At 44.4% G+C, this 113,292-nt stretch overlaps 2 protein-coding genes, 1 non-coding gene and 1 pseudogene across 3 annotated transcripts; 2 read left to right on the forward strand and 2 right to left on the reverse strand.

Moving 5' to 3' along the window:
* The first annotated feature begins 352 nt into the window (after positions 1-352).
* MTMR12 (myotubularin related protein 12) lies at positions 353-89,494 on the forward strand. Its single transcript, XM_007961296.3, is given in 17 exon segments — positions 353-514; positions 516-572; positions 37,030-37,090; positions 39,628-39,770; positions 41,835-41,907; positions 42,796-42,926; positions 45,177-45,270; positions 50,701-50,830; positions 59,635-59,710; positions 66,730-66,836; positions 67,481-67,605; positions 72,048-72,126; positions 73,518-73,588; positions 76,474-76,646; positions 80,564-80,731; positions 82,054-82,215; positions 85,931-89,494. Coding segments are annotated over 17 exon segments (2,244 nt in total). The 5' UTR covers positions 353-490; the 3' UTR covers positions 86,501-89,494.
* LOC119621525 (U6 spliceosomal RNA) lies at positions 3,568-3,671 on the reverse strand. Its single transcript, XR_005238082.1, has one exon. It is a non-coding gene; the product is annotated as a U6 spliceosomal RNA (small nuclear RNA).
* On the forward strand, positions 80,810-80,922 carry LOC119621527 (U6 spliceosomal RNA; annotated as a pseudogene).
* Positions 89,495-94,464: 4,970 nt separating the features above from the next.
* Positions 94,465-94,955, reverse strand: LOC103215093 (large ribosomal subunit protein eL27-like). The gene has a single exon (XM_037990888.2). It carries the CDS (start codon positions 94,924-94,926, stop codon positions 94,495-94,497), a length of 432 nt encoding a protein of 143 aa, XP_037846816.1. The 5' UTR covers positions 94,927-94,955; the 3' UTR covers positions 94,465-94,494.
* Positions 94,956-113,292: the final 18,337 nt, after the last annotated feature.

Below are 113,292 nucleotides of genomic sequence, written 5' to 3' on the forward strand. Positions count from 1 at the left end.
AACTTGGTGACTGCACGATCATTGGACGACGGTTATATCCTCGCCATCCAATCGTCGGAAAGTCCGGAGAGAAACCTCTTTGGATTGGTTAGAGGAAACATCTCTCCAAACTCACTCAAGAAGGGGTTGGGCGCGGGGGGTTCGGCCGGCAACGCCTCTGGCCAGTCAGAGAAAGCATGAGGGCGGGCTTTGCCGCAGGAAGGTGGTGAATCTCGGCGGGTCAGACCCGCCTGCGAGAGGGTGGGCGTGGCCTCCAGTAGCGGTCTCCTGGCTCTCTGGGCCAGAGCGCGGGGTGGGCGGGGGCCCACCGGCCTGGGCGGGGCGAGCGGTGTCAGCGGCGGAGCCGGATGCGGGCGGCACCGCGGCGGGTCGCGGCCCTGGGGATGGGCGGAGCCCCAGCCGCTAGTGCTGGTGGCCGCCGCTGCTGCCCCAGCTGGAGCCCGAGCCGCAACCTCTGCGTCCGCGCGTCGCTGCTTCCCAGGGCGGCGGTATGCTGGGGAAAGGAGTAGTCGGCGGGTGGCGGCGGCACCAAGGCCCCCAAGCCCTCCTTCGTGTCGTACGTACGCCCTGAGGTGAGGGGGCGCCGCGCAGGCGGGGCGTGGGGCAGGGGCGACCCGGGAGAGGGGCGCCGGGAGCCCCTTCCCTGCCGCGGGGAGTGCCGCGGAGCGCTTCCTGCCCTTGTGCCGGGCGACGGGGCAGCCAGGCGGGCTGAGGCCGCAGGGGCGCGCTGGGGCCTCCGCGCGGGCCAGAGTGGGGACCCTGGCGCAGGCAGGCAGGTGCCCGAGCGCAGGGCCCGGCCGCTGGAGGCTGGTGGAGGGGCCCGAGCCGAGAAGGGATTGCGGCCCGGAACGCCCCTGGGGATTCTGGCCAGGACTTGAGGTTGTGGGCACTGCTAGGAGGGGGTAGGGCCGGCGGTCGGAGCCCCTAACGGGGCCTGCTCGGAGCCCGCGTGGGTCCGTCCTGCCTCTGGACTTCCTCAGTGAGCCCGGGAGCCCGCCGGCCTCCGCTGCCGGCCTCTGAGTGTCTCAGGTGCCGCTGGCGGGATGCCTTGCACCTACGTCCGCCTCCCGTCAGCTCTGCGGGGAGAAACGGGGGTCGGCCTGGCCTCGGCCAGTCTCTGCCTCTCCCTTGGGAATTCTCCGCTGTCGCTTCTTTCTCCTCATCCTCTCACCATCATTCTTTCCACCCACTTCTTACTGTTCTGAATCTTCAGGTCAAGAAGTTTGTTCATTCATTCAGAAAATACTTCTCGAGCTCCTACTATGTGTCAGGCACTAAGTGCTTGTGATAGACATCAGTGAACAAGACAGAGATCTCTGCTCTCCTGGAACTTATTTGAGGGGGAGAGGAGAAACAGGGTGAATTATAGATATTTAAGTAAATTATACTGTGTAGTAGGAGGCGATAAATATCGTGGTAAAGGAAAGAAATCTTTTTCCTCCGCGCAAAGGTGGCATTTGAGCCGAGACTTGAAGATGTGAGGGGTCTGAGAGAAGAGTCGTCCAGGTAGAGAGAACAGCCCCCGGGAAGGTCGTGAGGTGGGAGTGTGTCTGAAGGGTTGGCGGAGCGTCAAGGAAGCCAGCATGGCAGAGGCCCATGGACAAGGGGGACAGTCCTAGGAGAGGAGGTTAGAGAGATCAGAACTTGTAGGCCTTGCTCAGGGCATCTTGAGTAATAGTTCTTAATCCAAATGCCTAATGAGATGCCTTCTCATTTTGGATCTGTGAAGGTTTTTTTCTGCTCTTCTCTCCAGCAGAAGTGCAGAATCACCGCCAAATTTGTTGCAGATGTCTTCCCACCTCTGTAATGCAGAAGTACGTGGGCTGTGGATGAGAGATCTGATCAGGGACTGCTTCTGTAAGACCACCTGGGGCCTGAGGCATTTGCATATATATCTTTAAATTCAAGATATGTGTGTTTTCTCCAGGGGAGAGTGCTCTTAAAATGGGTCTTATTTTTAGTCCTAGTTGTAAAATACAAACCATTTCCTCTGTTAGCACTTGACGTGGAGTCAGGGTCATCTTACAGTTTCAGCAGGCTTCCCTTGTGGTATCACACGTAAGTAATATGGTCAGTTTCTCTCTGTGTCTTTTAAAAACATTTAAAATTAAAAAAAAAATTTTGTGGGTATAGTAGGTGTATATATTTAATGGGATACATAAAATATTTGGGCTGGGCGTGGTGGCTGACACCTGTAATCCCAGCACTTTGGGTGGCTGAGGTGTGTGGATCACCTGAGGTCAGAAGTTCGAGACCAGCCTGGCCAACATGGTGAAACCCCGAAATTAGCCAGACGTGGTGGTGCACACCTGTAATCCCAGTTACTTGGGAGGCTGAGGCAGGAGAATCGCTTGAACGCAGGAGGCGGAGGCTGCAGTGAGCCGAGATCACACCACTGCACTACAGCTTGGGCGACAGAGTAAGACTCCATCTCAAAAAAAAAAAAAAAGAAAAAAAATCTTTGGATACAGGCATATAATGCATGAATGGAGTATCCATCACTGCAAGCATTTATCCTTCCTTTGTGTTACACACTATCCAATTATACTCTTTAATTTATTATAAAATATAAAATAAATTATTGTTGACTGTAGTCACCCTGTTGTGCTGTCACTTACTAGATCTTATTCTGTTTTTTTTGTACCCATTAAACATCCCCACTTTCCTTTCCCCTTCCTAGCTTTTGGTAACCATCGTTCTGCTATCTCTATGAGTTCAATTGTTTTAATTTTTAGCTCCCACAAATAAGTGAGGACATGCAAAGTTTGTCTTTCTCTTCCAGAGGTAGTTCACTTAACATAATGACCTCCATTTCTATTCATTGTTGCAAATGACAGGATCTTATTCTTTTTTATGCCTGAGTAGTACTCCCTTGTGTATATGTACCACATTTTCTTCATCTATTCATTTGTTGATGATGGACACTTTGGTTGCTTCCAAATCTTAGCTATGGTGAATAGTGTTGTAATAAACACGGGAGTGCAGATTTCTCTTCCATATACTGATTTCCTTTCTTTGTTTCTTTTTTCCTTTTTTAGAGACGGGATCTTGCTTTGTTGCTTAGGTTGAAGTACAGTGGCATGGTCACAGCTCACTGTAGCCTCCACCTCCTGTACTCAAGTGATTTTCCCAGGTAGCTGGGACTACAGGTGCATGCCAGAGCACCTGGCTAATTTTAAAATTTTTAGTAGAGGTAATGTCTTGCTGTCTTGCCCAGGCTGCTGTCAAACTCCTGGGCTCAAGGAATCCTTCTGCCTCAGCCTCCCAAAGTGCTGGGATTGTAGGCGTAAGCCACCACGCCTGGCCCTGATTTCCTTTCTTTTGGGTGTATACCTAGCAGTGGGCTTGCCGGATCATATGCTAGCTGTATTTTTAGTTTTTGAGGAACCTCCGTACTGTTCTCCACAGTGGTTGTATTGATCTACGTTCCTACCAATAGTGTATGAGGGTTCCCTTTTCTCCACACCCTTACCAGCTTTCGTTATTGTTTACCTTTTGGGTATAAGCCATTTTAACTGGAATAAAATGATATCTCATAATTTTTTTTTTAACATTTAAAGATTTGTTAAAAATATGAAGCGCTTCATGAATTTGCATATCATCCTTGCACAGGGGCCATGCTAATCTCTGTGTCCTTCCAATTTTAGTATATGTGATGTCGAAGCGAGTACTCATTGTAATTTTGATTTGCGTTTCTCTGGTGATCAATGATGTTAAGCACATTTTCATATACCTTTTTTTTGCCATTTGTATATCTTCTTTTGAGAAATGCGTATTCAGGTCTTTTGTCCATTTTTAAGTGGATTATTAGATTTTTTCCTATTGAGTTGTTTGAGCTTCTTACATATTCTTGTTATTAGTCCCCTGTTAGATAGACGGTTTGTAAATATTTTCTGCCATTCAGTGGGTTATCTCTTCATTTTGTTGATAGTTTCCTTTGCTGTGCAGAAGCTTTTTAACTTGATGTGATCCCATTTGTTCATTTTTGCTTTGGTTGCCTATCCTTGTCGGGTATTCTTTGTGTCTTTTTTTGATAGAGCCTTGGTTGAAGTGCAACTGATCCTTAAACTTTTCAGTGAAATTAAATTACAAGTGGAAAGTCTTCTGAAATGTGGCCAGAGTTCAAGAATGTTCAAATTCTTCATCCACCAAGTGCACATGTTGTAATTAGACATGTTTCCCTCTGCCCACAGTGCCTGATACATTTCCTTTGAGGGATAATTAGGGAAGGGGAGTGGTTCAGCTCCAAAATAAGCCTGAAGTGGTCACGTTTTTCAGATCCTTATAGTTGGCAGTTTTGTTTTCTTGCATTAAAATAATGCTGTGCAGACACTATGTCTCTTTGTTGTAGTCTGACTCTAAATATGTTTTGTAACGGAGGATAAGGCTCTGTCCTAAATTGTGGATGGTTTTTTAAAAGATAAGGGTTAAGGGTAAGGCCGGGCGTGGTGGCTCACACCTGTAATCCCAGCACTTTGGGAGGCCCAGGTGGGTGGATCACGAGGCCAGGAGATTGAGACTATCCTGGCCAACATGGTGAAACCCCATCTCTACTAAAAATACAAAAATTAGCTGGGCGTGGTGGTGCATGCCTGTAGTTAGTCCCAGCTACTCAGGAGGCTGAGGCAGGAGAATCGCTTGAACCCGGGAGGCAGAGGTTGCACTGAGCCAAGATTGCGCCACTGCATTTCACCCTGGCGACAGAGTGAGACTCCATCTCAAAAAAAAAAAAAAAAAAAAAAAAGATAAGGGTAGGAAGGGGTGAGAAGGCAATGTATTTTTAAGTATATAGATTTTGCCAGGTAATCATATTATGGGAAATGCAGGTGAGCAGCATCAAGGCATGGCTTATGTGCTTCTGAGAGCCCTGGGTCTGGTAACTTTCTCTTGGCTTACGCAGTGGGAGGAGTTCCTCAGGACACTTTTCTGAACTGTCCTCTCCTGTTTCTACCCTGCTTTCCCTCATGTTGCCTTTCTCTGAACTGCCTTGGTGTATGTCATGCTGTTGCTTATTTCTTTTTTCTTTTTTTTTTTTTTTTGAGATGGAGCCTCATTCTGTCACCCAGGCTGGAATGTAGTGGCATGCTCTTGGCTCACTGCATCCTCCGCTTCCCAGGTTCAGGCAATTCTCCTGCCTCAGCCTCCCAAGTAGCTGGGACTACAGGCGCGCACTACCACGCGTGGCTAATTTTTGTATTTTTAGTAGAGATAGGGTTTCGCCATATTGGCCAGGCTGATCTCGAACTCCTGACCTTGTGATACACGCGCCTCGGCCTCCCAGAGTGCTGGGATTACAGGCGTGAGCCACCCCGCCCGGCCAACTGTTGCTTATTTCTTTGTCTGGGTTTTGGTAGCTGGGAAATCTCAGTTTCTTAGACACCTGTTTGTTGGTGGATGACTGAGCTGCCAGAACAACCTTTACACCTTATGATGTAATGATACCTGTACCTGGTGATAAGCTTGTTCTCGGCTGATCAGATAGGTTCAGCAGTGGTGACCCTTCAGTATGCCAGAGAATCTGTCAAGAGTCAGCACTTTGTGTTAGAAACAAAAGTGCTTAACTGGATAAAGTATTTTAAGATTATGCTTTTAAACATGGTGAGCTTATTTTTTTTCCCTTGTGATCAGAAAGGACTGGCATCGGACAGCATAAAATGAGGACTGGTAGTTAACTCTGACTTTTAAAATTGAATTGCTGCCAGAGTAAAATGGATTCTTCTATCCTTGATTATTCTAAATCAGTGAATGTGACAGTTAAAACCTTAAACCATAATTTAGGACCTTTGATTATGTTTTGAAAACTCTGCTCAGAGGGTTACAAATTGGTAAAGCTAGTTAAGTGGGCAGCTGATGGCTCTGAAAGTTGAGATGAACAAGAGGGAGGGATCTGAGGCCATCTTGATGGTACCTGATGACTGATACCTAAAAACATCACAGTACCCCCACTCCAGCCCAGCTGCAGACACAGGGTGCAAAGGATGTTGTTGCCTCTGGGGGACCTGCTGGGTGCTGAGCTCTGCTCTAGGGAGGGATATGGTTATCATTTGGGCACCAAATCCATCTTTCTTGTTAAATAAAACACCTGTTTGAATTATTTCAGAAGCCTTAAGCATTCTTTGTAGAAAAATAAGGTACAGATAAGCAAAAACATTTTTTAAAGAAAGATTATAAACATAAACAACTAGGAGTGTATTCTGTACACTTTAAGCAGATATATGTGTAGGTATATATATATTTTTAATCAAATTGGGATTAATATTGCTGATCATATTTTGTAATCTGCCTTTTTCACCAAAAATGTGTATTGTAAACATCTTTCCATGTCAGTTGCTATCCCACAATGGCATTTAAAATTAGACCTTTGAAACTGGCCAGGCAAAATTTAGCTTTCAGAGGGTGGTACCCATTTTGTGGATTTTCCAAATAGGGCTAAAATGTACTTTCTAAGAGTTTAGGTCAGTGTTTGACCTGAATGAACTAATAATAGTTAATGGGCACTTATTTGTGGATTTTTAGCTTTGGAAGAGAATTTAAAGATAATATACTCTGCCTCCATTGTACTCACCCTCCATTATACAGATGTGGAAACTGAGGCCCTGTAAAGTTTAATATCTTACCCACAGATACAGTGTTATTGCAGAACAGAGATAAAAACTCTCTCCTAATAGCCAGCAGTGCCAATACTAAACAAAGGTCGCAGGAGCTCAGGAATGGTTTTATATAGATGTGGGAAGAAAGGTCAAGAGAGGTGAAGATTGAGAAGAGTAAAAAAATATATATATGGTGTTAATAGCTATTTTTTTATTTTTTCACTTATCCCTCAGGAAAAAATGCATTCTGTTGCCTAGTTCTTATTTAAGGCCATTTCTTTTGGTCAGGAGAAGTGAATATATGATCCTGTAGTCTTCCCAGAGATATGACTGTGGGTATATACAAAATAAAAATGAATAATTACTAGTATTTATTAGGTACTTCTGGGTTCCAGGAACTACACATATCTCATTTTCCCCTTTCAGCAAGTTTCATGAAGGGAATATTACTATTACCCGTCTTTTTTGTTTTTAGATATGGAAACTGAGACTCAGAGAAGTTAAGTACTTTGTTTAAGGTCATGGAGTATGTGCCATGATTTAAACTAGAGCAGTCTGACCTCGGGGCCCATTCTGTTATTCTTACATTTATGAACGTAAGGAATATTACTAGTGAAACATGCTTATATCATGATTAGCCTTTGCACACTAGAGTCGTTCCTTAGTAGTGTTCTCTAGTAGCAATTTCTTTTTTGGCTTTTGCTAGATTGTCAACCAGGTAACTGCCGAGCAGATACAGGGATCTCTTGGTTGTTTTCGTCTCTAGAGCTGGTATTTTCGAAAGGTATAATTAATTTAGTTCAGCACATATTTACTCAGCACTTGTGGTATCCCAGATTTTTTATTTTATTATTATTATTTTTTGAGACAGAGTTTTGCTCTTGTTGCCCAGGCTGGAGTGCAATGGCGCAATCTCGGCTCACCACAACCTCTGCCTCCCGGTTTCCAGCGATTCTCCTGCCTCAGCCTCCTGAGTAGCTGGGATTAGAGGCATGTGCCACCATGCCCTGCTGATTTTATATTTTTAGTAGAGACAGGGTTTCTCCATCTTGATCAGGCTGGTCTCGAACTCCCGACCTCAGATGATCCACCTGCCTTGGCCTCCCAAAGTGCTGAGATTACAGGCGTGAGCCACTGCACCCGGCTGTGGTATCCCAGATATTGTTCTAGGTGTTGAGTGGGGATACATCAATTTACAGAACAGATGAAATTATTGGGATGATTTTTGTTGGACCACTAACTTTGATATCTGGCAGATAGATGATAACAAGAAGAGATTAACTTGTCTTAAACAGATCTCCTGCCTTAGTCCTAGCAGGAAAAATAACTTCAAAAACAAAGTCTAGATCCTTTGCCTTCTTTTTTTAGGAATTCATTACCTGGCCAGGAGTGGTGACTCATGCGTAATCCCATCACTTTGGGAGGCCGAGGCGGGTGGATCACAAGGTCAGCAGTTTGAGACCAGCCTGGCCAATATAGTGAAACCCTGTCTCTACTAAAAATACAGAAATTAGCCAGGCGTGGTGGCGGACACCTGTAATCCCAGCTACTCAGGAGGCTGAGGCAGGAGAATTGCTTGAACCCAGGAGGCGGAGGTTGCAGTGAGCTGAGATCATGCCATTGCATTCCAGCCTGGGCTACAGAGCAAGACTCCGTCTCAGGAAAAAAAAAAAAAAAAAAAGAATTCATAACCTTTTCTCCATTCTCAACTAATTTTTTTAAATCTTCCAGAACTCACCCAGCTAATTTCTTAATTGCAGAATTTTCTCCTTGAGCTTGGATGTCATTGGTAGGCCATCAGAAGACATTAAAAGTCCCTCCTGAAATGGTCACTTTCTTAGCTGTGGCTTTAGCCTGATGATCTGTCCAAAGCTTCCGCTTTTTCTCTCCTGCCTGTGCTTCCTGCAGCATCTCCCTGAGTCTTATCCAACACCACACAACTTCTGCAGATGGAGCCTCAGAAAGCATCATGAGGCTCTGTCAAGCAGCGCTTCCTGCAGCCTGATCAAACAGCTTCCACATGGACAGCCACTGTCTAAGAGCAGATACTTCTGCACCCTACTTCCAGCTTGAACGTTAAAATCAGGGCTGCCATCAGAATTTCAGGCTGTGGGGACTCCATATTTAGAAGTTTAAAGTTCTGGATCTTTCTCTAAACATCCTCAACAGGATGTTGGATGTTCTTCCATATTAAACCACCCTATGTGATGGTATGCTTTAGAGAAAATTCCAGTGTCATAGAGGCTAAAAAACTTTCTATTGCTACAAAAAAATGTATACCTTATTATGATAAAGACAATATAGTAAAGTGCAGAGTTTGGAAGTTAGAAAAATGAAAGTGCCAATGATGGTACCTTAACCAAAGCAATGATTCCGTTTTTAAGTATGTCTGTGTTCATGAGTGTGCACCTCATATGGCTGCATTTCTTTTCTTTCTTTCTTTTTTTTTTTTTTTTTGGAGACGGAGTCTCACTCTGTTGCCCAGGCTGGAGTGTAATGGCGTGATCTTGGCTCACTGCAATGTCTACCTCCTGGGTTCAAGCGATTCTCCTGCCTTAGCCTCCTGAGTAGCTGGGACTACAGGCATGCACCACCACATCTGGCTAATTTTTGCATTTTTAGTAGAGATGGGGTTTTACCGTCTTAGTCAGGATGGTCTTGATCTCCTGGCCTCGTGATCCGCCCACCGCAACTCCCAAAGTGCTGGGATTACAGGCATGAGCTACTGCGCCCGGCCTATGGTTGCATTTGTAATTGTGTAAAAATTTATAGCCTACGTGTGGTTGTCATGTGTGAAGATGTTATGCTTGATCCATATTGGTAGATTATATAGGTTAAGTTGTTTTTCCAGTAAATACCCACTCTCAGTTTCTCATCAAGTTGTGCTTGTGACTTCTGATGTGTTTTTTTTTTTTTCTTTGGGATGACAAAGAGGGCAGTGGGTTTGCAGCCATTGATAAGAGAACGTGCAGGTTCTGAAAAGGGCTCAAGCTGAGATGTTGGCTTTGTTAGGATGATGCCCATAGTTGCCACCTGTGGGGGCCTACATGAGGTTTATAAAAAAGCAGCAGTAGATATCCCTGGTAGATGGAGTTTTGATCACCTACAAATTCAGCAACATTGATAAGCCAAAGTTGTCTCAGCCTAGCACCCTGAGTTTATTCTCACTGAATCAAGTTTATGATGGATGAATGCTATGTAAAAATGTCTTGTAAACTTTCAAAATGAATCATTTGAAGTTATAAACCTCTTGAGATTGAACTGAGATAATTCTTTTAACCTCTAATCCCCTGTTGGCTTTAGGAGGAAGAATAGGGGAGGTGGATATAGAGAGGGATTCTGGGAGGGAGTACAGTGCTGGGAGAGATGGAAAGGCACCAGGGCCTCACCCTTCCTTTATTCTCCTTTGCTTAGCTCCTGTATCGCAACTCTAAGGAAAGCAAGAGCTTGTCAGTAGCTCTTCATACTAGCTGTAATGCCAGTTCCTTTAAGCTTCCTTATGTTTCTACCTCGAAAATGGGAATAATGATATGTCCATGTTATATAATAGACATGTATGAACATTTATTAATATGAAATGCCATTATGCATGTAAAGCCCTTAGCACAGGATACTTAGCATGTAGTTAACCTTTAAGAGATGTGGGTCGTTATTGTTCTTACTCAGAAGTTTCGTCAGAGCCACTTGGATGGTTTCAGAAAGTTCTTAATCATTAATCTTAAGAGTGCATAAATCTCTCCCAGCTAAGGTATTAATAAAAGGGGAGTATTTTGTTGTGATTGTTGCCATGTTGTCATGCCAGGAATGACAGGAAAGTTCACTGTGTGGTAACTCTTTCTTAGAAAATTTTTCACTATCAAAGTTTCTTTTCCTTGTTCCTTTATACATTTGCAAAAGATTTGGTTATATTTAAAATTCCAACCTAATGAGAAGATTTAGTTGTTGACTTTTTTCATTATTAACATTTGGCCTTTGACATTTTGCTAGTTTCATTGTGTGGAGTTATTTTTCTTCCCTCTTCCCTAATTTTTTTTTTTTTTAGACGGAGTCTTGCTGTGTCGTCTGGTCTGGAGTGCAATGGCACGATCTTGGCTCACTGCAACCTCCACCTCCCGGGTTCAAGCAATTCTCCTGCCTTAGCCTCCCGAGTAGCTGGGATTACAGGCTCGTGGCACCATGCCCAGCTAATTTTTGTATTTTTAGTACAGATAGGGTTTCACCATGTTGGTCAGGCTGGTCTCAAACTTCTGACCTTGTGATTCACCCGCCTTGGCCTCCCAAAGTGCAGGGATTACAGGCGCGAGCCACTGTACCCAGCCCCTGTTTTCTAATTTCTAATAGTCTCTCTTCAAAGGTTCAATTTTGTCCATTTATCACATCTCTTTAGTGGTTCATTTAAGATATGAGTAAATCCGGCCGGGCGCGGTGGCTCACACCTGTAATCCCAGCACTTTGGGAGGCCGAGGCGGGTGGATCTCGAGGTCAGGAGATCAAGACCATCCTGGCTAACACAGTGAAACCCCGTCTCTACTAAAGAATACAGAAAATTAGCCAGTCGTAGTGGCAAGCGCCTATAGTCCCAGCTACTCAGGAGGCTGAGGCGGGAGAATGGCGTGAACCCCAGAGGCGGAGGTTACAGTGAGCCAAGATTGTGCCACTGCACTCCAGCCTGGGCAACAGAGCAAGACTCTGTCTCAAAAAAAAAAGAAAAAAAAAGATATGAGTAAATCAAATCAAGTAAAATCATAACTAGCATAAATAAAATCAAATTGTCTCTGAAACTAATACTCTTATGTATTTCAAAGGCAGTTGTAAAACCATGCTGTTTTGATTTCACATTTAAATACTTTTCCTAAAACAATAGCCATTGCTTTTCCCTCTCATACCCTGTCCTTCATTTCCTGTAGACCTGGCTGGTGCACAGACTTTCAGAGGTGGCATGTGAAACCTCAGTTGTTTTGGGAAGGGAGGGATTTCAGCCGTAAGATAGGGCTTATGTATGAGTGGGGGCAAGGGAAGCCCTGGCCACAATGATGAAATATGTTGAAGATGACTTCCGTCTTGGGACAGATTGCCAGCTTCTGTTTCAGACGATGTTTTTTGTTTTGTTTTTGTTTGCTTTTGCTGAGAGTTTTGTTTTTGTTTTTTGTTTATTTTTTTGAGATGGAGTCTGCTCTGTCATACAGGCTGGAGTGCTGTGGCACAGTCTCCACCTCCCAGTTGCAAGCGATTTTTGTGTTGTCTCAGCCTCCTGAGTAGCTAGGGTTACAGGTGTGCACCACCATGCCCGGCTAATTTTTGTATTTTTAGTGGAGACAGGGTTTCGCCATGTTGGCCAGACTGGTCTCAAACTCCTGATCCACCTACCTTGGCCTCCCAAAGTGCTGGGATTACAGGCATGAGCCACCGCGCCTGGCCTTTGCTAAGAGTATTGAAGTACTTGAAAATACTTGAAGTGAATGAGCCCTGTTTTTCAAATAAAAAAATCTATGTTCCTCCAAACATAAAATTGAATCTCTTGAGATTAACTTCCCAATGTGTCCCTGTACTTGGGAGCAGTAATGATTCTCTTTCACTCTTGGTCTCCCCATGAATATTTGCCTCCTGTCTGTGCAAACCACTGGGAATAACACTTTCCCTAGGGGGTCAGTCAGTCTGTAGTATTGGGTATCTTGTTAGTTAAAGAGAGGAATCTGGGACCCAGATCCCAGGGATGAGTTGTTTGGCATCAGCAGGTATGCTGTTTTATCTCTGAGGGATTCCTGGGCTGGCCTCAGTGTTTATACTTTGTGCCTTCTCCTTTGATGCCCCAGTGTATTCTCTTGGCCCCTCTTTTTCTCACTCTTTACCTACCTACTTACCTGTCATCTGTCTGCAGCCCCCAGCTTGCCTAGTTTAGCTTCAAGTTCACTTGCCCTACAAATCTCCTTTTTTTTTTTTTTTGAGATGGAGTCTTGCTCTGTTACCCAGGCTACAGTGCAGTGGCGAGATCTCAGCTCACTGCATCCTCTACCTCCCAGGCTCAGGCGATTCTCCTGCCTCAGCCTCCTGAGTAGCTGGGACTACAGGCGCCCACCACCACACCTGGCTAATTTTTGTGTTTTTAGTAGAGACGGGGTTTCACCATGTTAGCCAAGCTAATCTTGAACTTCTGACCTCAGGTGATCTGCCCGTCTTGGCCTCCCAAAGTGCTGGGATTACAGGTGTGAGCCACTGTGCCTGGCCCCTACAAATCTCTTTATGCAGCTTTACGTTCCAGAGAAGAGAAGTGGCTGCTTTTTCCCTTTTTGTTTTAATGGTCACTTTCTGCTACCTGCTGAATAAAGATGATCCATGCTAAAAGGGTGACAGGAAGAAGCTGGTGTACCTATAAGTAGTGCCCGAGGAGTGCAGTAAGTATGGCAGATGCAATCTGGGTGGCAGACAGAGAAGGGATACGGGAGCTCTGGGGTGCATGAGAGAGGCCCTCAGTGTGGTGTGTTGTGGCTGTCCTGTCTGGTCTTGTTACAGAGGAGCAGCTGAGGAATAAACCAACCGCAATAGGAGTTTGAGGATGGGAACAAGGTGCATTGTGGAAGAGACTTTGATTTTGGAAAGTTCTGATCCAGACTCAGCCACTTGATGGTGACCTTAGACATGTAACTTTGCCTATATGAGGCTTCCTTTTCTTATCTGTAACATGTATAGGTGTCTTCCCTGCAGGCTTATTTTGAGGATGAGAAAAAATAAACCATATAAACCCAGCTAAGGACCTGACACGTGGCAGATACTCAACAATGGCTAGATGCTTTTATTATTAATAACTTGCACACATGTGTGATGGTGAGAGAGAAGTCTTGAGAATAGAATCCAAGGGGCGCTGCTAGGACCTGCAGGAGTATCTCCAAGACTCTATGAGGATTCCTTCTTTCTGTGACATGCTGCTGTACCATAGATCAGTCTGGCCCTTAGTGAGCCTGTGGGCACCTCTCATCTGTCTCTGGTTCCTCTTGCCTTCTTCCTGTTCCAAGCCTTTTAACTTCTCCCAGCTCTTCCCCTAACTTAATGTTTATAGAGCAGTTTTGGAGGTGGTGGTAGTAGGGGAGGCACAGATGGCAATGCCATGTGTCTTTGCAGCTGCTGTCAGTCACATCCGTTAGCTTAAATCATAAAGCAGTGACAGCCCCATAACTGCCACCTGACACCTTTTTTCTGGCACTTGTGCATATCCCAACACAACAATCTTTACTTTCAGTATAATGTGGTAGTTAAGAGCATGGTGGCAGGTACGCCTGTAATCCCAGCACTCTGGGAGGCCAAGGTGGGCGGATCACAAGGTCAGGAGATCGAGACCATCCTGGCTAATACAGTGAAACCCTGTCTATACTAAAAAACACAAGAAATTAGCCGGGCATAGTGGTGGGTGCCTGTAGTCCCAGCTACTCGGGAGGCTGAGACAGGAGAATGGTGTGAACCTGGGAGGTGGAGCTTGCAGTGAGCAGAGATGGTGCCACTGCACTCCAGCACTCCAGCCTGGGTGACAGAGCAAGACTCTGTCTCAAAAAAAAAAAAAACACATGGCTTTGGTGTCACACAGAGCTTTGCTACTTGCTAATGGTGAATTTGGGCCGGGTGTTTAACTTCTCTGAGCCTCAGTTTTCTGATCTGTGAAATGGGAATAAAATAAAAGTATCTAGCCCATAAGGTTGCTGTTAGTCTTAAGTGATGCAATCTATGGAAAGCTGTTTACACAGTACCTGGCATGTAGTGAATATTTATTAAATGTTATTTAGTTGCTATTATTCCTCACCACCCCAGAAGCTGCAGCTGTGTGTGTGTGTGTGTGTGTGTTTTCACTTTCATGTGTGTGTTCTTTGGGCCACCAGTGCAGGTCCTGATTGTGGCAAGACTTGACCTCATTTCCTTCCAGCATTGTTCTTCCCCAGCACTCTAAGTGTGTGTCTGGAGCCAGGCATGCTGTCCCTCTTATAGGACTGTGCTGTACCCACCATGGGTACATTTACAGTCTACCTAGAGGGCCTCCCTTCCTGCACAGTTTTCTTTTTCAGTGAGTTGTTTCATGGATTTCCTTTCTGTCCTGTAACAGTATCTTCATCTGTCTCAAGGGCTTCTAGGAGGACTTGGGGTTTGGGCAGTATGTTAAGTCCAGAGCTTAATGCCTGCGGTTCAGCTTGGCTTCCCTCTCCTTTCAAGTGAGCCTTCCCAGCTTCTGCCAACAGCACCTTTCTTTCCCTAGTCACTCATATGCCAAACCAGTCACAGCCCCCACTGTGCCCTTTGTGGGGCCCTCTGTGGTGATCTCTCTGTATTTCCATGGCCACCTTCTGTCTAGCATTTCCTGGTGCCTGCAACCACCTACCACAAGAGCTTGACTGGCCGTTCCACTTCCCACTGCTCCCCATCTGCACCACCCCCAGATGCCCACACACCACAGCCAGCCTTCTGCTGAATGCAGCCTTCATGGTGTCATCTTCCCATTTAAGAGCCCTCCACGCTCCTTGCCGCTTCCACTGATCCAAATCCTAACCAGCTTTCAAGGTGCAGCCAAGATCCTGCCTGCTTCTGATTCTGTTGAAGGAGCATTAGCTTGGATTTGGGAGGCCCCTGGCTCTAGCCATTTCTTTTCTGTGTGACCTTTTGCTTCCTGAGGCAGGTCCTTATCCCATCAAGCTTGCGGACCCCCTCTGGGAATGGTTCACAGATAATAAGAGAACCAAACCAGTTAGCAGTTTGGTGAGATCAGGTCTGTGGGGTCTGAGGCTTATATTGGTGTTTGGGTCTTAACATTTTTTTTCTAATGTTAGTTTTATTTAATTAATTAATTGATTGATTTATTAGGGAGAGTTTAATGAGGTGTTGGGATTGTTTAAAGGCCTAGCGAATGCCTGGTGAGAGTGATCCTTGCTAAGAATCATAAATGAGTAATGCTTTCACCGTGCTTCAAGAAATGATGAGCTGTCAAAACAGAGTGAAGAATTTAGTTTGCATCTTAATGAGCAGATACTCTCTTCCTTAAAACAAAAATAAAAACAAAAAACCCTAAGGTCAGGAAAAAATCTGTCTAAATGTGAAGAAAATGATTTAGAATGGCCAAATGAATAAGTATTGCTTAGCTGTTGGTAATGAATTGTCCAAGGTCATTGCTTGTTCCCCTGCCCTGGAGACTTGTTGCAACTGAAAGGACATTTGTAGGTATTACTTTGTAGTAGGAAAAAAGATGAAGATTTGTGGTTGCCTAGGGTTAGGGGTACAATGTAAACAGAGGGATTAAGTGGGGAATAACAGGTCAGCTTTGGTATGAGGTGCTTTGCCTTAGAATATTCCTTTCGGGATGATGAAAATGAGCTAAAATTGATTGTGGTGATGATTGTAGAACTCTGAATATACTGAATACCATTTCAATACTTTATATTGTTAAACATTATATTAAATACTTTGGTTAATTATATGGTTGGTAAATTGCATCTTTTTTTTTTTTTTTTTTTTTTTAAAGAGACAGTGTTTCCCTCTGTCACCCAGGCTGGAGTGCAGTAACATGATCATAGGTCACTGGAACCTTCAACTCCTGGGCTCAAGGGATCCTCCCATCTCAGCCTCCTGAGTAGCTGAGTCTACAGGCACATGTCATTGTCCCTAAGTTTTTTTTTTTTTGGTAGGGACAGGGTTTCACTATGTTGCCCAGGCTAGTCTCAAACTCATGGCCTCGAGCAATCCCCACTCCTCCACCACCTCACCCTCCCAAAGTACTGGGATTACAGGCAAAGTGTAAATCGCCATGCCCAGCCAATTATACCTTTTTTTTCCTTTCTTTTTTGAGACAAGATCTTGCTCCGTTGCCCAGACTGTAATGCAGTGGTGTGATCTCAGCTCACTCCAGCCGCAACCTTCCTACCTTAGCCCTCCAAGTAGCTGGAACTACAGGTACACACACCACGCCCAGGTAGTTTTGTTCATTTTTTGTAGAAACAAGGTCTCACTATGTTACCCAGGCTGATCTCGAACTCCTGGGCTCAAGAGATCCTCCCGCCCTCGGCCTCCCAAAATGTTGGGATTAGCCACTGTGTAGCCCAGGCTGGAGTGCAATGGCGTGATCTCAGCTAACTGCAATCTCTGCCTCCTGGGTTCAAGCAATTCTCCTGCCTCAGCCTCCCCAGTAGCTGGGATTACAAGCGTGTGCCACCATGCCCGGCTAAATTTTTTTGTATTTTTAGTAGAGATGGGGTTTCACCATATTGGCCAGGCTGGTCTCGAACTCCAGACCTCAGGTGATCTTCCCGCCTTGGCCTCCCAAAATGCTGGGATTACAGGAATAAGCCACCGTGCCCGTCCTTAATAAAGCTTTTACAAAGACAGAGTTTAAAGTTCAAAAGTACTAAGCCTTGTGTCAGAACTGATACTGAGTTCTGGCGTTACCATCTATTTAGTTCTGTGAACCTGGGTTTATTATTTAAACCCTTAGCACTTCATTGGCTGTATCTGTAAAGTGGGGATGAAAATACCATACAGATTGTTGTCAAGATGAGTGACATAGGACATTGAAAGTGGACATAATAAGCTTCAATGACATATTTTTATGTATTTAATTTAGGCATATATCATTGTGGATAATAGATGCTTAGTCTGAAATGCTTTGTGGAGTTTCCAAGTAGCCCTCTGAAATGAATACAGGTTGAGTATTTCAAATCTGAAAATCCAAAATCCCTTCCTTTTGAGTGTCATGTTTGGGTTAAGAATATTCAACCTGTATGTTTTAGGGCTGAGAACTGATTTGCATAACACGTAAACAGCAGAATACTGAAAGACCAGGTACCTATTTGGGTTTGTGTATGTGGTTTGTTACCTTGAGACCAGACGTTGCGAGATAGCCTCTTACTGCATGTCTGCCTCCCTGGCTTCAGATGCTGTTCTCTTGGTTTGTTGTCAGAGTAATTGTTGCTTGTAACTGCCAAAAGTACATAGCTAGTGGAATAGAGCTGTGGTCAGCAGCAAAGCTGCCTCCTGTCATGCTTTCAGAAGCATGGGGAATGAGCCTGCTAGTCAGGCCTGCTTGGAGGGAGCCAAGCCCTCTGGCCAGGAGTGGGGTACCAGCAGCCCTGGGAATCAGCTTCAGGAAACAAATCCTGTTTTGGTTTTTAGCTTCCTACGGCTGGATAGTGGATGGATCCATTCAGTCTTTAGTCTGTATTCTCAGTGAGAAGGCTCCAAATTAAAAGTCTGACCTTGACTATGCCCCTACTCTTATTAGTGAGACCAGAATGTATTTCCGGAAGAATGTGACAATAGTTCACTAATACACTTAGGTAGGAATTTTTAATAGAGCAATTTCTTTAACTTCACAAGAGCTGTGCATAGGATTGAGGAATATTATCAGGATCAAGAATTATTGTCTCTTTATATGTTTTTATGTGTCCGTTCTTTCAGGAGACTTACTGACAATGTACTGTCTGTCAGGAATTATATGCTAGGAGTTGAGGCTAAAAATCCATAAAGGTACAGCCTCAGCCCTCAGTTTGTATCATTGGTTGGCAAGACAGACAAGGTAAGAGACTCTTGCAGTTCAGCGTGAAAAGTGCTATGCTTGGCCGGATGTGGTGGCTCACGCCTGTACTCCCAGCACTTTGGGAGGCCGAGGAGGGCAGATTACTGGAGGTAAGGAGTTTGAGACCAGTCTAGCCAACATGGTGACACCCCGTCTCTACTTAAAAAAAAAAAAAAAAAGAAAAAAAAAACCAGATGTGATGGTGGGCACCTGTAATCCCAGCTACTAAGGAGGCTCAGGAATGAGAATCTCTTGAACCTGGGAGGCAGAAGTTGCAGTGAGCCGAGATCGTGCCACCGAACTCCTGCATGGGTGACAGAGGGAGACTCTGTCTTTAAAAAAAAAAAAAAAAAAAAAAAAAAAAAGGATACGTGCTGTTCTGGAGGCATATACAGAGCTGGTCCTGAACCAGAGCTCAGAGGAGCAGATTTGGCAAGGGTTGGTTATGAGCTGATTTTGAAATGTCAATTTGAAGGATCTGAGGGACATATTCTGGTGCAGGTGGCCAGGAGGCTGTTGAGGTATCCAGGCCTGGAGCTCTGAAGGCAGATCTCGAGTGAAATACCACTTGGGAGTCATCAGCCTATACTGTTGAAACACCTTTGAGTGGGAGAGCTCATCCAGGGAACACAGGGTTTGTGAGGAAGGAAGAGGACCTGCCCGGAAAGGAGACTTGACCAAGAGGAGTCCAAGAAAGTGAATGTTGGCCTGTATTAGGATTCGCTAGAGGGACAGAACTAATAGGAGATATATGTATATGTCTCCTATATATATTTGGAGTTTGTTAAGTATTAACTTACATGATCACAAGGTCCCACAATAGGCTATCTGCAAGTTTGAGGAGCAAGGAGAGCCAGTCAGAGTCTCAAAACTGAAGAACTTGGAATCAGATGTTTCAGGGCATGAAGCATCCAGCATGGGAGAAAGATGTAGGCTGGGAGGATAGGCCAGTCTCACCTTTTCACCTTTTTTGTGCCTGCTTTATATTCACTGGTAGCTAATTAGATCATGGTCACCAGATTAAAAGTGGGTCTGCCTTTCCCAGCCCACTGACTCAAATGGTCATTTCCTTTGGCAACACCTTCACAACCACACCCAGGATCAATATTTTGTATCCTTAAATTCAATCAAGTTGACACTCAGTATTAACCATCACAAGTCCACCCCTTGTCAACTTGAACCCATACACATCTCCTGAGATCATACATAATCTTCAAATAAAGACAATAATAAGGTCATAATTATGCCTAACATAATACAACTATCCTTCATACAACTGGAAACTCACCAATCTCCAACCCAAATACCGTTACAGAAAGTTAACAATACTTAAATGCTAATATGAAGTCAATAAATCTTATGTCACATGATAAAGGAAAAGGAAATAAAACAAATGTATATATGCACAAACATGTTTTTAACAAAAGGAGGAGGAAATACTCATGACAATTACCATTCTCATTTCTGCAGTTGGTCACGTAGTCGTAGCTGGTATTGATGACTACCTTCTTCTACTACTTATTCTGTATTCCTTTTGCCTTCAGCAAACACCTCAGCAAGTTGTGGTTTTTTCCCTAGTGGAGTTAACCAAACCTTTATTCCTGAGTGGTCTGGACCGTTTGTAGTCCTGCCTGGATTGGGCTGTTGTAGTTTCCCATTGACCTTAATCATAGGGCATGGTAATACTAAGAGACACCCTAATGGATCTCCTGTATTCCATGCATACTCTTCCTTACCTCCATTATGGAGAGTAGACTGATTTCATTTTGATAGTCCAGGTCAGTCAGCCGGGCCAACACTGTAAGTCCCTTCTTAGCCTATTGACTTAAAGGTAGGGGGAGCCCAAAGTGTCCAGGTAGCAATCTCAACTTCCAGTTTAATGGAATTGTTGTGTCTCCTGGTGGCAGCGTTCCTCCCTCTGGAACTAAGACCTCTAGACCAGCAGAACATAATGTCGTGGGAACAGGAAGCAAAAATTTTGCTAGTGGATCATTAGGGGTTATGGTGAGTGGTGCCACTTCCACTTCTAACCTTTAATTCCTGGACCCGTGAATCCTGGCTATGGGATAAAGAATACCATATATTGAAAGCTGATTCTGAGCATACACGGCCTTCTAGAGAACTTTGCCCCAGTCCTGCAAATTATTGTCACCTAGTTGGCATTGTAATTGTGACTTTGAAAGACCATTACACCATTCTGTCAATCCAGCTGCTTCAGGATGATGGGGAACATGGTAAGACCAGTGAATTCCATGAGTATGAACCCACTGCTGCACTTCTTTAGCTGCAGAGTGAGTGCCTTGGTCAGAGGCAATGCTGTGTGAAATACCATGATGGTGAATAAGGCATACTGTGAGTCCACGGGTGGTAGTCTTGGCAGAAGCATTGTGTGCAGGATAGGCAAACCCATATCCAGCGTGTATATTCCAGTGAAGACAAGCCTCTGCCCTTTCAATGATAGAAGAGGTCCAATATAATCAACCGGCCACCAGGTAGCTGGCTGATTGCCCTGAGGAATAGTGCCATATCGAGGGCTCAGTGTTGGTCTCTGCTGCTGGAAAATTGGGCCAGTGGCCGTAGCCAGGTCAGCCTTGGTGAGTGGAAGTCCATGTTGCTGAGCCCAGGTGTAACCTCCATCCCTGCCACCCTGGCCACTTTGTTTATGGACCCATTGGGTGATGACAGGGGTGACTGGGGAAAGAGGCTGAGTGGTGTCCACAGAACGAGTTATCCTATCTACTTGATTATTAAAATGCTCCTCTCCTGAGGTCACCCATTGGTGAGTACTCACATGAAGATACAAATATCTTCACAGTTTTTTTTTTTTTTTTTTTTTTTTTTTGAGACGGAGTCTTGCTCTGTCGCCCAGGCTGGAGTGCAGTGGCCGGATCTCAGCTCACTGCAAGCTCCGCTTCCTGGATTCAGGCCATTCTCCTGCCTCAGCCTCCCGAGTAGCTGGGACTACAGGCGCCCGCCACCTTGCCTGGCTAGTTTTTTTGTATTTTTTAGTAGAGACGGGGTTTCACCATGTTAGCCAGGATGGTCTCGATCTCCTGACCTCGTGATCCGCCTGTCTCGGCCTCCCAAAGTGCTGGGATTACAGGCTTGAGCCACCGCGCCCGGCCTCTTCACAGTTTTTGACCACTCAGAGAGGACCATCCACATACCTCTTCCCCAAATTTCTTTGTCACCAATTTTCCGATCATGCTTCTTCCAAGTCCCTGAACATCCAGCCAGACCATTGGCTACAGCCTGTGAATCAGTATATAATTGGACATCTGGCCATTTCTCTTTCCATGCAAAGTGCACAACCAGGTGCACTGCTCAAAGTTCTGTCCACTGGGAAGGTTTCCCTTCACTGTTGTCCTTCAGGGATGTCCTAGAAAGGGTCTGTAGTGCTGCAACTGTCCACTTGCGGTGGTGCCTGCATATCGTGCAGAACCATCTATGAACCAGGCCCTAGTCTTCTCTTCCTGTCAACTGATCATAGGGAACTCCCCATGAGGTCATCGGTGCAGGCTGGGGAGAAGGCAGGGTGGCAGGAGTGGAGACCATGGGTATTTGAGCCGCTTCCTCATGTAACTTGTGCCTTCAGGACCTGCTCGAGCCCAATCACATATATACCACTTCTATCTGATGATGGAATGCTGCTGTGCACGACCCACTTTATGGCTAGATGGGTCAGAAAGTACCCAATTCATGATAGGCAGTTCAGGTCGCATGGTGACTTGACCCATAGTCAAACATTCAGTTTCTACCAAAGCCCAGTAATGGGCAAGAGCTGTCTTTCAAAAGGAGAGTTGTTATCTGCAGAAGGTGGCAAGGCCTTGCTCCGAAGTCCTGGAGGCCTCCACTGTGATTCACCTATGGAGGCCTGCCAAAGGCTCCAAACAGCATCCCTATCTGCCACTGACACCTCAAGCACTATTGGATCAGCTGGGTTTTATGGCCCAAGTGGCAGAGCAGCTTGCACAGCAGCCTGGACTTGTTGCAGAGCCATCTGCTTTTCTGGACCCCACTCAAAACTTCCAGCCTTTTGGGTCACTCAATAAATAGGCTGCGTGGAGTAACACACTCAAATGAGGAATATGTTTCCTCCAAAATCCAAATAGGCCCACTAGGCATTGTGCCTCTTTCTTGGTTGTAGGAGGGGCCAAATGTAGCAACTTATCCTTCATCTTAGAAGGACTATCTCGACAGGCCCCACACCTAAAAATTTTACTGAGGCAGAAATTCCCTAAATTTTAGTTGGATTTATTTCCCATCCTCTGGCATGAAAATGGCTCACCAATAAGTGCAGTGTGTTTGCTGCTTCTTGGATAATGTCATCAGTGTAATGGACCAGTGTGATACCTTGTGGAATCAAAAAGCGATCAAGGTCTCTTCGAATAAGATTATGACACAAAGCTGGAGAGGTGATATACCCCTGAGGTAGGACAGTGAAGGTATATTGTTGGTCTTGCCAGCTGAAGGCAAGTTGCTTCTGGTGGGCCTTACGGACAGGAGTGGAGAAAAAGACATTTGCCAAGTCAATGGCTGCTTACCAGGGACCAGGAGATATGTTAATTTGCTCAAGCAGCTGCAACTGGAGTCACTTCTTGGTTAGGCTTATGAGAATCCACTGTCATTCTCCAAGATCCATCTGTCTTCTGCACAGCCCAAATAGGAGGGTTGAATGGGGATGTGGGAATCACCACCCCTGCATCTTTCAGGTCCTTGATGGTGGCGTTAATCTCTGCAGTCCCTCCAGGGATGCAATATTGTTTTCGGTTTACTATTTTTCTAGGTAGAGGTAGCTCTAACGGCTTCTGTTAAGCCTTTCCCACCATAATAGCCCTCACCCTACCAGTCAGGGAGCCAGTGTGGGGGTTCTGCCAGCTGCTAAGTATGTCTATGCCAATTATACATTCTGGCACTGGGAAAATAACAGCATGATTCTGGGGACCCACTGGACCCACCGTAAGTCAGACCCGAGCTAAAACTCCATTAATTTCCTGACCTCCATAAGCCTCTACTTTAACTGGAAGACCACAGTGACACTTTGGGTACCCTGGAATCATCAGCTCAGAACCAGTGTCCGTTAGTCCCTGAAATGTCTGATCATTTCCCTGTCCCTAGTGCACACTTACCCTGGTAAAGAGGTCTCCTTGGGGAAGGATGAGAAAGTCACTGAGTCGGTAATGTAGTGGGGTCCTTCCTCAAGGGGACCCGGCCTCCCCTTCCTTCAAGGGGTTCTGGGTCTGTAAACTGGCTCAAGTCTGGAAATTTATTGAGGGGCCATGATTCTCTGTTTTTATAATTCAAACTAGTCTTTTGTCCATTTGACCTGGAAGTTTTCTGTTTATATAAATTAAGTAGGAATGCAATAGACTTCCTATCAGTTTCACTTCTAGGAAGAACATGGTTATTTAGCCAATGCTAGAGCTCTACGCGAGTCAGACTATTCTGATTGCTGCTTTGTCTCTGCTGTCTATTACAGTAGCTGCGGACACCTTGTCTTTGACAGTTGAGTGCTGCCACTTGGCCCCTGCCACCTGGGCATCCAGTTATTCCCATTGTATTTAAATTTTGTAGTTGAGTGATTGCAGTTCCCACTGTTAGATCTGACATACAGAGAAGAGCAATTACAGGGCTCTTCAAAGATGCAGGTGCTGCCCTCACAAATCTGTTTTGCAAAGCATTGGTCAAGGATATATCTTCTGGACCCTCCCAGCTGGGATGAGTAGGTCTAAAGTGACTAATCCACTCCACCATCCCAATCTCCCTAAGCCTTTGGATCCCTTCCTCTACATTAAACCAAGGGAGATCAGGCATTTCCAGCTCATTCATAGTGGGCCATCTTTTAATCCATATTTCAGCTAACCAAGCAAATAAACTATTAGAACCTTTTTTAACTCCCCGAGCTGCAACATTAAAAGCAGAGTCCCTGCTTAGTGGGCTCAAATCAATAAATTTAGCCTCATCTAAATCTATGCTTCTTCTACCATTATCCTATACCCTTAATATCCATTCCCATGCCTATTCTCCAGATTTCTGTTTATATAAATTAGAGAACTCAAGCAGTTATTTTCAAGTGTGCACCTCATCACGGGTCACAGTCTCAACCTCACCTCACCCGCTGGGACTTTAGTTATAGGTCTAGAAACAAACAAGGGTGTTGGGGGTGGGTCCTGAGGAGAATCAACATTATCTTGCCTGGCATCTGCCTCGGGAGGCCATCAGTGTTGCCTCAGGCAGCGCAGAGTTTATCTCAGACAAAGGTGGAAAGGCTGATGGCAGTATGGGTCAGGGAGGGGATGTTGCCACTACTGGGGATGGGAAGCTGTTCCTTCTGGCAAAAAAACGTTCATGAGAGTTTACAAGCTCAGTGTCCCCAGCTTCATCGGGGTCCTCCCACACATTCCCATTCCAAGTTGCAGGATCCCATTCTTTTCCCATGAACGCCTTCACTTTAGCAGTAGACACCTGGCGAGGCTGTGCATGCACCTTTCGTTGCAGGTCAGCCACTCGCATGGTAGGAGCTTGTGTCTGTTTTTCCACAATTTCAGCTCTTTCTCTGCCGGAGATGAGACTCTCACTCAGGACAGTCTTAGCAGATTTGAGGCTCAGTATCTGCTTCTGAAGCTGGGAGATAGAATCACTGAGTTCATCATTTTCTTTCATCACTTTGTCCACTGAACTTGGGAACAACCAACCAGCTTCATTATGTTCCTTGGTTCTCCGTGTATGGTCAAAGGTATCATATATAGAGTCATTGAACTCCTTGCCTTTCATGAGCGATGAATCAGAAGTGTCAAATGCATTTGTTTTGCATAACTTTCTAAATAGTTCATGCCAAGGACTATCAGTGTTCTCTATTTCCATTAGCAGTAGAGTCCTTAGCATTTTTGGGTCTAATTATATTAAGCAGCCAACTCCCGAAACCCCACTACGAATGAAAGAACGCCATCCTTAATATTCTGTCTTCTAGAACCACTCCTGGTACCAAAATCTGTATTAGGGTTCCTAGATGGACAGAACTAACAGGATATATGTATGTATGTGTATATATATAAAGGGGAGTTTATTACATATTAAATTACATAATCACAAGGTCCCACAATAGGCTATCTGCAAGCTTGAGGATCAAGGAGAGCCAGTCGAAGTCTCAAAACTGAAGAACTTGGAGTCTGATGTTTGAGGCCAGGAAACATCCAGCACAGCAGAAAGATGTAGGCTGGGAAGCTAGGCCAGTCTCACCTTTTCATGTTTTTCTGCCTGCTGTATATTTACTGGTAGCTGATATAGATTGTGTCCACCAGATTAAGGCTGGGTCTGCCTTTCCCAGCCCACTGACTCAAATGTTCTGCAAGATCAATATTTTGCATCCTTTAATCAGGTTGACACTCAGTATTACCATCACATGGACATTCTGCCTGGAACTAATTTCTGTTCATTTTCAGGTCTCTATAAATGACACTTCCTGAGTGCAGCAGTCTTGTTTGACCCTTTCTGAATGTAGTTCAGTGTTTCAAAGTGTTTCCATTGTACCCTGTATTTCCTCTAACATAGCATGTTTCTATCAAGGCTGTCAGACTCCTGTGTTCTCTGGGGACTTAGGTGCTGTGTGTTGTGTTCATTCCTGTGTTTGCTGTGTGTGGAAGAGAGCAGGTGCATAAGAGATGATCATTCAGTAAATAAAAGAGCATGTGAACTCAAGGAGAGGAGCAGTGCCCAGGAGGAGGAGGCATGGTCGGCAGCGGGAGGCAGGTTGTATTGTGGTTGAGAGTACAACCCTCGTCAGATGAACCCTTGTCAAGTAAAGCCTTTTGGGTAAAGGCTTGAGACCCACTTCTCTTTACCTGGCTTAGTCTCATTTTCCCCATCTCTAAAATGAAAGAATAATAGTAGTTAACTAAGCTCTGAGGAATAAATGAGATGATGTGTAGAGATAGAATCTTTTGTAGGTTTCTAGTACTTACAGCACCCATTACTCAGTATTTACTCAGTATTCTAGTTATTTTTTGTCATCTGAATTTCATGAGGGCAAAAGTCAGTCCTTTTTTTTTTTTTTTTTTTTTTTTTTAAAGATAGGGTCTCACTTTGTCACCCAGGCTGGAGTACAGTGGCACAATCATGGCTCCGTGCAGCCTCAACTTTCAACCAATCCTTCCATGTCAGCCTCCTGAGTAGCTGGGATAAGAGTGTGCCACCATGCCTGGCTAATAAAAGGCAATTCTTATTCATCATCTTATTACTTATTTTTTGGAGACAGAGTCTTACTCTGTCACCCACACTGGAGTGCAGTGGCATAATCACAGCTCACTGCAGCCTCCACCTCCTCAGGTTCAAGGTGATCCTCCTACTTCAGCCTCCTGAGTAGCTGGGACTGTAGGTGCATGCCACCATGCCCTGCTAATTTTTATATTTTTTATAGAAACAAGGCTTCGCCATGTTGCCCAAGCTGGTCTTTAACTCTTGGGCTCAAGTGAGCCACTTGCCTTGGGCCTCCCAGAGTGCTGGGATTATAGACATGAGCCACTGTGCCTGGCCTTATTCATCATTTTATCCTTAGTGTTTGGTGCTTAACATGTTCAGGAGCTATTTGTTGAAATGAATTGGTATATATTAGAGATGGGTCATTTTGCAACTCTGAGTAACCAGATACACAACTTAAGTATTGACTCAGGCCCACTGGAGCCCTGTGATTTTGGGCCACTCCTCAGAAACATAGTTCTGAGACGAGATCAGGTTGGCAACTTTTTTGATGCTGTACCAGCTGTGTGATACGGGTTCCAGTAGGTGTGTCTCCTTTGGGCCATAAACTTGCTAAAGAATGGGTGGCAGTTCTCAAATTCTCATCTCTTGTCTGGCCTAGACATTGCCAGAATGGGAGTGCTTGTGGCTCAGCATGGGCGAGGTTCTTAGATGATGTGAGGGTAGTCGCAGCTGTGGGTTCTGGGAATTGCTGATACTGACAGTGGGATCCAGAACAGATGTAGCCAGTTTCTTTTGATCTGTAGGGGAAAACTTGCAGAAACTGGAATACTTACTTTTCATGTCTTCATCTTTTTTTAAAAATTAAAATAAACAAATAAAAAGTAGCCTTAACATTGGAGTAAATGTTGAAATAAGGAATTAACAGTGGCCGGGCAGGGTGGCTCACACGTGTAACCCCAGCACTTTGGGAGGCCAAAGCAGAAGGATGACTTGAGGCTGTCATGCTTCTGTTTTTTTTTTTGAAATGGAATCTCGCTCTGTCACCCAGGCTGAAGTGCAGTGGCATGCTCTCGGCTCACTACAACCTCCGTCTCCCAGGTTCAAACAATTCTTCTGCCTCGGCCTCCTGAGTAGCTGGGTGTATGCCACCACACCCCTCTAAGTTTTATAATTTTAGTAGAGATGGGGTTTCACCATATTGGCCAGGCTGGTCTCGAACTCCTGACCTCAAGTGATCCACCTGCCTTGGTCTCCCAAAGTGCTGGGATTACAGGCATGAGCCACTGTGCCCAGCCCATGCTTCTGTTCTAATTGAATTTAAGCCCCACTGAGATATTCTAGTTTAGAAAACCTGGACGTGCTGTGATCCTGGTGCCAGCAGTTTTTGCCTTTCCTTTGTGCCACAATGGCAAGCTTTGTTCAGATTCAAATGGAGTAGCAAGAGGTGCTATACGAAGCACGTAGACCATTTTTAACTAATGCATTTGTTGAAAATTTGCATAATTTTCAGAGTTAGTTTTTTAAGAAAAGTCTGTCAGCCTAACCAGTAGAACCAGTTCTGCTTGAGTATTAAAGAACTATACCTTTTCTGCCTTTTTGCTGCACATTGAACATGATAGTTTATGGAATCAGTGAGGAATGTTACCTCATGTTTCACAGCTGCAGAAGTAAGGTTGTCAACATCTGCTAACTAGGCAGTTGGTAGGGAGTGTCAGAGGTCAAGGCACAGAGGCTTAAGGGCAACTCTGGGCCCTTCTCTAAAACTGGTTTATGGTTTAAGAAGCTCCCACCACACCAAAGAACAGGGATAGTACACAGGCAGCTCTTACTGGATGCTGGTTGAATTGGCTCTTAGATCCTGTGATGTGCTGGGCCTTTCCACTGCTCTCTCTGAACAGGCTTCACGAGTTATAGTCTTTCCATTAAGCGTTAGAGGAATCCTCCCTTTTCCAGTATATTGCAATATGAGTAGAGCATCTGGTGATGCCATCCATATTAGTGGCTAAGCCTAGCTATTGTTTCTTTTCTTTTTTTTTTTTTTTTTTTTTTTTTTTTGAGACAGGGTCTTGCTCTGTCACCCAGGCTGGAGCGCAGTGGTGCAATCATGGCTCACTACAGCCTTGACCTCCCAGGCTGAGGTGATTCTCCCACCCCAGCCTTCTGAGTAGCTGGGACTACAGGCACATGCCACCATGCCTGGCTAATTAACAAAAATAATAATAAAAATTTGTGGAAATGGGGTTTGGCCGTGTTGCCCAGGCTGGTCTCGAATTCTTAAGCTCAAGTAATCAGGTCGATCCACCTCAGCCTCCAACAGTGCTAGGATTACAGGCATCAGCTACTGCACCGGATCCGGCCACTGCACTCCAGCCTGGGCGACAGAGCGAGACTCCGTCTCAAAAAAAAAAAAAAAAAAAAAAAAGAAAGGAAGCAAGAATTGCTCAGGCATACATACCAGTGTTATTCATGGTTAGAGCCTTGCCTGGAGTCCCACTGAACTCTCGAGCCGGTTGGGATGAAAATTAGAGACTCATGCCTCAGAGGACCCAGTGGAGTGAGTCCTAAGAGGTAACTCTTTCAGTAGTCGTTGAGGAGCCTCAAGGTTCTTCTTCATGCAGCTGGCCAGTGTCACTTAGGTCGGGTGTAGGTATCTTTTGTTGTTCTTTTCCCTTTAGCTTCCTTTGGCCTCTCTATAACTCTCATTTGAGGCTTTCCCTGGTCACTTTGTGTTGCTCGCTTTGACCTGGTTTCAGGTGGATCTAGCAGGTACTTCACTGATCATTCTGCCTTGTTCTTTTTCCTTTCATTCCTTCTTTCCACATGACAGTGTGGCATCGAATAAGAACGCAGACTGGGCCAGGATACCTGGGTTTGACTTTCACCTGTGCCACATACTAGCAGGGTGTCTTCATCTATAAAATGGAGACAATCATGGGTATAATAACTCTATTGCAGAGGTTTGCTGTGAGGATCAAATGAGTTAATAAATAAATATAAAGCTTTTTAGACAGTAGCTGGCACTTTACAGCCCAAGAAATGTTTGTTGTTATTCACTTCTCAACCTCAGTAAGGGCTGGCCCAGTACCCACTTTGGAAAAAGGAACAGTAGACTTTGACATTCACAGATTGGACATCCGTGATTTCTACAGTACACAAGTGACTCTTGGTCACAGTGTAGTAATTTGTAATGCTACTAAGGAAGAGATTATATTTACTCATTCAGTTATAAAGGTTGGACAGCCTTTAATCACTCGTCCAACAAATTTGCCAATGAAGACAACAGTTTATACATGTTCAGAATACAGCATGGTTAGGAGTAGGATGCATATAGGGGAATTCAAGGGGAACCCACTCCAAGATCCACATGTAGGGCTCAGCACATCCAGATGCAGGTGCTCCTGTACCTTGTTAGTATCCACCTCTCCTCTCCTTCATTCAACTATGTTCATTTTCCTGGGATCAACAAGCAAAGAATGGTACATCTGTTTTCTCCTAAGAATATTGAAATATATTAGCTCCATATTTGTCAGTTCTTTCTTTGTTTTTCTTGTGGAGTTCAAAAAGCGATTGTGAAATATAGGGATGAAGAGACTATAGACATTGCCAGTGAATACTCTCTATTCCGTCCTTCCTACCCACCCGAACAGGTAACTTCTGAAAACCAAATTCAAAGAAAAACTCCAATTAAATATATTTTTGAGGAGAGGATTTCTTTATGATTCTTATTTGTATACCCTGATTTTTTGGAGTCCTCTAGGTTATTTCTTTTCTTGGGACTGGTATGGATTTTTGTTTGCGAGGGGAAGCAGTTGATAGTGGTGATGATGGTATTTGTTTTTTTCCTGAGTTGATTTATCTGTAAGAATTGCATAGTGTATATTTATAATTTTTTTTGAAGTATTAATCAGAGAAGGATTAGATACTCGTGAATTTTTTTTTTTTTTTTTTTTTTTTTTTTTTTTTTTTTTTTTGAGACGGAGTCTCGCTCTGTCACCAAGTCTGGAGTGCAGTTTCGTGATCTCAGCTCACTGCAGGCTCCACCTCCCGGGTTCACGCCATTCTCCTGCTTCAACCTCCAGAGTAACTCGGACTACAGGCACCCGCCACCACACCTGGCTAATTTTTTGTATTTTTAGTAGAGACGGGGTTTCACCATGTTAGCCAGGATGGTCTCGATCTCCTGACTTCGTGATCTGCTCACCTCGCCCTCCCAAAGTGCTGGGATTACAGGCGTGAGCTACTGCGCCTGGCCTGATAATCTTGATGACTGATTACAGTGTGGCACTTTAAATTCCAGTGCTCCAGTGCTTATATAGGTTTCTATTCTCAATTTGTTACCACCTTTTTGCAGCTTGATCTACTGTCAACAAAATTAATAGCTGAGAAAGCTTTTTTGTGTGTGCATGCCCAAGCAAGTCCTTCCTTGGATGTGGTCTCTTTTTTTTTTTTTTCGAGACGGAGTCTCACTCTGTCTCCCAGGTTGGAATGCAATGGTATGATCTTGGCTCACTGCAACCTCCACCTCCTGGGTTCAAGTGATTCTCCTGCCTCAGTCTCCTGAATAGCTGGGATTACAGGCGTGCACCACCATGCCCGGCTAATTTTTATATTTTCAGTAGAGATGGTTTCAGCATGTTAGTCAGGCTGGTCTCGAACTCCTCACCTTGTGATCCACCTGCCTCAGCCTCCCAAAGTGCTGGGATTACAGCCACCATGCCCGGCCCGGATGTGGTTTTTTAAGAACCATTGTTCTACCCTTTTGGTCTTGTAGAGGGTTCAAAGTGCCTTCTGTTGCGAAAGATAAGATGCATAATGACCAGACATAAATCATGGTGTGCTGCTAGAAGATAAATCCTATTAATAGAAAAATACTATTTCCTTTTCCATGGCTTTGGATATTCCTAATGTAGTTAAAGTCTTACAGGTTGAGGGCCAACTTCAGTGTTGCTAATTTCAGGAATTCCTGATCTACAGAAAAAAGAATTGTGAGACCTCCTGAGTAGAGTCAATTTAGTTTAATATGGGAAACAGGTCTGGGAGAAAAGTAGAAGTTATTGGTCTCATGTAACAGTTTTTTTTTTTTTTTTTTTTTTTTTTTAATGATAGAGCCTCCTTCTGTTGCCCAGGCTGGAATGTAATGGCGCAATCTCAGCTCACTGCAACCTCCACCTCCCGGGTTCAAGCTATTTTCGTGCCTCAGCCTCCCGAGTAGCTGGGATTACAGGCATACGCCGCCATACCTGGCCAATTTTTGTATTTTCAGTAGAGATGTGGTTTTACCCTGTTGGCCAGGCTGTTCTCAAACTCCTGGCCTCAAGTGATCACCTCGGTCTCCCAAAGTGTGTGTGAGCCACCACACCCTGCCGACAGATTCTTGAATAATTCCCCTGCTCTTTGTTTACTCATGAAAGGAAATCAAGCAGAAGCACAGATCCTGCTACCCCAGACAACTATAACAAATTACATTACCCAGTACCTGTGTCAGGAAGTTGAAGTGATGTATGTATCTCTTAAAGCTCTCATGCTAGGTAGTATTGTTTCCATTTTATTATACTGGAGGAAAGTGAAACTGACGCTCAGTTAGTTTAAATGACTTGACCAAAGTCATGTCTGTGGATGCCAGAGCCATGTTTGGGCTGTGGCCCCAGGTCAGTATTCTGTTTTTAGCACATGCACAGAGAAAATATTGGAGAAACATACAGAAAGACAAAAACTTAAATTATTAGTACTATGCTGCATAAAAAATACAACTTTCTACTTTAAAAAATTTTGTTTTAAGATATACATGGATACCTACCTAATATGTAGATGCAAATTCATTTTCTCCCTCAGATTTTCTACTTAGCTGGAAAAAATGAGTATTAAGTGTTCATTCTAGAAAAGTAGGGTAACTTTTAGGAAATGAAATGTCTGTGTTATGTCCTTTTAGCACTTTGGTGTCAAATGCAATGGAAATAAATTGTTTTGGAACCTTTAGAGATGTTGCTTCTTAGAATTTGTCCCTCTGGCTAGATAAAATTAATCTGAGAACAACAATTTCAGTTTTTGATTTAAAGCTGATAGGAGCATTTCTAAGCGTTTTGACCTATGAGAGCTTCATTGTACCCCCACACACCCCACCCCAGTTCTTTTCTACCTCTCCTAAGGTGCCCCAGGATCATCACACATTTGAGATGATGTGCACTCTGAATGTGAACTTGGTAAGAATCCAAAGAATTGGCTTTTCAAGAACCAGTGAAGTAAAAACCACCAGACTGCCTCTCAGCAAGTCCTCAGGAGTGGCAGTTGACTTTAACGTCCATATGCTTTTGTCCTGTATGTCCCCACCCCCCAGACTGGGGACTGGTACTAGTCTGTGGCAGCACTGCAGGAGGTGAATGTAGGAGTAGGGGGCAGCAGCTTTACCTCCTGAGCCCACCTCCTGTGAGATCAGTGGCAGCATTAGTTTCTCATAGGAGCATGAACTCTATTGTGAACTGCACATGCAAGGGATCTAGGTTGCACACTCCTTATGAGAATATAAGTAATGTCTAATGATCTGAGGTAGAACAGTTTCATCCCAAAATCATCCCCTGCCCCTCTGCCAGCAACCCCAGGTCCGTGGAAAGATTGTCTTCTGTGAAACCAATCCCTAGCTCCAAAAAGGTTGGGGACTGCTGCTGTGTGTGACAGATCCTTGAACGTGAAGTACAGTTCTCCTAACGGAATTTTTCTTACTTGTTCTGATCAATTTTGTAGTAAGAGTTTCCTTCACAAGCAATGGATGCTACACTGATTTTCTCTTTTGCAATGGGAAACTGGAGACCATGTTTGTTAGAATGGTACATAGCGGTGAAGAGTGTAGGCCGTGAGTTTAATGGGGCTTGCAGATCCTTGGTTAGTAACTTTTTTTGAGATAGGGTCTTGCTCTGTTTCCCAGGCTGGAATGCAGTGGTGCAGTCATGGCTCACTGCAGCCTTGACCTCCTGGCCTCAAGTGATCTTTTAACCTCAGCCTCCCAGGTACCTGGGACTTCAGGCTTTTGTACTACCGTGCCTGGATGATATTTTAATTTTTTGGTTTGTTTTGTAGAGATGAGTCTCACTGTATTTCCTAAGCCCGTCTCAAACTCCTGGGCTCAAGCAGTCCTCCCACCTCAGCCTCCCGAAGTGTTGGGATTATAGGTGTGAGTTGCTGCGCCCAGCCATAACTTGTTTTTTTTTTTTTTTTTTTTTGAGACGGAGTTTTGCTCTTGTTGCCCAGGCCGGAGTGCAATGGCGCAATCTCGGCTCACTGCAACCTCCGCCTCCCAGGTTCAAGCGATTCTCCTGCCTCAGCCTCCCGAGTAGCTGGGATTACAGACATGTACCACCACCCCAGCTAATTTTGTATTTTTAGTAGAGATGGGGTTTCTCCATGTTGGTCAGGCTGGTCTGGAACTCCTGGCCTCAGGTGATCTTCCTGCCTCAGCCTTCCAAAGTGCTGGGATTACAGTCGTGAGCCACCACGCCCAGCAAGCCTAGCTCTACTAAAAATACAAAAATTAGCTGGGCTTGGTGGCAGGTACCTGTAATCCCAGCTACTTGGGAGACTGAAGCAGGAAAATCGCTTGAACCCAGGAGGCAGAGGTTGCAGTGAGCCGAGATCATACCACGCCAGCCTGGACAACAGAGCAAGACTGCCTCTCAAAAAACTAAAAATAAATAAAAATAAAATTGTGCTTTGCTGGCTGTGGTGGCTCACACTTGTAATCGCAGCACTTTGGGAGGCCAAGTGGGTGGATCACCTGAGGTCGGGAGTTCGAGGCCAGCCTGGCCAACATGGAGAAACCCTGTCTCTACTAAAACTACAAAATTAGCCGGGCATGGTGGTGCATGCCTGTAATCCCAGCTACCTGGGAGGCTAAGGCAGGAGAATCCCTTGAACCCAGAAGGCAGAGGTTGCAGTGAGCTGAGATTGCACCATTGCACTCCAGCCTGGGCAACAAGAGTGAAACTCCGTCTCAAAAAAAAAAAAAAAATTGTGCTTTAATTTAGTTCTTTGTCAATAACATGAGGAAAACTCGCAATGATAATTTTTTTTTTTTTTTTTTTTGAGACCAGGTCTCACTTTTGTCGCTCAGGCTGGAGTGCAGTGGCACGATCTTGGCTCACTGCAACCGCTGCCTCTGGGTTCAAGCAATTCTCCTGCTTCAGCCTCCTGAGCAGCTGGGATTACAGGTGCCCGTCACCATGCCCGGCTAATTTTTTTGTATTTTTAGTAGAAACGGGGTTTTGCCATGTTGGCCATGCTGGTCTCAAACTCCTGACCTCAGGTAATCTGCCCACCTAGGCCTCCTAAAGTGCCGGGATTACAGGCATGAGCCACCACACCTGGCCAAGAATTTTTAAATTACCAAAACACTCATCGTTTTTAACACGCAACAATAGTTCCTCTTGCTTAAGCCCCAGACCAATACTTCAGAATCATCTGGGGAACTTTTTACAAAATCAGAGGGCCAGCCTGCATCCCTGCCCTGTAAGTCCGCAGGCTTATGGGTGCCAGAGAGTGTTTAGATAACAAGCTCCCCATGTGATCTGACCACACTGCCTCAGATGGACTTGGTTTATTGGCATCTTATCACCTCCAATTTACTCGATGCTCAAAAATGGGTTCTCAGGAAAAGCCATAACATTCTTCTTCAACCTCAAGATAGGCTGTACCCAAGTTTCTTCTAATGCCATATTTCAGTCTGAATTAACAAATTCAGAAAACTTCCCACCCAGGGCCTTCTACCAAAAAAAAAAAAAAAAAATCTGATTTTATTTGTTGACGAAACTGGTTGTGTCTTGTAGAATTTTCCACAATCAGAATTTGACTGATTATATCCCCACTATTATTTAACATGTTTCTCTGTCCCAGTGTTTTTGATAAATTGGCTGATTGCCATGGAAGTTCAAAGAGATTGAGGTTAGATATTTTGGCAAGAACGCTTCATGGATGGTGCGGTGCACTTTATTAGGAGGCCTGTGGTGTCTCTCTTTGTTATGTTAACAGCCATATATGATCATTGCTTTGGTCTGTTAATTCATTCATGTTTGTAATTAATTATCTTTGAATATCCAGTAAATACTAAGCCCCAAATAGAGGCACTTGAATATATTTTTACTGAGAAGCAGTGACACAGAACCTGGCCTTGATTCTCTATTAGAAATGATTATATCTCTTGGCACTGTCTTGTGGTTTTAGGTAACTTTGAAGGGACAAAGAATGTTCCAGCTCTCTTTACTGAGCCCTGGTGTGCTATAGATTAGCTGGATCAGTACTGACTCAATACATTCATGTTTTCCTATTTTTACCTTTGAGCCTTATTCATATGTCCATATTCTCTCAAGAACACATCATCTTTTGCTTTCAACCCTTGATCCTCACTGGGAGGAGAGGAGATCATGCTGTGGCATGTTGTCTCCTTTTTTTTCTTTTTTTTTTGAGACAGAGTCTCACTGTTACCCAGGCTGGAGTACAGTGACATAATCTCGACTCACTGCAACCTCTGCCCCTGGGATTCAAGTGTTTCTCCTACCCCAGCCTCCCAAGTAGCTGGGATTACAGGTGCCCGCCACCATGCCTGGCTAATTTTTGTATTTTTAGTAGAGTCGAGGTTTTGCCATGTTGGCCAGGCTGGTTTCAAACTCCTGACCTCAAGTGATCTGCCCATTTCGGCCACCCAAAGTGCTGGGATTACAGGTTGAGCCACCACACCGGGCCATCTCGTTTCTTTTCTTTTCTTTTCTTTTTTTTGATGCAGTCTGGCTCTGCCGCGCAGGCTGGAGTGCAGTGCGCGATCTCGGCTCACTGCAAGCTCCGCCTCCGGGTTCACGCCATTCTCCTGCCTCAGCCTTCTGAGTAACTGGGACTACAGGCGCCCTCCACCACCCCTGGCTAATTTTTTGTATTTTTAGTAGAGACGGGGTTTCACTGTGTTAGCCAGGATCGTCTCCATCTCTTGACCTGGTGATCCACCCACCTCGGCCTTGCAAAGTGCTGGGATTATAGGCGTGAGCCACCGCGCCCGGCCGTTGCCATCTCTTTTCTTTGTGCGTTTGAGGAACCTTGCTTTGCTGTGTGACATTTCAAGTTGTTCCTTAGATAAGGAGAGATAAGAAGCGCCTGCCTTTCCACCTCTACTTGGGACAGCTACTAGTTATCGGTCCTAAATAATTAGTTTAATACATTAAATATCCATAACTTGGAATTTTCTGTCTTCCTTTAGTTAAAAACGTTTTTAAAAAGTATTTAGCTTGGGCCCGGCATGGTGGCTTACACCTGTAATCCCAGCACTTTGGGAGGCCGAGGCTGGCAGATCACGAGGTCAAGAGATCAAGACCATCCTCTCCAACAAGGTGAAACCCTGTCTCCACTAAAAATACAAAAAGTTAGCTGGGCGTGGTGGCACATACCTGTAGTCCCAGCCACTTGGGAGGCTGAGACAGGAGAATCACTTGAACCTGGGAGGCAGATGTTGCAGTGAGCTGAGATCGCGCCACTGCACTCTAGCCTGGCGACGGAGTGAGACTCTGTCTCAAAAAAAAAAAAGAAAAGAAAAGAAAAGGTAGCTTGTAACATAAAGGAAAAGTTCCTGAGGATATGTGATATTTTAGTGTGTATTCTGAAAGCACAGCTTAATGTTATTCATTTTAAACCCTTAAACAAAGAAAAATATCCTTTGCTCTTCTCTTTTAGGAAATTCACACAAACGAAAAGGAAGTAACAGAGAAGGAAGTAACTCTTCACTTGTTGCCAGGTAACTGTCATGTTAGCATAGTAACTCCTATGCAAGGCAAAGCCAATGATAAATTACATCATCCCTAGCCTTACTATATTTAAACTCCTTTGTTTTCATCCTCCCACATATGACAGTAATGAATTGAACAAACATATCAAGGTTTTTAGTTCAATAACTACACACCTGGGTCTGAGTGTTACAACATCTGCAAAGAATTTTTCTTGTTTCCTCTTCCCCCAAGCTGATGAAAATAAACCTGGGATATTCTCACTGCTTTCACAATCTAATGAGGCCTTTTTCAGGCCATTTTAATATGGCCTCTTCCAGCATGCTGATCCCCAATCTGTAGGAAATTGAGGAAAACCATTCAACTGCCATGGCCTCCCAAGGCAACCATTGGTGGGTGACTTTACCTTTTGGTCCATACCCACTTGTACATGTGAGCACATGTACTGGGGACGCTGGGGTTTACCAGCCCTGGGGCTGCCAGCACTTCACCCTGCAGTCATTGTGAAGGAGCCTGGATTGGTTGAATATTTTTGAGATAGAGGACAGTGACTTTAGCTTAAGTTAAGTTTTAATCATTTCCATGTTCAGGAATAGAAACCACTTGGTGGTGTATCCTCTCCATATATGGGATATTCTGTGATCCATGTATTTAATTCTTTTTCTACTTTCTTTTTCCTAATTCAAAATAGCTTTTTCAAAATAAGTTTTTTTAGGTACATTTCCCCAAAACAATACAGGCTTTATTCTGCTGCTTTTTATTTTATTCCAGTTTATTGAGGGGATATAAATCTGTGCAAGTTTCTGACTGATCTACCTTATTTGCTAAAAGAATTCTGTAACTTTTTTTGATGTTTTTAAATGTCAAAGACTTTTTCTATAATGATGACTTAAACCGTATCTCCTCTTGTTTTGCCTCTTCTTGGGGTTATAGATTTGGAAATTTTATTTTTAGCTTAGCATTATGCATATTCTCCCCTCTCCTAAATTACTTCACAGTCTTATCTAGGTGTAGGTGTGCAGTGGTGAGTTCAGAGTTAACTTCTTTGAGTCTAGTTTCGTAAACTAGACAAAGATCATTTCTAGCTCCCAACTCTTGTGCTTCTAGACTCTGATATGGTATAAACCAGCTGATTATGGCACAGCATGCTATGTTTGCAGAGGGCCTCACCAGGAATGTTGTATTAGCTAGTGCATGCTAATTTCTGGTCTCTAGTACATGAGCATCGGATGGGGCTGGCCTGGTCTTGGGGGGAGCCTTACCATTAAAAGGTGTTTCACATTGGGAGTTGAAAGCACAGGAAACCTTGCTCACATGTCTTCTCCCATGAACTTGGCAGAGACACTTTTTCTGGGACTATTTTAAACCCTAATGAGGCCCTGTCTTCATTATTTCCTTCAAACTGTGATCTCTCGAGAGGCTGACCTAGTGACTGAACCATCTTCCGGTGTTTCCTTAGTGTTTCAGCCCAAGGTAATTAACCCCTTGAAAGATGAGGGAACACCACCATAATACGTGTCCCTTCTGAGTGTCTGAAACTGTTTGTTTTCATATTGAAAGGTAGACTAAATAAATTTTGAGCCAAAAAGTAAATTTAAAGACCTTGAAGGAGCTATCAAGAGGGAGATTCCAAGAAGATGGTTGTCTGTTGCATGAGAAGAAAAATCTTTAGGTTTTTTTGTTGTTGTTGTTGTTACAAAACATTTATACTTAGTTTTTCATTTCCCCCATAGTCTTCTCTTTGACTCCTCTGCTTCCAGGTGGCAGAGAATACTGACCTATTCCCCAATCCTCATCTTTTTGACTGCAAGGAGGGATACTTTTTGTCTCCAGGGACTGCAGTTTCTCATATCAGCTGGGTGTTGCAGATGGAGCAGGAGAGGTGACGCACTGAAAGGAAATACGCTTAACTAAGAAAGAGAGGAAACACGTTTTTTCCCCACAAACCTCTGACCTCTGTTTTCCTCCCAGCGTGGAGCCAGAACAAGGGTGGTCATGCTGTGGAAGGCTGCAGCACCTCTTGGATCTATGGAAGCTGCCTGGAAGCCCCATGGCCAGGAAGGCACTGCCACTCTCTCTCAGCACTTCCAGTATTAGAAGCTGCCCCCTTTCACAGGAAAGTGGGCTTGGGATCTGCGTTTTTTAGGGCAGACTAGAGCAAGACCATCTGTGTTCACTTAGGGTATTGCTTCTGTGGAACATCTGCTTGGGTCAAGTAATGAAAACACTAAGATTTCTGCATGAAAGTGCAGCTCAGATCATTAGTACCTGTTTGGACATTTCCATTATTCCCAGTGAGAAGATAGAAATGTCCTGCCTGGAGGTGTATCTGAGCCATTTCAATTTCACTTCTTGGTGGTTTCCACTCTGCCTCATCTTCTCTCCTATGTTTTTGCAGCTCCTGCCATGCTGAAAAGTGTAAAGTTCTGAAGCCCTGTGTTGTATTGTGTGTTTGTCCATATGTAAATAGGGCTGGAAAGCCTTCAGTGTTTACATATTGTGTGTTCCCTGAGAACTCTTAAGGAGGACCTGTTTTGGATTCCATCAGGTGAACAGCTGCTTTGTGAAGCCAGCACAGTACTGAAGTATGTCCAGGAAGATTCCTGTCAGCATGGCATCTATGGGAGGCTTGTCTGCACAGACTTCAAGATTGCCTTCTTGGGCGATGATGAATCTGCATTGGATAATGATGTATGTATGGGCTGCATTTGGCAGAGTTTGCGGGCAACAGTGCAGTTGTGGTTCTGTTGTCTTTTTCTTCCAGCTTCTCAATTACTCTACCCTCTAACACACATAAACACAAAGAACAGAAATCCTGCATGTATGAACTGCATCTGGTGAAGTTTGCGGGGAATAGTACAGTTGTAGCTCTGTTGTCTTTTTTCCCCCTAGCTACTCAGTTACTCCATTTCCCACCATCCGCACCCTCCCCACCGCTCCACATAAATAAACACAAAGGACAGAGTCCTTCTCATCACTGGCCTGCTCTCTGTCTTTCAGGATCTCCTTTCAGTAGCAGGACCGTTTAGAAATTTCTCACCTGTGCCTCATGTCATACTGGCTTGCTTTTGACCTCATATGTTGACACTGTCAATTTTTAATTTTATTCTGTATTTCAGTGCAATATATTCCACCCACTGGAATAACATCTTCCAAATATACTAGTTCCCCAACGTTTTCTCTATACTAAGCTCTTCCTTAAACCTAGGAACTGGCCGGGCGCGGTGGCTCAAGCCTGTAATCCCAGCACTTTGGGAGGCCGAAGCGGGTGGATCACAAGATCAGGAGATCGAGACCATCCTGGCTAACATGGTGAAACCCCGTCTCTACTAAAAAATACAAAAAACTAGCCGGTCGTGGTGGCGGGCGCCAGTAGTCCCAGCTACTCTGAGGCTGAGGCAGGAGAATGGCGTGAACCCAGGAGGCGGAGCTTACAGTGAGCCGAGATCGTGCCACTGCACTCCAGCCTGGGTGACACAGCGAGACTCCGTCTCAAAAAAAAAAAAAAAAAAAAACCTAGGAACTGAGTCAGTAATGAAACCGATGGTGAATGCAGCCTTTGACCTTAGGTTCACTCTGTTTTGTTGTGTTTTTAAATTTTTTTTTTGAGACAGGATCTCACTTTGTCACTCAGGTTGGAGTGCAGTGGTGCAGTCGTGGCTCCAATAATCCTCCCACCTCAGTCTCCTGAGTAGCTAGGACCATAGGCGTGTGTCATCACGCCTGGCTAATTTTGTTATTTTTGGTAGAGGCAGGGTTTTGCCATGTTGCCTGTGCTGGTCTCGAAGTTCTGAGCTCAAGAAATCCACCTGGTTTGGCCTCCCAAAATGCTGGGATTACAGGCATGAGCCGCCTTACCCAGCTCACCTTATGTTAAATCTGAACCTGTAGCAGTGGCCTTGTGAAATTTGTTCCTACTCATGAAGAATGAGCAATTAAGTAAGGAGAGAACTGCCCATACCACTAGGAGAGCACCATATGTTAGTGGAAACCCAGCCAAGGCACGTCCTGGTCCCAGTGTGCCAACTTCCCAGATCACCCTTGGTTTTTAAAAAGCAGCACCAGTGCTGCCTCTTCCATCTGGCCTTGGGCTTGGTTCATAGTCCTGTACAAAGAGCATTCACCAGAAACGTGAATCTCTTGTTCTTTCTGAAGCTGACTTCAGGTAGCTCTGTCAATCCCCTATTCACATTTGTGTGGAGAAATGTTAACCTGTACATAACTTCCCCCCACTTCTCAAAGTGATTGTGTGTGGCATGGTGGGTTTGCCTAGGAGGAGCCCAGAAATGGCATGTTCTGGTCCAGGCACGGTGGCTCTTGCCTGTAATCTCAGCACTTTGGGAGGCTGAGGCAGGTGGATTGCTTGAGCTCAGGAGTTCGAGACTGGCCTGGGCAACATGCTGAAATCATGTCTCTAAAAAAACACAAAAATTAGCTGAGAGAGGTAGAGTGTGCCTGTAGTCCCAGCTACTCAGGAGGCTGAGGTGCAAAGTTAACTTGAGCCCGAGAAGTGGAGGTTACAGTAAGCCAAGATCACCCCACTGCACTCTAGCCTAGCCTGAGTGACAGAGCTAAACCCTGTCTCAGAATGAATCTCAGGAGCTTTTCTCACACACTTCATTGTCCCTTTTTTAGGAATGTTGCTACATTTCCCCATTTTTCTTAATATCCAGGTAGAGAATGGTGATTTACTCTGCCTATAAATGTCTAACAGTATGCAGAGGAGTCACAGTTGTTTCCTTTTGAATCTTCTAGGAAACTCAATTTAAGAATAAGGTTGTAGGAGAAAATGACATTACACTCCACTGTGTTGATCAGATTTATGGAGGTAAGTATCTGTTTTCCCTTGGGGTGTTGGCAACCTTTGAGAGTATAGCTGATAATGATGATAATATTTTTATGACCATTTATAATTAAAAAAATTTTTTTCACATATATCATCTTGTTTAAATCTGTTTTATAGATGGTAAAATTGAGATGTATAGTGGTTTATATAGGGTCACTTAGCTAGAGGAGCTTGGATTTGAACTTGGAACCTGTTCTTTCTAATATTTCACACGATGCCATTATATGCTAGATGTTGATCAGACTTTCTGAAATCAGAGTTAGCTGTGTAGGTTTTATTTTATAGGCTGCTGTGATTAAAAGGTCTGTTGTATTGCATTAGGATGTCTTTTCTGCTGACTAAACAAGCCTCTCCTGCCAAGCCTCTCTCTGTTCCACTTCTCTATTTTTGTATTTGGGGCATCTTCAGAAATCGTTCAGTGATCATTTATGATGTTCTCAAGACTACTAGGTGCTGAGTGGGTCCAAATTCTAGGACAGTGAGGGGGTCTTAGGAGAGGTCCTAGCTGTAAACCCAGGAGTTGACTGTCATGAAAGCATGTCTTTAGTCATTTCCCTTTCATCTTTTATAAGATCAGCTTTCATAGTGGGTTTTCTTTGGGCCACTGGATTCAGTTCTGCCAACAGTGGCCAGTCTGTTCGTTCTTGTGCTTACTCCAGAGGAGTGAAGCACCCTGACTGCTCTCAGAGAGCCAGGGCCCCTGCTGGAAGAGATTGGGCTTCCTTTGGCAGTCACTTAAAAGGCAGGCAGCACATTTCCTCTCATTCTTGGGAAGTATCCCTAGAAATTGATCATCGACTTCATTTCTTTAGCATTCACTTATTGCTGTGTAACATAATTTCCCTTCCTGATTTCATTGCTGATCTGTAGTGTTTGATGAGAAAAAGAAAACTCTCTTTGGACAACTGAAGAAATACCCTGAGAAGCTCATTATCCACTGCAAAGACCTTCGAGTGTTCCAGTTTTGTCTGAGGTACACAAAGGAAGAGGAAGTCAAAAGGGTAACTAGTTGCATGTGTTTTTAGGTTTTATTTCCCATCAGGTTTTCCCCACTAGCTCTAGTTTTTGCTTACGTTGCATGAAGGTTAAAGGGAGGCTTTCACTCTGTGAACTTGAAATTGGTTGTAATCCCATATTCTTTGATTAGAATGTGAAAGGTAGTTTGATAAAGCATGCCTGTGTATCATCTTGGCACATGGTACCTTTAATACTTCAATTCATAATGTTTTTATTCCTGGAGCCACTAAATGGTGGGAGGTGGTAAACCAGGTCAAGAGGCGGTAGGGGAAAATGAAGGAAGGATGAAACAGCTAAAAGTTTATCCCTATTCTCCCACTTATGACAGTCTTTCCACAAGATAGTAGTGATGGAGAATTCCAACTTCTGTGAGTAAATGAGTTTACCTGTGGGAGGTAGTGGTTGTGCATGGAAAGGAGGAAATATACAGGTCGGATGAGCAAAGCCAAATAATCAGATACGCTTTTGGAGACTAAGTAAACTTAATATCCTGGTTGCCACAGCAAGTTGAGATATGCAGCTGGGTGAGAAAGTAGTTGTATCAGTTTGTCAGAAAGTAGTTGTATCAGTTTGTCAGAAAGTAGTTGTATCAATTTGATATTTGTTGTAATTTCTAAGTTTTTTTTTTTTTTTTTTTGTTTTGTTTTTTTTTTTTTGGAGACTGAGTCTCACTCTATCACCCAGGCTGAAGTGCAGTGGTATCCAAGATTTCTCTTATTAAGATATTGATCTCAGACTTTTCCCTCTGATGGTATAAATACATCAGGGGAAACCTAGCAGGAGGCCTGTTCATGTATATTGTCTTGGCTACAGTGAGTTTGCACAGGTAGTAGTAACTCCTTAATTTTCTTTAAGAGAGTGTGGTAGTTCAGTTAGAATAATAAACATGACTGGTATCTATTCTGAGCAAGAAAAGAACAGTATAGATACAGAAAATTTCCTGAGAAGACAGGAACTTCAGTTTGAACAATGGTTTTAGTCACTTTTCCAAATACACTTTAGTTTCACATGGTAGACAAACAGAAAGTGCGATAGATTGATTTCTTTCCCTTATCTTCCATAAGAAGGTCCTAAAGGCCTCAACAATGGATCAGAACAGCTATGTCTTGGTTATCATCCGATATCAGTTGTAAGTCTTTGACATGTCAGAGTTTTGGAGTATCTGACTTAATGTGGCACTTATCTTTTTTGGCGCTTTGTTTTTGAGAAATTAGACTATGTTTTAAAATTTTCCCTAGAAATTAAGAGTTCTTAGAAAACCTGACAAACGGGGCTGGGCACGGTGGCCAATGCTTGCAATCCCAGCACTTTGGGAGGCCAAGGTGGGTATTTGCAGCTACTCAAGAGGCTGAGGCAGGAGAATTGCTTGAACCCAGGAGGCGGAGGTTGCAATAAGCAACAAGAGTGAAACTCTGTCTCAAAAATAATAATAACAATAATAGGCCAGGCAGGGTGGTTCACGCCTGTAATTCCAGCACTTTGGTAGGCTGAGGCAGGTAGATCAGTTGAGGTCAGGAGTTCAAGACCAGCCTGGTCAACATGGTGAAACCCCGTCTCTACTAAAAATACAAAGATTAGTTGGGCATGATGATGCAGACCTGTAATCCCAGCTACTCTGGAGGCTGAGACAGGAGAATCGCTTGAACCCAGGAGGCGGAGGTTGCAATGAGCAACAAGAGTGAAACTCTGTCTCAAAAATAATAATAGGCCAGGCATGGTGGTTCATGCCTGTAATTCCAGCACTTTGGGAGGCTGAGGCAGGTAGATCACTTGAGGTCAGGAGTTCGAGACCAGCCTGGCCAACATGGCGAAACCCCGTCTTTAAAAATACAAAGATTAGTCGGACATGATGATGCAGACCTGTAATCCCAGCTACTCTAGGTGAGGCAGGAGAATTGCTTGAACCCAGGAGGCGTAGGTTGCAATGAGCCAAGATCGTGCCACTGCACTCCAGCCTGGGCAGCAGAGTGAGACTCTGTCTCAGAAAAAAGAAAAAAATAAATAATAAAAATTTTTTAAAAAGAAAGAAAGAAAACCTGACAAAATGGTAGCGTCCTGTTGATTTGGCATTTTTTCAAAAACTAATGTCATAGATACAGATCTCAAATGAGAATTAATGTGTGATCCATTGGAACCCCTTTGGCATGACTGAGAACCTAGACACCTTGACTCTTGTCTCTTAGTGTTTATCTGTCAAAAACATAACTATATCCATTGTTCGATTTTTTTTTTAGATTGTCAGTGGCATAATTCATCATACCCAGGCTCCTAAACTGCTTAAACGATTGTTTCTGTTTTCCTATGCGACTGCTGCACAAAACAATACAGGTAAATATCTTCTGGGTTCTAATTTGAGGGTAAGCAGAAGCCTTCCAATTCCCACCTGAAGCCAGTGGGGGAAAACCCATCTATGGGTTGTTTTGTTTTTTCGTGTCTCCTCTACCAGTTGGTCACCCCTTGCTTGAGTGATTCATTCAGATATCTACATTTTCTTTCCTGTGATTTTCTTTTTTTTTTTTTAAAGATGGAATCTTGCTTTGTAGCCCAGGCTGGAGTGCAGTGGCGTGATTTCCGCCCACTGCAATCTCCACCTCCCGGGTTCAAGCAGTTCTCATGCCTCAGCCTCCTGAATAACTGGGATTACAGGTGCCCACCACCATGACTGACTAATTTTTATATTTTTAGTAGAGATGGGGTTTTTCCATGTTGGCCGGGCTGGTTCCAAACTCCTGACCTCAAGTGATCCATCCACCTTGGCCTCCCAAAGTACTGAGATTACAGGTTTGAACCACTGGGCCAGGCCTCCTGTGATCTTTGTTTACCTTCTTTTAGGTTTGTTTGCTTGCTTTTTGCAAGGGATTGTTTGATTGGTTACATCTTAAGAAAGATTAGATCAAGGTCTGGGTACAGTGGCTCATGCCTATAATCCCAGCCCTTTGGGAAGCTGAGGTGGGTGGATCATGAGGTCAGGAGATGAAGACCATCCTGGCCAACATGGTGAAACCCTGTCTCTACTAAAAATACAAAAATCAACTGGGCATGGTGGTGTGCGCTTGTAATCCCAGCTACTTGAGAGACTGAGGCAGGAGACTCGCTTGAACCTGGGAGATGGAGGTTGCAGTGTGCCAAGATTGTACCACTGCACTCCAGCCTGGCAATAGAACGAGACTCCGTCTCAAAAAAAGAAAAATAAGATCAATATATTATAACTAGGAATGTGAGACTATAGGGAAACAAAATTGAGAAACGTTTAAAATAACCATGTTTGTCCCTGGTTTCTTTTTTCTATTTAAATATACTTGATTTTATTTCATAAGACTATAGAGAATTTCTTGCATTCTAGGAAGTTTTTAAACAACCAGAGCATACTTTATAGCAAATATTTTAGGGGGAATGGGACACAGTTATACATAAGAAAAGCGCATCCAGCAACTAATTTAGTAAGACAAAACTTAAAGTTCCCAGTGTTTTTCATTCAGTTTGGTGAAAAAGAGAGCAATCTTTTAAGAACAAAACTCTGGGTCATCTGAATTAGCCATTAACAATGCCTAGCATTGGATGTGTTTTCACAGATGTCTGTTTTCTTCTTGTTCTTTTGCCTCAGTCTGTTTACTTGTTCTGTCCATTCTTCTTTTTTTTTTTTTTTTTTGAGATGGAGTCTCCCACTGTCGCTCAGGCTGGAGTACAGTGGCATGATCTTGGCTCACTGCAACCTCCGTCTTATGGATTCAAGCAGTTCTCCCACATCAGCCTCCCAAGGAGCTGGGATTACAAGCGCACACCACCATGCCCGGCTAATTTTTGTATTTTTAGTAGAGACAGGGTTTCACCTTGTTGGCCAGGATGCTCTTGAACTCCTCACCTCAGGTGATCCACCCGCCTCGGCCTCCCAAAGTGATGGGATTACAGGTTCAAGGACCTGTTCGTTATTCCTTTTTTTTTTCCTTCAAGACAGGGTCTTGCTCTGTCGCCCAGGCTGGAGTGTGCTGGCATGATCTTGGCTCACTACAACCTCTGCCTCCCAGGTTCAAGCAATTCTCCTGCCTCAGCCTCCTGAGTAGCTGGGATTACAGGTGTGTGCCACCACACCCAGCTAATTTTTTTGTATTTTTAGTAGAGATGGCGTTTCACCATGTTGGCCAGGCTGGTCTCGAACTCCTGACCTTGTAATCCTCCTGCCTTGGCTCCTCAAAGTGCTGGGATTACAGGTGTGAGCCACCTCGCCTGGCTCCTTCCATTACTCTTAACATGAAGTTGATGTTGAATGATCCTGAGTCCTATGTACTTTTTGTCAGGGAAGTGGCAGCGTTTTTTTGTTGTTGTTGGTTTTTTTTTTTTTTTCCTTTTTTTTTTGAGACAAGTCTCACAGTCACCCAGGCTGGAATGCAGTGACGGGATCTCAGCTCGCTGCAACCTCCACCTCGCAGGTTCAAGTGATTCTCCTGCCTCAGCCTCCTGAGTAGCTAGGATTATAGGCACATTCCACTACGCCTGGCAAATTTTTGTATTTTTGGTAGAGACAGGGTTTCACTATGTGGACCAGGCTGGTTTCGAACTCCTGACCTCAAGTGATCTGCCTGCCTTGGCCTCCGAAAGTGCTGGGATTACAGGCATGAGCCACCATGCCCAGCCTAGCAGTTTCTTTTAAAAGCACACAAGGCTTTGTCATAGGGCTTTCTGGAAGGCAGAGTTGCTTTGTCACTATCCGTTCTTTTAGTAAATATGTATTGACTGCTTGCTGTGAGCCAAGCTCTGTGGGTATATGGAGATAAACAGGACTAAATCCCTGCCCTCAAGAAGTGTAAAGTCAAAAAAAAAAAAAAAAAAAGCGTAAAGTCATATAGGAGAGGAAGCTGAGTGATGTGTCCTCTGTGGAGGCATCCACCCTCTGGGGGTGGGTGGACTATCGGGGGAGAAGCCTGGGCCTTAGTAGATAGTGGAGCATCTGGTAGGCTTAAAGGAGTATTTTGGGCAGAAGGATTGGCGTGTACAGAGATGTAGCTATCTCATAGAGCATGCTGCATTTTGGGAGCTATGGTGATTTCATAGAAAAGGTATAGATAGGTTTTGGTGTCCATTTGACCTGTGTTCACATCCTGGCCTTGCTGCTTTCTAGCTGTGTGATCCTGGGGATGACACTTAACTCTGTTAAGATAAGAAAACCTCTGCTTTATTTTAAAAATAGCAGCATTAAGTCTTGTGAGAACTATAAATTGTTAATGGATGGCACATAAGGTGCAGTCATTAATTGGGAGTTAATTGAGAGTAAAACTGCATATTATTGAGGATGGATTATGCTCAGAGAATTACACTGACATAAAATACACTTCCCAGTAATTTTAGGTTGAACATAAAATTTGTCCCTTAATTCATTAAGTTTATCTTTGTGAATGACAGATTTTTACTGTAGTTATGTATACAAGTGCTGATTAACTGGGTGCTGACTTAGAGTTTGTGGCAGTATGACATATACAAAGATGACTTGTTGATTACTATAATTTGTATGAACATTTATTGAGTGCACATTTGCAAAATCGTGTTCTCCTTTCAGGAATTCTGATTTTCCTTGTATCCTGATTTTTGTTCTGTACCCAGCATAGGACACTTTCTCAGCCTGCCAACGTATGTGGATCAGCATGCCAAAACCCTTACCTTGATCGACCTTGGCAGTTTCATTACCTTCTGGTGGCTTTTTGCGCCAGAGGCCCAGGATATGTATTAATAGCATCTTTCATTCTGATTTAATTCCACTCTTCTTCTACTTCCTTCCAGCCCTCATTTTTTTTGAGAAGTAAAGGTTATAACTCATAGATGCTAATTGACCAAATAGCTTTTTCATTGAATAGGGGTTTGTAGAGGTGGGTGCTTTGCAATTTGATGCCTTTAATTATTCCCTGGCTTCATAATTCACAAATGTGTTTAGGTTGGAAGGTCCTAAATGCTCATGACATGGCATTTTAGGGAAGGACTTCTTGTATTGCCTAGAAGATGGCCTACTGTGGTAAAGTTTTTTTTTTTTGGTGGGATTTGGAGGGGCAGGATTAGAACTTTACAGAAATTTCTTCTGTAGTTTCCTGGGTTTGAATCCCAGTTCCATTACTGCCTAGCTTTGTGACATAGGCAAGTTACTTGACCTTTCTGCGCCATATCTGTAAAATGGAGGAAATGATCATACCTGTCGTATTATCTATTCTATAGAGTTGTGAGGATTGAGTTAATAAAATGTAATATAGGCTGGGCACAGTGGCGCATGCCTGTAATCCCAGCATTTTGGGAGGGCGAGGTGGGTGGATCATGAGGTCAGGAGTTCAAGACCAGCCCTACCAAAATGGGGAAACCCCTGCCTCTACTAAAAATACAAAAATTAGCCAGGCGTGTTGGTGGGTGCCTGTAATCCCAGCTACTCAGGAGGCTGAGGCAGGATAATCGCTTGAACCTGGGAGGCAGAGGTTGCAGTGAGCCGAGATCGCACCGCTGCACTCCAACCTGGGCAAAAGAGCGAGACTCCGTCTCAAAAAAAAAAAAAAAAGGTGTTGTGTTCAGAACAGTACCTAGTAAGTGCTATATAAGCACTAACTATTATCATCATCATCATCATTCTTATTTTTGCTATGATCTGGTTTTATTAAAAGGAGCTGGGGTAATTTTTGTAAACACTTTGTTTTTCCCAGAAGGCTTGGTTTTTTTAGATGTGCAAAGACTTGAACTCTTTGTGATAGAAGTTGTGTATATACTCAAGACTATTGTGGTACATGTGTAAATACCCGGCAAGCAGTGCTGTGGCTTGGGAGAAGACCAAGGACGATCTGCTAGTCTGCAAGAGCAGTGCTCCAGGGCATTTTATCCTAGAAGGTAGTGGCAGGGCTGGGTTGGGGATAGAAGTACGTGCCCATAACCATGATTCAGCCCTTGGCTAGCAGGCCCTGATCCTCACCATGGCTATCATCTGTTTATGACCTTCAGTAACCAGTTGTCACACTAGACAAATCCTCTTACAAGCAGTGCATCTTCAAACTGAAGGAGGATTTACATTGAAGAGCCTGAGATACTATTCAAATTAGTTGGCCGTCTTATGCACACATTGGCAGGGCTAAAAATATTTTGTCACTTTAGCATTTGTGCCAAGCCTATATTTTAGTGCTTCGCATGATCTTCTTGTGTTATATAAATTAACTCATGATCAGATGACTAGAAATGGAGCTATAAATTACTTTTCCAAGGAGTGGAACTCAGTTCCTACAATGTAAAAAGACTGAGCTGGCCGGGTGTGATGACTCACTCCTGTAATCCCAGCACTTGGGGAGGCTGAGGCAGGTGGATCACTTGAGGTCAGGAGTTTGAGACCAACCTGGCCAACATGGTGAAACCCCATCTCTACTAAAAATACAAAAATTAGCCATATGTGGTGGTACGTTCCTGTAGTCCCAGCTGCTCAGGAGGCTGAGGCAGGAGAATCACTTTAACCCAGGAGGAGGAGGTTGCAGTGAGCCAAGATGGCGCCACAGGCCACTGCACTCCGGCAGGGGCAATAGAGTAAGACTCCATCTCAAAAAAAAAAAAAAAAGACAGAGACTCAGTCATAATTTTGGATTAATGACAAAAAATGGAACAAGGTTGGGATTAAGCAATCAATTTATTCTGCTTGGATAAAAATGGGCTTAGTGGAGGAAACCAAAACCTAAGGAGGGACTGTCACATAATGAAAATACCAGTGCTTCATGGAAGGATTTTATCGTCTTTTACATTTTGTTCTCTTAGTCACTGATCCCAAGAACCATACCATAATGTTTGACACACTTAAGGACTGGTGTTGGGAACTGGAACGGACCAAAGGCAACATGAAATACAAAGCAGTGAGTGTCAACGAAGGCTATAAAGTCTGTGAGAGGTAAGCTTTCCATGCTGGGCACATGCTGTACAATTCATCCATTGAAAGTGTTCATTGTTTTTTAGTATATTCACAGAGTTGTGCAGTCATTACCACAGTCAGTTTAGAACATTTTCATCATCCCAAAAAGGAACTCCATACCCATTGACTGTCACTCCCCATTTTCCCTGAATGCCTCTCTGTTCCTCCCCAGCCCTAGACAACCACTAATCTACTTTCTGTCAGTATAAACTTGCCTATTGTGAACATTTCATATAAATGGAATCATATTATATGTGATCTTTTATGACTTCTTTCACTTAGCATGATGTTTTCGAAGTTTATTTATTTTGCAGCTTGTATCAGAATTTCATTCTTTTTTATTCCTAATATTCCATACTGTGGATATATTTAATTTATCCATCTATTAGTTGATGGACAATTGGGTTATTTTCACTTTTTGCCTCTTTGAATAACGTGTTTTGGTTTTTTGTTTTTGTTTTTGTTTAAGACAGGGTCTCGCTCTGACACCCATGCTGCATCATGCTGGAGTGCAGTGGTGCCATCTCAGCTCACTGGAACCTCTGCTTCGGTTCAAGTGATTCTCCCACCTCAGCCTCCTGAGTAGCTGGGACCATAGGCGTGCACCACCATGCCTGTCTAATTTTTCTGTTTATTGTAGAGATGGGGTTTCACTGTGTTCCCCAGGCTGGTTTTGAACTCCTGGGCTCAAGCGATCCTCTTACCTCGGCCTCCCAAACTTCTAGACTTACAGGCATGAGCCATCGTGCCTGGCCATGAATGATATTAATATGAACATTCAATTACAAATTTTTGTGTAGATGTATGTTTTTATTTTTCTTGGGTATACTACCTAGAAGTGGACTACCAGATCCTGTGGAAATTTGTGTTTACCCTTTTGAGGAACTTACAGACTTTTTCACAGAGACGGTGCCATTTTACATTCCTACCAATAGTGTATGAGAGTTTATTTCTCTACATCAATACTAGCTTTTTATTACGTACTTATTTATTTATTCGTTTTAAGACAGGGTCTCTCTCTGTCCCCCAGGCTGGAGTGCAGTGGCGTGATCACAGCTCACTGCAGCCTCTACCTCCTGGTATCAAATGATCCTTGCACTTCAGCCCCCTGAGTATCTGGGACTACAGGTGTGCACTACCAAACCTGGGCTAATTTTTGTATTTTTTGCAGAGACTGGGATCTCAATATGTTGTCCAGGCAGGTCTCAAACTCCTGGACTCAAACCATCCTCCCACCTCAGGCTCCCAAAGTGCTGGGATTACAGGCATGAGCTACTGTGCCCAGCCATTCTAGGTTTTTAAAGAAAATCTTAAAGTGTCTCTTAAATACTCAAAAATGAATTCGTATATTTGTATCTTTTTATTGTTGTTGCCATTATTGTATCTCTAAGTGTAAAACTTAAAGCATGTCTGAATTTATATTGTATATTTTCTTCCCTGTTTTTTTTTTTTTTTTTGAGACGGAGTCTTGTTCTGTCACCCAGGCTGGAATGCAGTGGTGCGATCTCGGCTCCCTGCAAGCTCCGCCACCCAGGTTCACGCCATTCTCCTGCCTCAGCCTCCCGAGTAGCTGAGACTACAGGCGCCCGCCACCACGCCCGGCTAATTTTTTGTATTTTTAGTAGAGACGGGGTTTCACCGTGGTCTCAATCTCCTGATCTTGTGATCCACCCGCCTTGGCCTCCCAAAGTGTTGAGATTACAGGCGTGAGCCACCGTGCCCTACCTTTTTTTTTTTTTTTTTTTTTTCCGGAGATGGAGTCTTGCTCTGTCACCCAGGCTGGGGTGCAGTGGCGCAATCTCAGCCCACTGCAAGCTCTGTCTCCCGGGTTCACGCCATTCTCCTGCCTCTGCTTTCTGAGTAGCTGGAACTACAGGCGCCTGCCACCGCGCCTGGCTAATTTTTTGTATTTTTGGTAGAGACAGGTTTTCACCCTATTAGCCAGGATGGTTTCAATCTCCTGACCTCGTGATCCGCCCTCCTCGGCCTCCCAAAGTGCCAGGATTACAGGCGTGAGCCATTGCACCCGGCCTTTTTCTTCCCTTTTATTGAGTACTTCTTTTATTCATTCAACAAAAATTTTTGAGTGCCTACCATGTGCTTGGCAGTGTCCTAGCTATTAGAGATGGCAGCAATCAACAGGGCACCTGAAAACCTCTGCCCTCCTGGAGCTATCATTCTGGAGGGAGGAAGATGATGGTAGAATAAAGAAGTAAATTATAACGTGTTAAAAGATAAGTGCTGTGGAGAAAAACAGATCCAGCACTTGGTTAGGGACTGCTGGAGGTGATGATGGGAGGGTCAGTCGGGAAGGTTTTGCATGGTGGGAGTAAGGTTTTGCGTGGTAGCTTGTGAGCATAGGAAAGTGAAGGAAGTGAAAGGTTGAGTCAGAGGACACCTGAGGGAGGAGCATTCCAAGTGAAGGGAGGAATAAGGGCAAAGGCCTGTGTGAGGAACAGCAAGTAGCCCAGGGGTGGAAGAGGAGCAAGCACAGGAGAGGAGTGGGAGATAATGGGTCCAGAGACTTTGTTGGGAGGACAGTGAGAGGGAGGCTGAGCAGAGGCAGATATGATCTGACCTACATTTTTTGTTTGTTTGTTTGTTTTTAAGACTAGAGTCTTGCTCTGTCACCCAGGCTGAAGTGCAGTGGTGTGATCTCGGCTCACCGCAACCTCTGCCTCCTGGGTTCAAGTGATTCTCCTGCCTCAGCCTCTTGAGTAGCTGAGATTACAGGCACCTGCCACCATGCCCCGTTAATTTTTGTATTTTTAGTAGAGACGGGGTTTCACCATGTTGGCCAGGCTGATCTTGAACTCCTGACCTCAACTGATCTGCCTGCCTCAGCCTCCCAAAGTGCTGGGATTACACGTATGAGCCACCGCACCTGGCTGACCTACATTTTTAAAGCATGACTGTATAATCTGTTTTCAGAAGCTTGAATATTATCATTTTGGAACATACTCCCTAACACCCTATTAACAGATTCATACAACTTTGTATTTTTGTGGAGCTCTTTGTATCATGGTTCTGATAGGCCTCTTCAGTCATCAGTTTTGATTTTGATCATTCTCAATATTTACAAGGTTGCGCCACTGGCCCCCCTCACCGCTGCCCTGCAGTCCCTTCACAGTATGAGCTGTGGTGATGGTGGGGAAGGGCCTGCCGGGGTCGTGACCCCCACCAAGGACCTCATTATCAGCCACACCCTGTTCTTTTCTCTTTGCTGGTTTAAAGCTTGAAAGGATAAAGCTAGCCCTTGCTCAGAAAGAAGTTAGAAACCCCTGCTCCTAGGAGATAATAGTTTGTAATAAGATGTTGATACTAACGTAAGTTCCCAGAATTGTTTTTAAAAAACATCCTGCCACATACTAATTAGTTGGCATTTGCATAGATGTTAGCATGTTAGAAATATACAGGAAAAGCTCTGATTTGTTTCCCCCTGGACCACTGTAGTCTCTGCTCCATGGTGTCCCCCATCCACTGGTGCCCCAGCATCCATTCTCCATGTCGCATGCCAAGCAAGCTACTCCACACGCCTCTCATGGCACTTGTCCCCAGCTTCAGTGGCTTCCTGCTGTTCTTGGTATAGAACAGAGCCCTCAACAAGCACTCTCAAGGCCCCTCATGGTTTGACTGCAGCTTTGTGTCCCACCCCTCGGCCATACTGACCTCCCTGCCACAGGTCTTGCCCGCAGGCTCCTGTCTGGAAGTCCTTTTTGATTCTAACTGCACAAGTATAATTAACTCCACTTCATCAGTTGGATCTTACCCCAGCTTCCGCTTTTTTTTTTTTTTTTTTTTTGGAGACTGAGTCTCACTCTGTCACCCAGGCTGGAGTACAGTGATATGATCTCGGCTCACTGCAACCTCCGCTTCCCAGGTTCAAGCGATTCTCCTGCCTCAGCCTCCTGAGTATCTGGGATTGTAGGCGTGTGCCACCATGCCCAGCTAATTTTTGTATTTTTAGTAGAGATGGGGTTTCACCATGTTGGCCAGGCTGGTTTTGAACTCCTGACCTCAAGTGATCCGCCCGCCTCAGCCTCCCAAAGTGCTGGGATTACAGGCTTGAGCCACTGTGCCCAGCCCCAGGTACCACTTTCTTTGCGGGCTTTCCCAAGACTAAGTCAGATGTCCTTCTGAGTTTTCATTGCTCTGTCTGCCCCTCTTCACAGCACTCCCTGCAATGGCAAGTTTGTTGTTATTTTATTTATTTATTTATTTTTGAGACAGAGTCTCGCTCTGTCGCCCAGGCTGGAGTGCAGTGGCCAGATCTCAGCTCACTGCAAGCTCCGCCTCCTGGGTTCACGCCATTCTCCTGCCTCAGCCTCCCGAGTAGCTGGGATTACAGGCGCCCGCCAACTCACCCGGCTAGTTTTTTGTATTTTTAGTAGAGACGGGGTTTTGCCGTATTAGCCAGGATGGTCTCGATCTCCTGACCTCGTGATCCACCCGTCTCGGCCTCCCAAAGTGCTGGGATTACAGGCTTGAGCCACCGCGCCCAGCCTGTTGTTATTTTGTATCATTTAGTTAATGTGAGTTTCTGCAGCCTACAGCTCTGTGAAGTTAAAGGATGCTGTTTTTGCACATTGTTATATCCTCAGTACCCAGCACCGTGACTGGCTTCTAAGAGGAGCTCAATAAATAGGAGAAAGAAGGAAAAAGCCCTCTTTGTGTTTAGAGGGGGACCTGCAGTCAGTTTGGATAAGAACAAGGAACTATCTACTTCACTTTCCCACAAGGTCAGAGCTGGCTATTTCGGTGCCACAGGTGTCTTCTCTTTCTCATTCTTCTCCTAACCTTTCTTTCATCCCACTTCCCTGTAAACGCATAGGATGGTATGTGGCCTTATGGAGTGTGTACCACACAGAGGGACCTAGGAAGTGTTTGCAGGCACAGGAAGACATTGCTGTTCTGGGTGGTTGTGCCTGAGTAGATACACAACTTTCCATGAGTAAAGTCATCTTGTATTTGCAGGGACTGTTTACTTTGTGTTCTAAACTCATCTTAATGACTGAAATGACTGCGTTCCAAGGAGGGAGGATTAATTGCTTTATCCAATGGGAATCTCACAGTGGGGACTCCGTGGAATCCACCTGGAATTAAGTAGTCAGGAGAGGACACCTTCCACACCCCTCACTGACTGCAGGATTCTTCGTTTCTGTATAGCCGCCTCTGCTAGGTGATGGATGGGATATTTGCCAATACATTTGGTTCTTTTTTTTTTTTTTTTTTTTTTTTTCCTTCTTCTGAAAGACTATCTGTAAGAAAACCAACCAGTGAACTAATAGTTTAAAATATTCAACCTCACTAGTTGGGGAAGACATGGAAATTTTTTTAAAACCATGGTGCCCCAGTCCAGCTTTGTAGCATGAGCCACTGAGGAAGGAGCTCAGGATCTGGTTTGAACAACTGCACAGTTGACTGTCCTGAAAAGGTTGAGAAACAGTGGCCTGTTTGTAAGTTACCATCTAGAGCAGTGCGTCTCCGTTTAATGTGTATCTAATCACTGGAGGCTCCTGTCTAATATTCAGAATCTGACTCAGTAGGTTGAGGGAGGCTGCAGCGTCTGCAGTCCTCATCAGCTTCCAGGTCATGCTGCTGAAACTATGAGTAGCAGGTTCTTCTGGAACAACAGTGTTCATCCCAACTGCTTACCTGGAGAGCTTTTAAGCTTCTGATTTAATAGTTCTTGGATGGAGCCTGGACATTGGTAATCTTTTAATCTTCCCACTTGATTTGAATGAGCAGCCTGAGTTTTAAGAGCAGTTGATCTGTGAAGAGGTTTTTACTTCAGTGACTACACCTGAAAAAGGGATGCCTTACCAGTCACCCGTTCAGGCAGACTTATAATAAATATTTCAAGTACTTCAGAACTTCAGAAGGCAAACATTCTTCACAGTTTTGATGGTTTGAAGTGTCTTAGTGACCATTAGTTCCCAAACCTGGTTTTCCATCACAATCTTATTGGAACTTTTTTCTTCATTAATTACTTAAGATTTCTTGGTTTTGGATTTTTTTTTTTGAGACAAGGTCTCGCTGTGTCACCCAGGCTGGAGTGTAGTAGCACAATCTCTGCTCACTGTAACCTCTGCCCCCTGGGCTCAAGTGATTCTCCCGCCTCAGTCTCCTTAGTAGCTGGAACCATAGGTGCCCGCCACTATGCCCGGCTCAATTTTTTATATTTTATATGACTATAAAAAATTTATATCTATATTTTATTTATATTTGTATTTTTATATTTTTAGTAGTGAGGGGGGGTTTTGCCATGTTGCCTAGGCTGGTCTTGAACTCCTCAACTCAGGTGATCCACATTCTGGGATTACAATGTGAGCTACTATGCATGCCCAGCCCAAGGTTTTTTTTTTTTTTTTTTTTTTTTTTTTTTTTTTTTTTGGAGACAGAGTTTTGCTCTGTTGCCCAGGCTAGAGTGCAGTGGCACAATCTTGGCTCACTGCAACCTCCATCTCCTGGGTTCAAGCGATTCTTCTGCCTCAGCCTCTCAAATAGCTGGGATTACAGGCGCCCACCACCATGCCTGGCTAATTTTTGTGTTTTTAGTAGAAACGAGGTTTCACCATCTTGGCCATGCTGGTCTCAAACTCCTCATCTCGTGATCCACCCACCTCAGCCTCCCAAAGTGCTGGGATTACAGGCGTGAGCCACCACACCCAGCCGATGTTTTTTTAAATGCAAAATTTCAAGCAGTATAAAAGGAAAGAAGATATGATGAATTCCCATTTACCCTAAAGTACCCAGACTCAACCGTTATCAACTGATGGCCAATTTTGTTTTCTCTATACCCCCACCTCCTTCACCTCCTCTTGGATTATCTTGTTTTAATTTTTTAAAGATAGGGTCACCCAGGCTTAAGTGCAGTGGCACAGTGATGACTCATTGCAGCCTTGAATTCCTGGAGGCTCAAGTGATCCTCCCAAGTAGCTGGGACTACAGGTATGTGCCACCATGTCCAGCTAATTTTTTTTTTTTTTTTTTTTTTGTGGAGGTGGGGTCTCACTATGTTGCCAAGGCTCGTCTCAAGCTCCTGGCCTCAAGCAGCCCTCCCACCTTGGCCCCCAAACTGTTGGGATTATAGGCGTGAGCCACCATGCCCAGCCAGGATTATTTTGAAATAAATTCCAAAGTTTGTGGCATTTCATTCACAAATATTTCAGTATATATTTCTAAGAATTAAGGACTCTTTATAAATATAACCATAAGACCATTACCACACCTTTCAAATGTCCCATTAATTTTTTAATATCCAGTTACTGTTCAGATTTTCCCCAGTGTCTTACAATTTTTTTTTTTTGAGACGGAGTCTTGCTCTGTTGCCCGGGCTGGAGTGCAGTGGCACAATCTCAGCTTACTGTAAGCCCCACCTCCCAGGTTCACACCATTTTCCTGCCTCAGCCTCCGGAGTAGCTGGGTCTACAGGCGCCTGCCGCCACCCCCAGCTAATTTTTTGTATTTTTAGTAGAGACAGAGTTTCACCATGTTAGCCAGGATGGTCTCAATCTCCTGACCTCATGATCTGCCTGCCTCGGCCTCCCAAAGTGCTAGATTACAGGCATGAGCCACTGTGTTCGGCCGTGTCTTACAGATTTTTAAACCATTTGTCTGTCATCTTTTTAATCTTTTTTAAAATTAATCAAGATTCAGTGAGATTGGTAGGTTTGGTAAATTGCTTCATCTGTAGATTTTCAAGCCATCATATTTTTCTTGCAATGTGTTGAAGAAACTAGACTGATAGTTTTCCACACCTTAGGTTTTGATGATCACAGCCCCATGGTAATATTTATTTGTTGCTCCATCTCCTATGAACTGATCTACATCACACATGCAGCATGCATACAAACGCCATTGATTATTTTCCGTTGTAACTTAACACCATAAGCACCTTACTTCTTGTGCGTCTTTATTTCAAGCTCTTTGAGGGAAAGATGCTTACAGATTCTTACAGATTCACAGTGATAGAAACTTAGGCAGTTTTCTTATTAACAGAAACCTGCATCTGCTGCCTAAGAGATGATGTCCCCATGTAACTTTGATCTTTCATTCTGCCATGTCCTACTACTTAACAAGTTGGTTCTTTTTAGAGACTAAATTTTCTCCTATAGAAGTTGAAGTTCCACTGCTTGGGTTCAGGTCCCTGCTTCACTGTATGCTAACTAGTTGTGTGACCAGGGGAGAGTCTTAGCAGCATTGTGTCTCAGTTGCTTTATCTGTAAGATGGAAATAATATTACATATCTCATAGAATTGTTGGGAGGATTAAATGGATAATGTTAAGTAATTAGAACAGTGGTTGGTACACAGTAGCACTTAAATGTTCTTGTCAGAGCACTTGATAAAATGTCTGGGCAGCAAACATCATAATTACTGTTTTTCCTATTAGTTTAACTGAAAACAACACAGATGCTTATTTGGCTACTATATGATGAGAATAATACTCCCAATTTCATAATTCTATGCTTTTAGGTATCATATTTTCCTATCCCTTCATTTCTGAACAAGGAAACAGACCCAGAGAGGTAGAATAACTTACCTGGGGTTGTACAGAGTCACAGGCAGAGCCACAGTTTGGACTTAGATTCCCCACTGATTTGTCCAGAGTGCTTTATGCCACACCGAGAGCAGCAGTTCCTCTGAGCTGGTTCTCAACAGGGAAATATGGTCCCGTCTGCTTAACGCTCTGCTTGTATTCATCGTATTCATTGAAATTGAGCTTTCATATTTTGTGAATTAAGTGTTGTACTAAAACTTGATGACATTTCTTTTTTCTAGATTGCCAGCATACTTTGTTGTCCCCACCCCTCTTCCTGAAGAGAATGTGCAGCGCTTTCAAGGTCACGGCATACCAGTAAGTGCATCTGGGAACCCTAAGAGACGTGGGTCGTGCATTGGTCTATCCTGGCAAAAATGATCCTACTGAAAGCCCTTGGCTTTGGTTCTACAGTTTGTTTTCAGTCCAAGAGCAATCCAAAAATATCTTAGGGACTCCCTAGAGGAGTCTCTTAAACGTGATTGGGACAGAGTTCTAAAGTTTTCACAAATGCACTTGAGTTTTTAGAAGAGACATTAATGGAGCTTTAAGAGGATCATAGATCTGTCTGGTGTTGAAAGCAAGCCTGGTTTAACACCTAAGTCATTTTGAACCTGAGCCAAACCACACCAAGGGTAGTAGAATTTAAGCTTCTTTTGGCCCACGCCATTAATCTTTGTTCGGGCATGGTGGTGTTTTCTCCCAGAGAAAACATGGAGTACTTCTTAGTTTTCACAGAATTGAGTGGGATTGGAGCCATATTTAATGTGTCACTGATCAAAGAAAGCAAGACTCTGGCAGTTACTCCAGTTTCTAATTGGCAGTTGGGAATTGCCAGACCTGCAGGGTATTTAGTAAGGAATGAGAATTATAAATAAATGCTGTGCTGTGTGCACAGCTGGTTCACCAAAAGGGTCACTCCCATATGGGTGGAGGTATGGTTAAGCAGGGTCACATGCCCAGAAGCCCTTGGAGGCCACGCAGGTAATGAGTATGACCTTGCAGTGAACCAGAGGCCCTCTGCCTGGTCCAGGGGGACATCTCTTCAGTGCCAGCCAGTATGTGCCACATGGGAATATGAGCCAAGTGTTGCCAGATGTCCTGATTTTTCAGGAGAAGCCGTAGATAACAGATTCTTTTTTTCTTTTTAAACGAAGTTTCACTCCTGTTGCCCAGGCTGGAGTGCAGTGGCCCAATCTCCGCTCACTGCAGCCTTCACCTCCCAAGCTCAAGCAGTTCTCCTGCCTCAATTCTCCTGCTTAACACTCTGCTTGTATTCATCGTATTCATTGAAATTGAGCTTTCATATATTGTGAATTAAGTGTTGTACTAAAACTTGATGACATTTCTTTCTTCTAGATCATCAGCATACTTTGTTGCTGTAATCCCCGAGTAGTTGGGATTACTGGCGCCCACCACTAGGCCTGGCTAATTTTTTGTGTTTTCAGTAGAGACAGGGTTTCGCCATGTTGACCAAGCTAGTCTCGAACTCTGGGCCTCAAGTGATCCGCCTGCCTCAGCCTCCCAAAGTGCTGGGATTATAGGCGTAAGCCACCATACCTTGCCTAGATACAGATTTTAATGAATACATGCCACTGATTCAGATGTTTAAAAGCATGTTTTTGGGCCAGAGTTGGTCACAATGAATAAAATTCATAATTTTTAGTTCTTTATTAAGGACATTCTCAAGTGAAACTTGTTTTCTGCTGGTGTGGCAGTAAAGAATACAGTGAGCATCAGTACAGTTGAGTGGCCCTGCCTTGATTGGTACTCTCACCAGCAATTTTACCACCACTGCTTTTGTACCATCAGTGCAAAAGTCACCACGGTACATATGACAAAATTATATCTTAATATTATTATGAAAATATCTGTGGCCTCTCAGACCACCTGATAGGATCTTGAGACCTCCCAGGGTAGTGTATACTACACTTTGAAAATGAATGCGTTAGAGGAATGAAAATAAGAGTCTCTATCTTTCAGTCTTTCATAGAGGAATCTAGAAAAGACAGTTTGTTTGCTGGGCAAGGTGGCTCATGCCTGTAATCCCAACACGTTGGGAGGTCGAGGCGGGTGGATCACGAGGTCAGGAGATTGAGACCATCCTGGCTAATACAGCGAAACCCCGTCTCTACTGAAAATATAAAAAACATTAGCTGAGCGTGGTGGCGGGCATCTGTAGTCCCAGCTACTCCGGAGGCTGAGGCAGGAGAATAGTGTGAACCCGGGAGCTGGAGGTTGCAGTGAGCCGAGATCACGCCACTGCACTCCAGCCTGGGCGACAGAGCGAGACTCCATCTCAAAAAGAAAAAAAAGAAAAGAGGGTATGCTCTGTGGGAAGAAACAGAGGTGAACTGTTCACATATGTAGGAATAGGCTGCTTCTCCATCCCTGCAGTGTGTGAAATGTAGATGCTCTGCATTCTAGTGAGGCCTTGGGCCTGAGAAGTAGCAAGTGTTCTGATAAGATTTGAGTGAGGAGCCTGAGGCATTACCTTGATAGAAACTGTGGCATGTACAGGGCACAGTGACTCATGCCTATAATCGCAGCACTTTGGGAGGCCAAAGCAGGCAGATTGCTTGAACCCAGGAGTTTGAGACCAGCCTGGTCAACAGAGTGAGACTCCGTCTCAAAAAAAAAAAAAAAAAAAAAAAAAAAAAAATTAGTCTGGTAAGGTGTCACATGCCCATAGTCCCAGCTACTCTGGAGACTGAGGTGGGAGGATCCCTTGAGCCAGGAGTTCGAAGCTGCAGTGAACTGTGATCGTTCCACTGCACTCTAGCCTGGGCAACAGAGTAAGACTGTCTCAAAAAGAAAAGAAAAGAAACTGTGAAAAGTTGTTCTGATTTCATTAGTTATTCCTATATTTATACGTCCCAAAAGTTACAGTGGAGTTTGTGTGAATGGACAGCAAAAAAGTATTACACAAGATGGAATTTGTACATCTACCCAGGAAACATAGAGCCCCCAATCTCTCTCTCTCTTTCTCCCTCTCTTTTCTTTTAACATAAAATTTTCATTTGACTGGAACATTAAGATCACCAGAAATGGTCTTAAGCAAATTAAAAGGTAATTTATTTTATATTTGGAATGGGTGAAATTACATACCTTAACCTAGAATACCCAATCCTTTTAAATGTACACAGTACCTCTTTAGCCTCTTGTTTTTAGTTTTGTTTAAGACAGGGTTTCTCAGCCTAGGCACTATTGATATTTTAGGCCAGATAATTCTTTGTTGTGGGGGCCATTAAATTCTTTGTTGTAGGGGCCATTATTATAGAATATATAGCATCAGTACTGCCAGTAGCGTTTTCTGAGGTGCCAGTAGCACCCCTGCCCTGTGAGTTGTGACAACCAACAAATATGTTCAGACATTGCCAAATGTCCCCCCTTGTGGGTGGGGTGGGGGGCACAAAATGCAGGTTGAAAAGCCCTGCTTTAGGTGATCTGGACTGTTCTCTGTTTAGCATATGTCTCCTCTGACTCTTAAGAGACTTACAGAAAATGTGACAACTAAGTAACGTGAGTGTCTGTAAGCCCCTCTCTGGCTTCGTCTTTACCTGTTCTTCTTTCTGTCATTCCTATTGAACCTACTCGTATTTACACTTATTCTCCATGCTATTTTCGTTGTTAAGCAGATAAGAACATCCAACTATTTTCTCTTAAACCATATGTTTAAGAGATTTGCAAAAACACAAAACAATGCCGTTTATCTTCCTATATGTTTTTGGTTGAAAAATGTTATTTACAGTAACAGGTAATTGGTAATTACTGTTTTAAAATGAATTAGTATTTTAAAAGTTTCTCAGTTTTCATTTCTAAGGTGGTAAATATCAATAGCTATAGCTTATGTAGACACAAGCTCTTCAGGGTCTTCAATAATTTTTAAGAACATAAAGGGGTCTGAGACCAAAAAGTTTGAGAACCACTGATCTGCAAGATTGCACGTACATATATTTTCTCTAGGACCTGGCATATAAGCACTCAAATCAATAGTAACAGGTAATTTGCAGTAGGTGCATAGGAAGCTAAGATTGAAAAGATAGTTTGGGGCTAGATTATGAGTGATCGATCTTTCGTTCACAGAATCTTTAAAAATTGTGGTAAAATACACGTAACATAAAATTTCCCATAGTGACATTTAGTATATTCTCAATGTTTTGCAACCATTACCACAGTCTGTTCCAGAACATTTCCACGTCTCCATGCTGTCTACCCTGGCTTTTCACCCAGTCTGTTCTTTCCTGCCTTCACTTCTTTTCAGGGAAGGCCTGTATAATTTGTCAGTTTATTCATGTCCTTGCTACTATTCTAAAGGCTTTGGCTGCTGTTCTTCAACCCTGAGTATCGTATTTTTTTTCCTCTGGGGCAAATGAACGTTGCTATGGATTATTCAGACCAAACAGCAAACTGTACTTAACGGGACCCGTGAAAACCACTGGTGATGCTTTGTCCTGCCCAGTAGTATGCTATTTAACTGCTTTTGGTTCCTGTATCATTGTTCTCTGCGTGAACAGGTTTTCATCCTCTTTAAGTTTTTTGTATCATTCTTAACTCCCAGTGACGACCTTTCTCCTAGTCCAGCGGGATCCAGGACAGTGACAAGAACTCCCTCAGCTTACTTCTATTCAACCTCCTGTTGTTACTCTCTGGGCTTCTGTTTCCTTCATACAGAATCTGGGCATCTGTCTGGGCTCTTGATTGCCTCGTTTGGAGCCCAGTTCCATTGACCTTCCCTCTTCCATGGTTGCCTTTCCCAAGTCTGTTCTACTGTGTGTGTTCTTGAAGACATCCTTCTGTCTCCCTTAACCTGAGGCACTTCTGTAGTAATCAAGGGGCTGTCTTGTTCTGCCTGTACTGCCAAGCATATTTAAGGAGTCTATACTTGTTTTTGCTACCATTTTGTCTTGCAACATGACTTCTACTCCCCACACACTGTGGACATTTCCCTCCCAGGAGTCCTTATGCAGTGTGCAGCCCCAGTCCCCCACATGACTGCAGTGTTTGACTCCGATGACATTGTCTTTTAAGTTCCTGCCCTGGCTTCGGAAACACTATACTCCCTTGGCCTGCTGACCTCCTTCATGGTCCTTTACTGCTTACTTACGCTGCCTTCTGCCTCAGATTGTAGATGTTCTCTTAAAGCTCTATTTTTGACTCTATTAAGAGAGGGACCTTAAAATGTACCAAATAATGAGTATTCCTTTTTTTATAAAAACAAATAAGATTAACAAACTGTGATTCTTGTCTGTGAAGTCACTCATACTAAGAATTCTGGCCCTCACTGTTATGAGAGAGAAATTGCAGCAATAGAAGATTTTTTGCTAAATTACTGTGAGAAGCCTCTCTGACCAGGAACTTTACTTGTTTCTATTTACTGTTTCACGCAGATAATAGTAAGGGAGTTGGCCCTTCATGCCTCAGATGAGATGAGACAGTTATGATTGGAAGTTATTACATGTGCCCCAGATGGAAAATGAGTTATAGTTGGATATCACCAAGGGACTATGCTTTCTGCCCCTTCCGCTCCAGAAAAGGAGATAAAAAGGGTTAAGAACACTTAGTTTCTTAGGACTCACCATCCAGTCATGGCTAAGAGTATCTCCCCCTTTATCCAAGTGAGCTGCGCCAACTAAGGGGGCACAATTGCCTGGGCACCAAAATTTCACCACCTTAGGCAGAGAGCTGAAAACTGTGTGTTGGTTTCTGCATATCACTTAGCGTGGCATTGAGAAAGGGAATACAAGAGCAGCAAAGGGCCCTTTGATTATCTTAGTGTTCTAACACTTCTGCCTCATCATGAATCTTCAAGTATGGCTTGGACCCAAGAGGGGAGTTGTTGCTGTCTTCAGTAGTTCCTAAAGCAGTTCTGTGTCGCTCTGTCCTTGCTCTCTGGGTGGGCTCATCATCACCCCCACTGCAGCAGGCCATCAGCTCCCATGTCTAGAGCTCTAGGCCTGTTTTCCTCTCATTTTAGGGGCCTCCTGAATATCTACACATGGAGGTCCTGTTGGTACTAGACACCCAATATGTGCTGATTCCATCACCTTCCCCAGAAATCCCAAACCAGTTTCCCTTTGTGATTTTCTAAGTGTAGTGCACAATATCACCTGGATTGTTTTGCTGATCTCTAACTCTTGGTCTAGGCCACTGCTAGCATATCCAATGCATGGTTTATACCTGGCAGATAAATGGCAAAAAGGTGTCGCCTTTGGGCAGCTGAATTATAAAATGTCTTTCTTTCCTCCAGGTTTACCTTTGAGCCCAGGCCAGTGGCTTGGTCAGCAAAGCAAGGGCTGGACCTTAGCCACCCTCAAGCACTTAGCCGGGCCTTTAAGCAGGACTCAAAGTCCACAACTGTACTCACCTGTCCAACCAGTCTGTCTGGCTTCTCCAATCTAGGCTCCACTGGCAGATTACTTTGCCCCAAGATCTGTTCTAATCTCCTTTTGTTCCTGAAAAACAAACAAACAAACCCCCCCACTGTATCCTGAAAAAAGCCTGAGCACCTTAACCTGTTGCCAAAGCAGAAGAAAGCCTAAATGGCCTCGCCTGCCACTGTTGGTCACTCATGTGACTTCTTTCTCCTTGCCTTGTTTGTGGTGTTCCTTGAAACTTCTTTCTTCTGTTATATAATACATTCTACCTTCTTTTTTATTCCTAAGCTTATTTCCCTTTTGAAACTAAGCTCTGAAGGAAGACACAGTATCTTAGTATCTTTGTGCCCTCTCGCAACCTAATGTAGTGCCTTGCATGTCGCAAGTCTTGAATTCAGTTATGTCAAATAGCCAACATTCCATTCTTCCTCGTGTGGATTTTCTCTAATGAGAGTTGCCCCCTTTTTGCCATTCGTATACAACACAACCTTTAGAGTCACACTGTGGCTACTTTCTGTACAACTTGGGAAAGTCCTTCCATCTCTCCAAGCCTCAGTTTCTTGCTATTAAGGGGGATAAATAATTATACCTATCACGGAGAGTTACTATAACAATTAAATGAGTTAATTCATGTAACATACCTGACATGTAATAAGCTGCACTTGAATGATAGCTACTATCCTAATAATAATAATGTTGTTGTTGTCATCATCTGGGTTACCAGCTGATGATAAGTCAAAAGGTATTTGTTAGACCATAAGTCTGTGTCTGACTACCTAGACCTGTTTATTTTTTAAAACTAAATCATTCTTTTTCGTTGTGATTAAATACTCCCAGGCTTAATAAAGTTGAGTATGTCCAGCCATTTCATACTGAAGTTACAAATTTCCACGTATGCATTTAAATGTTAAGCTTAAGTTGTGTTTATTATATCTGGTAAATCTTTATTTGTTTCTACAGATATGGTGTTGGTCCTGCCACAATGGAAGTGCCCTTTTGAAAATGTCAGCACTGCCCAAAGAACAGGATGATGGCATTTTACAAATCCAAAAGAGCTTCTTAGATGGGTCAGTACTCGTTCTACATTTTGTTCTTGTTCAGTTCTTGTTTTCCAAGAAGCAGGGAACAGTTCATAGTAGTATGTCTGTTTCTGTTTACCTGCTGGTAGCTTAGTGCTAGGGGAATACAACCTATAGTGATCGTTTTGAGTTAATTTGAAAGGAGTCAGTATAACATAATAGTTAAGAATGTCACCTGCGTTGTTTTTAGAGGTGCACACTAAAGTCTTCAGCAGGGAGGTGACATGATGTCTGTAATGTTAACAATTGTCAAATTTAGGTCATGGTACATGTCTCTATACTATTCTACTTTCTGCATGTTTCAAATTAAAAACAAAAAAACCAAAAAACCCAAAGTAGATGAATTAAAAAAAAAAAAAGAAGGAATAGACTCAGAGTTACATTGCCTTGGTCCAGATCATGGCTTTATCAGTTTATAAATTGGATAATCTTGGGCCAGGCAGTTTTACTCTATGCACCTCCATTTCCACACCCATTGACTAGGAACAGGAGTCCCGCAGCAGTTGCCTGGTAGGTGAAGATTAAATGGGAGAATGCCTACTGAGCCCTTAACACAGATTGTGGCACATAGTAAATCCTTAGGCAAAATTTGTGTTTGCTCTTCTAATCTCATATTCCTTTTTGATACCTAGAGTTTACAAGACCATCCACAGGCCACCCTATGAAATTGTTAAAACGGAAGACCTGTCAAGCAACTTCCTATCCCTGCAGGAAATCCAGACTGCATACTCTAAATTTAAACAGCTATTTCTGATAGGTGAGAAGAATACTGAGCAAAAACTTTTGTGTCATATGGGGAAAGACATGCCAGGCAGATCAGGTGAAAGTTGGTGCCTTTTCCCTGGGTTCTTTAAGGTAGTATGCAGAGGCCAGGGCTGTGATGTCATGGAGCCCGGGGTCTGGCTGCCATTACCACGCTTCCCTCCTCATCTCTCTCCAGGCTTTCCCCCACTGCCTCCTTATTGTGGCAGTGATAACACGGCCACCCTCCTCTTCTCCCCTTCCTCAGCATACCAGTTGCCCAGTGGTGAGCATTTTGGTTTCTTCCTTTAAAAGTTTTTTATCTATGTAGCATTTATATTTGTTGACTTGCAGTGATTTATAAAGTGAATAATGTTCATTTTCCTGTGTAGACTTTTTCCCAAAGTGGAAATACTTTAATTTTTTCCCCTGATTGGGAATATACAGTTTCTAACAATATTAAAAGTTTTATCAGAAATGTACAAAATAGAAAATGAAATATGCCCATCCCAGCTACCCCCATTTTCCTGCCCAGGCTGCCTACTGGTGCCTCATATTTAACACTGCTCAGTCACTCATTGATTCTCTTCATTCTAAAATGAGACTTTACGCTCTGAGATTTGTCATGCCTATAGGTAACTTTTCCTAACTTGGACATTTTTTTTTTCTTTTTTTTTTTTTGAGACAGGGTCTCACCTCTGTCATCCAGACTGGAGTGCAGTGGCATGATCACAGCTCACTGCAACCTTAAAACTCCCAGGCTCAAGTGATCCTCCCACCTCTACCTCCCAAGTAGATGGGATTACAGGCACACGCCTCCTCACCTGGCTAATTTTTGTATTTTTTGTAGAGACAGAGTCCCATAATGTTGCCCAGACTGACATTGAACTCCGGGGCTCAAGCGATCCTCCAGTTTGGCCTCGCAAAGTGCTGGGATTATAGGCATGAGCCACTGCCTGGACTAACTTGGACTTTTTAGCCTAGCAAATGCTTAACAAATATTTTGGGATTCATTCCGTGACATGTTTTGAGTTTCCATTAAACAAGGGGTATTCAAAAAGTTCATGGAAAATGTATATTATGAAAAAACTATGCATGAATTCCCAAACTTTTTTTACCCCAAAATAACTCTACTAACTTATTATAATATGCCTGAGCAGGATCTGGTCTGAGGAGCTAAGAAGGGTAAGAAATTAGTTTGAAAACAGCCCCTATTAGAGCAACATGAATTCTGCTGAAATTGAAGCAAAAACAAATATTGAATTTATGGTGAAGCTTGGGTGGAAGAATGATAGAATTATTGATGCTTTACGGAAAGTTTACGGAGACAATGCCCCAAAGAAATCAGCAGTTTACAAATGGACAACTCATTTTTAAGAAGGAGCAGATAATGTTGAAGATGAAGCCTGCAGCGGCAAACTGTCCACATCAATTTGCAAGGAAAAAATTAATCTTGTTTCTGCCCTAATTGAAGAGGACCAACAGTAGAAGAAACAATAGTCAATTCCATAGACATCTCAATTGGTTCAGCTTACACAATTCTGACTGAAAAGTTAAAGTTGATCAAACCTACTCACTGGGTGCAGTGGCTGATGCCTGTAATCCAGCACTTTGGGAGGCTGAGACGGGCGGATCACTTGAGTTCAGGAGTCTGAGACCAGCCTGGCCAACATGACGAAACCCCATCTCTGCTAAAAATACAAAAAGTAGCCGGGTGTACTGGCAGGTGCCTGTAATCCCAGCTACTTGGAGGGGCTGAGGCAGGAAAATGAACCCAGGAGGCAGAGGTTGCAGTGAGCCAAGATCATGCTACTGCTCTCCAGCCTGGGTGACAGGGCAAGACTCCATCTCAAACAAACAAACAAACAAAAAAACCTTCTACTCAGTAGGTGCCAAAACCATTGTGCCCAGATTAGATTCAGATGAGAGCAGAGCTTTCAACAGAAATTTTAAACAAGTGGGATCAAAATCCTGAAGCATTTCTTTGAAGAATTGTTAACAGAAGAAGAAACATGGCTTTACCAGTACGATCCTGAAGACAAAGTAGCAATGGCTACTGAGAGGTGGAAGTGGTCCAGCCAGGGCAAAAGCAGATGGGTCAAGAGCAAAGGTCATGGCAACAGTTTTTTGTGATGCTCCAGCCATTTTGCTTGTTGACTTTCTGACCAAACCTCTCTGCTTATTAGGAGAGGTTTTTGTTTTTTTCGAGACAGATTCTCACTCTGTCGCCCAGGCTGGAGTGCAGTGGTGTGATCTTGGCTCACTGCAACCTCTGCCTCCTGGGTTCAAGTGATTCTTATGCCTCAGCCTCCTGAGTAGGTGTAATTACAGGGGTGCACCACCACGCCCAGATAATATTTGTATTTTTAGTAGAGGCAGGGTTTCACCATGTTGTCCAGACTGGTCTTAAACTCCTTACCTCAAGTGACCTGCCTTCCTCGGCCTCCCAAAGTGCTGGGATTATAGGCATGAGCCACCGTGCCCAGCCATAAGAATGTTTTAAGAAAGTTGGCCAAAGCTTTAGTAGAAAAATGCCCGGGAAAACTTTGTCAGAGGGTCCTTGTGTACTGCTCATTCCTCCTATCAAACAAGGGCAATTTTGCAAGAGTTTTGATGGGAATTCATTAGGGATCTACCTTAAAAGTCTGATTTGGCTCCTTCTGACTTCATTTTCTAATCTTAAAAAATCCTTAAAGGGGGCTGGGCGTAGTAGCTCACGTGTATAATTGCAGCACTTTGGGAGGCCAAGGTGGACGGATCACCAGAGGTCAGGAGTTCGAGACCAGCTTAGCCAACATGGTGAAACCCCATCTCTACTAAAAATACAAAAATTAGCCAGGCACGGTGGCGGGCGCCTGCAATCCCAGCTACTCGGGAGGCTGAGACAGAAGAACCGCTTGAACCCGGGAGACAGAGGTTGCAGTGAGCCAAGATTGTGTCATTGCACTCCAGCCTGGGTGATAAGAGCAAAACTCCATCTCAAAAAAAAAAAAAAAAAAAAATCCTTAAAGGGAACCAGTTTTTTTTTTTTAGTTAATAATGTAAAATAGACTACAATAACATGGTTAAATTCCCAGGACCCTTAGTTCTTTAGGGGTGAACTAAATGGCTGGTATCATCTCTTATGAGAGTGTCTTAAACTTGATGGAGCTTATGTTGAGAAATAAAGTTTATATTTTTTATTTTCATTTTTTAATTCCATGTTTTCACATACTTTTGAAGTCCCCTTGTATATGCTAACTATGCTAGGTGTTAGTGATAAAGAGAAATATAACACCAGGAACTTACACTCTTGCAAGGGAAACAGCAATGTATGACTCTAACTCAAACTAAAACATTGCAATACATGTTTACTATTTAATCAAGGACATTCATTCTAGTTTTATTTCAATCACTCAGGACTTTCAGGGATATCTGTCTTTTATTGATTTGAGTTTGGAACTTTTTTCTTCTTTTTTTTTTTTTTTTTGAGACGGAGTTTCGCTCTTGTTGCCCCGTCTGGAGCGCAATGGTGTGATCTCAGCTCACCGCAACCTCCGCCACCCCGGAGGGGTGATTCTCCTGCCTCAGCCTCCCAAGTAGCTGGGATTACAGGCATGCGCCAGCACCCCCAGCTAATTTTTTTTGTATTTTAGTAGAGACGGGGTTTGTCCATATTGGTCAGGCTGGTCTCGAACTTCTGACCTCGGGTGATCCACCCGCCTCGGCCTCCCAAAGTGTAGGGATTATAGGCATGAGCAACTGTGCCTAGCCTTTTTTTTTTTTTTTTTCATTTTTTAGAAACAGGGTCTCACTCTGTTGCCAAGGCTGGGGTGCAGTGGCGCCATCATAGCTCACTGCAGCCTCAAACTCCTGGCCTCAAGTGATCTTCCTGCTTCTGGGATTATAGTTCTGGGATTATAGGCATAAGCCACAGCACCCAACCTGAGTTTGCAACTTTTAAATATATTGGATTTCTGTAAGATTTAAGGTTCTCTGTTTTATAAGGCATATAGGGGGAGTCATGTCATGGTATGCTGGGTGCATGAACTTGTGCATTGAGATTCTAATGAAAGTCAAGTCTGACCCTTAGGCTTCTGTGGCATCAGGATGCATGCAGTTGCATTTTCCACTTCTAGAATTAACAGCCTAGATGTCAACTATTTCTGCCTAAAGCATATTACTCTCTGTCGACTTACAGGATGAACCATGGCTTTGTGTATGCATTGTAGGAATTTCTTATTTCAGCAATAAAGATCTCTTTTTGACCAGCAAAACCTTCTAGGGCCCTACAGCTCAGAAACCGTTTCAGCTGAAGTTTTGAAATGACCCTTACTCGTAACAGAGTCCTGTGCCTGGATTCTGCAGTTTGAGTCAGAACTGTTAATCTGAATGACACAGTTGAGGAGCACAGGATTTTTGTGGCAAGTATGTCAGTAAACAATGACCTGATGTCTTTACTCCTTTTTCTTTTTTCAGATAACAGTACTGAATTTTGGGACACAGATATAAAATGGTTTTCTCTGTTGGAAAGTAGCAGCTGGCTTGACATAATCAGGTATTTCAAACCATTGTTTTACTCTTGAATTTTATAATTGTCTAACTCAGGGTAGTAGATCAAAGTGACAAATAATTTAACTGTTTGGTATTTCAAAGTTAAATATTCTTAGATCACACGTTCTACAGCTAGATTTTATATTTGCTACTTATTTCTGTGCACATTTGATAGGAATTTATGAACATGCCACCTGCTTACAAGGAGGTGTACTCTACAGACAAGGCATTGAAAAACCACAGAAAGAGTGTGACAACCCAGAATTATTATTGAGGCAGCAGTGCTGGCCTCCAGGGAGGAAATTGAGGGTGAGAACAGGAGTGATACTGACTTCTCACTGAATACCTCTTTTAATATTGTATCTTATGCATATATTATCTGTGTTTTTAAAAACCATGATTAATGTCAGTTATTCATGGTTTGGGAGTTAGGTTGAGAGTTCCAGAGAACAGTTATATTGCCTTTCCTACTTTCTATATCGAATAGCTCTTCTCTGTTGCCATTAAATAGAGGATATGGCAGAGAAAGGTGCAAAACAGAAATGATGATCGGGGTGAGAGTAGGTCTAATGCTAGGCTACATTTCAGGAGGGAGAGCAGTGCTTCCTGCTGCCTCACACACATTCTCCCTGCATTCTGAAGTGAGTACTGTGGAAAGGAGCCTTGGCCCTCCAGACACTGAACTGTGCTTCAGACATCCTGCTACACATCTCATAATTTGAATATATAATGGGAGACAGGGATAAATGTTATAAAAGCAAATAACCCTTCTTTGTGTGGAGTGGGCAGAGAAGGGTGAGCATCTCTAGCCAGATGAAGGGTCGGGGTGTGGGAAGGGAGGGTGGCTGGGGGGTAGGAGAGGACACCTCTGCAAACAGAAGACAACATATGTGAAGGCCCCCAGTTATACAAGTCCAAGCTGGGAATAATGGCAACAGTTGCAAAGGGAATAATGTGTAGAGAGAGACAAAAAGGATTTCTGAGCATATTGGAGCTTTTTAGCCACTCTGATACATTCAGCAGGTCACCTTAAGTAAAGTAATCTGGACATGTCTCGCATTCTCCAGGTATGTTTGATTTTAATGAATCTTGCTCAGCAGCAGACTCAAGCATGAGTTTTTAATAAGAATGTCTAGTTTAGAAATTACCTAGGAGCATTTTCACATCAATTTTAGGATTCCCTTCTGAAAATTTTCAGTTTCTAATGGGCAGGAATATATCCTGGTATCTAAATAATGTAAATGGAAGTTAGTTTCTTTTCTGGAGGATTTTAGCATGGAAAAAAAAATAAGAGAGAAGACTGAAGATCAAGTCAGACTATCTCTAAACTACTTAATGTTTTTGTTACCAAGCTCATGAACTAATTCCCCTTTTTCTTGTCTCTTTCCTATTTAGACGTTGCCTGAAAAAAGCAATAGAGATTACAGAATGTATGGAAGCACAAAACATGAATGTTCTTCTTTTAGGTAATATATAGGAAGCACAAAGGATGATTTCCATTTTCCTTCACTTGAGATTCAATTTTTATATATATAGCTTTGTGTATTTGGAAACAAAAGGAGTGAGTTAGTGTAGAAATCCTTCCTATTCCTTTCTCCCTAACCTTGGAATCCTTTGCCTTGGATTTCAGTGTTAAGAGTTTAAAACAAAATTCTTTCACTTCGAACTTGGCAGACCTATTCACCATCCATGAAGGAATTTTTTGGTATCTTTACCAAAGCTCACATTTCTTAATGTTTTGGATTTTGTTTTATATTAACTGAGCTTGGTTAAAGTTAAAATCTTTTTAGAATCCTTCTTATATAAAGAGATCCATGGATGACTTGGTTGTTATTTTTATATCTTTGTGGTTGACAACTTTATACAGTTACCATAGAAACTTGGTGGCCTGTGAGTTCCTTTTCCTCAGTGGGCTTAACTTGCTGTACATGATGCAGACATTCAGAATGTGCGAAAGCAAGTGTAAACCACCATGCAGCGAAGACTGGTGCTGTAACTAGTCACACATGAACTCAAACATTACCTGCTGTTTAGAAATATTAAGTTTCGTATAGCCCCACACTATAAATTAAGTAGATTGTCTCATGCTTATACCCCCAAGCTTTTATCATTCTCTGAAACTCTCTGTAACTGTTGGCCCTAGGTTCTAAGGGCAGCCTGGAAAATGTGTCTTTCTGTGGCTCTGTCCGTCTGACATTGGCTGACCGACTTAGATTTGAATACATTTATTGAGCCCCTGCCATGTGCAGGGCTCTGTTCTGCCTTCTAGAAGTTTGCAACCTAATGAGAGAGTTGCCTTAAGTGTGCTATTGAAAAAGGCCCAACCAGCCGTGACAGAACAGAGCATTATTTGAGTACTGAGCAACTAGTGAAAAGGAGGAGGGATAAAGATTGGAGGTCTAAGAAATGGAAGGATTCAGGGCCAGAACACATTAATCACAGAGCTGCATAAAGTGAAATCTGAATCTTTGACTGATGGAACTGAGACTTCCTTCACTCCTGGATGGACTGCTGAATTGTCTCACCTCTGAAATCTCTTTTAGTCCCTCATTCCATTACCCACAGGAGTATCATTAACACCCTTCAGATCCAAGAAGAAAGAGTTCCTTAAAAATGAAACTTGTGGCTGGACACGGTGGCTCACACCTATAATCGCAGAATTTCGGGAGGCCAAGGAAGGCAGATCACTCGGGGTCAGGAGTTGGAGACCAGCTTGGCCAACATGATGAAACCCTGGCTCTACTAATAATACAAAAATTAGCCGGGCATGGTGCTGTGTGCCTGTAGTCCTGGCTACTCGGGAGGCTGAGGCACAAGAATTGCTTTAATCTGGGAGACAGAGGTTGCAGTGAGCTGAGATTGTGCTGCTGCACTCCAGCCTGAGTGACAGAGTGAGACTCTGTCTCCAAAGAAAAGAAACTTGTTTTGAAAACCGGTAGCACTAGAAGACAAAAACAAAAATTTGTTTCTTTGTAACCCATGTCATCCCATAGTTGAGGCTTGTTTCCTGGAGGGAGAAGTGTAAGCTTGGACCCATAGTGCTCTGTGATTATAGCGGTCAAGATGAAAGAGTTGTCACAGTATGAGCACCTCCCTAGTTACAATTCTTTTTTTTTTTTTTTTTTTTTTTAAGACAGAGTCTCTGCTCTGTCGCCCAGGCTGGACTGCAATGGCTCGATCTCGACTCACTGCAACCTCTGCCTCCCAGGTTCAAGCGATTTTCCTGCCTCAGCCTCCTGAGTAGCTGGGATTACAGGTGTGCACCACCACACCCGGCTAATTTTTGTATTTTTAGTAGAGAAGGGGTTTCACCATGTTGGTCAGACTGGTCTTGAACTCCTGACATAGTGATCCACCTGCCTCGGCCTACCAAAGTGCTGGGATTACAGGCGTGAGCCACCGCGCCCAGCCTACAGTTCAGTCTTAAGTTTCTCTAACGCCAGTGATACTAGCACCATCCTCCTCATGGACATTTTTTAAAAACAACTTGAGTTGCACCTGTTTTTGTGAAAGGGAAACTATGGAGCTGTAGACCCTGACTTTTAGGATCTTAAAACTCTAAGACAAATGCACGGATAAAGATGTGTGGTTTTTTGCTCTGAGTGATGAATGTTAAACAAGTATGTGAGTGAACTTTTCATCAAATGAGTTTTGGAAAGTGCAGCAGGTGGGCATGTGCAAGTAGACCAAGAAGGGTTTGTCTCCTAGGCTAGGCAGGAGAAGCAGGCACCTCTGTGTTCCTCAAACAGAAAAGGACAGAGCCTTAGAGCTGAAAATAGAAATAATTTTGCTACAGTCAAGAAATATTAAACTTTCTCCAAAGTGGAGTTAGTGGAGGACTTAGGAGTGGAGGAAGGGATGTCTGAGGTGAATTTGATAAGCAGCTGAGCCGTGAAACAGTGAGTTCGGTGATGAATGCTTCCACACCCCAGAAGGAGTTCAGTGATAGAGGCTTCCACACCCCAGGAGGGAAGAGCTTTAGTCTTGGCCTGCGGAGCCTGGCAGGTCATCGTGATGTGGGCGATTCTATTGTCTCTGTGTGGCACACCTAGAGCCCCACATGCTGAAGTAGCTTTGTAATGCTGCATTTATTTATTCAGTATGCAAATCCATATTTAGTACCAGCGTGTGCCAGAACCTGTACTAGACATGCTAGAGCAGTTCATCTCTCAGTCTGAAAACATAACCCTTTGTTATTGGCCCTTGCCTTTAGGGAATAAGAGCATGACCATTAATAGTAGACCTTGGTGTTGGGAATCCTACTTTTAACTGTTTAAGCGAGAGCATTCTGAAACTTTTTAACATTTTATGCCCTCCTTCCTCCTTGCACTGCTACTGGGGCCTCTCCTAGAGGAGAATGCATCCGACCTCTGCTGTCTCATTTCCTCTCTGGTGCAACTGATGATGGACCCCCACTGCCGAACCAGAATTGGTTTCCAGAGCCTGATCCAAAAGGAGTGGGTCATGGGTGGCCACTGTTTCTTGGATCGCTGCAACCATCTCCGCCAGAACGACAAAGAGGAGGTGAGTTCCCTCACTGCAGACTGTTTCCGTCATGGGGAGAACTAGTGAATCTCTTATTTAATACCTGTCATCAGATGTAGGGTTGCTGCTTGCAAAGTGTAAGCCAAACAGGTTTGTTAAGAAAACTAGGATCATTTCATTGTATGATGACTTTGGATACTTTAAATAATAGTGAAACTTTTCCCAGAGGAAAGAGATTAACAGGTATGTTCAGAGTTTTCTAAATTGTGTACACCAAGGGTGTATACATATTTCATAGTGGGAATAATATTTATTAATGAGACTTAAATATAGAGTAACTCAGTGAGGGAGACTCCTACCTTTTCTATAAAATTAGTCTTTGCAATAAATAGATATGCAGGGTGCAGGTTTTCTACAAAAAATAGAGGTTGAACATCCCTTATCTGAAAGTCATGGTACCAGACGTGTTTCAGATTTCAAATTGCTTTGGATTTTGGAATAATTGCACTCCACTCAATCACTGGTTGAGCATCCTTAATCCGAAAATTGGAGGCCAGGCATGATGATTTGCGCCTGTAATCCCAGCACTTTGGGAGAACAGGAGTTTGAAACCAGCCTGGGCAACCTCATCTCTACCAAAAATAAAAATAAAATAAAATAAAATAAACTGGGCATGGTGGTGCCTGACTACAGCCCCAGCTACTAGGGAGGGTGAGGTGAGAGGATTGCTTGAGCCCGGGAGGTCAAAGCTGCAGTGAGCCATGATTGTGCCACTGTACTCCAGCCTGAGTGACAGTGAGACCCTATCTCAAAATAAATAAAGTTTTAGATTTTGGAACTGAATGATTTCAGATTTTCAGAGTCAAATTTTTTTTTTTTTTTGAGACAGAGTCTTGCTCTGTTGCATAGGCTAGAGTGCAGTGGTGCAGTCTCAGCTCACTGCAGCCTCCGCCTCCTGGGTTTAAGCTTATCTCCTGCCTCAGCCTCCTGAGTAATTGGCATTACAGGTGTGTGCCACCATGCCCAGCTAATTTTTTGTATTTTTAGTAGAGATGGGATATCACCATGTTGGCCAGGCTGGTCTTGAACTCCTGACCTCAAGTGACCCACCTGCCTCAGCCTCCCAAAGTGCTGGGATTACAGGCGTGAGCCACCGCGCCCAGCCATTCAGAGTCAATTTTCCTTACACACAAACCTTTTTGAAATAAAGCACAGGGCCAGGCACGGTGGCTCATACCTGTAATCCCAGCACTTTGGGAGGCCAAGGCAGGCAGATCACAAGGTCAGGAGGTAGAGACCATCTTGGCTAACATGGTGAAACCCCGTGTCTACTAAAAATACAAAAAATTAGCTGGGCATGGTGGCACATGCCTATAGTCCCAGCTACTTGGGAGGCTGAGGCAGGAGAATCACTTGAACCCAGTAGGCAGAGGTTGCAGTGAGCCGAGATCGTGCTACTGCATTCCAGCCTGGGTGACAGAGTGAGACTCCGTCTCAAAAAAAAAAAAATGAAATAAAGCACAGGATTATGTTAATGCCATCTGTTACCAGGGCCTTAGTGGTAGCCTGGGTGGGACTGTGCCCACAGCCTCTTCTGCTTGTGTCTGGATTAATTGCTCCAGGCCTGGGCCTCCAAATTCAGGCACAGGAGAGTTAGCATTTTAGGTCATTTGGTGAAAATGAGTCCCCCAAATTGTGGTGTACATGTCTAGGTGACAGCTGTACACACTCCATTGGCTGCCTTATTGATGATTGGTGAAAGGAAAAATGAAAACACACAAACTTTCTTTAATCAACTCATCTGCAGAGCTGACGTGTGCTAGCAGTGTGACTTGTGGTTTTTCATACTCCCGGTAGTCAGCATGTCTGTCTGTGGTGCGGAACAGCTTAACACAGAATGCTGTGGGTACACAGAGCCATGGCTCCTGATCATAAGGGCTTGGCAGGTTCCTGGGGTGATCCAGGTCTCTCTCACTGAGCAAGATGGTTTCTTTCAGGCCTGGCCTGTACTCATCTGTGTCCCATTGAGCTGAATAGAAATCACATCTTTCAGTCCTGGAAGGGACTTTAAGGAATTAATTTGAAAGGGTGACAGCATTTACATAACAGGGTAGGCAGAAAGAACTGATACTTTGTGGAGATAAGTATGGTTGTTTTTTTTCTTTTTCTTTTTTTTTTTTTTTTTTTTTTTAGAGAAGGAGTTTCACTCTTGTTGGCCAGGCTGGAGTGCAATGGCACGATCTTGGCTCACTGCAACCTCCTCCTCCCGGGTTCTAGTGATTCTCCTACCTTGGCCTTTTTAAGTAGCTGGGATTATAGGCATGCCCCTCCATTCCCGGCTAATTTTGTATTTTCATTAGAGACGGGGTTTCACCATGTTGGTCAGGCTAATATCAAACTCCGGACCTCAGGTGATCCACCCACTTCAGCCTCCCAAAGTGTTGGGATTACAGGCGTGAGCCACAGTGCCCGGCCTTGTTTTGGTTTTGAGACATGGTCTCTCTCTGTTGCCCAGTCTGGAATACAGTTGCACAGTCATAGCTTACTGCAGTTTCGACCCCCTGGGCTCAAGCAATCCTCCTGCCTCAGCCTCCTGAGTAGCTGGGACTATAGGCGTGCACTACCATGTCTAGCTAATTTTTGTATTTTTGTAGAGATGGGTTTTGCCATGTTGCCAAGGTTGGTCTCAAACTCCCGGGCTCAGGCGATCCATCTGCCTCAGCCTCCCAAAGTGCTGGAAATACAGGCATGAGCCACAGCACCTAGCCATATGTTTTTGTATATCTTGAGAAAAGGGGGGACTGGTAGGCACCATGTCTAATGGGGAAAGAGTCTAAGAAGAGACCTGATCTGCTGTTCACCCAGCCCTTGGAGAGGTCACCCGTATTTTCTGAGCCTATTGTCCTGCCTATACAGTGCAGTTCAAATATTTTCCACTCTGTTTAATGATATTGTGCATAAAATGAGGTGTGAAATAAAGTTGCTGTACAAATGTTTCTTAGCATCTCAATGTGGACATATTGGAATTTTGAAGGAAAATTGGGTGGTCAAATTTGTGATAAGATTGAAGCGGCACTGCGCTTTAAGAGCTGCATTCCCACGCATCTCTCTCTCTCATGAGCCCTGTGTGAGACCCTGGGGGCCGGCCTCTGGGCATCTCCAATCTTCCATTTTCTCCTCTGAAAGGGAGAAACTGTAATATAGCTTGTCTTAGCCCCCTGGCAGGATCACTGGTGAATCCGGGAGGATAAGCGCTTTCTAAATGATAAAGCCTACTAGAAACTACTCTCCCTGCTCATCAAGGGCTTACCTCTGGGAGCTAATAAATGATGCTTGTGGATTTGTAAAGATACATTTTGAAAACATTTTGAAACTCACTTTCACTGCTTCTCCCTTGTCTCCCATCCCCGTTGTCTTTCGGGCCCTCACTGTGGGGTGGGCAGGAGGCTTCTCCTTCCAGGTTGGTCTTCAGAATCAAACCCTGTCAGTCAGTGTGTGGGAGGTGCGGAATGGAAGTTCCCTCCCACCCCCCGTAACTTTGTATTGACAAAATTCAAAGTAGCACTCATAATTAAGTACATTTTTTGGTAATATGGTATTACTAGTGGAAGAATGGAATTTTTTTGGAGGAGATAACATTTTGCTTAATTGAGGTTCTAAGTTAGTGTTTTCTATTATCAGAATCCATTGCAGATGCTCATCTGTAACACTGATCCATAATGAGGTTTTTACACATTTCATCTTTGAAATGTCTTTGACACAGGTATATAAATCGCAAGCATGTGATTTCAGTTGAGCATATTTCTCACTTGGGATGGAATGGAGTATTCTGTGTTTCCCAGAGAATGAAGTCCCCAGAAGTGCTTATTCCACAGCTGTTGAGGTGCTGTCCCCTGAACTCAGGATGGCTTGCACTGGGCTCTGCCCACCAAGTAACGTATCTTGTTTTCATGCAGGTTCCTGTGTTCCTGCTTTTCCTAGATTGTGTCTGGCAGCTGGTGCACCAGCATCCCCCGGCATTTGAATTCACAGAGACTTACCTGACTGTTTTGTCAGATAGCCTGTACATACCTATTTTTAGCACCTTCTTCTTCAATTCACCTCATCAAAAAGATACTAACATGGTAAGAGTCCCTCTTAGGAACCTGTGTATTAAAGAGGCTTCCTCTCACAAGTAGGATGCAGTAATACTGATGCTAAAAGTGGTCTTCACTTGACAGCACATACACTAAAGGAAGCTGGAATGATACAGAGAAGATTAGCATGGCCCCTGCGAGAGGATGGCATGCAAACTCATGAGACATTCCATATTTTAAAAAAGATATTGGGCCAGGTGCGGCGGCTCAAGCCTGTAATCCCAGCACTTTGGGAGGCTGAGATGGGCGGATCACGAGGTCAGGAGATTGAGACCATCCTGGCAAACACGGTGAAACCCTGTCTCTACTAAAAAAATACAAAAAACTAGCCAGGCAAGGTGGCAAGCGCCTATAGTCCCAGCTACTCGGGAGGCTGAGGCAGGAGAATGGCGTGAACCTGGGAGGCGGAGCTTGCAGTGAGCTGAGATCCGGCCACTGCACTGCAGCCTGGGCGGCAGAGCAAGACTCCGTCTCAAAAAAAAAAGATACTGAACACTATATACCAAGCATTGTTCTAAGACTTTCTTAGGTATTAATCCTTACAGCACCCTATGGTATATGCATTTTTATTATCCTGGAGGAAGCTGAGGCAAAAAAAGGATAAGTAACTCACCTGTGGTCACATGGTAAATATTGGAGCTAGAAGCAAGTGTTGAAGCTGGGGAATTAAGCAAAATTCAAAGCTGTCTGTTTTAAAGACAGTCAGACCAGATGTCCTCCCATCTGTTTGCCTGATGCCTGGAATTCCTCTGTAAAAAGAATGGGGACCAGCAGAGCAGGGAAGCTAGGCTTTTCCTTCCATCTTAACCCTTTTGGCCCCTCCTGGGCTGTGCCCCCAGTTAGATAATCTCAGTGCTTCTGAGCAGCCTCCTGAGGGGTACAGGGTTTCCTTGAGCTGGGAGGATTACCAAATCCCCCAGTGAAGTAGGAGCAACAGCCCTGCTTTCAGAGCCCAGCCTTGTGACTCATCAGCTCCATGACCTTGGGCAGTTCAGTTTTCTGAGCCTTGGTTTCCTCAAATGTAAAATTGGAAAAGCACCAGTTACCTCGCGAGGCTGTGGAAGCACCCAGCACAGCGGCTGGTGTGTAGACTGCTGGAAAGGAAGTGTCCTTGTTCTTGCACTCCTCCCCCACCAAAAGCTTGTAGCGAATAACCACAGGTAGTCTCAGCCTGTAAAAATGAAGTGCCCCCGATTCTTCATTCTCAGGGCAGGGCAGGAGCACACTTCCTGGTGCCTGTGTCCAGAAGTATGTGTTTGCCTTCCTCAGCCCTCCCTGGAAGACAGCGTGACCTGTGCTTGTTTTGGCAGGGTAGAGAAGGCCAGGATACACAAAGCAAGCCTTTGAATCTGCTCACCGTGTGGGATTGGTCGGTGCAGTTTGAACCCAAAGCCCAGACATTGCTCAAAAACCCTCTCTATGTGGAAAAGCCAAAACTGGACAAAGGCCAACGGAAAGGAATGCGCTTCAAAGTAAGATGTCCACATGTCTGAACCCCGTTCAGCTGCCCAGACCCCATGCATGTAATGATAAAAGATACTTATGGATTCTGTCTGCCAGCATGTTCTGCCCCTCAAAGCGGTCTGCAGAGTCGAAACTTGTGATGGTCAAATTGTCAAGGACCATTAGAATCCTTTGCTTTCAGCAAATCACCTTTGCCCTGGTGCAACAGGGCCATTTGCCAGATGTCACAGTGGATGCTGCTGCCCTGGTCATACTCCACGGAATCGCACCTCTTGTCCTGCCTGTGTGTGTGTGTTAGTAGAGTAAAAGGAACACTGAATGTGTGGGTTTTACTTAGCCAGTACCGGTTCATTTATTATAATAAATAGTAAGACTTTTCTTAATGAGCTGTGCCTGTAAACCACGGGTTGCACAACTCTTTCTGTCAAGGGCTGCAAAGTCTCTGTCACAAGTACCCCTCTACTGTTGTAGTACAGAAGAAGCCTTAGGCTGCTCTGCCCATGGAGTAGCCATTCTTTATTCCTTTACTTAAAAAAAAAAAAAAAAAAAAAAAGGCGCCTTAGTAGGCGAACAAGTAGGCATAGCTGTGTTCCAGTGTTTACGAGAACAGGCGCCAGTCCAGATTTGGCCTGAGGGGTGGCCAGTTTGCTGACCTATGCCATGAACCACAAATGTCAGAAACTCATTTTAGTTGATAATCCCAAAGTTGCCTAACTGATGAATTATTTAACTGACATTTCCTAGCTCTGTCTTCAGACCCAGAATTTCTCCCTCACAGAGTCCACAAAAGAGAGAGCAGTGATGGTAAGTCCAAGTCGACGCATGTCACTGCCTTCTCCATGCCATCCTTATCCTGCCTGATCTGGAGGGGCTTCAGAAAGCCTGGCCCTTTCTGGTGTCAGAGTTGGTTCCATTCTAAAGAGGACTGGGGACCTGGGTGAGCCACGGCCAGCAGAGACAATGTTGGCTGGTGAATGACTCAGAACGGCCACTCTGCCTTTTTAGGGGCCGCAGGCCCAGGGTGGAGTTTCCCCTTTCTGATGAGCGTCTCCTGCTAGTTTGACCAGAACTGCCCTGAGCCCCAGAACAGCTCGGCCAGAAGTCGGTTTTTCTTCAGTGTGTTGTGCCCCCTGGTGGCTGCATGCACATTCTCATGAGCGCCGGATTGACACCACAGAAACTGCCCTGTGCCAGAGTGGCAGGGGACCCCAGAGACAGCGAGGACAACCCCTTGTTTTATAGGGGAGAACCTGAGGCTCTCCCTTCCAATAATGGATTTCATGTCTCTCCTCAGACCCAGCTTTTCTAATCATCTCTTTTCCTTGGGAAATAGAGACAGACACCCTAAGCTCCAGGAGTTGGCAGGTGGGAAAGGACTGAGCTGAAGGGGTGGAGAATTTCAGGTCGAAATAGCTAAATCACAGTTGGGACAGGGGCGAAAAGAAGCCTTGAAGCCTTTGGGTAAGAAGACCAGATATCAGGTGGGGCGACACGTTGAGCAGCCTGGTGGCCTGGGGGAAGTTCTGCAGAGACTCCGAGGAAGCAGGGGCTGAGCAGCATGTGGTGCTGCCATGCGAATGCCACACGGGGAGGGACCCATTTCAGTGTGCAGCCTTGGTGTCAGCCACAGGCCCAGGCCAGGCTTTGGCCTGCGAAGCTGCTGGCATGTCAGCTGCTCTTGAGTACTCCTTTCGCTTAGGAGATAGAAGGGGGCTTCCATAACCAAGGAGAGCTCAGTAGAGAGCCCAGGCTCTGGAGCCAGACTATTTGAACCATCACCTTTGGCACTGAGCAGCAGTGCCTTTGGCAGATTGCTTACCCCTGTGCCTTAGTTTCCTCGCTTGTAAAATGGGGCAATAATGATGACTTGGAGAATGAGGTGCTCAGTGAATGTGAGTACTGAGCACAGAACCAAGCAGGCAGGAAGCACTGGGTGACGGTTCAGTGTAGTCCCTGCCCTGCCTGGCACATCTTCACGGTGGAGAAAAGAGAGGCCACTGAATCCTGGCCTTCATCTCTCCTGAGCCTGGATGGAAAGTCAAATCCTGGTCACCTCTGAGTTGTGGTCTTATAGATGGTTTTGCTTTCTTTTTAAATTTTTTTTTTTTTTTTTTTTTTTTTTTTTTTTTTTTTTTTTTGAGACGGAGTCTTGCTCTGTCGCCCAGGCTGGAGTGCAGTGGCCGGATCTCAGCTCACTGCAAGCTCCGCCTCCCGGGTTTATGCCATTCTCCTGCCTCAGCCTCCTGAGTAGCTGGGACTACAGTCGCCCGCCACCTCGCCTGGCAAGTTTTTTGTATTTTTTTAGTAGAGACAGGGTTTCACTGTGTTAGCCAGGATGGTCTCGATCTCCTGACCTCGTAATCCGCCCGTCTTGGCCTCCCAAAGTGCTGGGATTACAGGCTTGAGCCACCGTGCCCAGCCTAATATTTTTATTTTTATTCCATGTTTCATAATAAGGAAATAATTTTCTTTACAATAAAGAATATTTTTTTACAAGGAAGAAGCACTGATGGAAATATGTTAGAGTTAGAGCAAGCCTGAAAGTTAAGTTGTTATCTCTTCTTCAAATGAATAGGAGCAAAAAAGCTGGACAAACAGCTTCTCCCCACGTTTTTTTTACTTCTCATTTGAACACTGGGGAACCCTCATGACCTTCTGACCACATCCATCTTTCATAACCCTTTCTTTTTTTATTTTTTTGAGTCGGAGTTTCACTCATTGCCCAGGCTGGAGTGCAATGGCATGATCTCGGCTCACTGCAGCCTCTGCCTCCTGGGTTCAAGCAGTTCTCCTCCCTCAGCCTCAGGTGCCCACCACCACACCCTGCTAATTTTTTTGTATTTTTAGTGGAGATGGGGTTTTGCCATTTTGGCCAGGTTGGTCTTGAACTCCTGGCCTCAGGTGATCTGCCTGCCTCGGTCTCCCAAAGTGCTAGAATTACAGGCATGAGCTACTGTGCCCAGCCTCACAACACTTTCACAGTGCACCCCCAAATATAATACTCTGCTCTGGCCACAGAGATAATTACCAAGGGGGGAAATAGGAAAATGTGAAAATGTTCTCACATTTTCTACTCCTTGAAGGTTGCCAGACAAATCTGGTCAACTTAGCTGGCTCATCAAATTTCTTTGCTCTCACCTGCTTGTTTTCTTTATCTAAAAGAATCTTTATGACTTAGGCTTAAACTCCCACTGGATGTCTGATAAGCTGCTATTTCACCCACGCGATACCATCTTCTGGTAGTCAGCAGTGCCTGCTTGCAGTTGTTGAGAAGATTGTAGTGGTTAACAGCCTGAAAGTTCTCAAAGAGGAAACATCTTTTTCCCTTTAGAACACAAATAGGCCTGAGCCACAAGTTCCTCTCAATCATTAAACTATCTTCAGTTCAACAGCTTTTTCAGAAGTACTTTGTGTCCTGTGGAGCTCCTGTGACAGAGGAGGAGGGCACCGAAAGCTCCTTTCTCTGTCCCAGCATGCCTTTCTGCACAGCTGCCACATGCACCTGCTTTCCCATTGGTTTCTGGTACAGTGTGCACCTTGAGAATACACAGGAACACTCCACCTCTGGATGTCACCGTGTGTTAATGAGTGTGCATTCACATGGCAACACTGATGTCTCTTGGAACTTGTTAAAGCGGGGTTATGCTCTGTTTTTTATGGTAACAACTGTTAACTGTGCCTGTGATGTTAACCAGCGATTTTTATTTGTGTTTCCTCTCAAAGCATCAACGACAACTTTCTTTGCCACTTACGCAATCTAAGTCATCTCCCAAAAGAGGATTTTTCAGGGAAGAAACAGATCATTTGATTAAAAACCTTCTGGGCAAGAGAATTAGCAAACTTATTAATTCTTCTGATGAGCTCCAAGACAACTTTCGAGAGTTCTATGACAGCTGGCATAGCAAGCCCACTGACTACCATGGTTTGTTGTTACCGCATATTGAGGGGCCCGAAATCAAAGTCTGGGCCCAGCGCTACCTGCGCTGGATTCCAGAAGCCCAAATCCTAGGTGGTAGCCGAGTGGCCACTATGAGCAAACTCTTGGAAATGATAGAGGAAGTCCAGAGTTTACAAGAGAAGATCGACGAGAGACACTACAGCCAGCAGGCCCCCCAGGCTGAGGCCCCCTGCCTGCTGAGGAACTCTGCCCGCCTGTCCTCTTTGTTTCCTTTCGCTCTGCTCCAGCGACATTCCTCTAAGCCGGTCTTACCCACCAGTGGCTGGAAAGCTTTGGGAGATGAAGACGATTTGGCCAAACGAGAAGATGAGTTCGTGGACCTAGGGGATGTGTGACCTGTTTGTTGAGTGACTGTGAAAGAGTGACTGTGGGAGATTGGGACAGCTGATCCCCGGATTCGTGTCACGCAGCAGCTAATGCTGGCCGGGTCCTTAGCCCGGCACTCCGTTGGAGTAAAGCTGGGCCTTCGGGAAAAGAGGTGGCTCTCATTATTGTTTCATGGTTCTAAAAGACTATGCAATTGAAACTGCATCTGTAGTATTATTAATTGGAAGGAATTATTACTTGACCCGTAACAGGGTTGTGGCCGTTTTCTGATGCCTAAGTATTATACAGAGCGTGCAATGGCCAGTTTACCAGAAAGGGCTTCAGTAAGATATTCTTGGACTTGATACTTTCTTCAGACCCTCTTTGTGCCAAGATAATTTATCCAGTCATTGGAAATAGTAAGTTTCTGTGTAACCCATGTCAATTATAGAAGCAAGTTCAACTTTACGTATTTGTATGGTGAGTTGAAGATTCAGATAGAGGTATTAAGATGTGTGGCATTTACTTAAACCATCACATTTTTTCTTTCTATGCCCCTTTGCCTGTAAAACACCTGGGAAGTTCCACTGGTGTCATCCATCCTGATGCTTTGCCTGTGGGTGGGGGCTAGTCAGCCACCACCCTCTTTTCTGTGCTGCCAGCCCCAGGTCTTCTTCCGCCTGCTCCACACCACTCGCCGCTGTCCCTCTACACTCCCTGCCTTGGTGCGCGTAGTCCCAGTGTCTCATTGCCAAACCTCTTGGTTACGCTGTGGGGATCTGTTTCTTTGCCTGACATCCTTCCTGAGGAGCTTCCATTCCTCTGGAGTCTCTCGTTGTTTGGAACAAATCGCTTCGCCTTTTTCTACTTGCCTGCTGAGGATTTGGAGCACTTGTGATTGCGGTTTTCTGCCGCAACCCGTGAGCCAAGTTCCTCACATTCTTTCATCTTTATGGACTGATGGGATTGGGTCACTTTTGAATGTGGCTTTCATAGGAAAGCAGTTTAAACATAAGTATCAGAAGTGATTATCATATGATACCTCAGTGATTTTAAAAGCCATAGAAGAAACTTGACTATGCCTGGTCTCCTTCTTGGATCTGCTGTCTAAATTTTATATATATATATATATACACACACACACACACACACACACACATACATATATTTTTTTTCTTTTTAATGCAGGAAAGTGTACTTTGTATGTAAGGAGCAGTTTTTTTTTTGTTTTTTGTTTTTTGATTTTTTTGTTCTCAGTGGAACCCTGTCAAATCCCATAAAAGAGGAAGAAACCAAAACTCATTAGAATGTTTTAAATTGAATGTTTGCCTTTTTACATATATTTGCTTTTCAGTATGGATCCCAATTTGAATGTTACATGTTTAGAAAAATTTTCTTTTTTTTTTTTTTTTTTGAGACAGAGTCTGGCTCTGTCACCCAGGCTGGAGTGCAGTGGCAAGATCTCGGCTCACTGCAAGCTCCACCTCCTGGGTTCACGCCATTCTCCTGCCTCAGCCTCCCAAGTAGCTGGGACTACAGGCGCCTGCTACCACACCTGGCTAATTTTCTGTATTTTTAGTAGAGATGGGGTTTCACCTTGTTAGCCAGGATGGTCTCAGTCTCTGACCTCGTGATCCGTCTGCCTCAGCCTCCCAAAGTGCTGGAATTACAGACGTGAGCCACTGCGCCCATCCAGAAAAGCTTTCAGTTAGTTACTCAAGGGCAATAAGAAAATTTGAGGCCAGGCATGGTGGCTCACGCCTGTAATCCCAGCACTTTGGGAGGTTGAGGCGGGCGAATTGCTTGAGCCCAGGTGTTCGAGACCAGCCTGGGCAACATGGCAAAACCCCATCTCTACTAAAAATACAAAAAGTAGCCGGGTGGGGTGACGCATGCCTATAGTCCCAGCTACTTGAGAGGCTGAGGTGGGAGGATTCCATGAGTCCGGGAGGCGGAGCTAAGATCGTGCCACTGCACTCCAGCCTGGGTGATGGAGCAAGACCTCTTCCCAAACAAAGAAAACTGGGAACTGTTGACTAGGAGGAGTTTCTAGGTTTGCACTGAATTGTCTTTTGTGCATACAGTGACTTGTTTTGCTGTTCTCCCCACTCCGTATTAGTGCAGGAGCCAAGTTGGTCTGTTAAGATGAACAAAGGTTGAGGGGAGAGGAGGATTCGTGCATCCAGGGGCCAAACACATGTTCCGTCTCGATTGCCTTAAGAGTTACTAGCAAGGTCAGTGTTAGGCTTGCAATAGGGATTTTAAAATACACTAACTAGTTCCTTAGCTACCTTCACATACATTCTATAGGCCTTCTTAAATTAGCACTAACCTCCACTTCCTTCTCTGCCCCATTGCCTCCCAAATATGCTATGGAGCTATTTTTGTTACCACATTATAACATGAATATTTATACAGTAGCCTCTTCAGGCTTCGTAATTTTCATTCCAAAAATGCCCGGTGTGATGCTTTACACTCTACAAAGTATGGTTTAAAGGCACAAGGTCATGGCCTTTGTCATAGCAGTTGAATGTGCATTGAAATATTTTTCTATGATTTTTTTAAAATTACAGTAGAAAAATAAGCTGTTGTAACGTGTAAGGTCATGACAATTTTTGTATTTATATTTGAAATCAGATTTCTATAACTTGTATTTGTGTACAGAATTCTCAGTGGGTTTATATATTGTGAAATTTTTATCCGAGATTGGGACATGGATTATGCTTAACAGTGAAAGCTGAAATGAGACCATTTACTTTGTTTAAAATGCTGTACTGTGCAAGTTTGGAAATGTAAAATAATTTACTGTATATAATTATCTTGAGTTTGTTTATACCTCCAGGTTTTTACACTGAAGATAAACTAACTTTAAATTCAAAACCTTTTTCTTTATAAGGGAATAAGCTGCTGAGCTAAACCTGTATCCATGTGCTTTGTATTTTCTGGATGCACAATGAAAGTTTTTACTTGTATCTCACTGCATCATATCTGATTGCAGAAATTAAAGCACAATTTACAAGCAATGCTGTACTTGGTGTGGTTGGTATAACACATGGAGTAATCCCTTTCATTCTTTCAGGAAATATTGAGCATGTACTGGGTATTTGGCAGGGCCAGTGGGGACAGCAGTGAAGAGTGGAGTTTGTGTTCTTGTGGGGCACAAGGAGTTTTGGTGGTGGGAACCAATAGCCAAACAAATATTTAACATCTCAGGTGATTTGCAGTTACATGTATATCACAGCACTATTCACAATAGCAAAGACGTGGAATCAACCCAGGTGCCCATCAGCGATGGATTGGATCAGGAAAATGTGGTATATATACACCATGGGATACTATACAGCCATAAAAAAGAATGGAATCATGTCCTTTGCAGCAACATGGATGCAGCTGGAGTCCATTATCCTAAGTGACTTAATGCAGAAACAGAAAACCAAATACTGAATGTTCTCCTAAGTGGGAACTAAACACTGGGTATTGGACATAAAAAATGAGAACAACAGACACAGGACTCAAAACGGGGATGGAGTCGGGGAAGGGCTGAAAAACTACCTATTGGGTACTATGTTCACCGTTTGAATGATGGGTTCAATTGAAGCCCAAACTTCAGCATCATGCAATATACCCATGTAATAAATCTGCACATGTACCCTCTGAATCTAAAGTAAAAATAAAACATATAGTCAGGTACGGTGGCTCATGCCTGTAATCCCAGCACTTTGGGAGGCCAAGGCAAGTGGATCACCTGAAGTGTCGGGAGTTCAAGACCAGCCTGACCAACATGGTGAAACCCTGTCTCTACTAAAAAAATAAAATTAGCTGGGTGTGGTGGCGCATGCCTATGATCCCAACTACTCAGGAGGATGAGGCAGGAGAATCGCTTGAACCTGAGAGGCAGAAGTTGCAGTGAGCCAAGATCGTGCCATTGCACTCCAGCCTGGACGACAGAGAAGGGCTCTGTCTGAAGGAAAAAAAAAAAAAAAAAAAAAAATCCTGGGTGATGATACAATGCTGAAGAAAAAATAGGGTGGGGTTGGGTGATTAAAAGAAAAGAGTTTTTAAAAATCCTGAAGTAGTATTACCTCTTTCTTTTTGTGGGGGTCTGTAAAATTAGAATTCTGTTACTCCGGAATAAGAATTGCTGGAAGAGATCTGAGTACATTTAAACCATCTCTGGTTTCATTTAAACCATGAAAGATAGAAAAAGGCTTTGTTTTTGCTTCCAGAGAGGATAAGTGAGCAAGCATAGGGTGAGATGGCTTATGAGAGTAGGATTTGTTTCTAATTCGTTTTGTTTAATGCTTAACTAGATTGAGACATAGCACTTTGTATGTTCTGAGAAACAAGGCTCATATTTCTTTGACCTTTCCTACCTACAGAGGAGGCTTCCCACTCTGCTGCTTGTCCCCATCCCCCTTTCGTATCTGGCCAGGCCCGCACTACTATGTCCAGAAAGCTAGCTCTGAGACATCCCTGGAATTTAATAAGCTCTCATGAATGCCATGTGCTTTTCAGATGTTTTGCTTCTTTGATGCTTGTATTAAATTCCCAAGTAGTGGTTGTGATTGTAGAGTTTAGCAGCTTCTTGTCTTATTTTCCACATGTGTTTAGCTCTTGTACTTTTGGTGGACTCAGCTGTCTCTCACTCTTGATTTTACTTGTTCCTTGATGTCCAGGTGAGGGCATGGAGGGACTTGGGGAGTAAAGAGTGGAACATTCTCCGTCCAATGTGAAACAGGGTAGGGGGTTGGTTCCTGTCGGGAATTAGCCCCTGTGCCTTCATGCCCCCTATCATTAAGGGAGTTGGGGGCAGAGGGGGTCCTATCTAAAGCCTGTTTCCTGGCCAGGCACAGTGGCTCACACCTGTAATCCAGCACTTTGGGAGGCCGAGGTGGGCGGATCACGAGGTCAGGACATCGAGACCATCCTGGCTAACACAGTGAAACCCCGTCTCTACTAAAAATACAAAAAGTTAGCCAGGCGTGGTGGTGGACACCTGTTGTCCCGGCTACTTAGGAGGCTGAGGCAGGAGCATGGCGTGAACCCAGGAGGCAGAGCTTGCAGTGAGCCCAGATCACACCACTGCACTCGAACCTGGGCAACAGAGCAAGACTCTGTCTCAAAAACAATAAAAAAATAAAAAATAAAAAAGCCTGTTTTCTGAGCTGGGCTTGTGTCCCACTGTGGCTCTAGATTATTTATAAAGGCGTCCCAGGGGCAGGACAATTTGGGGCTGAGCATGCAGCAGAGACAAGATCTATAGAGATGCATGGCCTTATTGGGTCCACCTTACACACACACACACACACACACACACACACCCTGAAAAGTACTAGCAGGAGGGTGGGAGAGGCAAGACCCTGTTTGTACCGCAGGTTCCAGTGTAACCAGGGACGTGTCCAAGTGCCTACACTTGAGTTTGTTGATAACCAGGCTAGCTGTGGGTAGTGCAAAATCAGGGTTTTAAATATCATATATTGAAAAGTAATTTGAGTAGTTTTATGTCTAAAAACAGGCATCTCAGCTTGTTTTGTGGTTCAGACCCAAGTTCTTTTCTTTTTAAATCCCCTATTACACTGTCTGCCCTTAGCAATTAAAGGATATGAAGTGTGTCATCATATGAAAATATGCACAGTAAGCTTTTTTGAATATATAATCTGTAGGTTAACACACAATAAGCTTTTTGGACTTGTTTTTTAAAAACTTTCGTTTTGCTAGCCAGTTTCATAAAGGGCTGTCTGGACCTGAATGTTTTTATGAAATCCTGAATGGAGGACTTTTCAAATTGTCTTCGCAGAAGTCTGAGACGCAATGAATGTCGTGCTTACTCATCCCCAGCACTGAAAGGGCACAAGTGCATGCCATTCCTGGGAAAGACAAGAATGCAGACAGATGGCATTTCATCCTTGGACGGACCCTGAGGACTCTGCTTGGAATGCTGCTGCAGTAGCCTCCAGGAGAGGATGGAAAACACCTCTCCTCTCTCCCCGGCTGATGGAGGTGGGGTGGGGTTGGGGGGAAACAGTAGAGATTGGTAGGGGAGGGGCAGGGGTGGACTGGGAAGGGGCACAAGGGAATGTTCTGGAGTGATGGTAGATAGTAGCATTGTATATCTTTTTTTTTTTTTTCTTTTTGAGATGGAGTCTCGCTCTGTCGCCCAGGCTAGAGTGCAGTGGCACAATCTCGGCTCACTGCAACCTCCGCCTCCCAGGTTCAAGCAATTCTCCCACCTCAGCCTCTCGAGTAGCTGGGATTACAGGCACGCGCCACCACACCTGGCTAATGTTTTGGTGTGTATTTTTAGTAGAGACGGGGATTTGCCTTGTTGACCAGGCTGGTCTTGAACTTCTGACCTCAAGTGATCCACCTGCCTTGGCCTCCCAAAGAGCTGGGATTACAGGCATAGGCCATCACACCTGGCCAAATCTTTCTATTTTTTAATTTAAAAACTTTTTTTTTTGGACAGGATCTCCCTCTGTCGCCCTGGCTGGAGTGCAGTGGCGCGATCTCGGCTTACTGCAAGCTCCGCCTCCCGGGTTCACGCGATTCTCCTGCCTCAACCTCCCAAGTAGCTGGGATTACAAGCACCTGCCACCATGCCCGGCTAATTTTTTTTTTTTTTTTTTTTGTATTTTTAGTAGAGATGGGGCTTCACCATGTTAGCCAGGATGGTCTCGATGTCCTGACCTCGTGACCTGCCTGCCTCAGCCTCCCAAAGTGCTGGGATTACAGGCATGAGCCACCACGCCTGGCCAAAAAAAAAAAAAAAAAAACATTTTTTTGAGACAGATCTTGTTCTGTTTCCGAGGTTGGTGTGCACTGGTGTGACGACAGCTCACTACAGCCTTGACCTCCATTTTGTAGAAATGGAGTCTCACTATGTTGCCCAGGCCAGTCTTGAACTTCTGAGCTTGAGTGATCCTCCTGCCTTGTCCTCCAAGAGTGGTGGGTTTGGAGGTATGAGCCTCCGTGCCCTGTTCTGGCTCTCTGAAGCCAGACTGTCTGAGTCTGAACCCCTGCTTTGCAGCTTACAAACTGTAGGATAACATCCCTCCATCTCCCTTTCCTCATCAGTAAAATGGTACCATTCCCGGAACCCACCTCACTGGAGAGTTGGAGGGTTAAGGATAAGTGTCTATTATAATGTAAATATTCAGTGCATGGAGCTATTATTGTGTATGTGTTTGGTCATTTACATACATCATGTAAACAGAGGGGTGTGTGTGTGTGTGTGTATGTGTGTGTGTGTTTAAACTTAATCTCCACCCCAGGAACAATTAACATTTGAAGTATCCTAAACAGGAACCTAAGTTCCAAAGGTGGCTACATAAGCACTTCAAATGTTTTCAAAATCTATCCCAGAAGGTTTGTTGAGCAGCACATGGAATGTTAAAAATCATCTTTCAAAGGTGCGGTGAGTGGGTATTTGAGGTATGTGGTTAGCTAGAAATATCAAAGAGGCCTCACTCTCACACCTACAGGATATACAAATCCATCAGGCCCAGCAGTATAAATGCACCAGAGCAGAGAACGAGGCCTAAAAACCCTCCACATCACCAGACGGACAGCAGGGTTAGCTGGTCCTGCTGTCTCATTGCATCTTTTTGTTTTCGTTTTGAAACAGGGTCTTACTCTGTCACCCAGGCTGGAGTGCAGTAGCGCAATCATGGCCCACTGCAACCTCTGCCTCCCAGGCTCAAGTGATCCTCCCACCCCAGCCTCCCTAGTAGCTGGGACTATAGGTTCGTGCTACCGTGCCCGGCTAATTTTTGTATTTTTAGTAGAGACAGGGTTTTGCCATATTGCCTAGGCTGGTCTCTTAACTGCTGAGCTCAAGTGATCCACCTGCCTCAGCCTTCCAAAGTGCTAAGATTACAGGTGTGAACCACCGCGCCCAGCCTGTATCTAACTTAAGAGTAAAACTTTCATGCAAGGTATGGTGTGGAGGCCTGAGGACAGAGAGTGGGAATCCTCCACAAAGTCTAAGAACAGGAAATATGACTATTTTTTTTCTTTTGAATTTTTAATGACCAAAACAAAGCACCTCAAACCGCAGCTTCTGGAAGAACCACTTGTTCTTGCCTGTCTCGTATCTCTCTTCAAACTTGACCTTGGCCTCTCGCTGGGCCTTGCGTTTAAGAGCAGGGTCTCTGAAGACATCCTTATTGATGACTGTTTTGTCTAAGGGGATACCCTCAGAGTACCTTGTGGGCATTAGGTGATTGTAGTTATAAACTTTCACAAAAGACTTGATCTTTGACCTCTTGACGATCTTCTTCTTGCCCATGGCAACTGTCACTTTGTGGGGATAGCGGTCAATTCCAGCCACCAGAGCATGGCTGTAGGGGCGATCTGAGGTGCCATCATCATTGCTCTTCACAGTGACGGCTTTGCGCCCAGAGTAGCGTCCAGCCAGGACAAGCACCACCTTCCCAGGTTTCATAAATTTGCCCATTTTGGCACCAACCACTTGGGCCTACAGCAAAAAGGCAGAAATTTGGGGCTGTTAACAAAAGTCCAAGGCATCCACTGTCATTGTAAAACACCACTGAGGAGGTGGTGGTGATGGAAGCAGGGAGCTATAACCCTGCCTGCCTCTGACTGCCAGAAGGTACTGACACCAGAAGGATATCACCATTGCCGAATGGCCAAGTTGACTTAGGTCGATCTGTGACTTCCTACCGGATTTACTGGAAATTCTATCATAATTACATTAGAGTTGATTTACTGGATATTCAATCATGGTTATATCTGGGGGCCTCCTTGAGGGCATATGAATTCTGCCGGTGGCCTTCTGTCCACCATGGCTCCTGCCTAGGAGCTCTTTGCCTGAGGTCTATATGTCTTATTTTGGATTCCCCCAGAAGCAGGCTCTAGATCAAGGATTTGGGTGCAAGTGGTTTATCTGGGCAGTGTTCCAGGTATGACTGTGAAATGATGGGGAATGGAGAAAGGAAAAACAAAGAATAACAAATACAGTAATGAACGAGTGATTACTGTGGACAACTGGGGCCAGCCCCCCGGGGACTCCCGAGAAACCATGTGGAGCATGTTTGGAATAGTCCCACAGGAGAGTGAGGAAGCTGGGGTGCTGACAACAACTCCTCTCCCATTGGTTGAGGGCGGGTTGCTCCTGGGAATCTGTTGGTGTGTGCAGGGACTGCCAGGGATGTGGGCAAGGGACCGCCTACTGCAGTCCATAGCATGGGCTGGGAGATGGACAGCCTTCCTGCCCCAGCAAGTTTGGGGACAGCATCTCTGACAAGGCCCCCAAGCCAGAGCACTTGGCTGGCTTGGGCTTAGCCAAGCACACTGTGTAACAATCCCCCACCCAGGGGCCAGGCCTCTGCAACATGAGGTGATGCCCAAATATTTAGCTGCTCATCCAAGGGGGTGGTACATCAAAATAAGAAAACAGCCAGGCGCGGTGGCTCACACCTGTAATCCCAGCACTTTGGGAGGCTGAGGCGGGCAGATCAACTGAGGACAGGAGTTCGAGACCAGCCTGACCAACATGGTGAAACCCTGTATCCATGAAAAATAGAAAAATTAGCTGGGCATGGTGGGGGGTATCTGTAATCCTAGCTACTCAGGAGGCTGAGGCAGGAGAATTGCTTGAATCCGGGAGGTGGAGGTTGCAGTGAGCTAAGCTTGTGCCACTGCATTCCAGCCTGGGTGACTCCGTCTCACACACACACACACACACACAAAAATTATGGGAGGCCACTATTTCAGACTGAGCTCCTGCACTAGGCCCCAACAGAAATGGAGTCACTAACCAAAATGGAGTCACTTCTGCCAAGTGTCATGTAATTAAACTAAAACTTCAAGGAAGCAGGAAAATCCCCAAACAGACTTTTTTTTTTTTTTTAAACATAAACACAAGAGATTCACAGCAACCAATCTAACAGGGCCCAGTCAACCTGAGCTGCTGTAATAAGGATGTCCCCTATTTTTTACCCTTTACAAGGAAACTAGCCTGAAGTAACCTGACATTAACCAATCTGACTTTTGTAGTATTCTGTTCCCTTGTTCCTGCTCAAGCTACCTTATAAAACCTACTGTTCTGCCCTGCCCAGCAGAGCACCCTACTTTCTATAGATGGCGTGCTGCCTGATCATGAATCACTAAAAATTAGATATTTAAATGTGTTGAAATTTTGTCTTTTTTTTTTTTTTTTTTTTTTTTTGAGACAGAGTCTCCCTCTGTCCCCCAGGTTGGAGTGCAGTGGTGCGATCTCTGCTCACCGCAAGCTTCGTCTCCTGGGTTCTCGCCATTCTCCTGCCTTAGCCTCCCAAGTAGCTGGAACTACAGGCACCCGTCACCATGCCTGGCTAATTTTTTTTTTTTTTTTTTTTTTTTTTTTGTATTTTTAGCAGAGATGGGGTCTCACCATGTTAGCCAGGATGGTCTCAATCTCCTGACCTCATGATATGCCTGCCTCAGCCTCCCAAAGTGCTCGGATTACAGGCGTGAGCCACCGCGCCTAGCCTTGTCTCATTTGTTTGTTTGTTTGTTTTTAATATAGGGTCTCGCTCTGTCCCCCACGATGGAGTGCAGTGGCATGATCACGGCTCACTGCAGCCTCTACCTCCCAGGCTCAAGCAAACCTCCTACTTAAGCTTCCAGAATAGCTGGGACTACTATCATGTCCAGCTAATTTTTAAAAAGTTTTTGTAAAGACGAGGTCTCATTCTGTTGCCCAGGCTGGTTCGATTTATTTATTTATTTATTTATTTATTTTTTGAGATGGAGTCTTGCTCTGTCGCCCAGGCTGGAGTGCAATGGCCTGATCTCGGTTCACTGCAACCTCCGCCTCCCGGGTTCAAGTGATTCTCCTGCCTCACCCTCCTGAGTAACTGGAATTACAGGTGAGCGCCACCAAGCCCAGCCGATTTTTGTATTTTTAGTAGAGACAGGGTTTCACCATGTTGGTCAGGCTGGTCTTGAACTCCTGAACTCACATACTGCCCACCTTGGCCTCTCAGTCCCTGTGCTGGGATTACAGGTGTGAGCCACCGCGCCCAGCCTTTTATTTTTTTGAGATAGGATCTCACTCCGTCACCCAGGCTGGAGTGCAGTGGTGTAACCCATAGCTCACTATAGCCTCAAACTCCTGGGCTCAAGCAATCCTCCTACCTCAGCCTCTTGAGTATCTGAGACTACAGGTGCACATCACCAGGCTGGCTAATTTTTAAAAATGTTCTGTAGAGATGGGAGTCTTGCTACATTTTCCAGGCTGATCTCAAACTCCTGGACTCAAGCAGTCCTCAGAGTGCTGGGATGAGCCACTGTGCCCGGCTGAAAATTTTTTTCTTTTTTTTTTTTTCTTTTTTTTGAGATGGAGTTTTGCTCTTGTTGCCCAGGCTGGAGTGCAATGGCATGGTCTTGGCCCACTGCAACCTCTGCCTCTTGGCATCAAGTGATTCTCTTGCCTCAGCCTCCCGAGTAGCTGGGATTACAGGTGCCTGCCACCACACCTGGCTAATTTCTGTATTTTTAGTAGAGACGGGTGTTTCACCGTGTTGGTCAGGCTGCTCTGGAACTCCTGACCTCAGTTGATCTGCCCTCCTCGGCCTCCCAAAGTGCTGGGATTACAGGTGTGAGGCACCACGCCTAGGCAAAAGTTTATCTGTCTTAGAGAGAAAAAGCTAAGACCATAGGTCTTGATGCTCTCTAAGAAGGTAACTTAGTTAAGTTACAAAATAGTGAAATCATAGGTCGTAAGTTAATTATTTAAAAGTTGGCAGGTAAAATCAACCAGTATGACAAACATAATTTATAACTTTAAACTGTTTTCTACAACAAACATTTTAACAAATGACTTTCAACAAATCCAGTGGCTTCTGTGGGGTTGGGGAGAGGAGGGGTGTTGTTCTCCCTCCCTCCCTACTCCAGCGGATATGTGGCAACGTCCGGAAGCACTTTTGATTGTCACAACTTGTTGGGGGGGTGGGGTGCAACTGTCATCTTAGAACTAGGGGCCTGGGAATGCTACTAAATAACCCACAATACCCAGGACAGCCCCCCACAGCAGAGAAATATCTGGTCCAAAATATCCACAGTGCCGTAGGTGAGAAACTGCTCTATTCATTCCGTTTTTGATCTCTAGGTTACAAGTCAAACCCTCCTTGGATCTTGTAAACTTTTCAGAATTACAGAAAGCACTTTCCCCTATGTAGTGAACAGACTTAGACCAGGACTTGTTTACAATAAGTACAGATTTAGCCTAGATTTTACAACTGGTGTGCAAATCTAGCGTTTTTTCCTTCCCTGTTTATTTTAAAGTATCGTGGTGGGCCCAGCATGGTGGCTCACACCTGTAATCCCAGCACTTTGGGAGGCCAAGGCGGGTGGATCACGAGGTCAGGAGTTTGAGACCAGCCTGGCCAACATGGTGAAACCCTGTCTCTACTAAAAATACAAAAAAAAATTAGCCAGGCGTGTTGGTGGGCACCTGTAATCCCAGCTACTCAGGAGGCTGAGGCAGGAGAATCGCTGGAAACCGGGAGGTGGAGGTTGCAGTGAGCCGAGGTCGCACCACTGCACTCCAGCCTGGGCAAGAGGAGTGAGACTCCGTCTCAAAAAAAGAAAAACTATCACGGCTAGTTCAGGGCCTTATCTTTTTAAAGCAGTTGTGTGAAAAGGCTATCATTTTTTTAGTCAAGGCAGAATTTTTAAATGTGGGGCTGATAATTTTCGGTTTCCACAAATTCTAAGTAATAATCTCCCTCTTCTTTTCTGAGGCAGCTACAGTTTCTTAACTGTTTATTTTAAAAGGAATTATAGTGGCTCATGCCTGTAATCCCAGCACTTTGGGAGGCCAAGGCAGGTGGATCACTTGAGGTTGGCAGTTTGAGACCAACCTGGCCAACATGGCAAAACCCTACCTCTACTAAAAAATACACGCTGGGCGCGGTGGCTCACCGCCTATAATGCCAGCACTTTGGGAGGCCGAGGCGGGCGGGTCACGAGGTCAGGAGATCAAGACCATCCTGGTTAATACGGTGAAACCCCGTCTCCACTAAAAATTACAAAAAAATTAGCCAGGTGTGGTGGCGGGCGCCTGTAGTCCCAGCTACTCGGGAGGCTGAGGCAGGAGAATGGCGTGAACCCGGGAGGCGGAGCTTGCAGTAAGCCGAGATCGCGCCACTGCACTCCAGCCTGGGCGACAGAGTGAGACTCTGTCTCAAAAGAAAAAAAAATTAGCCAGGCGTGGTGGTGTATGCCTTCCTGTAGTCCCAGCTAGTTAGGAGGCTGAGGCAGGAGAATCCCTTGAGCCTGGGAGGCAGAGGTTGCAGTGAGCCGATATGGTGTCACTGCACTCCAGCCTGAGTGACAGAGTGAGATTCCATTTCCAAAAAAGTAAAATAAAATAAAATAAAATAAAATAAAAACATGTATATATATATATATTAGATTCCCAACATTTAGCCATTTTGAACCAATACGACACTGCCAACATTTGACCACTCTTTACTACAAAAATGACATTTTCATGTGGTTCAAATTAAACATATGAATTTGAGGTGGGGCAGGGGTATTGTTTATACCACGTCTTTATCTTGCTTTTCTCAGTCTGCATTGTCTCGTGGAAATTGCTCTGAATTGAGGTGGAGTTCTAATACATTTATTTATTTATTTACTTTATTTTTTGAGACAGGGTCTTGCTCTGTCACCTAGGCTGGATTGCAGTGGTAAAATCAGAGCTCACTGCAGCCTCAACTTTCCAGGCTCCAGCGATCCTCCTACCTCGGCCTCCCAAGTAGCCAGGACTACAGACACGCACCAGCACGCCTGGCTCATTTTAGTATTTTTGGTGGAGATGGGGTTTCACCATGTTGCCTAGGCTGGTCTTGAACTCCTGAGGTCAAGCAATACCCCCCTCCTCGGCCTCCCAAAGTGCTGGGATCATGGGCGTGAGACCCCCTGCCCGGCCTCTAGTGCGTTTTTCCCTGCGGCTTCTCAAAGGGCACGTTCAGGGAATTGTGACAGGCTCATCTCAAGCCCATTCCTCACTGATGCTTTCAGCTCCGTCCTACCTCAACAGCAACTGCCTGATTTCTCCCCAGTCCTGCTTGTGGGCTGCCTTTGCCTCCCCTTTATGAAGGGGCATCATTTTTAGATTCCCAAAGCCTGGGGGCCATGTGTAAAATGCCCTTCCTATTTCCACCAGGGAATCGAGTTTCATCCTGTCTTGGCGCTTCTGGGTATGGGGCTGATTTCCCAGAACTCTTGAAGATTTGACCCACACTGCCCCTTGCTTCACAGGAAATGGCAAAACTAACTAGATGATTATGTGATTCAATCCTTAATGTGGAGTTGGAGTTTTTATAAAATTTTTTTAAAAACCCCGCACAATGCCTTGAATATACAAAGCACCTCTACATTCATTTCAGTTCAAGAAGTCCTGCCGAGCCTTTGAAGCACAGTAACATTCTCAAACGTGCAACGCCACCCCCAAATCATTCCCACTACAGAACGCTATTCAAGAAAGAAATGTTTCGTGAATTTTTTTTAAAAAAATGAGTGAAAAGCTAAGAAATTAAACAGCCTCTGTTTATAGTAGGTGGTAGGAAAAATGTAACATAACATACCATTCCCTGCCTTTTGCATAACCAGTTTGATATATAATTCTACTGTGCGAGCAGATTCAAAACTTGCTGGTTTTCTTCGTAATAACATAGCACATGCCAGGGAATAAGGGCTCAGTGTGTTCTAGGCACAAGGAGAACTTATTCTGGACTGACTCAAGCAGAAAGGAGCCAAATTGTCAAGACAAAGAGCAGCTTAGACGCGTGAATTCCAGCGCGACAGCCATGGCTGCTCCGTTCAGAGATGTAGTTCTGTGGTGAGGCCCCAGCAGCTCACATGGGTACTCCTCTGCTTAAATCAGGTGGTTGAAGGTATTCGTGGCTCTCAGAAAGAACAGGCTGGGGAGAGGGAAGTTGTCCCGCAGCTGCACGTTTCTTTAGGCCTCTCTTTCCATTTTGGCTGCTGGCCAAATACTCATTTTAACTGGGAACCTACTGTAGGACACACAAGTGATTGCCCCGGCGTGGTAGCCCTGCTGTCTAATTTTCACTCAGTGAATACATGCCGAAGAAGCTAATTCAGGAGGGTGAATTTAAACCATTAGGTTCAAGATTTGTTATATGATTATAAAAAATCATCTTTAATATTTGTGGATAGAGCCATCACCAGAGATAAAAAGGGCAGTTTGGGCCAGGCATGGTGGCTCATGCCTGTAATTCCAGCACTTTGAGAGGCTGAGGTGGGAGGATTGACTAAAGCCAGGAGTTCGAGACCAGCCTAGGCAACATAGCGGGATCCCATTGCTATAAAAACAGAAACAAAATTAGCTGGGCGTGGTGGTGCAGGCCTGTAGTCCCAGCTACTCCGGGAACTGTGAGGTGGGAGGACTGCTTGAGTGCAGGAGATGGAGGCTGCAGTGCACTGAGATCACACCACTGCACTGCAGCCTGGGGGACAAAGCAAAACCCTGTCTCCCAAAATAAAAACAAATAAAAAATAGATAAAAGGGCAGTTTTATAAATAGAGAAGACAGGAAAGAAACTCCTCCCGAGCCCTGTGGATCTAACCGAGCACCATCAAAGGAGGCTGTGGCTCCGGCTCCTCTCTCCGCACCAGTCCAGGCTCCATGGCCCATGGCCCACCATTCTCCCGCAGTCCTACCTGTTCCAGGGGAAGTCTCAGCCTCCTTCTCCCCACACCCAAGCCCTGTACCTGTACCCGCCGCCCTCCCAACCCCTCCTCCGTTATCCCTCAGGAGCCTTTTGCTGTCTATTATGTTCTGTCTCCCAGTCCTTTGGTCTCTACAGACCCCGCCTGTTCAATGTGCCCTGGTCTAGCCTATCTCAAAATAAAATGCATGCCTGGATTCTACCTTCCTCTTCAAGCTACACTCCCCATTCCCCGTCTTCACCCGCCGGCCAAACTTATTATTTATTTATTTATTTATTTATTTTAAGAATAATCTAGCCGGATGCAGTGCCTCATGCCTGTAATCCCAGCACTTTGGGAGGCTGAGGCTGGTGGATCACCTGAGGTCAGGAGTTCGAGACCAGCCTGGCCAACATGGTGAAACCCTGTCTCTACTAAAAATACAAAATTAGCCGGGTATAGTGGTGCATGCCTGTAATCTCGGCTACTTGGGGGGCTGAGGCAGGAGAACTGCTTGAACCTAGAGGTGGAGGTTACAGTGAGCCAAGATTGTGTCACTGCACTCGAGCCTGGGCAACGAGAGTAAAACTCCATCTCAAAATAATAATAATAATATTTTTTATGTGTTTATTTTTAGAGATGGGGTCTTGCTACGTTGCCCAGGCTGTACTTGAACTCTTGGGCTCAAGGGATCTTCCCAGCCTCCTGAGTAGGTGGGACTACAGGCATGCACCATCGCGCCTGGCCAGCCAAACTCCTTAAAGCAGCGGTCCTCAACCTTTTAGGCACCACGGACTGATTTCGCAGAAGACAATATTTCCACAGACCAAGGAGGAGCAGGGGTTGGGGGTGGATGGTTTCGGGATCAGACTGTTCCACCTCAGATCATCAGGCGTTAGTTAAGATTCTCATAAGGAGCATGCAACCTAGATCCCTTGTGTGCAGTCGACAACAGGGTTCCTGCTCCTATGAAAATCTAATGCTGCTGCTGATCTGACAGGAGGCGGAGCTCAGGCCGTAATGCTCCATCACCTGCTCCTCGCCTCCTGCTGCGCGGCCCGGTCCCTAATAGGCCACGGACTGGGGGTGCCTTGAAGAGTCACCTTCATTTGGGTTTTCACTGCCCCATGTCACACTCACTTGTCAGTCCACTCCAGGCCACCAAACCCAAAGGACAGTGTTCAGGACAAGTTCTCAGCTTGTCTATCAATTAGAACTGAGTGTGGCAAACCAGGAAGGAGAGGATAGACACGGGAAGGCTCCTGTCAATGTCTGTCAGACCCGGCTTGGCTCCCTCCGTGGCCAGCTCTGTGGGCCACTGCCTTCTTGAACGGCTCTCTTCTCCTGGTCTCCATGATCTTGTACTTCCTGGTTTCCTTTCCGTCCCTCTGGCTGCTCCTTCTCGGACTCCCTGGGGGAATGGTCTTTCTCCCGCCCTCCGTCGGTCTCTGTTCACTTTTTTTTTTTTTTCTTTTTCTGAGACAGAGTTTCGCTCTTCTTGCCCAGGCTGGAGTGCAGTGGTGCCCTCTTGGCTCACCACAACCTCTGCCTCCCAGATTCAAGTGATTCTCCTGCCTTAGCCTCCCAAGTAGCTGGGATTACAGGCATGTGCCACCACATCTGGCTAATTTTGTGTTTTTAGTAGACAGTGTTTCTCCATGTTGGTCAGGTTGGTCTTGAACTCCCCCCAGCCTCAGGCGATCTGCCTGCCTCGGCCTCCCAAAGTGGTGGGATTACAGGCGTGAGCCACCACGTCTGGCTGTGTTCACTCTTAACCCTCTTCCTGGGGGAGGTGGCCTTCATTACTTTGTGTGCACAAATGACCTCCAAATTCTTACCTCCTGCCTATACACAGATGACCAACAAATCTCATCTCCTGCTTCAACCCATATCACAAGACTCAAATGTCTAAAAGCACTGCAAACTCAACACATCCAAAATTAAACTCATTTTGTTCTCTCCACACTGGCTTCTTCAGAACTCTGTGTCTTATAAAATATGTGTGCCATTCACTCAGTTGTCTAAGCTAGAGATCTGGAAACTGTTCTAGATGTCTTGTTTCCCCTCACTCCCTATCCCTAATTGACCCCCAAGGGCCACTGAGCCCACCTGCTGCCTGTCTTGAGTCCTTCCACTTCTCTCCATTCCACTGTCACCCCCCTGCACCCTGCCATCCTGTGCTGTCACCTGGACTCCTCTATCACCTTCTCTGATCACATCCTTCCTGTTTCTCTCCAATCTGAGCCCCACTTTGCAGCCAGAATCTTTCTAAAATGCCAACCAGATCGTGCCACTTACATACAATTCTTTAAGACCTCTAGTTGCCATTAGAATAAATATGACTCCTCAGCGCCTCAGGTCCCAGCCTAATAGGACCCTTTATCACTTGGCCCCTGCCTGCTTCCACATAATAAAAGCAATGATTAGAAAAAGCTTGAGAAAGCAATCCAAGGATAGGAGCTACAGTGTATTGTTCAGCATCAGTTTTCAGGCAAGTAAAGGCGGTCTCATGGTAAAGCAATGTAATCAGACCTTGGCTTTGACCTTGTACTTTATCTCAACTTTTATATTAATATAATACTAGTTTTATTATAAATCTTTTATCTAGTTTATTGCAGCACTATTTATAATAGCAAAGACTTAGAACTAACCCAAATGCCTATCAATGATAGACTGGATAAAGAAAATGTGGTACATATACACCATGGAATACTATGTAGCCATGAAAAAGAATGAGATCATTCTTTGCGGGGACTTGGAATGAAGCTGGAAACTATCATTCTCAGCAAACTAACACAGGAACAGAAAAAACAAACACTGCATGTTCTCACTCATAAGTGGGAGTTGAACAGTGAGAACACATGGACACAGGAAGGGGAATATTACACACTGGAGCCTGTTGGGGGTTGGGGGCAATGGGAGGAAGAGCATTAGGACAAATACCTAATACATGCGGGGCTTAAAACCTAGGTGATGGATTGATGGGTGCAGCAAACCACCATGGCACATGTATAACTATGCAACAAACCTGCACATCCTGCACATGTATCCCAGAACTTAAAGTAAAATAATAATAATAATAAATAAATAAAAGATTTGGGAACCAAAGAACTAACTGTTAGGACCTTCAGGATGCAGACATGTAATTTTCTATGTGTCAATGAAGCATGCATTAAAAAGACAAAGATGAGACAGTGCATAGTATTACAAAAAATTGTCAATATGACGCAGCAAAATTCACAAAAGAGAGAAACTGATTATTTGGTTTGTACTGAAGTGGACTAATTGTGGGTTATTTATATGAACTGCCAGTCACGTCTAGTTACCCTATGGCAAAACAATAGTTATCATTAAACATTAAACCATTAAAAATAAATAAATATTTTATCTATTGAGAACCCCTATTTTATTTATTTGTTTATTTCTTTACTTGTAGAGATAGGGTCTTGTGATGTTGGCCAGGCTGGATTCGAAGTCCTGGGCTCAAGCAACCCTCCCACCTTGGCCTCCTGAGTAGCTAGGACTATAGGTATCGTCTAGCTATGCACCTGGCCAGCAAAACTTATGTTGATGTCGTTTCTCTTGCAGTAAGTATCAAGAGGGGAATTTGAGATACCCATTTGTTGACTAGATATTACATACAAATACTTGAGTATTTTAAAAGGTAGCTCATGAAAGGTGCATAGTACAATGCTGGTCCTAGGAAGTGCTTGGTAAATGTTGCTTAGTAAATGTTGACTTTTAGTAAATGTAAAAAAAAGAAAATATTATGGGCATTTTCTTATGTCAGTTAATATACTTCACAATATAATTTTTATGATTATGACGATTTGTGTTTATGAGATTTTTGTAAATGTAGTATGAGGGCAAAGAAAAATTTAGTTTGATTTGATCTGAGAATAAGATCTGTGATGTAATTAATAGGAAAGAAAAAATGGCTAACATGGAGGGGTGACATTGATTTCTACTAAATGCGATAAAGAATAAAGTCTTTGCATAATGTAATTTCCTTGGAAAACTGGTCATTGGTAAAAGTCACTCTTTCTCCTTTACCATTTACCCAAACACAAAGAAGTAGTTCTAGAAATAAAAGGTTTTTAGAAAAAACAATTAGCCAGACGTGGTGGTGGGTGCCCGTAGTCCCAGCTACTCAGGCGGCTGAGGCAGGAGAATCACTTGAACTTGAGAGGCGGAGGTTGCAGTGAGCCGAGATCATGACACTGCACTCCAGCACTCCAGCCTGGGCCACAGAGCGAGATTCTGTCTCCAAAAAGAAAAAAGAAAAAAAAAAATCAAAATTCTAGTTTAATTTACATAAATACACAGAAAAGTAGCAGGAAAACATTCCAAAATGTTAAGATAAGTTATCTCAAAGCGATGGATGCGTTGGTATTTTTTCTTCTTTTTACATATTATTTTATTTTTATTGACTCATTAGATGTTCATATATTTGGGGTTTTGTGTGTGTGTATGTATATATGTGTGTGAATATATATGTATATATGTGTGTGTCTGTATATATATACTGTGTGTATATATGTATATGTGTGTGTGTGTGTGTGTGTATATTTATTTATTTATTTATTTTGAGTTGGAGTCTCGCTCTGTCATCCAGGCTGGAGTGCAGTGGCTTAATCTCGGTCCACTGCAACCTCTGCCTCCCGGGTTCAAGCTGTTCTCCTGCTGCAGCCTCCCAAGTAGCTGGGACTACAGGCACTTGCCACCACACCCAGCTAATTTTTGTATTTTTAGTAGAGATGGGGTTTCACCATGTTGGCCAGGCCGGTCTCAAACTCCTGACCTCAAGTGATCCACTCCCCTCAGCCTCCCAAAGTGCTGGGATTACTGGCATGTGCCACCACACTCGGCCTCTTTATATATTTTTTAATTGAACTTTTTCCCTACAATGAACTTGTGAGTTAGCTATTGATTTTTTTCCCTTTGGTTGCAAAAGACAGAAACCCAAATTGATTATGCTTTACCCAAAGGGAGAAGTTATCATAAGGATCCTGTTCTATCTCAGAAACTCAATGACAGGAAACAGCAGGGCCCCCCCAGTTACTGGAACCAGAAATGCAAATGCTGCCTACGTTCTTTCTCCATCTCAGAGGCTTCTCTCAGTTTGTTTACTCTGTTTCCTCCCCACTTTCTCTCTGGATCAGTTTTCTTTGATCCAAGTGAGGGAAAATGTGCGTCCTAAAGCCCCTGACTTAAAAATTTATAACCCTGGGACTTTCAGATCTAAATCTCCAGAGTAAGGACTGAGAGCGTCTCAGCTGGGACAAGTGTACCGTCCCGAGCCAGTCACCTGCAGACAGGCAGAATCATGGTGCACTGACATGGCAGCTTCCAAGGTAATCATGTGTGGTGTGCGTGTGTGTGTGTGTGTGTACTCTTCTGTACACACACATACATGTACTGTTCACACGCACGTACCCCCCACACTATTTACAAAGCAATAGTCTTCACACCAACATGGAACTTCATTAAAATCAGAAAAACATTTTAAAATCTTATAAATTGTTTATGGTAACATTGTAAATCAGCATGTATTTCTACCTCTCATTTTCAAACACCTAAACTCATACTTTTTTTTTTTTTTTTTTTTTTTGTGATGGAGTCTCTTTCTGTCGCCCAGGCTGGAGTGCAGTGGCTCGATCTTGGCTCACTGCAACCTCTACCTCCCAGGTTCAAACGTAGCCTCCTGAGTAGCTGGAACTACAGGTGTGCACCACCATGCCTGGCTAATTTTTGTATTTTCAGTAGAGATAGGGTTTCACCATGTTGGCCAGGCTGGATAATATACTCATTCTTAATTAGCGGTCTCACAGATTCTACTAGTCACAAAGCGTGGAGAGTATCTTCTTCAACTGTGTCGTTTTAGAGAGGATAGACTCGAGCCCAGAGGGGTGAAATGACTTGCCAAGCTCCCCCAACGGAGGGTTCGCAGAATGTCCTCTCAGCAGCTTTTGTGCCAATTGCATTTCTTCTCCCCTACCCAAACCACCCATCCTTCATCCACCCTCTCCACACCGAGCTCGGGCTGCAAGACTATTCAGAACAAAGTGTTGGAAGCACAGCAGACCTGGCGGTCCCACTGCACTGCTGCTCTATTCAGCTGCATTTCCTAGACCTGGACACCCACTGGGGCTCTTCAGTCTCTTTTCATGCATGATTAACTCGAACTCACAGATCACAGTAGGGCAAAGGTACACTGGAGGGGGGTAGGCATGTTCCAAACAAAGGGAGCCTCCTACCTCCAAATGTTACAGATTGTTCATCTGGGAGTCCAAATACCTGAACACATACCTCCATGTATGTATTTTTAGTAGAGATGGGGTTTCTTTTTATTACAACATTTTATTACAACAGGATGGAGACCAGGTGTGGTGGCTCACAACTGTAATCGCAGAACTTTCAGAGGTCAAGGGAGGAGGATCGCTTGACCCAGGAGTTTGAGACCAGTCTGGGCAACACAGGGAGATCCCATCTCTACAAAAAAAATTAAAAAATTAGCTGGGCAGAGTGGTGCACGCCTACAGAACCAGCTATTCAGGAGGCTGAGGTAGGAGGATTGCTTGAGCCCGGGAGATCAAGGCTGCAGTGAGCCATGATCATGCCCCTGCACTCCAGCTGGGTGACAGAGCAAGACCCTGCATCAAAGAAAAAACAAACCAGGATGGCAAAAATGCTAATAAACGGGAAGAAAAAAATTACTTGGCAGGGCAGACAGCCTCTAACATAGCTCCCCGGGTTCATGGCTGTGTAATCTTCTCTATCTTCTCTCCTTGGGTATGGGTGAACCTAGTCACTCACTTCTAACAAATAGGACATGGCAAAAGTGATTAGATCACAGAAGACTGTGACACCTCTCTCCTTTTTGTGGAGCCCCTGGTTTGAGAAAGGGAAGCTGCCATTTTGTAGAGCTGCCTTATGGAGAAGTCAATGTGGCATGAAAGTGATGCCTCCGACTGACAGCCATTGAGGACCTGAGGTCTCCCGATGGCCGCATGAATGAGCTCAGAAATGGATCCTCCCTGATTTGAACAGTGTGCCAGAAACCTGGTCTACAGCCCCACACCAAACCTTATATTGCCGTTTTGTAAGAGATCTGGAGCCAGAGGATCTGAGCTAGGCCGTCCTGACCCACAAAAACTGCCCCACAGAAACTGTGAGATCATAAAAATTGCTTGGTTGTTTCAAACTACTAAATTTGGGGGGTAATTTGTTATGTAGAACAGTTGGCTAAAACAGTCAGCAGCTGCCTCAGGTTGCGAACATGTCGTAAATTTCACGCACTGAGGTTACTTCTTGCTGAGCTGGAGACTAAGCTGAAAGCGAAATTTAAAGTGGAAAGATCTTGCAAGAGCTCACAGATCTGGCAGAGCTGTGCCTACACATCTGGTGCTGGGTAATTTTGTCACAGTCCTCAGTAGATCACCAAGGATTTCCTAATACAAAATGTAATATATTTTTATTTTATTTTTCATGATTCTTTTGGAAACATGGTTCTTTTTAAGGAAACGGGTGTGCATTGAAAATTATTTCTGTTTTGTCAACAGAATTATTAAATAAAATATGAGTCACTAGGCATGGTGGCTCATGCCTGTAATCCCAGCACTTTGGGAGACAGAGGCGGGAGGATCATTGGCGTCTAGGAGTTCAAGATCATTCCGGCCAACATAGTGAGACCCGTCTGTACAAAAAAGTAAAATATTAGCTCGGCATGCTGCCTCATGCCTGTAGTTATTTCCAGCTACTTGGGAGGCTTCGGCCCAGGGAGGTTGGGTTTGCAGTGAGGCATGATCACTCCATTGCACTCAGCATGGGTGACAGAGTGAGACTCTGCCTAAAAAAAAAAAGAAAAAAGAAAAAAAATTGTGAGCCTATATCTGTAATTGTTTAGAAAAAATGGATTTCCTCCATTTTCAGTTAACACAGATGTTTTTGATCATAGTAGCATATTGTAGTTATCAACAGCATAAACTCGGACCCCAGACTACCTAGGTTCCAATCCTGGCTTTGTGACTTTCTAACTGTAACTCTGGGAAATTCATTAATCTCTCTTTACCTCAGTTTCTCCATCTGGAGAATGGGGATAATAGTGGTATGTACCTCATAGGGATTTTATGAGGATGACATGAATTAATACATTTAAAGTTAGCCTGGGCAACGTGGCAAGACCTTGGCTCTACAAAAAATACAAAAAATTAGCTGGGCGTAGTGGCACACACCTATAGTTCCAGCTACCTGGGAGGCTGAGGTGGGAAGATTGCTTGAATCCGGGAGGTGGAGGCTGCAGTGAGCTGTGATTGCACCACTGCACTCCAGCCTGTGCAACAGAGTGAGACCCTGGGTCCAAAAAAAAAGCTTTAAACAAAATAGTGTGCAGCATATAGTTAGTGCTGTGTGGTTAGCTGCATGTTAGGAGAAGGTCAGAGAGGCACACTGGGTGAACCAGTTTGCAGAATCTACCCTAGGAACACTGCACCCGCTGTGAAAGTTCGTGTGGCAAACACCCTGCCTTCCAAATGCCGGACAGACTAAGACCCCATGTTGGCTAGGCTGGTCTTGAACTCCTGACCTCAGGTGATCTGCCCACCTCGGCCTCCCAAAGTGCTGGGATTACAGGCGTGAGCCACCGAGGCGTGTGCTCGACATAAGACACTGCAAGTATTAAGAGCAGAGTAGGGCCCTGAAGGACTCCTTGTTCCCTTTCCCCCACCTCCCTTTACTGAAGCTCCTCTGGGAAGAAGAGTCTGGGGAGAGCAGGGCAAAGGCAGAGCCCCCTGCTCCCTGGAACTACTCCTGAGTCCCCCGAATATGTGCAGAGGAATGTCAGCATTCCTGCCCTGCAATCCATAATGTTGGCTTGGGAATCTGAGAGTAGAAGAGACCTATGTCTCACTCCCCATTGGTAGCCCCCAAAAAAGCACATTTCGTAGAATTCCCCACACACCATGGCAAGGGCCGGTAGGGTAGATGATGGGGTGGCAGGGCCAGGGGGCATATCATAAGAGAAGTCTGAGGTGGTCTAGAGTGGCAGCGGAGAAGAACAAGATGGTTTCCATACCCCCAAGAGTGGTCTGGAGGAGCGGAGAGCGGGTCAAGGAAGCCAAAGGGTCTTGTGCAGGATGGGGTCATGCAGCCGCAAAGGCCAGGGGAGCCACCTTCTACTTTTCTCTCATCTGGTCCTGAAGTCTCCCTCCGGAAGTGGCTGTAAACTCTAGCTGAGCCCTGACGGGTCTTCAGGAGATTTGATCACAATGTTTATGATGTGCCTTTTGGGGGACTCCTCTCAATCTTAGCAGATGACCTGATGCCTGTGTCCAACTCTCTACCAACTGTCCCTCTCACAGGATAGCCTTGTTTATACTGGCAGACACCTTTGCGGCTCTTGTCTGACCTTTGTCCAGTTTATTCCTGCCAAGACCGCCACTCCCTAGGAGAGCCCTGGCCAGGGAAGAAGCTGGGTTCTGCGTGGCCGTCAGGTGAGATGTAAAAGCGACATCTCAACGAAACACATGAAATGACTTACAGATCCCAGAGGGAAGCGGGTGACCGCCTCACGTACAGGGCTAATGGAAGGAGGGTGCCATCTGGAACGTGTGTGCACCATTAATAAGTGGGGAGCAATAGACAGACAGAGAAACCTGTGGGCTTGGGCTCCCAGATGTTCCTCAGGTGAGTTTCCTGCGGGGAGTTCTACCTGGCGGGTTAACAGCAAGCAGGTGGCGGATCCCCGGAGTCACAATGGGACTGTAGCATACGTACAAAGTGCAGTGCGGGGATTGGCGGGGCCAATGAAGTGTCCCTGGAGGGAGTGGTCAGCAGGTAGTGGTTGCATAAGGCAGATATCTGGATCGATTGCATTGAGGAACTGGGCAGAGGCAGAAAATGGGAAACTGTGTCAAGGGTGACTAAACCTTGCCTCTGGTATGGGGAAGTCCACTTGTGTTCAAAATGAATGCAAAGCAAAATTATAGGAATTCACTACAAAGCTACTTTCTCATGCCACGTCTTAGTATGGTTTAAGATTATTTCCCCTTAAAGCCTAGATGGGACTCTAAAAAGAAGTGGGAAAACCCAGAAACGACTGAAAACATCCTGAATTGACAGTTTCACCCAAATTGACTAAGATTAAATTTTCATACAGAAGCAGAATTAAGGCTTTAGATAGAAATTAAAGACTGGGCACGGTGGCTATGCCTATAATCCCAGCACTTTGGGAGGCCGAGGCGGGTGGATCACTTGAGGTCGAGAGTTCGAGATCAGCCTGGCCAACACGGTGAAACCCCATCTCTACTAAAAGAAAGAAAAATTAGCTGAGCATGGTGGAGTGTGCCTGTAGTGTCAACTGCTCTGGAGGCTGAGGTGGGAGAATTGCTTGAACCCAGGAGGCAGAGACTGCAGAGCCGAGATCTTGCCATTACACTCCAGCCTGGGTGACAGAGCCAGACTCCATCTCAAAAAAAGAAAAATAAATAAACAAATTAAGTCTAATTATAGACACACAAGATTATGTTTTTGCACACCTAACTTTGTATTCTGGATAATAAACTGGCAGGCTCTACTTAGTCATACAAGTTGAAATGTGGTTGGAAAAACCATAAATTATACCATGAAATGTTTATTCTATAAGAAGTTAAAAAATTCAGATTAGCACTTCTTCACTAGTTCTGTTTGGACCACGTGTGGACGTGGTGCAATGCTGGGTGGATATTTCCCTAAAGTATCATCAGCATTTCTAAACACGCTTTTCCACCCAACAACTGATCTCATCCGCTGGAATGATTCCTCTTGAACTAACATTGGTAATCATGAAATAAAACAAAACGTCTTAGTCATAAGTGTAGCTGCTCCTTGGAGGGAAAAATCAAGTGGTTGTGTGCAAATAAAAATTAAATTTTAGGCCAGGCGTGATTGTGAATAATTCCAAACATAAAGAAAAGTTGCAAAATAACAGAGAACTCTCATATAGCCATGATTCAGATTAACTAATTTTTTTTCTTACTTTTTTTTTTTTTTTTTTTTTGAGGCGGAGTCTCGCTCCATCGCCCAGGCTGGAGTGCAGTGGCACAATCTTGGCTCACTGCAAGCTCCGCCTCCTGGGTTCACGCCATTCTCTTGCCTCAGC

Source organism: Chlorocebus sabaeus, chromosome 4 (assembly GCF_047675955.1).
Source record: "Chlorocebus sabaeus isolate Y175 chromosome 4, mChlSab1.0.hap1, whole genome shotgun sequence".
NCBI classification, from domain to species: Eukaryota; Metazoa; Chordata; class Mammalia; order Primates; family Cercopithecidae; genus Chlorocebus; species Chlorocebus sabaeus.

What these genes read in the sequence shown, in the direction of transcription:
- LOC103215093 (XM_037990888.2), bottom strand. Translation starts at nt 94,926, where the DNA reads ATGGGCAAATTTATGAAACCTGGGAAGGTGGTGCTTGTCCTGGCTGGA.